Raw genomic sequence first — 144,179 nt, forward strand, 5'->3', positions numbered from 1 at the left:
CTGGATGAGGTTTATGAAGGAACAGTGGAGAGGGAGAACGGCAGGGCTGGAATTCACTCTCAGAAAGAATGGGCTCGTTGGCTCGTCTCCGTAGAGGAACCCTTTTTAGTTCTTTACGGAAACCTCTACCTTACATGTGAAGTGTGACAAAGAACTATTATGCCTGACAAAAAAACCCTTTAACTACTGTAGGTTCTTCTATGGAATTTCTATGGCACAGGGTTCCCTTTGAACCATTTCTTTCCTGTGAGTGTAGGCTGCATATGGAAACAGGAACAGATCTGCAACCTTAATAAGATAACACAAACACATAAAATACCTGGTGGTCAAAACAAAACAAAAACAAAATATATTTAGTCTGTCTTACCGGTCAACAAGTTCTGTAGTGAAAGCTGTCTGAGGATGCCAAGAAAATATCATATGATGTGGGTTTGAGGTTGACCAAATGTGGTTGACCGACATCTCAATTCTTCTTAGTAGATATTCTGCTGTGCAATGTTTTTCTCTGTCACTCTCCTTTTTTCTTGCTCTACTGTTCTACATACTGTACATGTGTGTATTATGTGTCAAGAGGCTGTTTCCTTCCTGTTATATGTACTGTACATCTGTGTATTGTGTTACAGAAGCTGTTTCCTTCCTGTTATATGTACTGTACATCTGTCTATTTGTGTTACAGAAGCTGTTTCCTTACTGTTTTATGTACTGTACATTTGTGTATAGAGTTAGAGAAGCTGTTTCCTTACTGTTATATGTACTGTACATGATGTACTGTACATGTGTGTATTGTGTTACAGAAGCTGTTTCCTTCCTGTTATATGTACTGTACATTTGTGTATAGAGTTAGAGAAGCTGTTTCCTTACTGTTATATGTACTGTACATGATGTAATGTACATGTGTGTATTGTGTTACAGAAGCTGTTTCCTTCCTGTTATATGTACTGTACATTTGTGTATACAGTTAGAGAAGCTGTTTCCTTACTGTTATATGTACTGTAAATGATATACTGTACATGTGTGTATTGTGTTACAGAAGCTGTTTCCTTCCTGTTTAAGGTTGGCTGGTGGAGTGATGAATCTGCAGGTGTGGTGTATGATGATGTTTGCCTGGATGTTCAGCACTTTTTTCCCCAAAGATTTTTTTTTATATTTCTGTCCCTGTGGCTTATGAAATTACTTGGCGCTGGACAATGCAAACATTAATCATGTCTTGAGAATACATAAATCAAACTAGTAAACACTATTTTTAGTGTGGAAGAGGGAAAAACCCTTGAAGTTTATGGCGGCTGTTTATTCCTTTGATGCATTTTATTTCCAGAGCCTTCCTTCTTGACGTTCCAGTTCACTGACCCTTTCTCTTCTGACATATACAAATCACCTGATTTATGCTCCATAAGTTTGACCTTTGATAAAGTATAAACTCTCTCTCTCTCTCTTTCTCTCTCTCTCTCTCTCTCTCTCTGTGTTTGTTGATGCTAGTGTATGCTTGTGTTTGTGGATAAACATGTCCTTGCCTTGTTTGTTTTTGTTTGTTATTGTTAGTGTGAGTGAGTGATTGTATAAACATGTTGTTTCTGTGAGCATGCGTGCGTTTGTGCGTGCATGTGTGTGTTACATTTATTTATTGATGTTGGTGTGTGTGTAAGTGCCAGTGAGTCTGTGTGTGCGTGTGTACATGCTTCATGTTGATGGGAGAGTTTCACTCCCTCTCTTTCTGCTGCGACAGCAGAAGGTCTCTGGGATCAGGGTATGCTGAATAAAACGCGGAACTGACAGCGTGCAGCCTTCAGTGTGTGGGAGTGCAGTCACTCACATCTTCCTAAAACCCACTCAACAAATGCACAGGCGTCCCAAAAAATGTCACACAACATTACATTAATGACATTAAACGCACAGCACAAATTACATTCTGTTTATGGCAAATATGGAACGCCGCGATACAGTCAAACTTTGTCAGTGATGCAGTATTCTAATTGGGAAGATGGAGGCCTCTTCTTCACCCTGAAGTTTTTTATTTAAGTTGCCGAGATGGAAGGGGGTTGCCGGGCGGTTCCGTCGGTTGAGGTACCACGGCGTGATACGAGGTGTGAGAAAAAGAAGTGAAGGCGGTAAAATCGAGAACGTGAATTAGGCGTCACGTTTTCTGAACGGAATGTCAGTTGGAAGCCGCGTCGCGGTCGTAATGTCCTTAAAGACGGCGGACCTCAATCGAGGTCTGGGTCAGGAGCGAGGAAAAGAAAAAATGGGTGAAAAGCAAGCCAAAACGACAGCGTGCCAGCGCTGGCTGTGGCCTGTAGCTCCAGAGGGCAAAGGCACAACTGAGGATCGCCTCATCCAGGGTATGAGGTGGTTCAGTCCATTAGGGGTCCGATGTTTCATCGCTCTTCAGTGACCCCTGCTGGTCAATCGGGTGTCCGCGGTCTACGTGTGAAAGTTGCGTATGAAAGGTCTTCCTCTGACTCCAAGCTTTGCGCTAGTCTGAGGTGTGTAAAGGAAGCAGCTGGTGACACCGCGTGTTTAGGATGAGAACTGCGCATCTCTACGCGCTTCCAAATCAGCAATTGGATTTGTGGATGAACATACTGTCGGAAAAATAACGTGAAAATAACCGAATTGCGGTTGCAGAAAATTGGATATTCAAAATGAGGGTGGGAATTGGATATGCGCAGCTCCGTGTTTATAGCAGTGTGAGACAAAATAAATGATTGAGTTGTTAAGGGAGCAAGCCTCTTCAGTTTTTCAACACCTTTCATTTTTAGACTACTCTGTGCTAACATTAGCAGGTCCACTTTAAACTAATTGTCAGCATCACAGGCTATGATGACTGCAGCTAATTGAACACCTGCTGGTAATTAAATTAGCATTGTTTAACCCCTTATGGGCAGATGCGAACTGCGTGTTACATCTCCCTTAACAGATGGATGCGACCTGCACATTACGTCTCCCTTAACAGACGGATGCGACCTGTGAATTGATGGGAAGGTAGATGTATAATTCCGAGTGTGGCCCTTGAATGTGGTTGACATCGAAATGTTAGTCTCCCCTGTCCATCAAACAGTGTGTATTGCTGTGAGCTCTGTGTGCTCCACGTTTCTAATTTTGGGCTAGTCCCTGTTAAATTGTCCGGGAAGTCTCATGCAGACACCAGGACATTTAACCCTTTGAGGAGAAGGTTTTTTGGAGTGTATGTTATGAAACTCAGTATTAGTTCTAGAATTCAGCATTAGAATGTTCACTTAAGAACATTTCAATCACATATTTGTGATCTCACACCGCATCACCATGGCAGTGGTGTGTGGACTCTCCCAGTAACTTAGGCCTGCTCAATGAGCCTAGCAGCATTTCAGTGGCTGTGTTAGTAATATGAAAAAAAAACCCAGCCAGAAACGATCAAACCTCCTCACAGTTCCTTAATTTCTCCCCCGTCTTGCCGACTGGGTTATTTACGCATATTTATTCCTTTGTTTATTACAAGTGTCGAGATGAGCAAAGATATCAATATCGTCCTCCTGACACGCGCCTGTCATTCCCGCGGAGTGACTTATGTCATTATATTCGCGGGAGGGAAAGTAAAATGTAACAGCATTACGGAGGCTTAATGATATATAGCGGCGTTTATGTGGGCTGTGTTTCCGCGAAGACGCCGCCGTTCTCCGCCACCTGCCTCGGCTGCCTGGAACTCAAGGCGCTTCCAGAATCAAACAATTTCATGCAGCTACTGGAGGAAATGAACTGAGCCGAGAGCAATAATAAAATTATACAAATGTTATTACAGACTAGCCTGCTACTGTCCTAGTTTAATTCAAATTTTGGGGCTGGAGGCACCGCTGGTGGCGGCCACCTTCCTGAATAAATCAACATTAGCTTATGTCTAAATTATTAAGGAAGTGGGAAGACTTTCTTGTTTATTGTATAAATTATTGGGCAGGTTAAAGTGTTAAACACTGGGATTTTCTCCTTAATTCCCAAAATAACAATTACTAATTCTCTTAACGGTTTTCTGGTGGAAGAAAAAATGTGCTTTGGTGTAACTGAGCCTTTTGAAGCACAGGTTTTCTTATGATGGGGTGAACACTTTAAAATGCAAAGCAGGCTTTCCTTAAATTAACAGGTCATGTTCCTCTCGCTAATGTGTTGGTGTTGATTTGCAGGCATACTTGTAGTATCTGGCAAAGCTCCATAACGTCTCCTTATCCAACGCACTACAGACACACAGTTAACACAGGAAGAAGTTACTGAAGCTACTGATGCTCACATGCATTTACTAATGGCCTGTTGGGAGCTTCTGATTCTGGCATTGAATGAATAGAGGTGTGAGTTCTGTGTATGTGCCATACTGTGGAGAGAGAAATAAAGACTGTGGGGAGTCCTGTCCCGAGCGCCCTGTTGTGCATTTTCCCCACTCTGGACATCGGAACGGTGGTCATGTGACCCTTTTGCGTGGCGGTTCTTGAGTAAATAAATATGCATGTGGTGAGTTCTCTGGGTCTGCTTATCAACGAGGTGGAGCTGTCATGATGCACTCAAGTTTCCAAAGAGGGTGTCTCAAGTGCCATAGGGACAAAATGGTGAGAGGGGGTGATGAAGGAAGCCTCTCCACCTGTCCCACTGGGTTATTTTATTTGCCATATATTGTAAGTGTGTTCTTATGAATTATTGTTGAAGCTTGGACTTGAGGTTGGGCCTTGGTATGGATGTTGGCTTGGGAAAATTACACTGAAGGGCACACAATATTTCATTTCGATTTTTCATGATCAATTTAACCTAGAGACAAGATTGCATAGAAAGCTTGTATCCAAAGCGTTGTACTGTTGATGTTGTACTCATTTGCCTATTCATACACACACTCACACACCAACTGCGATTGGCTGCCATGCAAGACACCAACCATTTTTGGGGTTAGGTGTCTTGCTCAGGGACACTTCGACTCACCCAGGGAGGAATCGAACCAGCAACCCTCCAACTGCCAGAGGACTGCTCTTACCGCCTGAGCCAATGTCGCCCCAGCATTATGCGTGAAGAAAGTGTTTTTCCAGAGAGGGCTTGCCAGTGAGATTATTCACACTGGTGTCCTGTTTTGGCAGTGGTGGACTTTCACAGAACACAATATTACCGAACAAACTATTAATCTTGCAGCTGGACCAAGGCTTAGGGACCAATTCCCTTTGAAAGCCTCATCTTTGGGGTTTTTTTGCTTGCCAATCAAACAATTGCCTAATTTTAACTGTAAAAAACTGTTAAAGTCGGTATCCAGTCCTGTATAATAAATATGAACTTTAGAGAAATCAGCCTTGAAATGAAAGCTGATAAACCTCAGAATCCCGTTTACAGTGCAATGCGCTTTGTTTTTACCAACCAGGATCTGCTGCCCCCTTGTGGACAAAGCATGACACTTCATCATCATCATCATCATCATCATCATCATCATCATCACCCACACATTTAAAGTACCATTTCTTCTTCTTCTTCTTCTTCTTCTTCTTCTTCTGAATAGTCCCTCTCATTTCAGGAGTAGATGCTATGCATTTTTAAATATGGAGGGTGGTCTTTATTTTTTTTAAAGATAAAAAATTCTACAGGTGCTGGAGCATAGACGTCATCAGTACATGCCAAGATATTTAAGTAACAAAATAATGCATCCCTCCGTCCCAATGAGCTTACAAGATTTCACTTTTGTATCTGTTTAAAAGAGAACTCTGTCTTGATAACAATGTGTAACACTGAGCTGATGAGCAGCATTGTCTGAGCATGCTCAGACGGGGGCATGGGGGTGTGGGAGGGCTGTACTCATTCTATCTGCCCCCTCTTGGCATGTCACCCCTGGTTTGGCTCCTCAAATATTCATCGTGCTAGTTAATATTAAAAATTATTGTCTGCGCTGTGATTAATATTTATATTTCCTCTCTGAAATTGAAAATCAGAACTGCTTTTGGCTTTAGACGCATTCCTGTAAGCGATGTAGAGAGGGGAGTGTTGGTCTGGGCTGTTGCTTGGTTTTTGCCTTGCTTTGGATTATGTTAAACTCAGTTTGGGAGAATTGGTGCCTTAAAATCGTTCAGGTTTTAGATTTAGAGATTCAGAAGTGAAGACATTGAAGTGAAAGCTGGCTGCTTCTCAGTTCAGTGGCATTTGTTTGTCGCAGCTTTGGAAGATTAATTTTTAAAGAGACTAACTGGATCCCCCCCCCCCCTCCAATTAATTTAAATGGAGCAATTAAGTTTTAAATTTTAATAAATAGCTGTAGGAAAAAGGATGGAAGGGAACATCACTTTTCTCTCCACAGCATGCAGTTTAATGGGCAGTGCCTAGGGATTAAAAAAAAAAACATCCACGCATGTTTCCCCCCTATTTAAAATAATACAGACTTTGCTAATTATAAGTATACATGTCAACTTATAAACGAGTCAGCCCCCCCCCCCCCCCCCCATGTCTGAAGCGCGGGTAAACAGCGGAGGCATTAGCATATGGCACCAAGGCAGGAAGGGCTGGGGCAGGATGTCGTGCGGAGAGACAGGAAGCCATTTTACGGCGGCTCCTCGTTTGAAGTTCGGCACCCAGGTGATGGCGATGCGCTACGGAGAAATAAATTAATCACAATGTTGATTAGCCTTGTCAGGAAACTGAGTGTCAACGGGGGAAAGTGGTAGAGCTCCTTCAATAACAAAACATATGTTTAATTATAAATAAATTCTGCAGAAACTGCGGGTGAAATCAGAGTACAGAACACTGTCATATTGTCCAACTCACACTGCTGCTACAGGTCAGCTTGCTACCCAGCTAGTCTTTATGTGGCTAAGCCTCTGGTCCTGATGGGCTAAGAGATAGAGCCTCAGACATATTGTTGTTCTTCACATGACATGAAAGCCAGAACAATGCAGCCAATAACACACAGCTTTGTACACGGCCACACAGATTTTTACAAATTAAAACTAAAACGTAAGATTACGGCACATTATGATAGGATAAACCTAGGTACTGTCCGAAAACAGCAAATTAAGTCCCTAATTTTAATTAATTAACTTATTTCTTAGACTTATTTGTCTTCTGCTGCTGTAGGAGTGTTGAGTGTGCAGGGATGCTCTTCTGCATACCACTGTTGTAATGTGCGGTTATTTGCGTTACTGTCACCTTCCTGTCAGCTTTGACCAGTCTGGTCCTTCTCCTCTGACGGCTCTCAGAGGTAAAGAGAGGTGAGACTGCACTGGGCTGGGCCTGGGATGTCATTCCATGAGCTTTAACCTCCTGAGACCCAGGAGGTTACATAATACTTTGACAAAACAGTTTGACACAAAATGTGTTTTGGATGACAATTACACAAAATGTACAGATTACTTACGCTAAAGTTACAGTGAAAATACTTTTAAAAATGTCATGTTATGTTAAGAGAAATACTGTATAGAGGACAGGGTAGCCAAAAAACTGTATGTCCCTATTTGAGGACGCAGGGTTTCGGGAGGTTAATGCTGGAGTCAGGTCTGGCAACCAGTGGAGCGAGGTCAGAAGGGGCGTGGCCAGGGAATGGGTGGGAACAGAAAGGACCAATCAGATCACATGGTCAGTCGTGCATTCTGGCTGCGATCTGACTTGGCACAGCAGCTGTAGAACATTTCGTGTGGGAAACACAGCAGTCAGAGGAGTAGCAACAGCACAAATAAATAAATAAATAAATAACTTCACTTAGAAAACCATTTTAAAATAATTTTCCTGAAGACAGCATACAGAAAAGGTGAAAGTTTAAACGATTACTGTTCCTTCCTCATTTTTTCTTATAGTCAGAATGTAAACTGATACAAAAATTGATTAGCTGTGCTAAAAGTTTGTGAATGTGCCACATGAACACCTCCAGATTCTGGAATGCGTTCTGATGTTGAGTCTGAGAGATAGTCCCACAGGAGTTTGAGTTTGAGGAGAGTGCAATGTGCCCATATGGCCACCAAGTCTTGGGAGGGCGCTGTTGCGCACTTTATTTGATGTTGGAAATGAAGGCAATACCCCCTCTGATTCATGTCCTGGTTTACTGGGGCCACAGCAGCCACGGAGCGGTGGGCAGTGGGGCTGTCGCGGTGGCTTGGGCTGCTGGAGGGCTGCCTCGCAGTGGATAGACAGTTTTGGGGATGACCCTGACTCCCTGGAGTGTAGCCAAGGCTCAGTGTGGAGCACCACTACAGGCTACAGATCCTCCTCAGCCTTCCTTTTGACTGCACTGGGGCAGTAAAACGCCCCTGAGCTTGAAATTAAGATGAATAGAGAACACCCTGCTGTCTGTTCTGGGCCCTTTTTTTGTGTAAAATGACTGAATGCTTTGTGATTTTAGGAAATTTTAATAACTGAACGAACTCACTCAAAATGTTCTCACAATGTTGCAATGTAGTGGCAGTTGGCAAGCCACTGACAAAAGATTCCAGTAAAATTGGGAAAACGTTTAGTGTTTGCTGGGCTGGTTTTGCTGCAAACATCGACACATGGAGAAATAGTTGATGAAGTGGCCACTTTAGATGGGATCTGGTTTTTGAAAGGTATCATATGCAAGTTGATTCTGCCTGGAGTCACCGCAGTGTCACCTGTATCTGTACAAGGGTAACTCCATAACTCTGCAAGCCACTGACTCTTTCACACCCTACAGGCCAGACAGAGGTGAAGCAGAATGCTGGTGCCAGTTGGAGGAAAGGTATCTCTCTCTGCTGACAAATGACGGTTCTTGGCTGCTGGTTCTTGGTGTGCCATTAGGAGGGGCTAATTCAATGGTAACCAGGCAACCCTTGGCTGAATTATACCTCCCCCCCCCCCCCCCCCACACCTCAGGCAGAATGACAGTGAAGCCATGTTCTGCTGCTGGAGACTCCTGATCACAGTCAGCTGATGACATAACCCAGGCCAGTGTGCAACCCTTTGTATGCTTTTCATATACTCCGAACAATCGGACGTGGACTCAGTGAGCACTTCATTAGGTATTTATTAGACTTAAGTTTAGACATATTAAGTCTTCTGCTGCTGTAATATTTTTATGCATTGTGTGTTCAGAGATGCTCTTCTGCATACCACTGTTGTAATGTGTGGTTATTTGTGTTACTGTCACCTTCTGGTCAGCTTTGACCAGTCTGGCCTCTCCACATGACTGGCTGATTAAATATTTGCATTAACAAGCTGGGGTACAGGTCTACCTAATAAAGTGGTCACTGAGTGTACTGATACAGTTTTATCTGCTACACTACAGACTCACAAGATGAGGTGTGTGTCGCAGATTTTGCCTGCAGTAGCTGGCTGGCCTTGGCTTGCTGTCCCATTGAACATTTTTGTGGGGAAAAGCCAGGTGAAACCCTGGCTTCATTTGGTTGGAAAGTTAACATTTTCAAGCTGACTAGGCGCAACCTGAACTATATTGGGGTTAACCTAGTCAGTTTATGTCAAACTGTCTCTCAATGTACATTTCCACCCCTCTTGACATCTAGATAATGGCTTTTGTTCACTCAGATGGCAGTAAGAAAAAACAAAAACAAGTCACTAGATCGACAGTTAGATGCCAATATGCAGACACCAGGTGCTCCTGCCACTGTGCAGCTGATTATCCGGTGCAAACTGCCAATATACTCTGAGTTCGAGCACACATTCTGCTTGGTACTCCAGCAAGGTGAGACTGCTAAATTAAATCTGTCTTTTCACAAGCTCATTACTGCCCTCTGCTGGTGCCCAGCGCAAATCGCTCAATTTCCTTCTCACCGACCCACACGTACAGTTATGAGAGGAAAAGGGAAAGGGGAAAGGGAGTTCTTAATAAATCAATCAATCAATCAATTATATGTATTTATAAAACAACCAATATCAATAAAAAAAGTCATAACATGGATACACCAAAAAGAGGCTTATGAGGGATTATTAATCAGTATTTTCATAATATTGTCACTTAAAATAACAATTGTTTTTAGCCTTCTGCCCACTGCTACTGGCACACCGCACCCTCCTTTTAATGGCCAGTATATATCTCTCCTTCCAATGGTTCCCTTCATTGCATTTCTATTATCTGGTGCACAGGAACCTCACACACTAAGCATAAAGACATGAAGAATCCTTGTGAAATAATGCCTTTCTCTCATTGTGGGCTGTGGACAGTGGGCATTACAAGTGTGTAGGCTCTTGGAGATGTTCCAAATGCCATCTGACTGACAAAATCCTCTGCTCTCATTAGGCTCAGATCTGAACTTCATCATTTAACCATTATATTCATATTATGGATATTAATATTTTGTATCTTGGGTATCAGAATTTTTTCTGCCATTAAGAATGTAATGAGATTCAGAATATTAATATGAAATATAATATATAATAATAGTAAAGAGAAAGTTACAATATCTAAGCTAAACTTATAATAAAGAAAATGAAAGCTAAACTTAAAATAACTGCTACGATATTTTGCTCTATTCAACAGAGAGCATTGGAAAACATCAAATCACAGATTTCCAACTCTGTCCTGTTGGTTTTCACTCTAACCCTAAGAAAGCACACTTCATTCAGCAGATGAGGAGAGTCCGTTGAGCTGCTAATTAGTAGAAAGCCTATAGGAAGGTACATTTCCAGTCGCAGGGTTGGGAACCGCTTTAGTAAGATTTTAAATTTTCCTAACTGACCAGAAGGTGGTGCTGTTGCTCTTTGTAAAGGAGACACTGCGGCACACTTGGGACGTGTACATACAGATATGATTTGGAGCGGCGTTTAGTTTCCTCTTCAGGTTTTGCGACAACCACAAATATCAAACCACGGTTGGACATAAATCAAAAAACAGGTGCTAACTTAAATTCAAAACAAGTTTATTTTTTCTTTCAGACTGTGGGCTGCACACATTGGGGAGGAGGTGTTCATCCTTATAATGTGTGTGGGATGAATAGCCCCATGAATTTGTTACCGGAGTCTCGAAGAAGTGCTGTACAATTCAACAAGTCTTTAAAGTTGTATTGATATGCTAAGCTTGCCACCTGTACCCATCACAATATATATATATATACCTTTTTTTTTCCAATAAATAAATAAGAAAAATAGTACATTGTGCAACTCTTTGTTTTGTGCTACACCGAAATGAGCGCCTCCTTACACCAAACTGAACACCTCCTTACACCAAACCGAGCCTCCGAACACCAAACCGAACACCAAACTGAATCAAAACAAATCGAATGCCTTCTTTCATTCCTACAAAGAAAACAAGATTAAACTTGTTATTATTTCCACCCAAATACAGCTGTGAGTTTTCTCAGGGGTGCCTGCCCTGAGCCCGCTGAGCGTGCGATCTTCGGATCATAAGGAAAACGAGCTGACTGGCTTTTAATCACTGCAGAGACGGTAACTGCAAAAACGCTTGGGCGGCTATTTCCGAACGTGTCAGAAGTCAACCCCAAATAGAAACCTTGACTCTGAACATAATTGCTTCTGCTAATTGCAAGTTACAACTTCGAGACACAACTTTGCAATATGGCTCGGAACAAAGACATACATTAGTATTTGGCCAATGCTTCTTGCAAGAATGTTACATTGCATTACAGCCATTTAGCAGACGCTCTTATCCAGAGAGACGTACAAGTGCGCTGAAGACCCCAGAGGAAAGTACAGTTCCAAGTCCTAGAGTGATGACATAGATAAAACTTGAACCCTTGATGAGTAAATCAGCTGTATGAATGATGAAATGGCCAGAAATTGTTGTCAATAGATCCAGCCTAACACCATGACTTTGAAAGTGGGAATTCCATGGAAGAACATGTTTGATTTACTGACATTTAGTTATGGACACTGGATACACCGCCTTTTACACTCCCATCTATCTTTGAGGTTAGGAGTTTTATTGTAATGAGTTTTCTTATCTGTGTGATGACGTGATTACGTGTTTGACACATTATGAGCATAGGTTATGGTAGCTATGACGATAGAGATGTGTGGTAGTGTGACTATCAATCTCCACCCAATCCATTCCATTTCAGTCAAAACCCTCTACGTGAGCACAAAAATGCCCACCTTCACAGAACTGTAATATGACCCCATATTACACTGCACAAAGTAGCAGCTCTCTTAGACAGGCTCATTCATGAGACATACTGTCAGCTCAATTATGCCTGAGATTATAAGTAATGATCTGTCTGTGGTGTCGTACTTATCTTTCCATTTATAACTGCCATCCAGCTGCTCGTGAGGAACTGTTGATGCAGAGGACACAAAATTACCCCTCTCTCTCTTTTTTTTTTCTTCCTAAGGAAATAACTCATCATTTTGACGAATCACACAACTTCACGACAGAGTAAAAGACCCATTTCTGTGTCCGTAGTGATGGAATGAGATTACATAAAACTACTCTCCGAAAGACAAAAAAGAAAAAGTAATTTCCGCCCTGGGTGTGCGATGCAGACTGTGGTGTTAGCGGGGCCCATCCATCTCCCTCAGCAGGGCTGGATCTCTCGGTCCGCTCCCACCCCTAAAACACCCCGGTCACGCTCCCCCACCCCCATTAAATTCCAGGTGAGAAACCGCTTCTGAGAGGTCAATAAAGTCACAATGTTTATTGATACATTTTCAGCAGGCCTGTAAAAAAAGAATTCTTCTCAATGGAATGCTGTATTTCTGAGGAGAAGCCACACTTCTTGCCTGGAAAGAATTCTTTAACATCTAAGAGTCTACAGCCATTGCTTTAATATGATCAGTTACAGGGTATGTCTAAAACAATCAGACAGCTAATTCCCAAGCTAGAAAAATAATAAATAATAATGAATACAAACTATATTGAATTTAAAAATAGTTCTCAAACCAAACATGAAATTAAATGTATATACAGTCATATATATGCAAGTCATATTTCAGGTTAGAATTTTGTTGTAACAAAGTCTTTACTTCTCAGCTAGAGTGTATGTAGAGCCTCACACCCATTCGGCTGATACTTTTTCAAATAAAAAACGATGGACATTTTTCATTGCTAAACATAAATATTTCCTTTTAATAAGCACTACTGTTGTATTTACTATGATCAGAATAGTGTTGTTTCATCTCAAAAACAGACAAATGTCTCATGCCAAGAAAACAACATCTACAGCATTTAGTAGGTGTCAAATCACCCAGCGCTTTTCATGGACCGCTTGACAAATGTCTGCGAGTTTACAGTGAAATCTATGTGAAAGAAATGTCTCATATTCAAGCGGAGAGGTGATAATGGGATTTTAACAGATGGAGCTTGAACAGCAGCAGTCCCTCTCGTGACTGCAGAGCACTAATCAATGGGGCTCAAAGCCATTTAACTTGTGTTTCCGTACATTATCCTGCCCCGCTGATGCTTTGGGTTTACACGCGGACCTCTGTGAAGCATCGCCGTTTCTGTTTCTCCACAACACCAAACCTGGCAGTGTGCATTATTCATCCGAACCAGACTCTCGCCCTACAACCAAAACACAGGCTGAAAGAAGCCAGTGAATACAATCAAATAAACATGCCGGTGCTTTTTTAATCCCTTCATTTCATCAGATAATTCCAAAGAGTGAAATGGCCCTTTGAAGGTTCGCGCCTGGTAGTCCAGTGCATACACAAAGAGATGGGAGTGGTCTGATCTTCTCACCCTGGCATAGCACTGAAATCACCATGACACCATCACATTGTGACATCACACCACTCTCACTCAGCCATGACCCCTGTCACATGACTCCCCTGCCCGGAACTCAGCCATGACCCCTGTCACATGACTCCCCTGTGTGGAACTCCTCCCTTGCGAGTTAAGGGTCCAGTTGACTCGCTTCAAGTGCTTCTCCTTTGCACTACCTGAAGCAGCGATGAAGGCAAACTTGCTGTAGTGCAGCTGAAATCCAATTCATCATGACTCTACGAATAGGGTGTCACAACCTGTGTGAACCTGCAATCAATGAATCCATTACATTATATCTAGTACATCACCCAACGCAATAGAAGTGCAGCGAAAGGCTAACACAGAAAACCTATTGTAAAATAATCCACATATCAAGAGAAAATACTGTCTCCAGGGCTTGAAATAAATTCTGCAGTACATCTGCCCGCTGAATATAATGGAATATACCAGAAAGATTTTCAGTCTGCTCATATTTATAATTTCTTTGTTTAAACTACATTGTTTGTATTGCTTTATCAAAAATACATCTAACCATTTCTCTTACATATGTGGTTGCTGTCAAGACTGGGGATAACATTCCTCGATATGAATTTATCTTGGCCAGAGTAATGGGGTTTTCTGACCGTTTTATATGTTGAATTGTGAACTCAGGGAAATACTCTCGGGAGAACAGGATACTAAGAGAAAGGTAATTACCATTTACCATTTCATTGGTGCAGTTACAATATGTATTCACAAAACCACTCACTTCTCAAGTCCAGGAAATCAGAGCCCAAAAGATCAGTAGAATGGAGCAATCAGCAGGAAGTAAAGAAACAGAGCCGCAACATACCAGAAGATGTACACTATAAAAAATACATAACAACTCATTAAAAGAATGAAGAACCTTGCATCTGTACTGTAGTTAAGCTATGCTATGCTAAGCCACTGCTGAAGGCAAGCACAGCGTTGAGTCTTTGAACAGTGAACAGCTCTCATCGGAGAAGAGAGATAACGTACAAAAAGGCCACGTGTTCAAGCAGGCCTTGTGTAGTACATGTTTGTAGCATCCTTACTGTCTCTCATGACAATAACACTATACGTCTCAAGAGGAGAGAAGGCACACATGAGTCCAGCTCTGTTGTGAAATGCCAGTAAAGTGTCTTAACATTACTGGTAAGAGCCACAGTTGGTTGCCATGGTGATTACAGTTAACTTAACTGGGTCAGTAACCAGGAGCTTGGTAGTGAGATCCTACATTGGCCACTGCCATTGTACTGTGGGGCAAACTAACCCAAATTAACGACCGGTGACCCAGGTCCTGCTGGTCTCCTCAGAGCATGAATATCCAAATCTGGTCCTCGCACCCAAATCCGGCCCTGGTTTTGATTTCTCCCAGGTAATTAACTGATCACTTAGGTGTACCGATATGGCCAGACGGACTTGACGCCCGGCTCCCAGGTAAAGGGAGGGTGGAAGACCATGAGCCCCGGGCCCTGGAGGACCGTGATCGGAGTGGCAGGGCCTGAGAGGGAGCCGGTTCACAGGAGATCCGTCTCTTTGAGGGTGGAGACGGAGCAGCAGTGGAGTGTAACGGGGGGATCTCCGCTCCCAGCGCTCCTTGCTAGTCATACCGAGGACAGCACCTCGCTGGCCGGGTCCCGGTCCTTCTTCTCGGGCCTCTGGGCGTCCCGCGCGTGGACGGGACCCGGCCTGAACACCAGCTCGTCCGCGTCGCGCTGGAACCCGCCGTCCGCCACCTCCTGGTACGTGTCCTTGGAGAAGATTCCCGCGAAGGGCTTCTTCAGCTCCGGGTCGGGGCAGTACAGGTACTCGTACAGGGCGGCTGCCAGGACCCCGCCCATGATGGGACCCACCCAGTACACCTGCGAAAACGGGACGGGACGTGAGAACACGCGAGACCCCCGGAGAGACCACACCAGCATGGCCTCAGCCTACACTTCAAAACCGCCCAGCAGAAACCCATTTCCTCCCAGGCCTACTGCGCTGTGAGAAAAGACCTAAACCACACACCCCAACACTTACCCCTTTCCCCACCCACCCAACCCTCCCTGCCATATAAAACTGAACGATAACGTTCTTCACCTATGGGTTTTACGAGCAACCCTCCCCGCCCCCCCCCCCCCCCCCATCTTCTCCTTTCATTCTCTGATGTATAAAACATTCACACATATGAAATCCGCTTTATGAAACTTTGATAGCGCTTTGCTGGAAGAGTGCGCATCAAAGCCGCTCGGAGATATTTTTGTAAAATTATGTGGACCGCTTGCTACAAAGGCATTTCCAGTACAGAACGGCGTGTGATGGATCCAGGGGGATGGATGGGCGGCGGTGGGCTTTTTGTTGTTGCTGCTGAAGAGAAGGCGAGGATCTTCCACAGCACACATCTCCAAAGGGCCGCCAGACATTTTTTTCATTTCTTCCTGAGCAAACATCGCTCCGCACAGACGCAGAACAAACACTGACACCATTAACGTTGCCGAGATGAAACACCTGTCATACAGAATGTACCTGTTAGGTAACGCGGAGCGTAAACATCAATACCCGTTGCCCTCTCTCTGCCGAGCTGTGGAGCAGACGAGGCTCTGTCGAGCGCTGGCATCGGGATTATTAATGAGCGCTCATTCGCCAAACAATGGCTTGATTGGCAGATGAATCAGCAGACGCAATACCAACACCAGCGGGTTTCCGACACTTTTTTCCCCAGACTTTTCCCAGCCCCAGGACACCCGGTTCCTGGCTTCTCAGAGAAAGAGATTTACGATTGTCGGGTCAAAAGCTCGCCAGACTCGTCTTTACTAAAGCCCCCGTGACCTCGGGTGCTCCGGATTCCAGCCTCTGTGACATCATAAAGAGGGGACAGAAATCGAAGTGCCAAGAGGAACTGATGTCACATAAAATGGACCTGTTTCTTTCCTGGATGTTGTCTGTTTTACTTATAAGCACGTATTTACTCTTATTTATTTTTATTCATAACGGCTTATGCATGTTGTTTTGAAAGACAGTGGAAGTGTCTGTAAATAGATGGGTGTAATGTAATATAAGGTAACGGACCAGAGCCAAATCGGGTTTCATAACTACCAGCAAACACACGGAAAAGTGCCTGTATTGACACTTGAGGTGAAAATTTCAGTCTTGAGCGGGGCGGGATGATTTCTTAACACATTACAACTATTTTAATCTACTTCACAGACATGGAATATGCATGAGCAAACACAGTCCCTGTTAGAAATGAGAGCCGCAGTGCCTCATTAGCGACATTACCTCAGGAGGTAAGAGCGGTCATCTAGCGGTCCGAGGGTTGTCGGCCCGATCCCCCGCCCTGGTTGTATGGCAGCCAGTCGCTGTTGGTGTGTGAGTGTAGTATGTGTGAATGAGAGGCATCAACTGTAAAGTGCTTTGGATAAAATGGCAATATAAATGCGGACCATTTAAATGTTTTGAGGGGGTACGACGCAAAGGTAATCCCAGGACAGGGCGGCCACAGATCACAGTGAGGTAAAATGTTTTATTTTATTTTTGACAGCTGAGGTACAGTGCGAGGGCTCTTGGACACGGTGGGCCAGCAGCCTTCCCTGTGTGTCGCTACTAAGATGACATATATATCTGACCTTCTTCAGTTACAGCTTGGTATGGAAACCTCATTAGCACCACTGATGACAGCAACCAACACCGCGAGAGCAAGTAGATTTACGCACGAACCCCTCACTCCCCCCCCCCCCCCCCCCCGGCACAGGCTAACCTCCCGCTGCCCAGCCTACGACACACATCTACTCCGCAAGGGGATGACAGCAACTGGAGTAGCGAGGACAGGGCGAGGACAAGTAGTTACACACATTTTTCTGTCCCCGCTCACATGCTAAACCTTGTCTGCACTGGCTGCCACACAAATTGTAGATAGGGGCTGCCTATAGCCTAGTGGCTAATCTAATCAACGGTAAGTCGCGTTGGATAAAAAGTGTTGGCTGAATAAGTGTAATGTAAATCTACTCTGCATGTTTACCCCATGCCTGGGTCCGCCCGTGTTGGGCCTGACTGTAATGTGGCGTTCACGTGTCGATGGTAAAAAAAACATGATGGTACGGAACAGGTCATGACCGCAGCTGCATAAGCTACAGGACAAAACGTTATACGTCATGTAAGCGTTGCGCTGGTGATTTGGTGGGTTAGTTTTGTTATCTTGAAAAGGTGTTTCGTACTTTACAAACCTGAATGGGGTAAAGAGCAGGACTCGTTGTCTCATTAGTTTAGCGTTACCTCCTGGCAAAAAGACACAAACAAACAAAAACAAAATCCGGTTTGTCCCTCTGCTACGGATGACGGTAAAATCTGGGAAAATCGAGCTATCGGCAGAAGGTTCCGTCGGAGGTTTGAGGACTGCGATATTACACGCCGGTGGAGGCAGAGCTTTCCGTCGCCGTCTCGCTGAAACGCACGGCATAGCCGCTTTGCCCATGGCTGCATACCGCTAAGATGTGAACGCGGTAAAGGGGGGGGGTCTGCGGTTCTCTCTCACCCAGTGGTCCTCCCAGTGCCACGTCACCACGGCCGGGCCGAAGGAGCGAGCCGGGTTCATGCTGGCGCCCGTGTACGGGATCTGAAACGGACCAGAGAGTGGGAGGCCGAGGTCAGGACACAAGAGCACAGACAAGAGTACCGGGGCTAGAAGCTTCCGAGCGCAAGGCGGTTTGTGTGAGATTGTAGCACATCGATTTGACCGCATGCAAATGCACAAATACACACACACAGACACTCTCACACACACATACACACACAGACAGACACACTCACAAACACACACACACACACATACACACTCACAGACATGCACACGTGAAGTTCTGCAAAGCAGTGCTTTTACAGTACATTAGCTATGAACGATGTTTCAGGGAATTATGTAGAAATATGATCTGCACTGTGAGATACCAGAAAGTGTCTGTTGTGTTTTAAAATTGAATCAGGCATGGCAATGAAACCAAAAACAATTGCACACTGTGGAGAAAACAGGAAGTGTCCTTCGGAAGGGGAAATTAGCCCATGTAAACCCACACATCCCTGCATCACACAGGCTGGTCTGTGTGTGATAGGTAATGAAATCATTTCCAAACTCCTTGAAAACTAAATTAGGCTGATGTGTACCATTAAGCACATCATTCGGCCGTTGCTAGGAAACACTAGGCAGACGGACTCCGGGTCTGTGTGAGCGAGAGGAAGGTGGCAGTAGGCACAATCTCCACAAAGCTCGGCTACACCTCGCATCGCTGCTGCCCGTGCTCATCAAACCCGCCCCGTCAGTCACCTGTCAGCCGAAATACCAGACATTACCCGCCCAAAGTGTCGGCTGCTCGTACACCAAACGCGTCTCACAACGCTGGAATCGCTCAAAAGCTGGGAAAAAGACACCATGACACAGCACAAAAAAAAAAAGAGTATGAAAAATCCCATCACTTCAGTGACCCAAGGCTGCCCTCAGCAGCTTTAAAACAGTCCCATAGGGGGGGGGCAGACTGCGCTCCTCTGGGGCTGTTGCTATGGATATGACATCATTACTTGGCACTGCGGTAAACCAAGGCAGCCCCTGGGAGAGCAAAGTTAGGCCACGCTGATGAAAACCGAACGGGTTCATAATAGGGACCTCTAAAAGATCGCTGTCACATGCTGTTAGAACTGTGCTGATGAGCCTAACTTTAAACAAATTGTTTTGTTTTTTTGTGGACCATTTCGATAACACGGCCTCTTGCAGAATCCAAAGCAGCGACTCGCGAACTTACGGCGAAAAAGTGTCCGATGGCGACGGCGAAGCCGATGGCCAGGGCGGCCGAGCCCTTGAGGTCGGCGCGTTTGGGGTCGCAGGTGGCGAACACGGTGAAGACCAGCTCAAACGTGATGATGGACTCCACCACCAGGCCCTGGCCCGGCGAGATGCGGTTGACCTGTCGAGAGCGGCACTCACCTTACTCACACACTCAAACGATTTACAATGAAAGAAAATGACCCTGAGACCTTTCCCCATTATCCTGCCTGCACAGTACTGGCTCTGTGTGTACTGCATATTCTGGTACACACACACACACACAGTCCCGTGTGCAGTATCATTTTTTAAAATTCAACCATAAAAAGTAAATTGACAACTTGGTCGGGTCCACTCGTAAATGTTGTTCCTGCCTAAGGGAAAATTCTAAGCTTGTTTTAAGAGATTTAAGCGATCTAAGAACTAATCTGTTAATGCGAGTGGTTCTTGCATATGCCCCAATGGCACCAACATTGTACTGGGGATTAATTTGGTTCATAGGACAGAGCACCCCCTACTGGCTCACTAACAACATGTCCTGTTTTCTAAGTACTCTTTCTTGTGACTGCTCAATCGCTAACCAAACCTGAAATATGTTATCACCAAACATTGTCATTGTATCAATATTTCTGTTGCGCATCAAAATATGATGTGTGTTTGAGAGGATTTATCATTTTAAATAATACATTTTAAATATCGATCATACTGTAGTGGGTCACAAGGTTAGTTCACAGAGGTTCGGGAAGAATAACATCCCTCTTCTGATCAAACTTAGATAATATGGGCCATTGTAGTCCCACCAAGAGGGGTTTTAATTGAGATATAGCCTTGTATGTGAATTTGGATACCAGCATCTGACAAATGAATTCATAATAAATTCATAATCATAATCCAGATACCACTGACTCCCACTTCCTGTTCCTCTTCACATTTCTTGGATCATTTTTCAGCTCCAGTTTGAATAACCTCTTCACTTAATGTGACCTCTACACATGCACTTCATTTGAACTATAAATAAAGAGCATTTCACCCCGGTCCTTAAGGTCAGGATTCAATTTACATCTAAATAAAATATGCATTTCATATTACTGGATGAGTGCTACAGAGTAAAGGAAAGCGATGAATCTACATAGGTTGTGGTCAAGCTGAACCCCTGAACTGAAGCAACACTTGTCCCGAACATTGAGTTGCTATTTCTTCTTAAGCGCAGGTTTCTGCATTACAAAATCTAGCAAACTTGCCAAACTGCATTTACGAAGCAATAAAATTAAACGCGGGAGGGAAACCCCTGTAGAAGAGGAAACATTATAGTGCTGATTGATCGTGATTATTATGATTATTATCACTTTCAGTGCCTGCACGGTGTAAGTAACCTATCTTCCCATTCCTACCTTAGTCACTCCGAAGTCCCCTCTCACCGTCTTGTCTGGAGTCACCATGTAGAGGATTCCCGCTCCGACCACGGCCCCCAGGCACTGGGCCAGCAGGTAGAAGGCGGCCTTGGCCAGGCTGAGCTTCCGGGTGCAGACCATCGCCGCCGTCACGGCGGGGTTGACGTGGCCGCCGCTGATGTGGCCGAAGCACTGCACCATGGTGGCGATGCTCAGTCCGAAGCACAGCGAGATTAGCAGCCGGTCCGCGTACGGCGGCTTCTCCGCCCACGTCATGGTGGACCCCAGGCTGAGCAGGACGAAGATCAGCGTCGCCAGGAACTCGCCGGAGACTGCCCTCCAGAAGTCCTGAGTCCAAATCCCTCTGAACGCCGCCATTGCGCACTCTCGGCTGCACGAGGGTAGGCACCTCCTGGTGGAGGCGCAATGGAACCCAATAGAAGGAGTCAGCTCCCAAAACCAGACCACTGGAGTGACGCTAGACTCCTGCGATTCACAGCATGGAGTCCTGCTGAGATATTCTATGGTTATTACTTTATCTTAATTGGCGTAGCGTAAATAACAAACATGCTAAAATGTGCTAGCCTCCTCAAGTTCGTGTCCCCTGCCATGAACGCCATTTGCATTGTGATACAATGTATAATGTATTCTTAACGTAATCAGTTCCATTTGAGCAGTGGGAACAGTGCATTGCCCATTTCTATTCTTAACAGCCACTGCTGTGGACAAGTGTGAGTGAGGAGACTGATGATAAACCGAGAACAAATGGGAGCACACACTAATGAACACAGATCCCAAATGGGATGGACGAGTACCAACATCCGACTGCAAACAAGAGTAACAGTTCACTGTAGGATTGGCAGAAGTCCATGCAAAAAAGTAAACGTGACAAAACAGAGCGGCTCTGTACTGGCAACAACAAAGATGTTTTTCTTCTAACACACTTCAGATTGAGCGTCTCCGTGCTGTTATGTGTGCACGCGTAGTTTTTACAGGAGCAAGGACAACTTTAAATCTGAAATACTTGAAAGAAGCAGCAGTATGATTCATCCCACTGTTAACACTTTACCTACATCTATACACCTAATAAGGAAAACTTTAAAGGGGAGTAAGTTGAGGCAGACATCAAGCTCAAATTTAAGACATTACAGGATTCTGATGAAACATTTTGTTTGAAAGCATTTTTTGGGAATGCAAACTTACCGAAAACAACCACGCGATTTATTTCCCCGCAGTAACTCCTTTCATTCCTGCGATGGCTGAATAATTTATGAACTGTCAATTAATTGGCAGAAATAACAAAATCCAGACAAATAATAAACTATTAATCAAAGCTGGCCACCGATATCTGAAACTATCTCAAGTAGCCGATAATGGACACATCCATTTGGAACTTGTGGCTAGGACTAATCGATGGGATAAAGCGCTTCTGAAGTTTACAAAGTTTAATTAATCGGCTTATCGTTTCATCTCTACTCACTGTGTGTCTGTAGGCTGTCTCACACAGTTAAAATGTTGTTGAAAAGAGGATTTCTGCGCTGAGGATAAATCAATGTGTTTTGAACCGACCCCGGGGGCATTGATAAGCATGTAACAGGGAATATACCCCAGTGGACGGTGCGTGTACCTTCCGCCCACGATTTCCTTCCGCCAGCTATTCTTTCAAACACTGCTGTGCAGGATAACTAAATCCATGGCTTATAACAAACTGTATTACCACAGAAGCCACCACACTTTTTTGTCTTTATTTTACTACTAGACAGTTGTTGTTTAAATACAGTGACTCATTTAACGCGACTACCACCTACAGAGGTGCGCGCGTAATACGGTCGAGCAGGTAAATCCTCGCGCGACAGTTGGAAAGTCACGTTTTATTATTTTGCTTATAAAGGCTATGTCACTGTCTCTGACTACCGTGCTCGAAACGGTTACCTATTGAACAATTATTGCGTTATTAAAATGCTATTATTCATTGCATGCACATTGCATGCATCGCATGCACATTGCCGGCACATGGACACGGCTTTCCACGAATTTAGTAAGGGGGGAATTATTTTTTAAACGCAATCTACATAAATATCTAATGTGCGAAATATATTTTATTGAGACGAGAAAGTAAAAATCAATGGTTATAATACTGAGTGGTACATTGAATGTACGGTAGCTAATGCGACTTGACTGCTGCAGTAAGAGATAAACGTCAAGACATTATGCAGCCCTAAATTATAGCCTACATTGTCGCTGGTGATTTGCTATCTCTACCTTCAGTACAAAGTTGCGCACTGTGGCACAGTGCGAGGACAAGATTTGGAGATTGCAATGCCAATCAAACACAAGCAACATTATTTTGGAAATCGAACATTGTACATACGCTCAAAACGTTGTGAAATAATGCATGTTTTCTGTCTATAAGGGCAAATCACTTGGTCTAGGAGATGTGAAAGACAACACTGCTGTGTTTCGGATAATGACAGCTTGGTGGTTTGTTTTCAGCACTAAAATACATAAATAAACACAATTCAAATGAATGCTAAAATTTTGCCTCACTAAAATGTGGATACGCCCTTTCCAACCGTAATGCGGGGTACGCTGACAAAAACAGTGTCAGGCCAATTTCGCATGGAATTTACCCTGCACAAGGACTGAATATGGAATATGGATGCACGAGTTAAGAACTGAGCAGAAATACACGAATGTTGGCATTCACAAAGTAATGCGAAGCCTTGTGAATTCTCTGGACTATACCCAGGTGATAGAAATGTGCGCAGCATAGCACGGAGCCCCTGACTTACTCACCTCAGTTCTCCCAACACCGCTGGGTCTGTCATGCCTCTGAGACGCGCGGGCCAATTACTCGCTTTTATAGTTCTGCCTGGACATTCACTACCTCTCCTAGGCTCGGGTTACTGAAACGTCCGTGTCCTTCAGGCCGCGGTGAGCGTGCCGAAGGACCGTCTGCAAGGGCACGCACTCGGTCCTTAATCTAAACTGATAGAGGCGAGTGACAGAGCCCCTCTGGGAACCGCGTGTGTCTGAAATCGCCTCTGTGTGACTTGGCATTCTGCAGGAACTGCTACACCGATGACCCGACAAGACCTCTGTATGCAATCAATGTGCATTTCTGCACTGCCCTAGATAGTCTTCTTTTCTGGCAGTTGGGCCAAATCGCAATCGGAAAAAGGATATGCAACAAACTGAAACGTTGTTGACACACATTGACCTCACTAGATTCAGGGAGCGATAATTTCCTATATATGAATTAAACTCTATATTAACATATATCTATCTCTCTCCTTCCAATAAAATGCAAATATAAAATGTTGTTTATAACATATTCTGTAGCCCACATAAATACATAAACACATGCATTATTGAATGTGAATTATGAGCTACTCATATTTAGCAATTTAAAACTGATGCAATAAGCTGTATGTTTAATATTGGCTACTGGCTGGTACTTTAATCACAATCCATCCCCACAGGTGAGCCGTTCCTGCTTCCCTAAGTTTCTAAAGACAACGGCTCATGTACTCTGCTAGCAGACCTTTTTTTTTAACAAGGTGACAATTATTTGTTTTTCATGGATATTACAGATTTTGCAATATTTATCTGTTGTGTGTGTCATTTTGTCTGGAATAAAATCAGTACAGAATTAAGAAAGCAAACTCTTTTTAATGACAGAAAGCAGACAGACCCATTTTCTGCATAAAATGTCAAATGTCATTGAATGTTATCTTTTCAGTTCACATAAATATTGTTATTTATTCTGTCCACTGTCAATACATTTTTAAATAGTTTAAATAGTTCATTTTTCATCACAAAAAATAATAAATGGGTGTGTAGTCCCATGTATTCAAGTAACAAGAGCACTGGACTTCTTTCAGAACATACCTGGATTATGCCTGTTGACAAAAGGATTCAAGAACAGTAACTATTTTTGGTTGGTAATTTTCAAGCTTGTGTCACGAAAAGGGGCGATACGTAAGGGGTTAAGGAAGAAACAAAACAGTCTTTAAATATCTAGAAGAACATCTTTGGAGTCAATTTTCCCCATGCATAACACTGATCGCTACTTTTGTACACAAACTCAGTTTGGTTTTGACCTTCATCGAGAAATCTTTACATTGCTGTATGACCTTGTATAGTTAAACATTAAATAATCCAAGTAAAAAAAGTCATATATCCTTTGTCTCTCAGTCGGGGGCACTTGATTAATGTAGTGGTTGACAACGGCGGGACTAGTTCTTTCCTCAGCCGAATGCCTGTCTTTAAAGGAAGGGAACCTCAGATCTCCAGGGGCACCGATCAGCCTGAGAAAGTAATTGGCGTCTTGTTCCAGAGTCTCAAACTTGCTGATAAAGTCGAAGGTAATGAAACAGGGGAAGCAGAGCCTGTTGACGGTCTCCCAGTGGATGTCCATTCCCACAGGCCGATCGGGATCCAGGAGATACTGGATGAACTCTCGGAACGTGACCCCCGACCCGGAGCGCAGGGCCTCCCGGGTGGCGTTTTCCCTGTACTTGCGGATTATGGCTCGCCCAAACACCGGGTGATAGTAGGGGTTGGGCTGCTCGAACTTGTCCCGAAAAGCCGACACCAGCCTCTCCACAGGGTCCCTGACCGCCAGGACTTTGGTGAAGGTGCTGAGGTGCTCCTGGATGACCGTCCTGTTGTAGCTGTCCAGCTTCCGTAAATGCTTCCCATAGTGCACTGCATCATGGGAGATGTAGTCCATGGAGGTGGCGAGGCCGTTTAAGACCATCAGAGACCTCTTCCAGTTGGAGCACCCAGCTTTAGGCACCTCGCAGTAAAGGATTTTGTGTTTCTCCTCCACGTATATTTGGGACACCATCTCTGTGAGGTCCAAAGCAGGGGGACCATTCCTTTTGAACTTTTCACAGAAACTTTGGAGGAAAGATTTCCGCCTCTCTTGCTCCTCGTGGATGCCTGTCCATTGGACACCTTTGGTCAAATTGTGCTGTAACATTATTGTGGTCATTTTCACTTTGGAGTTGTCAATTGGCCTCAAGAGAGAGGTGTTATCTGGTTTCGTTACAATGGTATCATCAGTATGGTTTGGAGTCATTTCCCGAGGGTCAAAAGCTGTGTTTTTTGGGCCGCTGAACTTTTGGCTGATTGTTGAAGGAATTTTCTGTTGGAAAAGAAAGATACATTTATTTACAGACTTAGCAGTGAAGCGGAAATACAAACACTTGTGTGATGTTAGATTTGGAACATGTACCATGGGCTCAAGATTGAGTGTCGAAGTGGGCGCCTTTTCTGATATTTTTGACCCTTCATCTACGCCATTAACATCATATTCGCCTAACGTGTAACTCTCATCACTATTTGGAGACATCTGTAAGAACTCCGGCCAAGCAACCTCAAGTACTTATCAGAATTTCAGATCAGCGGGCAGATCAGCATAATTTCTTCAGGGGTATATTCTAGACTGAGGACTCTGACTTAATTTGGATTGCAGCCGTTTGTTTCAAAATGGCCGACAGGGCTTTCTTTGTTTCTTTCTCAGCTGAAGCAGTCGTATTTCTGAGAACATGAAGAAAACTGTGTTTGTGCATATGGCTACAGGTCAAAACAAAACAGCGACCATAATCAATGTTTTCATGCACACTTTACCAGACAGCTCTCTGTCCTCAAGTCATCCCGGATGATTTCACAAAGAGCGCATTCTGATTCTGCAGTCATACAACTTTCAGCTAAAAGAAAAAGCCTGGTACTAACTAGGTTTTTGTTTTTTTTTTTACTCCCAAGACAAAGACAACCAAAACTTCCCATCCCAGCTTCATTTAAAAATCACTGTTATGTAATCATGTAAGTTCATGCCCATTTCCTGAGGCCCCTATTTAAAAAGTGGACAAAAGAAACTCCTCCTCCTCTTCTAGTGTGGCCGGTGGAGCGGGGAGAATGAGGGAGAGAGTGAGAGAGGACCAAATGTGTGTGTGTGTGTGTGAGAGAGTGAAAAAGGACCAAAGTGTGTGTGTCTGTGTGTGAGAGAGTGAAAAAGGACCAAAGTGTGTGCGTGTGTGTGTGAGATAGTAAGAGAGGACCTAAAGTGTGTGTGTGTGTGCGTGTGCGTGTGCATGTGTGTGTGTGTGTGTGTGTGTGAGAGAGTGAAAGAGGAGCAAAAGTGTGTGTATGCATGTGTGTGTGCATGAGAGAGAGTGAGAGAGGACCAAAAGTGTCTGTGTGTGTGTGTGTGTGAGTGTGTGTGTGTGTGTGTGTGTGTAAGAGAGAGACTGAATCAGTGAGAATAAGTGAGACATATCACCGTGTTTAAATATAACACGGAGCACACATTTCCTTGAAAGTGTCTGTCACTGCTTCCGAGAACACTGGTGAATAGAAGGCGCAGTTTGTCTCAGAGTGCCCCTTCCTGGGGAAAGAAAGGTGCGCAGAGTGCAGGCCCTCACCTCACCTGACGAGTCACATCCAACCGATTAAACCATGTTTTTTAAAAGTGTTCATCTCATTTTAAGCGTCTGCTCGTGTGTGTAAGCTTCCTGCTTGCGCAATTCAAACACGGAACACTGGAATCAATATGGCAGCAGTGTTTGGTAGAAGCTGCACTGTTGAAATTCATCATACCTACCCTTGGGCTGTGCTCCAGTGTTGCCTTGGGGTTAAAAACTGCAAAAGAAAGGAGAGAGAGAGAAAGGAGAGAGAGAGAGTGAGCGGGATTTGAAAAAACTGCATTATGTAGATTTAAACATACTTGCAGTTTGACAGAGGAAGATATTGAATTTAATTTGATATTTGCTTAGTATCATTATGCCAAGTTTTCCAATTTTCATCAGCTGCGGTATATAAAAATAGTATACTCTGTAGTATAGGTCACAAAAGTAGCTTCAACGATGCTCTCGTTTTTTTATTGATTCTAAATGAGCAGGCTGAAAGTGGACGATATTAGGCAACCTAATTTAAAGATAAGATTATATCTTTAACCATCTGTTATACAACTTCAGATAACAAAAACAAGAACTAAAAAAAAAGAACACCTTTGCTAAGACTTGTATTGTATTATAGTTTGAATGTACACAGATTGTGTTCAATCACCAAAAACAAACACACAAACAAACAAAATGAAGCAGAAATGCCATCTGGCATTCACAGTCTTTGTGTTGTACAAAACGCAGGCAGAATAGGAGCCCATGATTTGAAGCCCTGAAACGGCTCAAATTTCTAACAATGGCGAAAAATCATTAACAAAAATCACATTTTGATGATAATATATGCCATGGGGGTACTGTATTGTACAGCGAACAGCCTATATTGCAGAACATCACTGTGAGCGTTTATTTTTATCCTGCAGACGAAATCCATCTCTCATCTCTAAATATGTCCTCTCCTCTTCAGTTCTGATTTACTGGGCTCTGTAATGAAATTTTTCCCTTGGCACATGGAGCATAGAGTTTTTACCACACCACCCCAACAACAGTTTTATTTTTCAACACACTAACATAGCCATGCACCATGAATGTAACGCTAACATAGCCATACACCATGAATGTGCCGCTAACATAGCCATGCACCATGATGTAAGGCCAACATAGCCATACACCATGAATGTGCCGTTAACATAACCATGTACCATGATGTAATGCTAACATAGCCATACACCATGAATGTAACGCTAACATGGCCATACACCATGAATGTAACGCTAACATAGCCATGCACCATGATGTAATGCCAACATAGCCATACACCATGAATGTAACGCTAACATGGCCATACACCATGAATGTAACGCTAACATAGTCATACACCATTAATGCGCCGTTAACATAGCCATGCACCATGAATGTGCCGCTAACATAGCCATGCACCATGATGCAACGCTAACATAACCATGCACCGTGAATGTGCCGCTAACATAGCCATGTACCATGATGTAACGCTAACATAACCATGCACCATGAATGTGGCGCTAACATAGCCATACACCATGAATGTAACACTAACAACTCAGAAAGTGATCTCACAGCACTGTGGTGGTAGCGTGGTAGGATGGAAGACTACAGTTTCTTCTCCATAGCAAAGTATTCAGAGGGAATGAGAGCCAGATCATGTGGGAAACTGCTCCGGCTGGGAAGTTATTTCACTGAGATCGCGATGATCCAACGTGGATTAAAGCAGCAGAAAATGGGTCACAGCGAAGACAAGGAAAGTTTGTGGGTTCGGTTAATATGAATTTTAATGATGGATAAAAGAGGCAAGGGCAAATAATGAATATACATCAATCCCCCTTCAGGATGAAGAAATCTTGCACGCAGTGTCGTACAGCCATTATCCAGTTGCTCTTATGTCAGAAGTCTGAAATGAGACTCAAATAATGCTTGAATGGTGAGTCGTCATGGTATCTAAAACCTTGCATTCACACTGTTTGTCTCCAGTATCACATTACTGTATATCATCCATAAATTTCACAACTGCCTTCAGCCTTTAACACAACCTCCCAAAAAACAGGACCATGAGCTTTCTTTTTTTTTTTTTATGTACTGGTCCACATGAACACCACACTTCTGAAGGCCGTGAGCTTGAGCTATATAGCCCCAAACGGTACCCACAACACAGGGTTTTGAATATTACAGTACTGGTTTTGAAAATGTATGTGAGAGGTATTTGTGAATAAGATCACAGGACACTGCCTCATTGAAATGCATGCGTCATTATCAGCGAGGAAGGTTTGCGTAGCATCAGTTAAGCCACCTCAGTTCGTCAGATTGTTAGGCAACATTACTGATGAGCCGATCAGAAGGTTCCGAGCCCATTACTGGATTCCATGGAAACGGTTCTATTGGGACAGTCCTTGGAATGGGTCCTCTGGGCGTTGTGGTGCATTCCATTAGCAGTTCTGGCTGTATCCCGATTTATCAATTTCATAATGTGCCCAGGAATGAGATTCATGAAAAAACGGGACAACGTCCTGATGCTTCCCAGAAGAGTAAATTACACATAATACTGACTGGCCCTTTGACTGAGAAGGTAGCATAAGCCCTTGATTGTAACAAAGCCAGCAGGCATTAGCTTGGGCTAAAATGTGTTTTTCAGCAGACATGTTCTTTAAAGTAGAAGCCACCTTTCACTGACCATTACATTTTACTGATGCTTTTATAAAAAATGACTTACAGTTGTTTAGACCAAGCAGGGGACAATCGCCCCCGGAACAATGTGGGGTTAAGGGCCTTGCTCAACAACCCAACAGCTGTACACATCTTATTGTGGCTACACTGGGGCTTGAACCACCAACCTTCTGGGTGCTAGTCAAGTGCCTTAGCCACTTGATCGATATCTATGTTTATAAACATAAACAGTTATACCAGCTCGGCACTGTATTGTCTCCAAAGCACCTATATCTTACACAAAGTCAGATAATTAATCATTATTTTACTTTACTTCGATGCTATTTAGGTGTATACTCAGTCCGACTGGAGTGCATTTATATTCATAGCTGAGTCTATGTCAGGCAACAACAGAACATTTATGAACGTTCTACGATTTCAGTCGAGCGACACTCTGTTGCTGGGCTATAAACTGGCCTTAACTGGAAGGCCCAGACAAATTTGTGACGTCACGGAAAGCCAAAGAATGAAATGTGTCTATGGAAGCTGGTGGATTGTGCTGTAATTACCGTGTTGCAGATTTTTAAAGGTAGAACTCATTTCAAAGTTAATCAATGATTGTTCAATCAATTTTTAAGTTTCTATGTGGCTTCATTCCATTGCTTGTACTTGAGACAAAAATATAATGAGCACAATTTTGTCTCATTAAACCAGCTTTAAATCATACTTTTCATTGCAATAACTCATTAATATTATGAAATTCTTCCTGGGTTAAGCATCATTTATAACCCTAAAGCTTATTAAAGATCAGAGATATTTTTCATTTTGTTCATTAAAAGCCCGTATTAATTCCATGAATTCTGATTTGCATTTATCCAATTTATCCTGGAATCATCTCAAGTCTCTGTTGAAATTAAAATGAGGACACTCGTTTTCAAAGGCACCCCCAAGACTACAGCATTTAGTTTTAAGTTATTTGGTTAAGAAATCTTCATTTGCATTATAAAACAGTTTGTTTTCAGACATAATTTTCAGCATTTCACTCACTCCATAACGAGGCTAATTACAGTTTCAATATTCAAATATTTACAACATATCCACTTACATACAGTATCTAAATATCATAAGTGACCTGAATGTGTCCTGTAGGCAACTTTATTTACATTTCATCTTCACTCTTGGTTTATATCATTTATGCATATGTTTTTAAGTCTAGAACCACTGAATGAAATGCTGAAATCGCATGGTACTGGGGACTGCAGCTCACATGAATCAATAAAAGGTGAAAAAAGGTGAATTTAACAATAGCGATAGGAAACCTTCACAATTTGCCATAAGAAGCGCCCTCTATCAGCCTGCCGGTGTAACTGCAGGGAATATGTAGCTTCCTCAGCGAGGCAGTTCCTAATAGCGTGATCCATCTGGATTAAGCCTATTCTTGAACGTTATTAAAGCATGACATGTTTTTAATTCCTGGACGCTAATGCGTTGTGGAGGTTGAAATCCCAGGCATCCACGACTTATCGCCCATGCGTTTCGGGCCAGCCTTTTTTGCCGGACCCCGTCTGACAGGAAGAAGGGAGACACAGAAGCGTGAGGCTAACACACTCTGACGGAGGGGATTGGAGCTAAATCAGAATTTAACCAGCTGTAATTACCAGGGAAAACCGTTCTAACACCTGGTTCTGTCTTGGAGAAAAGGCATTTAGCAGAGTTCTTTAAACAGCGAAATGTCAGGGCGGTTCATTAGGGCAGGGAACAGATTCAGAAAGGTCAAGGGTCGCGACAACTGACGTGAATCATAACGGTACTAACTAAGGAGCTATCATATGCTGAGCTGAGAGCCTGAATATAATCCTGAGGATACTCGTTCGCCTTATTCTCAGTGGCTATTAACCAACCACGTAGTTAACAGGGGTGGCTTATTCTTGTGAACAATGGCATTACAAGCCTGGCTATATTCTACACTATAATATATTTTATAGCCATCTACAACTGTACTTGTTTATCTATTTAGTGGTACAATACACACATAAACCAAACATGCAAGGAATGTCCTTTGTAATGAGTTGTCGGGGACTGCTTTGATCAACTGGGGTACAGTTGGCATGAACATATATTGGAAAGCAATTTCATATAATCATGTTACTGTTGTTTTGTTTGTACAGTACAGCATTCAACTGAAGAACCAGCTGGTAGGGTGTACGCACGTACACCCACAACAACCAGGCAGCCACAACATGTAGATGGATGATGTCTCTTGAAGATACTAAAGATACTAAGTTACCAAGCTGCGCTCCAGGAAAAAACCCACCACAGTGATATGCAGTCAGATTAAGGGTACTCTTAGGCTAATATGCTGGAGGCGGTCCAGCTGTTCAAAAGCATCATCTCCTAGTTGCCATGGTCACCTAGGAACACATCCTTCTGTTGGCAGGGAATTACTGAAGAGATGAATTTGGCCTTCAACCTGTGCCTTTAACTGAAGGTATTCACCCAGTAAAGCAAGCGAGAGGTACCTCACTGTGGTTGCCGATTGCCAAAAAAAAACTTACATTAAATATATGTTGAACTTCTGCAACGATTTCTTGTTTATCTTTAATAATTAAAGGGCTGACATGACCCAAAGCAATATATCCACGAGTCCTAGACAACAAAAAAACGAAACATTATCAAAGTTATCACTCCTTATCGATAACCGGTCATCGTTATCGATATCACATCATCTTTTCACAATAGCGAGGCAACGTTCGCCAATGGCTATTATTAGAAATAGTGTTTTTCAATTATTCTAGTTGTTTGGCTTGGCTGGGCCCAGGCCATCCTCATTACTAAACCACACACGGCTAAATTTCCCACATCCGTGTGAAGACAGCACCCCCTACAGAGTTGCATAATCTCTGGGTTTGACGCAGGGCCAGATCTCTGGGTCCTCTCTCCAGGCGGGACATGAAAGAGGTCCCTGCTTTGATTCTGATTGAAAGGAACGAAGGAAACTTGGCTTCCCCAATATGTTTTGATTGTGAGAGGGAGGCTGATGCCCCCCTCGTGAGCTCTGGCCCTTTAATTGCCCCGGAGAGGAAAAACAGACCTCTGCCTGTCAGGTCTGGTAATAGTGATGCCTGCACATTTTCTGTGTGCTTCAAAGGATCCTAGGAATTGCGGGTTGTTTTGCTCGGGAAGACGGCTGCTGGTGCCCCTCACACCCCCACCCCCGGCCGGTCACCTGCCCCCACCTGCATGCCCGTGAAACCCTCAAGCCTTCTTCTAGAAGTTCACCTGGCAAATTCCTCCGTTCCTCCGCATGCGAGCAACCCCTTCTTCGAGAGGGGGCGAGTTTGGGATTCTCTCCAATGTCTGAAGCATCACACAAGGCCTGGATTCCACCATCCAACAGGAGTTGGCCACACTGCTTGCCCAGGATGCACTCCTGCCTGGCCTGCTTTGGCCGCCCCCCCCGCCCCCCCCCCCACATGAGCTGGTCCCCTGTCCTTGCCAGACCTGCCCCCTTCTTTGCCAAAGCTGCTCCCCCCCCCCCGCCCCCGCCTAGCCTGGTCTGGTCCCCCTTGCTGCTGGAGCCAGAGCCTCATGTACACAGAAGAAGCTTGGAGCAGCTACCACAAAATGGCTTCCACAGAACCGTGACCAGGCTCCTGAGAGCTGCACCAGCAAACGGAGAGACTGGAAAAACATCAAATCAATCTTCATTAATCCCACTTACTGAAGCTCAAATACGATCAGATGAAATCAATATGAAGTAAATAAGAAATGTAAATACAGAGGGTAAATATTGTGAAATTCAACAAATGGTAAAAGTGGTGAACAGGCACAAACAGCCGGGTATACAATAGAAAAAACTATGAAAACAGGCTTTTATTGAAGCTTTTTTCACTTTAATTTTTTATACAAAATGTCCAAATTTCTCTCTGAAATTCAAATTCAAATAGAAATCAGCTTTGTTGGCCTGGTAAGGGTACACTTCCATTGCCAAAACACACAGAAGAAAAACATAAAATCTACAACATACAATTGGTAATGAACTATGATAGATCTTTCTTTATTATGCTTTTTGGTCCCATTGTTAGTCACTGTCCTTCAGTTTGTGGAAAGTGCAATATATTGTGCAGCCAAATCCCCACATTCCCTCCTCTCTCCCAAAAGGAATAGCGGCCAATCTCAAATCTCTCAGAGACCGTCTCTCTCTCTCTCTCCCCCTCTCCCTCTCTCTCTCTCTCTCTCTATCTCTCTCTGTCTCTCTCTCTTGATCCAAATCGCACTGGACAAAGCAAGCCTTTGAATGCTTATGTGCTTATGAATGTGATAGAGAAAATCGCATCATCTCATAAATGGCCTAAACCACGGGCACATTGTGACAGGCATTGGGCGGGAGGTTAAACTGCAGATTCTGTAATGATTCATAAATGGGGCGACATTATGGCATGGCCACATTATGACAGGTATTTGGGGTTAGGGGTCAGGGGTTAAACGGCAGATTTTGTAATGATTGCGATTGCCCTTTCTCAGGTGCCTGCCCCCGTACCCCAATCCGCTCACAGTTATGATATCAAAGATGCTGGCCCCACCTCATAAGGTAGTCACCTGTAATCACAGAGCATGACCCTCACTACTTTCTTTCAATTTTTGTAGAAAAACAAGGGAAGTGCAGAGGTTATTAATTGGATATAAAATGGCCAGATTTGTAGATATCATGATAATGATAATAATATAGGACAAAATTAAAGTAATTCCAATACTTGAAAATCAGGACTAGGAGGAAAACTTGGTAAACTTGTAGGATTGGAGGACGATTATTAACTTGTATTTTTGGAACAAGATGGATCAATGTCTGAGCAAGGCAGGCTTTTAGGGGAAAATCTTTAGAGTCCCACAGGCAGCTATGAATTCATTGGGGAAGGAGGCTCTGTAGATAAAATGGTTACATTATATATGAGTTTCTATCTTAACAATAGAAATTCATGCCTCTGCTGGTATATCAGAATCCAATTAAGTGGACCATTTGGTAGGTGCTTTACAAGTATCTGGAATGCTGTCAATATTTGTATTCACGCCTATATTAATGTACAACAGTTACTGCACTGTTGAAACTTTGAGGCTATATTTCATATTTCTTTACCTGAAAGGTTCGGACAGGGTATCGAATCACGTTCTCATTTATCCGTGATTTTACAGCCCCTCTACGAGCCAGACGTTTATTAGTTGCCTTCTCCGATGTCATCGTTACTAAACAAGAATTACTGCAAACAGAATGCTGTAATTTGGCAGAGGGTGAAATGCATTATTGGTTGAATCCAATAAACTCTTTTGATTACAGCAGCTAATGGACACGGAGGATTGTGCCCCATTCTTTCCGCATGAATGGATTCCTGCCCAGGGATTTTACACACGGCCCACCCTTTAGAAGCACAAAAAGTCCAATACTCGGCTGTATTTTACTGTTTTTGTACAAGAGAGGAGAAACACAGAGACAGAGACGGAGGGAGAGGGAGATGCAGAGAGACGGAGAGCTGAAGAATGGAAGACAGAGAAAAACAATGAGGGAGAGTGAAAGAGTGAGCGAGAGAGATGCAGGTATTGAAAAACAGAGAAAAAGTCATAGAGAGCATCTCTATTGTACACTGACAAAACTAAAGTAATATAAATCCATGATATACTGTCACCTGTACTTCTCTTCCACCTGTGCTGTTCCGTCTCTGCAGTGACAGTTTTGTATTTTAACCCTTGGCACTGACAGATCACCTTATCCCTGAAATGGGCTCACCCCTCTGATGTGGGTTAAAGAGCACTGCCAGGGTTCCTATTACACTTGGGCATTCAAGGGTGCTGGGGGTTATGATCGTGGAGGGGGGGTGGGACTCAGGTCTCTTCCGGGGAGCTAAACTCCCCTGTAATTCCTAATCCTGTGGTACATTCTCACTTAACAATTAGCATACTAATGTAATGAGTGAATCAAGCCCACTCAGGCAATCTCAATGATTGAGAAATGGTATGACCCACCATGGGGGTGTTCAAAATAGTAATACAGTCTTACTTTAGACATGGCTTGGGAAATACATTTCCGCGTGTGCCATTGGAATAATTTAATTGATGTAGAGATGTTAGAACCCTTCACCTACTCCAGGGCGGTTCAGGTCTCAGTTAGGTGGGTTAAGACCCGAACCTTAACCCCCTCTGGAATTCACACCCTGAGCACTGCTAAAGTACACCGCAAACTAAAGCCACACGAGAAATTAAAAACTAAAGAGTTTTAATGACATTCCCATGTCCTTAATTAAACATAACTTCAGTTAATTAATTTACCATGGGTGATTTCTGTCATTAGTAGACATGTGGTGGGAAGTGAACAAAAGAAATCACTTCAGCATGCAGTACACAGATAATTCAGCTCTTCTTCTCATTACGTATATTAAAATGGAAATTTCTAATTGACTATAATCCTAATGAGATAAATTGTACCACTGAGATGACAAATTGCAAAATGACAGCGTAAATAGCTTCAGTTTGCGTTCATAGTTTTGCTGTCCTCGTAAAGAGAGTGTTGTTCTATCAATCCAACATCCTGGAGAGACACGTTTCATTTCTCAAAATGCCAAATGTTTCTGTCAGGCGAGAATAACTCATGCAATGTGAACCTTTAGCAGCCACCATTAAGCAGCTCACCGCCACTGTATTACGCTGGAGTAGAAAATGTCTTCACTTCTCTCTCACAGCATGGCTTCGGCATAACACATTCACAAATATAGTCTTCAAGCAGGAATAGGCTCAGACGCATTTAGAGATGAGAGTTCAAGATTATAGGGCATAAATTCATTTTATTGCTATTTTCTCAAAACCCTTTCTTCATCAATAGGCTGTCACTGCTGTGAAAGTGAGCTGCTCTACTTTCCTCTCAAATGTTAAGCCTGTATTATATATTTTACACAAGTGCACACAACCTGTGACATATATGCCAGGATAGCATTTTTAAATATCCGGGTCGTACGGTAAACGGTAACGAAAATCAAAGTCAAAAGAATCAAAGCTAAAAATGTTGTCACTATCCAAATACAAGGCTGCATTGTACATAGAGATATTGCTCTGTGTATTGATTAGTCTTAATTTATGCATCACCGGTGTTTGCCCATGAGGATAAAGTGAACTGAAGGAACTCTCACAGGAAATCTCAAATCGCCAGTCCCTCTGGGACACTTGTGCTGTGCTATTCAGCTTTGTGTGAGTAAGCACACTGCTGATCTCATTGCTCCCAGTGACAGGGTAACAGCAGGACCTCTGGAGATCCAACCCAAAAGCCCCTACCCCCCTCCCCACTCCTCCACCGCGTCCCACCGTTCCCCGTGATAGAGCAGGTGCTGAGACACTGCCTCCCTGGGTCTGGCATGAGATGCAAACAGCAGGCGATTTTTCAATCTGCTGTCTCCCAGTGACTTCCTCTCCTGAGAGTAGAGGTGAAATAAACAGTTCCCCCCTCTCTGGTCTCTCTCTCTCTCTCTCTCACTCTGCCTGTTTCCCCCTCACTTTCACCCTTCCCTCCCTCTCTCCCACCCCCTCTTCATTAATTTCTCCCTCCCTCGCTCTCTGCAGATGCGGAGCGGGCAGGAGTAATCGAGGTCCCCGCTATCCCACTGAGTCTGAGTGGAATGGGAAGCTGCCACAAGGGGGCAGTTGTGTGGAGCTGAAATCATTCCCTGTGGAGCACAGCTCAGAGCTGAAACAGCACACCAGCCCGGATCTCCGTAAATCACGCACACTGTGAACGGCGCTGTTCGGTTTGAGCTCTCGCTGTGGACATCTGTACAGAGACGGCAGATAAAGAGAGGATCTCCTCCTCCTCCTCCTCTTCTTCTTTTTCTTCTTCTTCCATTCCAGACGTAAGACTTTAGAAAAATATGGACCGGGTGCCTGTTACGTCACCCACTGACAATCCATGGGCTCATCAAAAGCGTTTTGTAGCCCGGGAAGTCAAGTTTACTGGCACCACCATGTTGTACAATTTGGAGCCAGAGACTGCGCAGTAGGGAAGCCTATGTGGCTCCTCCACTAAACGTGAGAGAGAGAGTGACGTAATCTGTCCCTGATTCATCCACAGAGTATTGCTCTATTGTCCTAGAAATGCGCACATGGGTGAGGTGTGGCAAATTTGGGGAACAGTATGCCAACAGTCTAGATGCAAATATGGATTCTATTTACAACTGCAATTTGCAATGTTAGTGATGTGTCTACTTTGATAGGTTTGTAATTGTATTAGCTAAGCAGGCACACAACTAAGTTTCAAATGACACAATCACGTGATAGCGTTGTATCCACTAAACGGTCGATACATGACAATGCCACTGGAACTGGAAATAGGGCACTGGAAATATTTTCCAAAAACTTACAGTCAAGCAGCTCATTTTCACTTGTGTATTCAGACGTGTAACGTGACTGTGTCATACTCTGCATTCCCTGTCTAGTGCTTCTGTTCTCCGGTTTTTGTGCTTCTTGTCCCTCCTCACTTTCCATAGCCCTCATTAATTCTGTCATTCAGTTGACCTGTGTCTCATTACCAGTTTCCCTCATGTGCACTTGTTTGTCACTTCTGTCAGTCACTCTGTCTATTTAACCGCCTTGTTTTCCCTCAGTTCCTTGCCAGATTGTAATGTGTGTAAACCATTCTCTCCAGCAGGTTGCTGCTTGTCTGTGCTGTGGTTCGACCTGTTTTGGTCTGTACCTTTGCTCGTTCTTCCTGCTTTTCTGTGTTTGGACTTTCACCTGTGTCCAGGACCAAGATTTAGGAACACAGGACACAGGATTCCCTGTGTAATGCCTGTTTGTCCCATGATTCGCGCTGTTCGCTTTACCGGGCGGCATGGATGGTGCAGTGGGAAGCACTGCTGCCTCACAGCAAGGAGGTCCTGGGTTCGAATCCCGGTCGGCTGGGGCCTCTCTGTGTGGAGTTTGCATGTTCTCCCTGTGTCGCGTGGGTTTCCTCCCACAGTTCAAAGACATGCAGGTTAGGCTGATGTGTGCGTGTGTGCGAGTGAATGGTGTGTGCCCTGCGATGGACTGGCGACCTGTCCAGGGTGTATTCCTGCCTTTCACCCAATGTATGCTGGGATAGGCTCCAGCCCCCCTGCGACCCTGTTCAGGATAAGCAGGTTAAGATAATGGATGGATGGATGTTCGCTTTACCCAGCATGCATAGATTGACGCAATTTCCAATATGAGTTTCCAAATCGTGCTTCCACATTTTCTCCAATAAATGTTTCAAATCTGTAATGCCTTGCTGAGTCCATGCCATGTCTATTCCAAAAAGCAAACATGGGAAGCTGAAAAGCCAATTCTTAGATACACATGTTGTTAGCTAGCCAATTATTTCATTCAAACCAAGAAACCCAAAACTTACGATTGCCTAAGCTGCACATCATTTGGTCCTCAATCTCTTTATTATGAGTTTTTCCCTCCAAAAACATCTTAGAAAACAGATGATGAAGTACATAGTCAATTTTGTTCATATTTGTGCCTGCCAATGCGCCTTAAATGCATGACAAATTGAGGGCGTGTGTCAGACACACAGACCATCAGACTAACAAGCTGAATAAATTTTACCCAAATGGATAACAAATCGAGAGGCGTGTCATTATACGTAAAGCACGTCACAATGCAATATGCTGACCCGGGGCTGAGAACAAGTAGCCCTGTAGCTAAAATGTTGGTCATGTGCATGGTGCTGTTGTTCTTGGTTTCACCATTATTCAAACCAAACCACTTCAATTAATTTATTGACATGAAATAAGACGATAAACGAAGATCTACACAGAAGTCATTTCTAAAAACATATTTTCCTTTTTTTTTCTTCAGAAGATAGGGGGAGCTTAGCCCTGTTAGGCCATTTATACCAGCCAGCACTTGTAAGAAGTAAACTACCTCTATAACTCTGGCATCAAACATTTCCCATTTTGCTCCAGATGGCTTGGCCTCGTTGTACAAAGCAGTGACATGAGCTGGCCTACCGTAGGCTGCCTCCCTGTTGTGCTTGTAAAGGTGACCACTGCAGGAGCTTGACAAGATAAGACACACAATTAAGTGCTTGTTGTGTCGTACATACCAATCGATCAAATTAATCTACTGCTGCCATCTGAAATGCAAGCAAAGCAAAACTCCAGTCTAGCGGAAATAGCTCAGCTTTAGTGGACAGGATGCTGTTGGAGGCTTTCAGATGAATAAAACACACACGCATACACACACACACACACACACACACACGGGCACACAGACGCACACAGGCACGCATGCAGATGCGTATGATATCAAACATGCTCATCTTGGTTTGGAGTAAACTTAAGCAGGGAAGTGCTGTTTGAATGTCTGTGTTCCCTACAAACAGATACACACACACACACACACACACACACAGAAAACTACCAGTCAGCCTGCAGACTGCTGGAGTGTGTCTTCCTCTGGAGTGAGCAGGCTCTCATTACCCTCCCATTGCTGGGATGGGTTGTCAAGCCTCCTGCAGATCTGGAGCTGGAGACACAACCCCTCTTTCTCTCCCTCTCTCTCTCTTTCTCTCCCTCTCCCCCTTCCTTTCTCCCCCTCTCTCTCAATTTCCCTCTCCCTGGGAGGAAAAGTGGGCGTAAATTCACCACCGCAGAAAATACCGTGCTTTAGAACAAAACAAAACAAAACAAAAACAAAAACAAACGCAAAAAAAAAAGGTCTTACGACTGAAGGTGCTGTTTTTCCACCTGTGTGACAGCTTCGGTTGCTTTTCAGTGTCAAAGAAGGAGCCCCAAAATGGCTGATGGGGATATAACTCGCCACTTTTCTTTGACAGAGTGGCACTCATCACAGGTCAAACTTTCAACATGTGCGATATTAAGTACACAGGTCTGCCCTAAATATATATAAATATATTTAAACCTCAGCATTTTATAGATCACCTTTCAATTTTCATATTCGATTTCCATGTAGTGCACACTTTGCCCGCCACCGACACCCTCGGGGCATATTTGGCATCGGACAGAGGGTCATGCCCACGTCCGAATGTGTCCAGTGACAACCGGCAACATGAGAGAAATGCTCTACAGAGCTCTGCTGTGGAACCACTGTGATCATCCAACACAGTAGCACACAGAAGGTCCGGCTGAGGTCAGCTATTCTACTGATTACATAGGCAGAGCTTGTGAACCCAATGTGGATATCGATATTCTTGTACAGGAGACAGATATCAATGTTCTCATAATGGGGAGGGATATCTGGGTCGTTGTACTGGGGACTAGGAACAGATATCAATGTAATTGTCCTGGGGGCAGAATCAATGTTATTGTACTGGGGGCAGATATCAATGTTATTGTACTGGGGGCAGATATCAATGTTCTTGTACTGGGGACATCTTACTGTACTGGGGGCAGATATCAGTGTTCTTCAACTGGGGGGGGGGGGGGATATCAATGTTCCTGTACTGAGGAGGGATATTAATGGTCTTGTTCTGGAGAGGGATAACAATGTTGTTGTAAAGAGAAGGTTATTGGTTATTGGCATTGAGGAAATTTGAAAACAATTACCGATGCTCTGGTTCTGGTTGTTGTCATTTTCCATGAAGTTAAAAATACAAAAATGGTGTATCTTTGGCGCTGATAGTCCACAGATCCTCTGAACAGATCCTGAATTCAGAGACAATCTAATAGTTCATAAAACTAAAACTTCATAATCCTGTTTACACTTCCCCCTGAGGACATACCACAGCTGGCAACTGTAAAAGTTGACACGGTGGAACACCACTGAGTTTACCACAAAGAAGGCAGTTCCTGGAGACCATGAATGCAAAACAATCAAACTGACAGCATAGTTTTAGATGCTTTAACACATCGTTGTCATGGTGGCAGAAATGCTGGATACCTTGGTAACAGTTTAAGGCGGGGACTGGAAAGCCCTTCACCTAGAAAGCTTCGAAATTCCTTCAGGAGAAAAAAAAATACCCACAATTACTATATGCTTCTGATGCCACCGGTCTCTTTCCAAAGTCGGGCCCTTTCGGAAATTCATACAGTATTCCCCGTGTCTCCAGAGACTCCCTCATTCTGCTCGGAAAACCAAAAGGAATTATTGGTGCAAATGACCAGATTCATCATTTCAGGCTTTCCCTCGACAACACGATTCAACGGAACCATTTACACAACGCTTAAATACAGGCTCACACCACTGCGCATAAACAGCTTCCAAAGGCTTAATAATCAGTCATTATTAACCCCGTAATGTCCTGGCAGAAGCTGGTCGCAGGGAACCAGAGCAGCGTGAATTCCCATAGGGGAGAGGAGCTTGCAGGCACACTGGCTGTCTTCCACGTACACTCAGTGAGTTCTTGATAAGGTAGACCTGTACACCAGCTTGTTAATGCAAAATTGATTCAGCTAATCATGTGGCAGCAACTACATGCAAAAAGGCATGCAGTCGTGGTCAAGAGGTTCAGCTGTTTTTCAGACCAAATGTCAGAATGGGGAAGAAATGTGATTGACCACGGAATGATTGTTGGTGCCAGACATGGTGGTTAGAGTATCTCAGATACTGCTGATCTCCTGGCGAAAAATAAATACCTTATAAATACCTAATGTAGTGCTCGCTGAGTGTAGATTAGCTACAGCACTGTGGATCTCTGCTCTCCTCTTCTCCTGTTAGACGACGGCTGTGGTACAAACACAGCCACGTTACTCTCTGCCGCAGCGCAAATGAAGCTCACGGGCCACAGTTTCTGCTCCGCTGATCTGTATCCGCCCACGTCGCGGGTCTGGGTCCTGAGAGGGGGAATGGGGGGAGGGGGCTGCTCTCTTTTTCCTTCTCCTCCTCCCCCATTTTTTTCCCCCTTAATATTATTGTTACTGTGTCTCACAATAACCGGTGCCAAAGACATTCTCCCTGATTGGCCTCGTGGGGTCACACGGTCTTGAGCCGTCCCCTTAATGACTATGAGAGGGCACGAGTGCTGGACCGCCGCTGCCACGGCAACCACCACCGTCCCCATTGGTCACTTACCGGGGCTGGGTGGTGGGGGCAGGGCTGCCTGGCGAAATTGCCGGGGACAATAATATTTACCACAATTTCACAGATCATTAGGCCTGCCCCCAGCAGGTCCGGGTCACTCCCCTCTCCTATTGTCCCCCTCCCTCTGGAGAAATTCAACAGAAATGGCTAAATCTATTGCTGCTGTGCAGAGAAGGCTGAGGGTAGATAGGCAGTCTCTTTCATATGAAAGCCGGCATGTTTGGACGTGCTGGGTTGAGCTGAAAGGGGCGGAGTATCAGTCCATTTCTGTGCTTGAGTCGGCCTTGTGTTCGACTGACCCCAGGTCAGTGTCTGACGCTCGACCCCCGCAGTACCCTGTCTCCCAGGGACACCCTGGTCTGGACAGCGGCCAACCAGTCAACATAGAGAGAGGAGCAGCCTACAAAATAGGGCCCCCCCCTCCTCCCCGTCACATTCCGACGGTCCATAACATCCCCGTCCCATTCCTAAATGTCACCGAGTGAATTCTGGGTAACCTGCCCTGGCAACAGGAGCAACCCAAGACTACGCCAGACCACATCACATTCCAGAGTCATATTTTGTATTCTTTCATTACTTTAAAGGGCAAAGAATGCAGACATAACAATAAGAAACATTTGTTTTGTACACAACTAAACCTGAACACACATGAACGCACCACACACAGGCATGCACACACACACACACACACACACACACACAGACATCACACACCTCCACATACACCCACACGCCCAAACACACAGACACACACACACATATACCCCCCCCACACACACATATATATACCCCCACACCCACACACACCCAAACACACACACATATATATACCCCCACACACACACACGCCCAAACACACACACACACACACACACCCCGACATCACACACATGCCCAAACACCCCCCCCACACCCACACACGCCCAAACACACAGACACACACCCCGACATCACACACATGCCCAAACACCCCCCCCCCCCACACACACACACACGCCCAAACACATTTGCCTGCTCTGAAAGCTGCTTATCATGCTGGCCTGCTCTCCATGACAGAAAGGTGACTCCCAGGAATGGATGTGCTCACTCAAAGCCTCCACTAATCATAAGTGAGTCTGCAGAGCTCTCTGGCGGCTGGGAACAAAACGTAATTTAGAGCGCGGCTGGGGCCCTCCGGTCCCGCTAAAAGCGCGCCGCTGCATCAGCCGCCAGGAGCGTTCTCATTCCCCGCTTCCCCCAGAGTGCAACTTTCCAAACGCACCAGGCGTTTGTGAGGGAGCTCTGAAGAGGCGCAGATCAGTGCCGTCGGATAATGGAATTTGGTCACGCCGCACTACAGAGTACGGCGAGCTAGCAATCCGCAGCTCAGCACCACGGACCTTTTCAGTGCAGTCACTGCGACGGACGCCAGCCCAGTAGCGCACACACAGTGTTAGCGTAACACTTACTAATGGGCGTTATGAAAGTCGGAAGTGAGCGCTAACGCCGCGCTATCCCGGTTTGAGTGTCATTTAAGGCCTTCGGAGAAACGTTTTCAAAGAACGAAGTCTCTCACGGTCAACTGCACAGCTCTGGAATGAACACACATCTCTACTTTCAGCTCCGGTCTTTGTTTAAGCAAATCAGCCTTTAACAAGGGCTTATCCCTCTCAAGAGTCAACATAATTTTCACCCAATAAAAACCCCAGGGAAATGTTTGCTTATCTATAAGTTAAAATTGAATAAAATGAGGAGATATAGAATGGCATATCAGACATCCTGGTTCTTAGTGCAGCTATGTGTGCTGTCGAGCCCTGATCCTCAAATCCCAGTTTCAAGGGCAGAGAACAGCTGGTTTTCCACCCTCCCTTTATCTGGGAGGCAGGTGTGCAGACAGTCTAGCCATATCAGTAGCACTAATTGTTCAGTTAATTACCCGGACTGAATGAAAACCAGGGCCGGATTTGGATTTCAGGGCTGAATTTGACTATTCCTGCAATAGGGCTGTGACTATGTAAAGCAGTGATTGTCATTCCTGGCCCTGGCTGGCCACAGGGCCTGCTGGTTTTTGGTTTCACTTTAATATCAGCAATCAATTCAGAGTCAAGACAACAGGTGCGGTGCTGTGTGGTGAGGTGAGGTGAGGTGAGTTAACCGCGTAATCAACTGCTTTAATTGATTAATTAACCAGCAGACCCCCGCCAAGACCAGGAATGAAGGTCACGAGTGTAACGGCTAGGAGGCTTCCCAGCCTCCTCGTGCAACAGCGCCCCCTCTGGTCAGGCAGGGGACTGTCAGTCCGGGCCAGCTGCAAAAGATGTGCAGGGTGCTCCGTCCTCTGGTAAAAATGACTGCACAGCTTGGCCACCGGACTACAGACAGGTACATGAGCAGTGGCTGGTCAAGGCAAACACCTTGAAGGGCACTCAAGAAAACCCTGCAACCCCCCAAAACGACAGGCCATGGAGAGAACAGCTGGCTTACAAATGCCTGGAGGGGTTCCTAATTTGGGAAATGAAGTAAATTCATAATAAAAGTCATTAAACGCTTTTCAATAAAGATAAATCTACAACTCAATATACCACACTGCTGGGAAATAGGGAAGGCTTGCCAATGCAACTGGGAATTAAAAACCATGCGAAAAATGAGAATAAAAACTTGTCAGAACATTTACAATAATACTACTTTATACAATATAATACCAAGAGAATGTCAAGAAAATAATTATGTTTCCTTAACATTTCATTAGGGGCCAGTTTTGACAGGTAGGGAAGAACTGCAGTGAGGTTTATTCACATAATTAGCAAAGGCAAACAAACAAAAACTCTGAATGCAATGATGGTTGTTTAGGGTATAGCAGTTACTCAATTCAACTTGAAATGCAGTATGGAAACACTATTTATTTAAAATACATTAACTTCAGTGGACTGTTATAGTATCTGAGATGATAAATTACATCCATTCAGGGTTTAATGCTTTTGTGAAGTAAATATGTCTGATGGCATGAAAATATGAACTCATAATACATATACTGTAAGTACCTAAATAATTAGTGCTGTCGGGCTTTTTATACAGCTTTCAAGAACACCCCTAAATTAAAATGATTGCCACTATTACATGGCGCTGCTACTGCTAAAAGTAAGGTAATTAACAAACATTTTTATTTTACAACAGAAATGGGATGGCACAAGAGAAGAGAATTGAAGAGGAGCTCAAGATGACACAATCCATAATCTACACGACAGATGACAGTGCTACTTGTAAACCTGGTTTTCAGAAATATTAAAACATCAGCACTAATATGAACTTATTTGGATCTTCTCAGCACAGGTCCTTAACAACTTAACGTGCAAGAAATCCATTATTTTGCAAGTTCACATAAGAAAGGTATGTAAAAAAAACAATGTTTACATAAGACTGACTTGTGTACCTATGAAGGACTAACCATGTACATTAACACAACTGTATCTTTAATTAAGAACATATGGAATATGCAGTGGCAGTTTAGAATCATGCCTGGGTGAGCGGATAGGGACAGAGGAAGGCCTGAGAGAAGTGGCTTCTCTGTGGACAGGTATGAATCTAAATGAAGACAAACGCCCCGTTACAGAGTCAATAAAAACACAAATATCAATAGCCTTGAACTGCAAAATGAATTCTGCTTAGATCTGAATAAAAGTTTGGTGTCATTTAAATACGGTAGACGCTGACAAAAGCCTGGGTCTCTCGCTCTCGCTCGCTCTCTCTCCTCCTCCCTCTCTCTCTCTCTCTCTCTCTCTCTCTCTCTCTCTCTCTCAGACACACATATACACACACACACACGCATACAAACACACACACTTTTTCCAGCAGTGAAGATGGTTTTTGTTGTTGTCCAACTTCAATGCATCAACATGACTTTTTATCTTTAGAAGAAAGTCAGTGGGGTATGTGCTTCTTCCAAAGTTTATATAGAATCAGAGCTAATTTGTCAAAACAAAACCATGACGGATAACACGAGGGACCTCTCAATCTGGTGTTGCTTTGTCACTTGTCATTTCCATAGTAATTAACACTGCTTCACTGACTCACTCTTCTCTGATGGGATAGAGATTGAATTTGAATTCACCGATAAGGAGCAATCGGCAAAGTGCAGCTACAGCTGCTTACCAAAATGGATGTGTTATGATCAGAGACATTGTACAGGTATCATTGTACGAATGCTCCAGTGCTATTTCTCCAATATATTTCCGAATATAAAAACATCTCGTCCTCTGTAGAATGTATTTACATTTTTTTAATTTATTTTTTTACAAAAGGGAATTATGACATTACAACGTGTTATCTATGAATTATTTTAAAAAAGATATTGCAATAGAAAGGGGCAACCTTTAGCCTAGTGGTTAAAGGCCCACACACATCAGCGTTCTCTACCTGGTTTTTGTATCTAAAACGTCCCGAAAATGTTCGCAAAGAGCAGTGACATGCAGTAGGCCTTTTTGAGAAGTCCCTAACCCTGCCCTAAGAGCCCAATTCCCCCTCCCCCTCCACCCCCTGTGGCAGCTCATCAAGCTTCAACATATCACCTGGGAAATCATTTTACAAACAGCTTGGAAAAATAGTAGTTAGACCATAAAAGCTCCAGGATTATATGAAAAGCTGAAAAACACGCACAAAAATGCATGTGGGCCTTTAATATACGTGACTGGGACCCAGAAGGTTGATGGTTCAAGCCCTGGTGTAGTCACAATAAGATTCGCTGTTGGGCCCTTAACCCCACATTGCTCCAGGGGGAATTGTCCCCTGCTTAGTTGAATCAACCGTAAGTGGCTTTGGATAAAAGTGTCAGCTAAATAACAAATTAATTAATTAATTAATTCATTACCCTAACCCGCTTATCCTGAACAGGGTTGCAGGGGGGCTGGAGCCTATCCCAGCATACATTGGGCGAAAGGCAGGAATACACCCTGGACAGATCGCCAGTCCATCGCAGGGCACACACACCATTCACTCACACACTCATACCCACGGGCAATTTAGACTCTCCAATCAGCCTAACATGCATGTCTTTGGACTGTGGGAGGAAACCGGAGTACCCGGAGGAAACCCACACAAACACGGGGAGAACCCCAGCTGCTGCCATATTTGATGAAAAAAGAGTATTTCATTCAGACATTCTCCTTTCCCCAATGATCTCAAATCACAGCACTCAAAGTGCACTCAAAAGCATAAAGACAGAATTAATTGGCATTCTACTGTAGGACAGGAGAGGGGAGGGTGGTCTTTCGATATAGGGCTATTCTGAGGTTTGTGGTCTGAAGCAAAAAAAAAACCAAAACAAAACAAAAAAAAACAAAGCACTTGAAGTAAGTCCAGCAGCTTGCAGGCCTCCAGGGGCTGTACGTGTGGATATTACCCAAGTATTCACCAAACGCAGATGTCTTATTTTCATTTGGAAGTATTTCCAATGGTTCATGCAACCCGAGTCTGCTACACTGAATGAGGGAAGCACAGTATAAAAAAATCATGAATAAACACTATACGATTCATGTGTTTATTACACTCACTTTATTGGGTACAACTATGTAGTACCAGGTAGGACCTCCTTTCACCACCAGAACAGCCTGGATTCTTCACGCCATTGTTTCAGCATTGCTTAGGGATTTCGGTCCATGCTGACTCCGTAGCGTCGCACAGTTCCGACCAAACCTTCGTACTGTAAACTCTAAAGTAAACTGAAGTCGATGTCATGTTCGTGGAACCAGCTTTGCGACGATGCGTGCTTTGTGACACAGAGCATATCCTGCCGGAAGAATCCATGGAGAAAGGGGTCGACTGTGGCATGAAGAGGTGCACACGGTCAGCAACAACGCTTAGGTATGTGGTATTCACATGGTGCTCACATGATTGGTGTTAAGGGGCCTAACGGGTGCTAAATACCCACTCCCCAGAGCACTGCCACTGCCAGCAGCCTGACCCATGGACACAAGGCAGGGCACATCCATCTGCATGTTGCAGCACAAATTGACATTCGCCAGACCAGGCCCTTTTCCGATCTTCAGTGATCCAGCGGCGCTGTTTATGTCCACAGAACTGCTGCTCACGGTATGATTTTCGTTTCTTGCATCATCCTCTGTGAGAGACAGAGACCCCCAGGAGGGCAAGCTGTTTCTGAGGAGCTGGAACCACCACGTCTGGCACGTCACGCGTTTTGTCCGTTCTAGTGTTTGGTTGAGCGACCTCAAACCCTCTTCATTATGTCTGCATGCTTTATATACTGAGCTGCAGCCACACCTTGAACAGGCTAATACCTAATAAAGTGGCCACTGAGTGAATGCCACTGTACAAGTGAATTGCTGTGTGTTTTCCTGTTACGGACCACACAATGTCCCAATGCCCCTATATCAGCCATTGTAAAGCTGGCAGGCCAACAGAAACATCCGTAAAATATCCTTTCTCCGCACAAACAAAACCCGTCTGGGTCAATTGAAAACATAAACTGAAACTGAAATAACAATAAACCACAGAAAGTGAATGACCCCCTTTGAACTGAGAAACAAACAGAAAACCAGCAGACGCTGCATCCCTCCATTCTTTGAGTTTGCGATCTCTGTTTTAAAGCTAGATCGGGGTTGGCGAGGTTAAAAAAGAGAGGCTTTGCCAGGACTGCAAGTCTGAATCGGATCCAGTCAGGAGCCTTAAAGCAAGCAGAGGGTGGGGGAGGAGAAGAGAGACCCAGGGGACAGAAAAAGAACAGATCATACTGCTCTCTCTTTCACACACTTTGATTGTGCCAGCAGTGGTGCCTGAAGATGAACAGCAGGGCACTTATCTGAATTGAAGGCACACAGAAAACCCTGTCTAAATTCTTTAAATATCTGAAATATAGCGAGTCTGTCAGCATAAATGACAAAAATATAATTTATTTTCTTCTTTGCCATTCAAATATTTCGGTTGATGGGGCCTTCCCCCTCTCCTTGTGGTTAGTAGACAATCTCTTGCGTCGCTTGCGGTGTTTGAAAAAGATGTCTTGAGCTCCGCAGCGCACAGCATCGTTTGCCAACAGTCGGTACTGTTCGCCTAATTAAACAGGTTCGGGAGGCTACCTCTAGAGGGCGACAGTGTACTTCGAAAAGAAACACCATAAAACAACATCTTTGTAAGGTGTTTATAAACCTCTCACAGAGATTCCAGGACCCAAATGAGTTGTCTAATGTGGAAATTATGGGTCCAATTTTTTTTTTGCAGAAAACAAACAAAAATCCATTAGCATTCACCCAAAAGGACACTGACATTCCTCACAACGGCAGCATAGTCGGAATTCTCCAGTGAAAAGCTGTCAGGTATAAATAAATCAAAGTTATTTAAAAGCAAAAGGTTATTTTTTAGTTTACTCCGACATCAACAAGAATTTCAAGCCCTGTGCCAAGCATGAATAATAAAACAGGCTGAATAAATAACACAAAAATAATAACAAGCTGTAATGTTGAAAAGCGTTGTGTGTTCGCGCGGATATGAAAAAAATAAAATAAAACGTGGAACAAATGGGAATATATTCATTGTTTAAAATAATTTATTCTTCATTTTTTGGCTGAAGTTGTACTTTTGTTCGAGTTTATTTTGGCTTCTTTCTGCGCTTTGTAATCTCTGACGCCGGGCTGCTAACCGCAACGTTTATTCCACATGCATAACGGTACAAACATACGAGTGGCTGTGTCAAGGAAGTTATCCCCCCTTGAACGCACTCAGTGCATGAGTTCGATGTGCAAAACGGGTTACCATAGTTTCGTCTGAAAAGGAAAACTGGGGGACGCAGATGGCGCACGTAGGCTACCTACAACAGGAGCATACACATCACAGGACCGCTAATGACAAGGAGACAGGAGAAGGCTGAGGACAGCGGCATCCTGCTCGCGTGTGGGCGTCTCTCTGCTGGAGCTGCCATGGTGGCAGTTGGCTTAAACTGATTACATCTTTGCCGAAGCACAACCATTTTTTTTCCTCAACGCAGGCCTACCCACCTTTATCATTATGCGTTAATTAAAAAATGGTCAGAATAATCGCATTTGCTATGCACGTATGGGTTAATTAATCGAATCGGCCACGAGTTACAGTGCAGCAATTATCTTATGGAGAAGAGGTGTATGTGCGTGTGTGTATGTGTGTCTGCGGTTACATTGTATAATGTAGCTATCAAGATAATGTAACTGGATAGCTGCACGGTATGTGCATTTCTTTTAAACTCATTTATGGTTCCTGAAACCGGAGAGGAGTGGTCAAGGCTTTCCTCGCTGTAACTGATTAGAAAGGCAGACTTCTGGTCTGGCCACCTTGTCTACCTTAGATGGGAAAATCTTTACAGACCTCTCTCTTCTTTCCATCCACAACAGGTGCTAAAGGAATAAAAAGTCTTATCGGGTGTTCACAAAATCTGTCAAATTCGCCCGAGTTCGCCTCGCCACCGGTTTTTTTGCAGGTGGGAAAGAAACGGACTCGCAGTTTTGTCGGCTCTGAACGCAGGGCAGGGAGCGACCCGTGAGTGATTGACGTTCCTTCACCGCGTGTGGCAGAGCCCCTCCCGCGAGTGACTGTGACAGGCTTCACCTGACACCGCGCACGCACGGAAAACGCGCCGGCGATGTGCGAGACGGCCGTGACCGCGGATAACAAGCCGTCTCCACGGGAACTGAGCCCCCTCACGCAAATGGCGCTGAGCCAGTGAAAAACTTTTGCCGGGCGCGTGAAATGCCCGGTCCTGGTGGAGGTGCACAGCACATACGTGTATCTCTTCTTCTCATTATATATATAACTTTGCTCTGAGCACTTCAGGACAGTTTTAAATGTCAATAAATTGTATAAAACATACACTGATACAGGTCAGGCCTGAGTCAAATACGCAATTGTTTTGGATTAAAATACTTTTCTTTGCTTTACTGTGCTTGACTGGTTTATTGCAACCCATGAAATACTTTCAAAAAGTGCAAATCCCTGTCTTCTGAACCTCTTGGTTGGCTCAATTGCACCAGGCAAGATCAATCGAGCGCAGAAAAGAATTTGAAATTAAAACAATGACATATTTGACCCAGGTCTGATACAGATAACTGAACTGACTCGGAAGTTGAAATGAATCATCTGAGAGGAAAGTGCAGTTATAAAAACAGTGCGCTACAAACAGAGTTCTCTCATGAATGGCTAGTTCACAGGTGGACAGTGAGTCACGGTCTCTTATTGAGCCCGAATTACAGTACTTTGACCCGGCTCTCTACTCTCTCCTTTCCCTGCTTAAAATAATTGGCTGTCAAACGCTGTTTAGACAAAATATAGGCTACCCAACGTGCAGAAATACCTTTCTTTCGGGGCCAAAATGCAGAGGGGAATTTTCCGCTCCGTCACGTCTCGCTGGCCGCGACAGAATAGTGCCTGACAAGGCGATCTCCGCGGAAAATGAAAACGAGTTCGCCCGTCAGACCAAGGGGGAAGGCCGTCCCGGAGGCCTCTGTCACTCTGCAGTGAAACGGTCACTCTCTTACTGATAGAAAAATAATAACCATGATTCAGAACGTAGTCAACTGCCACCCCACGGAAAAAGAAGGGGAACTATGTACACATACATACAGTACAGTCCGTAAGTATTGGGACAGTGACGCTGTTTTTGTTGCTTTTGCTCTGTACTCCTGCATTTTGGATTTGATCGATAATGATGAATGTCAGGTTAAGGAGCAGATTGTCAGCCTTAATTTGGGGGTATTTACATCCACGTGGAGTGATCCGTGTAAGAGATACAGCCGTCTTTCATACACAGTCCCCATATTTTAGGGGAGCAAAAGTAATCGGACAATTGGCTGCTTAGCTGTTTCTTACAGCGGTGTGCCATCATTAGTTCATGCGCAAGGTCTAGAGTTGATTCTAGGTGTGGAATTTGCAGTTAGAGTCCCGAATGCATTGCCAAGCTCAGCCATAGCTAATAGACCATGGAAGATCACTGTAGTGAATGAAAAATACTTTCAAGTGCGAAGAAAAAAGCCCTTTTCAACTGTGGATTAAGAACACTCTCCAGGATGTAGGCATAGGTGTGTCACGGAGTACCATGAAAAGGAAACTACTACCCCAGAAAAGACTCAGAGGGTTCACCACAAGATGCAAACCACTGGCAGGCATGAAGGACATAACAGCCAGGTTAAAGTTAGCTGAAAAAAACCAAACTGTTGAGTTCTGGAGATGTTACGAAGAGATGAGACAAGCCTTAACCCCATGAAACAATGGCAGAAGTAAAACAAGGGCTTTGGAATTCAGGGCTGCCACTGGAATTGGCTCACTTGTCTTATTTGAGGATGCAACTCCTCCTGAGGGCATCAGCAGGATGAATTCTGGAGCTGAAGTGTACACAAACATCTTATCTGCTCAGATCCGACAAAATACCTAAAAACTCCTGGACTCATTGAATTTCACTTTGCAGCAGGACGATGACCCCAAACGCACTGCTAAAGCCACCAAGGGGGTTTTCAGGGCCCAAGAGCGGACTGTTATTGTCTGGCCAAGTAAATCATCTAATGTCCACAGCCTGCACTTTAACCTCATATCCATCGTTTTATTTCACATCCAATGTGCTGGAGTACACAGCAAAAACAACCAAAATTGTGTCACAATCCAAACACTTTTGCATTTAACAGTTTAGTATGTAGGCTTGTGCAAAGAACATCTGCTCTACCTCAAATACAATTAAATAGGACAGGGTGTTTTTTTCAATGAAAATGCCAGCTGCTCCTGGAATGTTTTGGCCTTGCTAGACAATGTTTTTTGCTTTAATAATCTCAGCTCTGTAAGACACAAATATCCAACAAGCACATTTAAACATTTTTATTGAATTCACCCTGAGTTCATAAAATCCACCTACATAAAAATTTCTTTAAATTACCTTTTCAATGTGTGCTTCAAAACGGTGCAATTATGGGGCGACATGGCTCAGGCAGTAAGAGCAGTCGTCTAGCAGTCGGAGGGTTTCCGGTTCGATCCCCCGCCCGGACTGTGTGGAAGTGTCCCTGAGCAAGACACCTAACCCCTAAATGCTCCTGATGAGCTGGTTGGTGCCTTGCATGGCACCAATCGCCGTGAGTGTGTGTATGAATGGGTGAATGAGAAGCATCATTTGTACAGCGCTTTTGATAAAGGTGCTATATAAATGACAAGCATTATATAACCATTTAAAATAGCTTTTTTATTACCGTTCTCATGAGAGAATGTCAGGGAACATTCACAGGAAACAATAAGCAATATATGATTCATTTTCAGTTGAAACTAAAATGACCTTTTAGTTTAACAAAAAGTTCCAAATAACCTAATCTTGTTTTCGGTTATAAAATTCCGTTTTTATGCTGGTACTCTTGAGAATTAAAACTGCAAGGTCATGGTCTTTAATTAAGAGTAAGAATACGACAAATAACACAAATAAAAAACAAACACAAGGAAAGCCTTACAGTAAATCTGCTCTGGTTGGTTGCACAGGATAGAAACCAGGGCAGAAAACTGGGCCATACTCCTACCACTGGCCAGTCAGTACAGCATTTTTATCTGTGAAAGGACCTTTAAAGGTACAATAGGAAATAATTCTGTGTTAAAATATTGCTACAAGACCATTTGAAATCCCTTCCCATCATTGAAAAAGGCTCACTGACATGTTGTCTCACCCTCTACCTGTTTATATTCCTTAAATTTGGGTTTAAAATAAGCAGTTGACAGGCTGGCACTCTGTTCCAAAACATACATAGCTGTACAATAATACAAGCTCATTGGTTGAAAATTGGTTCTAATTGCCACAGCCAATGACGTTTCAACTTCAGCACATTCACAGAGAAGGGTGGGATAAAGAGTGTTGTGGTTTGAGCATATTTGTTGCTGCAATTCCTCTCTAGACTGTTAGAAGTCTGAGATTACCTATTTTACCTTTAATAAAATAAAACCCTTCAAAGAGAAGATTTGAATGCGATGCCAGTGTTGTATTTGATCATATGACCGTTTTTCAAGACACATGACCATTGAAATGCATTGTGATTCCTAGGCCTTTCTTTGGATTTTCTATAGGGCGCCTTAGTCCATAATGGGTTAACTTCATTCTGCATATGGAAGATTGAAACATGGATGCCTGCACTTAATTAAGTGAAACACTTGCTGGGCCTGCATCACAAAGCAGGGTTACTGAGTTAGCTGGATAACGGTGCTGAGTAAAATGGCTGTTTTTACGATAGAAAAACGTTATTTTTTGGACAGACAAATGTAATGCCTGTTCAGGTATGCAACAGAAATGAAATAGCACTTCCACAAGGAACATAGTCAATTTGACAACAAACCCACCAGTAGGTAATCTAATGAAAACATGCAAGGATTCAATCAACATTTGCAATTATCCTTGACTTGCAATTATTAAGAATTGTTTCTTCAGAAACACAATCTGTAGAGTCTTGTATCAGCAATCAAGGTCGTAACTTTACTTTGAATATTGGGCGGGGGTGGGTTGAAATGCATTGACCCGAGAACTGTAGCCCTGTAGGGGGTTCTGGGGCATGCCGCACTAGAATCAATTTTTTTAAATAACAGTTTTAAGCCACATTTATTTCAGCTAAAATTAAAGCAATATCTGTGAACAATAATAGCTCTTGCTGCAACATTACCCAATGCATAGTCAAACGATACCTCGTTCCTATAGCCCCTGGCATATAGGAACATGGCTTTCCCAGAGAGTGCAGGCCTTTTTCTACATAGCCACTCCCTCAACCAATGAGTTTGCCAGTTGGCAACAATTATAAATACTTTTTGTGTCTGTCTACACCATTTTGTTCTGTTTACAAAGTCATATAAATACCACACAACACTATTGATTTTGCTTGAAGAAAACTCTGGTATGTCACCTCTCTAAATGTCACTGGTGTTCGTGCAAAGCTGCTTTGAAAGCTCAGTGGGGAATTATGAAACCACAAAACCGACAGGGCCGCCCTTATAATCAGCACTTACGAGCAGGACCAGGCACTTTTGACAGGCTGCAACCCTAATAGCGCTAATAATGATAGGAGTGAAAGCCAGAACCTGTACTTTTGTCATTTCCTCTTGTGTTCGTGTGTAAGCCCATTGTTAAGCTGAGACCTTAGATAACACCCAATCAGCACACAAAATGATTACTACAACGCAGCTATTATTACAGAAGTTAAGTCAAAGTAAAGTATCGCCTGGATGTTTGGATTATCTGTGTCAGTGATAAACAGCTGCAAGTTTCACTATGGACGTTTCAGAGGCAACCCTGTAATGTCCAGCCAAAACCGGGCAGCACTGAGCACCGAGCTTCAACAGGCAGTTCAAAGTGACGCCCAACCTGGCTGAAGAGCCTCGCTGTGTGTGTGTGTGTGTGTGTTGTGTGTGTGTGCGTGTTTTTTTTCTTTGCACGCCAACACTTTTATAATTTATTTTTTTTCCCCTGATTTGGAGACAAGCTTACCCTTTGCCGGCACCGTTTGATGTGCTGTGCAATTAGTTTGATGTGCTGCCTGCTGACCCCGGCCTATCACAGAGCAGATGCCACGCATGGCTGCCTTCCGCACACTAACCACTGAGCCGCTCTCTGCCTTCAGTTGGGCTGGCAGACTATCGATGTGTGAACCGCCCCACCGCAGCTCCACACCGACCGCCCTCCCCCCCCCCCCCCGCCCCCCCCTGCCCCCCCGCCATCCCCAAATCCTTCATCCTTTTATAACCTGGAGGAGCATGCTGGGAACCAGAGAGCACACAGCGCAGGGCCAGGTCCCTCCTGGAGCGCGAGACCGAGTAAAACGCCCGGGTGCGTGTTTGCTCTGTGGCGGGGGTTTAGGGTTGTGCCAGGTGACAGTAGTGTTCCCAGCGCGGCGAGCGGTGGCCCCTGTCTGTCCTGTGGGTGGTTAAAGGATCACTCCGGAGCTGTTTACCTTGAAGAGGGAGGAAGAAAGGTTCTCCCCCCAGACAATGACCAGAGCCAGCACTACACTGCGCTGTGCTCTGACTGGGGCTGCGGGGGACGACACGCTACCATGCGCACCTCTCTCTCTCCATCTCTCTCTTTCTTTCCCTCTGTCTCTCACTCCCTCTCTCCCTCACACTCTCTCTCACTCCCTCTCACACTCCCTCTCTCTCTCACTCTCTCTCTGTCTCACTCTCTCCACCCCCATCTCCCACCCTCTCATCCTCTCTCCGCCAGTAAATTCAATAAAAGTAATTCAAAAATAATCTCACACCCTCATTCTCTTTACCTCTCCTCTCTTTTGTCTCACTCTCCCACCATTTCTCTTTTCCTCTCACTCTCTCCCACCCTCCCTTTTTCTCTCTCCCTCCTCTATTTCTTTTCTCTCTCACGCCCTCACACTCTCTCCATCTCCCTCTCCCCCACCCTTTCTCTCGCTCTCCCTCAAGCATCCTAATCTCCTCTCTCTCTCCCTCTGAAGTATCAGCGCTACTGTACTTCCTCGCTCTGCCGGCGTGTCGCGTTGCGTTGTGTTAGCCGATGTATTTATTTGTTTCCGTTGTCTCCCCAGCCTGCCAGTGACAAAACTGAGAAAACAATGCTTGTTCAACGTGTGGTCAGCCAAGAGCTTCTGAAAAAAACCAAAACAACAAACATGCCTAAACTGCCGTGCCTGTTTATTTATTTCATTCTCTCCCAGACGGCTCAGGCTAAATTAGAGTTATTTATGAAAGCAGTGTTCGTGGGCCTCTGTGGATAAGGGAGTCATGTTAGAGTGAGTGGGTGGAAATTGCCCCTGACTGGAGTGTTTTAGAGTGGAGCTCCAGAGGCCGGACCAGGGGCCGGACCGGTTCACACAGGCACGCTTTGGGGGAAGAGAGATCTCAATTAGCGGGCATTAGCCCTGGCCTCTAGCAGCCGTGCCCCCGCGGTGGTTAAAAAAAGGGGCTAGGGCGAAGGGCCAGCCTGCATTAGCGAGCCTGCCCATTGGCTGTGATCCCGCGCCCGCAGAGTTCCCGAAAGCCACTGTCTACATTGCGAACAAAAGAAGCGTCGCCGTGGAGATCACGAATGGGACTAACGCAAGGTGCACCAACGCGGACGCAGTACCTGTCTCGCCCTACCGAGCGCCGTCGGCTTCAGGTCTCCCGTGCGCGCGTTTAAATCTGAGGCACGTTTAGCCTCCGGAGCCGCGGGCTGACGACGGGAACCACCTGGGAGGCGCAAACCGTATCACAGCCAGCCTTAACGCACTCTGACAGCAATATCCGCACCGCGTTTAATCATTAAAAACCCACTGATTAGTGTGACGAGGACCCCGCCCACTGGAGACCGCTAGAGCAGCAAACGAACCCGCCTCTAAAATCATTTCGCAAAGCTTTTAATGCACTGTTTACGGTGCAGCCTGGATGCTAATCTGCGCTGGAAACATAATGGGAAATTACTTCTACAACGCAAATAAATCCCATACGCGGCACATTCCCTGTTGAGAATGAGACTTACTGTACCTAATAGACACAGTAACAAGCACCAAGGCAAGATTAAAACGCCAAGCAGGTTATTTAATGAACATGCATTTCAATATTAGCTCTGTTTGCGCTGCCTCATTACCAAAGTTTACTTCATTGTTATTTTTCAATTCTCTCCTGCAACTAAGCACTGGACAAATTTGCCTTTTAAGCTTTTTTTTTTCTTTTTTTTCCTCACCTTTCTTAACTTTATCTCACAAGTAAATGCAGCTTTTTAAAAAGGGAACATAATGTTGTTCCCTTTGTCATGACCCCATATGTAACTAAAGAATAAAATAGTTAGGTTAAGAAAACAGCCACAGAGGTCATTCTGTTTGGTACAGAAAGAAATCCTTTGCGACTAATGACTAAAATGTAGCATGTTAAGCAAAATCCAGGTTGTAGACTCATACATTGGAAACTTTCATATCCGCTCAACTAACTTGATAAGTGTACCAAATTCAAAAACTTCCACTTAGGATATTAATCCTAATGTGTTAAATGAAAACAAAGATTTGCAGTAATTGGTATAGTTCAAAGTTAAATTGTTTAATGGATCGCAGGCATAATATAAAAAAGAGGACTAGAGGACACTAATCAATGGATCCTGTATAACCGACACTGACGCACCCTCAATTCCAACATCAAAAGTGATTGTAACGGTCTCCATTGTTAAAATTGCAGACTGGATTAATCTTCTCAGAAATGTGCTTACTTTATTTACAGCGTGGAATTACCAGAACCTTTGATGACAATGTCACTAATGTGGTTGGAATACGAACAGAAGCCCATGCAGATATTTGCAAGGCCAAATTTGTTACATAATGCTCTCAGCCAAATCTTGTACAATCGCATCCAACCTACATGCAGATCTCTCCGTGAAAATAATTTATTTCAGATTCCAGGCAGACAACTCCCACTCACTCCCAGGCCTCTCAGGGTATTTACTCTCACGGATCTCTGTTCTTGTATCACATTATCCGCACAGTTCTGCAAAGCAGGCCCATTATACAGGAGAATACTTAACCGGTATTCAGCTAAAATACTTATACACGACCTGCACATTACTGTTCTTTTCTAACGTTACTCCTTACCTGGGCCACGGTTCCTCCTTCGTGAGCACCAGCTGTCAGCCTGGGTAAATTCGTCAGGCACTCTCTAACTGGCACGGACAGTTTTTCTGCTCAGACTGGGTGATCGCTGAGTGTTTTGTGGATACTTTTGTGCTCAGACTGGGTGAGCTCTGAGTGTTTAGCGGATACTATTGTGTTCAGACTGGGTGATCGCTTTTTTTTTTTGGATACTATTGTGTTCAGACTGGGAGATCGCTGAGTGTTTTGTGGATACTATTGTGTTCAGACTGGGAGATCGCTGAGTGTTTTGTGGATACTATTGTGCTCAGACTGGGTGATCGCTGAGTGTTTTGTGGATACTATTGTGTTCAGACTGGGAGATCGCTGAGTGTTTTGTGGATACTATTGTGTTCAGACTGGGTGATCGCTGAGTGTTTTGTGGATACTATTGTGCTCAGACTGGGTGATCGCTGAGTGTTTTGTGGATACTATTGTGTTCAGACTGGGTGATCGCTGAGTATTTTGTGGATACTATTGTGTTCAGACTGGGTGATCGCTGAGTGTTTTGTGGATACTATTGTGTTCAGACTGGGAGATCGCTGAGTTTTTTGTGGATACTATTGTGTTCAGACTGGGTGATCGCTGAGTGTTTTGTGGATACTATTGTGTTCAGACTGGGTGATCGCTGAGTGTTTTGTGGATACTGCTAGTGCCGACTGTTTGCAGAGCCCCGGAAGAAGAGAGCGGACTGAGTGCGCAGAGTACAATGGTCTCGAATTTCAATGAGACTCGTTCGTCGCGCTCTTGCCTCGCATGAAAGTTTAAACTCCTTCCCTTAAATTATGAAGGACGGACGTGGTTACCCATCTCTCCGAAGATGATGTGTCACTTTAAGCGGATCAATTATGCCACGGTGTTTATACAGTCCTTGTGCAACTTTAATGGTCCGAGCATTAATATTGCACAAAGACTTTACATACGCCAGAGCGGACAGACTATTAAGCAGGATCAAATTTGCCCAAAGCTCCTGGATCCTGGGCAGATGGCGAATCCTGCAATAATGACTAAACACGGAAAACATGAAAATCTTACACTCATGCACATGCCAGGTTCACTAACCATTTGTTTTTGTCTGTAAATCCGTAATGGCGCACGACAAGAGGATGTCCATATTTACTGCTGCGCGTGCATTTGGTGCATATGAAATCTGATAAAAAGTTGGGCTGTATGCATATGCACTTTGGACGCAAGTGCATAATGCATATGCACTTCTGAGAGTTAATATAAGCACTTTGAGCCACCGTTCGGGCCTTTCCTTGACCTGCCGAGGATATAACACGCAGCACAGCCTTCTGCGGAGTCGCAGGCGATGATGTAAACAGAGGTGACAAATGTGTCGGTGCGATGAGACATGTGGGCCTGGCTAAAGGAGCCACTTGAGAGGGGAGGAAGAGGGAAATGTCCCGTGCCTCGCGCCGGAGCCTGCAGTCTGGCCAGCTCTAAGCTCCGGGCCCTCTCCGCGTCCTCCTGGTCGGAGGAGCAGATGTTGTTTGCGGGGCGGCTGCACACTCCCGCAGAAGCGTGACTCTCCATCGCTTCCGTTAAAAATAAACTTGGCAACAAACTAAACTGCCACGCGATCCCGGTCTCCTCCTGCGCCACATTTTCATCCGAGCTGCCGTTCCGAAATAAATTAATAGACCAACACAATAATGAATTATGAAAGGAGACGGCCAGTCCCTGAGGTGGCCCGGGCTCTTCTGGCTCCGGGTCCTGCCTGACGGGCGATCCTGGCCTGACCTTGGGAGGACCGCTGTGCGTTGGGAGAGCTGCCGCCCGTGATGGTAGGAAGCCGCGGTACGTATAGATCCCGGGGAGGATATGTGCCGGCCATCTGGCAGACATTCTGACACGCTGAGACTTTAGAATAACACGCCAGCAATGCCAGTTGTGCAGGGTTCAGACAGAAAGTGATTTTTAACGTGAATACCCCCACCCCCGTAACCCCCCCCCCCCCCCTCCATGCCCCACCCCAGGCGCTAGCTCCGCCAACACCCCCCCCCAAAGACTACTTCCTCTACTCCTATTATGGGGAAGTAGGCCATACGGGAGCCATGCTTCACTTTCAGTGCTGCCCTGAGGGAGGAGGATGCCGCTAGAATGCATTCGCAGGGTAAGACCACCGGGGTAACTGCGAGAGCCGTAATGGCGGCCCCCGCTCGCAGTGCAGGAAAATCACACAGCGCTTAATGAGATGCGTTCACGCTTCAATTAAATGATAAAAACCTCTTCTCACCCCAGCCCAGCAGACCGCCTACCACATGTTGCTTTCACATCGTCGGGAAGAACGCGAATAATTGAGGTTAAATCGAGTTCACGGCAAGAATGTTTATTGGGGGGTGCGCGGACATTTCGGCGTGCAATTACTGCAACAAATAAATAAATAAATACAGATCAAATTGAGTAAAATAATTTAAAAATTGTCCCCGCTAACCGGGATGACGGTGGCGGGCAGGCGTTGAGCGTCCGTAGCCGCTCTCACTGCGGGAGCGTTATGTGCCCGTAAAACACAAACGCTTCGGTTAAAGAGGCTTAGTCGGGCCGCTCCCCGTACTCCCACCGCGACAATTCATCTGGCAAACTCCCCTTTTAATCTTCGGCGGGCTGACGCGTTCCCGCCGCGGCGCCCCGACACTGGAGGAACGTTATCGCAGCGCATCGCCTCCCCCCCCGCCCGCCGGCGTGCGCCGTTTCTCATTAACGCCTGACGGGAAGGAAAGCCGCTCGTAAATTATGATTGGGGATGAAAAAAAGAAGAGGACAGAAATCCTTCCTCCGACGACAAGCCGCCCGCTCAAACAAATTCATACTGTCCAAGTGGCTTCTGGGAGAAAAGCTTGGGCACACTTGTGCGCTGGCTCTGGCGGAATGAGCAGCACGGAGAATCAGAAGGGTTATTTTTAATTGCCCTGTAAGAGAGGAGGGAGGTTTGGGAGGGAGGCTAAGGGCCCTCCACACACTCGAGACACCTACTCTAAGACTCCACCGCGAGTGAGCATCGACGAGTTCTTTACACCGGCAAACTGTAATTACACAGTACAGAGACACAGAGAGTGAACGCGTAAACCAACGCCAGCTCGTCAATGCAAATGTGCATCTACCGCAGAGTGGTCCCTACACACTGCCCGCGGACACCAAGGTGGATTATGGGAGTTTAGTAGCGATTGACTCTTTATTGTTTTTTTTTTGACTGTCAAATGAAATTATGAAAATGTAAATGTACAATGTTCAGTTGCACAATTGTTATATTGCAGGGCTCACCACACACACACACCAGTTTTCGAGGCTGCTGCTCTGGGTGGGTTTAAACACAAAAATGGTTCAAAACCCCAAAACTGTCATTAATTTATTTCATGAAACCACCAGCCAACCTGTCATATCACGGGGCCAAATAAGTCTCCGCACAGCGAGATTGGGCTTGGCGACGTTCCTCTGTTCTTCTCTTCACAGTAACTTTCACCCTTTCATTTCTCCCGTCCGCCTCAGCGCCTTGTCAGAACACCCTGATCAAAAGTCTGGGCTCCAGAAACCGTCTGTGTCTGCGGCTCTGCCATTTTGCCCATTACTTGTTTTTTTTACATGCAGGAATCAAAGCGGCCCCCTCTGAAGATACAGTGGCGGCTCGCTGCGACGGCCGCGCCCCAATCACAGCTTCCGGAACCTTCCATCCCGGAAAACTTCCCTGGAATCGTGTCTAATTGGTTTTTGGCCAACACAAGAAAGGGAGAGACTTCTTTTAACCATTTCCAACCGGTCGACGGAGAACGCGGGAAAGAGGCGGGGGCAAGCGCGCTGGGGAAGAGCGCCTCTTAGCTTTGGCGCCCAACCGTGGTCCAGCCGCCGAGAAGGCCGTCACTTCTGCAGCCATATGCGCCGTGTTTGTTTCCCGCGTTCGTTTACGTCCTCACAAATACAGACCGGGCTTTATGCGTCCCGCCCCTCACACACGCACACACTCACACACGTGCCCACGAGTGGTGTTAAAAATCAGGCACAAACTTCATAAGAGCGAAGCAAAGAGCAGGAGTCTTGTGATCTTCCACTCAGATCCTGGGCTCCTCTGCCATGCGCGTCTAAGCAGCAGAGACCTTTGAGGCTGATCAAGTAGCTTTTTTTTCCCTCTAAAGTTTTCTCCAGGGCGTCCTCCACTGGAGCTGGGGCCTGTCCCTTGCTCTTCCCCTGCTGACGTCGCTACGGAGTGATTCCTCTGCCAAGGTCTTTTACCCCCTCTGTTCCCTCGGTCCCTTTCTCCTTCCACTTGTCTCTCATTTACAGATAAGCTTCTGAGTCCATTTTCCCGGGCTCGGGCCATTGGTTTGGACATTTTGTCTGCGATCGTCAGAGACGTGTCCCCCCGTATAGAGCCAGCAGAGAGAGGATGGCAGGGCAGCCCCCACCCCCCCCTCAAAACATCCCCTGGCTCTTTCACAATCCTCCCCATATGTCATTAGTCTCACTCTTTTGATTTAAAATTCATTGCATTGCTTCTGATTCTCTTCGCTGTTTTGACATTTCCTTTGAGCCGAGAAGCCATTTTTGAAACAGAACCTAATGGCATGTTCTGTGAGTTAGATTCTGTGACAGTGATTACCGACTGCTATTGTGAGAGGAACAAAAAGAAGACAGGATAAGGGAATGACACGCAGTTGTTTCTGAATGCTGTGTGCATCTAATGTACACCTGAATTCACCAGCCGTTCAAACGTTACTAATGGATACGCACTATGCAGTATGGTCTTGCATCTGACTTCACAAGTCAAGCCTTTTTGGAACTATGTTTTTTAATTCGAAGGCATTTTCAGAAAACAAACAGAGCAAAAAATGGATCAAAACACACCAAATAACAGAAAAGCACTCAACTTTGTGACACTAATTATTTGTGGAATATTCAGTAATACACACAATTTCTGGTGGTATAACAATGCTGTACAAGCATTTTTACTGCAGTTTCTTGAAGTGTATTTTCTTTAGACCCCACTCCGATGAATACCCCTACAACTACTGTAAAGCTGGCTAGCCATCAGAAACTTCTGTAGGCATCTGAAGTATCACTTGTTTCACACAGAAACTGTTATGGCAACGCCAGACCTCTTTAATGTTGGAACAGCTTACATTTTTTTGTCCACTGCCTGTCCATCCAGATGTTGCAAAAAAATGGAACCTGACTAAATATCACATATACACTCACTGGGGATTTTATTAGGTATTTATTAGACTTATTTTTTAGACTTCTGCTGCTATAGCCTATCCATTTACAGTTGTGATGTGTTGTGTGTTCAGAGATGCTCTTCTGCATACCACTGTTGTAATGTGTGGTTATCTGCGTTACTGTCACCTTCCTGTCAGCTTTGACCAGTCTGGCCATTCTCCTCTGACGTCTCTCATTAACAAGGCATTTCTGTCTGCAGAACTGCTGCTCAATGGATTTGTTTTTGTTTTATGCACCGTGCTTAAAAATGTGTGTGAGAAAATCCCAGGAGATCAGAAGTTTTTGAGATACTCAAACCACCCTGTCTGACACCAACAATCATTCCACAGTCAAAGTCACTTGGATCACATTTATTATGATTGATGTGAACATTAACTGAATGTTACATGATACATGATTGTATGCATTGCACTGCTGCCACACAATTGGCTGATTAGATAATTGCATGAATAAGTAGGTGTAATAAAAGTAAAAAAGTGCTCGGTGAGTGTAGATGGATAGAAAATAACTGAAGTCCCTGTCATTACTCCCTCAGACAGAAAGTAGGTTTTGTGATCATGACTGTCTGTCAATCCTTCCTGCTTTAAAGAAGAGACATATAAACAGATTTACGCATTCCCCTGTATCTGCCATCTTCCACGTTACTGCCGTCATCCTTGCAGCCCTGTTCCAAAAGCGGCATCATCTCTGCGTCTGTGTGTTGATTACTCAACTTGTCTGTTGCCTGGTTACGCAGGAACGCGTGTCTGAGACAGAGAACCCCATCGTGAGGCAGCGTAATGCGGTAAATGGCCGGGGGCTCATGGTAGCTCGGCAGAAATTGAGGCCTGTGATTTCCAGGATATGAGACTCCTAAAAGGCATGAAAAAGGCTTATGAAGTTGACGAGAGTGAGAAGAAAGGTCTGAAAATCCTGCTTTTTCCTGCATGCAGTTAAGCTTTTTAGGTAAATTCTCAGGGAGAAGATGGAAGTGCTCACAGAAGGGGGGTTTCGTAACACTTGTCAACACAATGTTAAGGAAAAAGGGAGTAAAAAAACATAGTCTCAATAGACGAGACAGTTCTGTGTCCATGTTATATTGCCTCATCTCACAGCTTTTTTTCTTTTTTTTAATAGTTAAGCACACTGTTGAAAATGGATGTTGAAAAATGTATAACAGGCTCAATCACTCACACTTATGTATAATTTAAACGTGTCACCTACTATCACGCTCTTACAGGGAAAAGGGATGTGTCGCTGTGTTGAAATAATGAAATGAGCCCACGGACAATGATGAAGTGCGGACGTAGAGGGAGTGCAGGATGAAGGCGCATGGCCCCCGTGTCCTGGCCGCGGCCCTCCTCCGAACTGTGATGGACGCCGTCAGCGCCGGCTGATTACCTCTCGCGCAGGTGCGACAGGAGACGGGGAAACATCAATCTGGCGGGTGACACCGGCCGACCCGCGAAGACACATCATTTCCTCGCGGGGGGGAAGCCTCCTCATAAACAGGCAGGGAGCGTTATGCGGCTCCCGGATCGCGCAACACGACCAAACTCCCCAGCGCCTGTCTTTCACACGCTCAAGGACTTTTTATCAACTGACAGCGACGCGGTCAGGAGTCCCCTGCTCCAGCGATTGGGAATGTTCAAGCCTCTGCTTTTTGTTTTTTCCCCCCTCCCTCCCTCAGCCGCGCATAATGCAAAAATAACCCCTCAGGACACGAGTCACAGTCTCCCGGCAACAACGATGCCGGGAATGAGCCAGGGGACAGGGTGATGATGACTGACAGACACGCCATCTATTTGAATTACTCTGAATGCGGTCATATATTTGAGAGAGAGTTGTTGTTGTTATTATTATGTATATATATATATATATGTGTGTTGTTATTGTCAATGCGTTTGCAACAAAAGTTCACTTGTCATGCAAATGAGGCACAATTTAATTTTGAATCTTGAATCATGTGAGAGAGTGAGAGAGAGAGAGAAAGAGAGAGAGCAGTGTTCTTTAAGGCTTCATTATATTTCCGGTAATAACCTTCGTGCTTTAAACACCATCTCAGGGCAGTGGAGGTGTGTAGGGAGAAGATGGAGGGTCCACTAATGAGCTGTCCTTGGGTAAAACATTCTCACTTAAGAAGTCTCTTACACCATCTCCAAACTGATATTCTCACTGGCATCGCGGTGCCAGGGACAAACTTATCGACACAAAAAAAAAGTACGACTCCTTTTCAGTCTGAAGAAATCAAAATGTCTGGTGACACACGAGCACATCTCTGCAGGTATCTCATATGTGAAGATATTTATGTACTTTGTGAACCTTCATACACATTCATTGTTTATTGTTTTGTAAAATAACATGGGTTGGGCTGTCTTATTTTCTCAGCATATTGCTTGTGTAGACGTGGTTGGCAAGGGTCTGCGGAGTCGATAAGGGGCTGTGTACTTTGCACAATCCTTACTTACCTTCTACCCCCAACCCCCATTCAAACTGATTTTCTCTGGAGAAAATCAATAAACACATTTTGGTGGCTGACTAAAAAACAAAAAACACTGTAGTGGCTGTACAGCTTAATTCCCCTGATCTTCAATTCCAATGGCAACAACCGCCCTGGCATCTTTTTTAACAGGCTGTCTTTCGCGGGGAAACATCTCTCCGTTCAAACAGCAGCCTGACGGAGCATTTGGTGTAATTGTTTTCGTCAAACATAAAGAGAGCACAATTTGTAACTGCGAGCAAACTAAAGCATTTTGCTCTCATCAGACATGCCAGAGTTCACTACGGAGTAATCCCCCGGCCTGTCAAAGCCTGTTTATTCAGGCTGTGTAAAAGAGAAATAAACTAATAAAGCAATAAAATAAAAAAACAAGGGCACTGACAGAACAAAACCAATAGAATACACCAGAAAGTGTTTGTTTGCTGTCCCGAGCCAAAGCGGCTCTTTGTGGGTCCTTCCTCAGAAACCCTCTGTTTCCTTCAACGCAAACCCGTCACCCTCTTTCCTCCCCTCCGTCGTCAATGCGTTCTGGATTTCCAAGCTGCCACATGAAGAAGCCAGAAATCAGAGTGGCGTGCGGCTTATGGATTTCCAGGGAGACTTTCATGGGATGGGAGGGACGGGGGGAGAGGGGTTAGCGGCGGGGGATGAAAGTGGGAGGAAGAATTTATGTCCGTCAAAATTAGAGGACTATGCACCAGGCCTTCAGGAGAGGCAGTGTTTTGTGTGCGTCTGCGGCACCCCGGGCCAGGTGTGTGTGTCTCGCGCCGGTCACACTGCGATACAGGAACACGCTCCCAGCTCTTTCCCTGAGGAAACGCCCGCTAAATTACACCAGGGCTAATCCCACAGGGATTGTGCTATACCGCGATAACACACAAACGCAGACACACTAAATGTTTGCATTTTCCGTTCGAGCACTTGCTGCCGGTCTAGGCAGGTACATTTTAATGCCGCAATAAGGAAACCCAATTTCAGCAATGGCTTTTTAAAAATTAAATCATACTAATGTGGCGCAGCAATAACATTCTTTCTGTGTGAGCATCGCCTTCCTGGATTTTCATTAAAGATTTATGCACTGTATCCAAAATGGCCACTAATGCCCCAGTTTGGACTTTGTTTGCATAATCATTTCTCAATGGTGCCCGGGTAATAGGATTTTGGCCATATTAGAAAAATATGGACTCAGTTCTTTAAATATTTAGTATCTCTTATTTATGTCAATATGTATAGTTGCCATCAACTTCTGCCCTCAGTTGAGAATTGGAGAGCAACTTTAGCAATTGCGGCCATTTTTTTAGTTAAAAAAACTACTTTTCTGACTCAAACCGAAAACTGGGCAAGACCATTCCTCCATCCCTCAGCTGCTTCACTGCTTTGTTCTTGGGAACTCCGTAGCAGCGAAGAGGGGCATGAACAGCATCTAAGTCACAGGCTCCCTTGGAGACTGGAGCTGTATCCCTATGTTATTTTGGTCCCTCTTCCACTCATGGGCTTTCATACGTCTTATTTTATACCGCAGAAGTAAAAGAACAGACTAATTAGCCAGATCGCTATCGGCTCTTCGCGGCCGATCACAATAGCGTGATTAATATTTCCAGGTCTCTTTTCACCATGCCTGCATTCACTTCACAGAACGAGGCCCACGGACAGACGTAGCGCACAAAGACGCTAACGAACACATCCAACACCGAAAGCGAGTCAAAGGCGGTTATCAATTAAAAACGAAAAAAGAAAACAAACCTGGCCGGTGAAGCGTCTTTTTCACATCGCAGCTCTTTCAGCCTTTTTCATGGTTTTGAACAAAAAATGGATTGATCTTCAACAAAACGATGTTGATTCTAGAGATTAATAGGCCTTGCAGGAAATGCAGAAAGTGTGAATTTGTGGCCTTGAAGCACGGGGGCGATCCCCGTGGCACACAATGCAGCTGGCAGTCGATCATCTCATGAGGGAGAAAGCCAGATAAAGGATTTCATTTCCACAAAAAAGAAATAAAACTTAAAAGAACTGGCCCGGTTCATTATCGGCCCACACACACACACACACACACACACACACAGCCCATAACGATCTGAACAAAGTGGGAGCACGCAGGTGAGAGTTAATGTGAACCAATGTGCCTTATCTGGCCAACAGTGGCAGAGGGGATTCTGCCAGGAACAAGATGGAGGGAAAGAGAGAGAGAGGAAAATCCCGAGTGGCGGATTGTGGGGCGTCTGTCGGCCGTGGCGTACGCCGTGGTGGGAGACGCACGGGCGCGGTGGAGCAGCCTGCCGGCGAGCAGCAGATGAGCATCTTAAAAGGGCAGAAAAAAATAAAAGGCGGGGGGACAACGAGGCATTTGTGAAATAGACTGTACTTTATTGCGGGCCCTTGGAGGCCCTCCAACACCTTCTGCTTCTGTTTTTTTTTTTTTGCGCTGACAGCCCATCGCGAAGCCGGCACTTCGGGGGCCCCCGTGCTAAGCTCATTTCCGCCGCTTGCGCCACATCCATCGCGCTACGGCGGATTTGTGACAGGACCCGCGACCGCACCGTGGCACGGGCATCCATCAGGGGTCACGTCATAAATAACGCGCCGTGCAAAAACTGCCACACACAGAGCCCAGGGAGCCCGATTGGTCTCCGGGAGTCTAATCGCCACAACCCTGCACCGCACTAAAATAATTACTCCCATTTCTTCCGTAATATTCTACCACGGGGGGGCCAACCTTTGCGTGACACAGCCGAAATTGTCTTTCCTCCCGGAACCGGGGAGAGGTCCTAATTCTGAATGAAAGGCTACATTTTCTGTGCTTCAGGTAAGTGGAAGCGGTCCGGTGTGAGTTAAAGGCAACAGACCTGTGGACTCAGTGGGCCCTGGAGGCACATCAGTACAGCCCAATATACTGTACAATCTTCAGTAATAACACACACAGGCCTTCCATTCTCAGAAAGGCCAGAAGTTCTGCAAGGAATATTGGCCGCATGATTTACTGGGTATTCTTAACTGTCGCCGGAATGCTGGACTGACTTGGAGGCAATCGAAGGCGGCGGTGCAAAGCATCTCACCTAAATCTCAGGGCCATTTTGTCTGCGCTTTAGCATGGCGGTGATCACTGTCCCTGTGTCAGGAGACTGAGTAGATCACTGTGAGTGACCCCTTATAGATGGGCCTGTAAAGCCTCTTGGGTTCACATGAGTTATCCCACACTGAAGGAGGTTCGGGGTTCCAGTCCCGGCCAGATGGATCCTCCCTGCGTGGAGTTTGCAACATTCTCCCTGTGTTTGTCTGCGATTTCTCCAGGCACTTGGGTTTCCTGTCTGGAGACATGTAGCCTCCCGGGTTCTGGTGCAAAAGAAATGTCAGTCTCAAAATTGAGATCATGGTCATTTGCTTCCTGCAATAAATCACACTTGATTAGAAACTCTGGACAGTAAAATATTCAGTGTCAAGTCAAGCATGGCCAAGTTGGTCATAAAGCTTGTATAGCTGGGTATGAACTGGTCAACCAGCTAGTGCTAGTAGCTTGCCTGAGCTAGTCAACCAGCTAAGTTATGTCGAGCTGGGAGCTGGTCTGGACTGGTCGACCAGCTTCCAGCTATTTCAAATCCCAGCTTGAGCTATTTTCTTCAAGAATTATTGCTAGCAGCACAATCATCTTCCAAGATCTTAATCAAAGAAGATAGTTCATTCCAGCACAGACACATTTAGCTGAGTCCAGAAAACCCCCCAGGACTGAAGATATGTCACAAAACGTATTCCCTAAGCTTTGCGATGGAAATTCTCATCCTTGTGACAAGCCGGGCAATTAATGGATTGAACATCAAATAGCACAGAATGGCGGGCCGTGTGAGCTGAAGTTTTAGAGAGATCAGTCATCTGACTAAACTGTGGAAGCAGATGTGGACCCTTTAAAGCAGGAGAAGCCTCCATGCTCTCTGGATAGGGAGGGAGAGAGAGAGCCCGCGTGTGAAACTCCGCGGAGCTATCCGACGGAAAAAAAAAGAAAAGAAAAGAATATATTAACCAGCCAATTATCCTATCATTTCTTGCGACCTCCAGAGAAAGTTATTTTTCTCATAATGAACAGCTTCCCTTTCGCTGATAATTTGTTATCTCAGCGTGAGCGAGGGAGGACTTCCGCGGCTGCTCATCGCACAACTGCCACAGAGGAAGGAGCGGTTATTAACAGGGCCCTCAAAAGACGACGCGCTCGCCAACGCTAATGTTTCAGCGCCCTCTGACAGAGAGCGTCGGAAACGCAGAGATCACACGGGACGCTTCCCGCTCGTGGAGTCGCTTCGCAACAGCCGCAATTTGCTAATTTCGCGTGTTATTCGTCTTTCCTTAAAAACACTTTCGTCTCTCGTTTGAGTCTGGAAAAAAACATCTGAATGGTTAACAACCGTTTCCCAGACAGAGCGAATGCGTTCCATATTAAATAATCAAATGAATATTTAAGGATTCGTCGCTTTGTTGCCGCAGTGATTATTCTCTAATATGGACGGGCCCACACATTACTATGCCAGGGCTGGGAGTTTACTCACTGCCACACTGGCCCTTGCAGTGTAGAGGAGTGTAAATTCGCAGACTTTAAAGGATATACTCTCTCTTTGAGCCATGATATAGACAACTTATCATTACAGCAAAATTTTGGGGGTGCTGGGAGGACAACTCCCCAGCCCCCCCAGCCACGATGTGGGAGCTTGGCAGTTAATGTCTCTCGCAAGGAATTCCCAGGTTCACACATCTAATACAATACTTCTCCCGAGCCGACGCAGATACTCAGATTTAAACCCCATAAAGAATCCTGGAGGTGTAAGGCATAAAGAGACCGAGATAAGAGCATAATTACGGAGCGACTGAAAATCACATCCAACCCACAATGCTATCATAACAGCTTGAGACGGGCACCGCTGGGTATTTCAAAGATGGCTTTTACAGCGATTTACTGTCAAATGAGGGACCACCTTTATAACGCCTTGCTCTTTAAGCGTTACACAAGACGCATTGTGCTCGAAAGGCTTTACTTTACAATGAAGGGTGGTCTCTGCCAGTTTTCTGAATAAACTGCAGTGGCCCTATATAACGGCACTGTCATCTGCTTGTAAAGACCAGGCCTCTCTTGTAGGAGCAGTTGAAGGGGTGGTGGTGGGGGGATCCACCTGTTTGTTAACCAGCCTGCCCCCACAACCCCACAGGTAGCACGGCTGTCTCTGGGGCCTGAAAGGATTCAACGCGGTGATTTATTAGAACTTGTCCGGACAATAAAAGCTAGCCGCATCGCATCAAGGCACCTCTGTTGATAGGCAGCTGAAAGATGAGTCATTCTGAAGGCAAAGGAGGGCTGTTTCAAAGATGTAATGGTAAAGGTCAAGGCTGCTTTCTTTTCTTCTTCTTTTTCAAGCTTTTGAAATCTTTTCAAAGGATTTTTCCTGTTACTGGTCGGGCTTATTATAATGGAAATGGGCACAGTGATACAAAACACTGAACCTGGACAATAACCTTAGTGTTAAAGGAGAACATACTCTAGGATGTGGAGCATTATATTGGCAAGCTTCAGCTTACCTCCGCTGCCAGCTCTTCTCAGGTTAATTCATTGAGTGTTCATAGCATAGTTCATTGCTTGAGAGAGAGAGAGAGAAAAAAAACCTGTTCGGTTGCTTATCCAAAGCTTTTATGCGTAAATTGGCTTTGTAAACTTTCATGCATCCACATTTCATTCTATTTTAGATTTGACACATTTAGCAACCTACACAGCTTACATGATATCTACTTAGTAGGTACTGTATATCCAAACACTTTCTCTGGGTTTCATTTTGTAGTAGATTCAATATGAAATTTTACCATGTAAACCTACCCATATAATGGCACTTTAAAAAGTTGCTCTTTAATTTGAATAACACTTGGCTGAAACAAGTGAAATAAATATTTCACATCGAAGTACTTTACTGTATGCCCGCTGTGATTGGTTACATTGTTTGATAAGAGAGTGAGGCATGTCTGTCTGCCGGTACAGGATGGATTTCTGACAGATTTTGAGCGTGTCAAGAGATGAGAAGTGCCGATAGGACAGGGGTTGGCAACCCTGGCCCCGGAGAGGCGCAGGTTTCTCTCACCTTAAAATCGGCAATCGGGGTGTCTCGGTGGCGCAGCCTGTAGAGCACTGACTGCATGCTCATTGCGAGCCGCGATGTCGGCGGTTCGAATCCGACCATCTGACATTTGTCGCATGTCTTTCCCTCTCTCTCAGTCCCATTCTTCCTGTCTCTCTATACTACACGGTCCGATAAAGCTGAAAAATCGGCAATCGATTCAGACCCAAGAAACAAGGTGAGGTGAGCTGCTTTGATTGATCAATGAAGTCCTTAGTAACAACCAGCACACACTGAGTAACCACCAGCACACACCAACCAGAAAACCAGCACACCCTGCGGCTCTCCGGGGCCAGGACTGACCACCCCTGCGATCGGAGGAAGAATGTGGAGGACACCACCGGCCACAATGACATTACACTACAATCACTCAGAAAGCCTCACAAAAAGTGGAGAACGTCAGTGCTCATCTCAGGAATACGAAAGCGCGGTATCACCAAGAAGGTACAGACAAGCCCATCTACATCCAGTCAGTGTTAAAGTTCGCTGAAGAATGCGAAGATTAGTATTATCAACAAAAGTGGCTAACGCCACACAGCTGATCTATCTGTACCCAGCTGCACCTACAGCAGTGCGGCCCCAGATAGAGATTCAGGAGGAAAGAAAGGGAATAGCGAAAGAGGGCCGTCTGAAGAGGTGGGTCCTCTCTCTGCATGGGGACCTGCTGAGGTCCACGCTACTCTGTCTGCTGCGGGAAGCTGAAACACATTCTTTAAAAAACTTGCTGAAAACTGCACAAGTTGGAGAGGCCTTAAACTATCCTGGGTACACTTTATGATCCGATGACCTCAGCGTGAACCGCTGCCTCTGCGTGGCTGCTGTCTCATATCCTCCTGAGACCTGCCAATTCGTTTCTGGTCTCCTGTCTGGTCTTAATCTGGAGAAAATACGATAAAGTAGAAAAATATTTTCTAATAAAAAATATTCCAGTCGATTATACATTCAATAAAAAAATACAATAAACATTTTTGAAATTATTTTCAGTGTGAGATGTTTTTGTCATCCTACACACTGGCTTCATGTCAAAAAATTAATTGAAATAATATTGAAACTTTTTTCTGTGGTGTCTCGAGGGAATACAGACTCGTCCGGGTATTGGAGGGGTCTCATTCCTCTCCGACTCGGATGTGCAAGGAGACCAGTATAATGATGGAAACTTCCTCCAGAAACCTTCACCTGGTTGTGCTTCCTAGCTCTGAATTAGCAGCTTGACTTTTTTGATAGATGTGTTGGACATTGATTCTGGCAAGCCATCAAATCCACAGCGTGAATGCAGAGGATGCAGGCTGCATACTGGCATGCCCACAAGCACTTTAAATATATATTACATACTTTATTATATTATTGAAAATATGGATTTCACCTCAGACAGCAAGTGCTAAAAATGCTAGATTATTCCCAGGACTAAAAATGACCTCACTAACTTTGTGAGTTTGAAACATTATAGCAGGAATGGAATCATACAGCATTATTTCTGGCTGACAGCTCTTTTCAGGGTGTTAATGATCCTGAAGTCCTAATTAAGTACGTCTGATTGCACACATTTCCCCTACCATTCATCTCCAGGGAAACATTACACACGACTATTACACAGTGCAGGTGTGACCGGTATTGTACATCTCAGATTCAGCTCCGCTGGACACACAACTATTACACAGTGCACGTGTGACCGGTATTGTACATCTCAGATTCAGCTCCGCTGGACACACAACTATTACACAGTGCACATGTGACCGGTATTGTACATCTCAGATTCAGCTCCATTGGACTGGTGCAAAGCCAGGGTAGGGTAACATTTGCAATCCAATGTTCAGTGTTAAATCAACTCTTGCATGTTCACTATGGCCAGAGTGGAATCTTATAAACTCTGCTAGCATTAAATAATTTAATAGCTATAATAATAATTTGTTATTTAGCTTTGGATAAAAGTGATGTACAGTTGATTAGACAAATCAACTATTGGACTAGTAAATCAGGCCAGCTATTGAGCACACAAGAAGCATATAATGTACCGTAAGGGTGTGAATGAGAACAGTGGGTTATCTTGGTAGGGATGATGGGAGGGATAGGAGTTGGACTGGACATGCTCTGTGTTGAGATAAAGACCAGCAGTTTCAGAATGACGCTGGATCCCGCGAGACCCACTGCGCCGACCACCATAATGAAACAAGATGGACACTCATAAGAGCGGCTGCAAAGAAAAGAAAGCAGAAAAGAAAAACAGAGACAGGAGAAGACTTCCTTTCAAGTACAAAAGCTGTCCCAGAAAGCCAGAAATGAAGACAGTCAGGGGGAACAGAGAGAGAACAGACTTACGCCGAGGTGACCAAAATAACTTCTAATTTTCTACCGTGCACACTTCATGTTCGAGTATCACAGAAGAAAGTGTACTTTGTTGTCTGGATTGAAGTTTGATATCAAAAACGTGTCTTTTTTAAAATGCAGGGATCAGATGAACACCGTGGCTGCATTTTGTATTCCAGTGGGAAAAAGCTTCTTTTGGAAAGCTTTCCGTCATTCGTGAAATGTCTCTATCAAGATTGTCCCAATCTGTTTTTCAGAAGGCAGATTTACTTTCTTCAGATGTGAAACATATGAAAAACCCAACCAACAGATTTATCATTTCTAAACCAGTGTGAAAATATCACATCTAAAAATGCTTCTGCATTTTCTCAAGTCAGTCGGTGTGAAAACCGAGTTGTTAACTCATTTGTATTAATGATTTGCCCACTGTGGATCCTGGGCTATCTGTTTATAGAATCTGGAGCAGATTCTATATAGCATCTCTGTTCTCGTCATTTTTTAACTAAAATGTGACTCGGGGTCACTGATATCCCTCAACACACCTGCAACTGTAGCCTTACAAAGCCAAATAAAGGCTTGGGTGAGGTGAATCCTTTCTTTTGCGTCATTGTGTTTGAGAACAGTGAGATTGAAACAGTTAGATTATTTTTAATTTCTTTACAAATTAACACAAAGGAAAAGGACAATTGTGTCTTTATCTGAACTGAAGGAAGTTCCTATTATTAATGATTAACTATTGTCTAGCCCTGTGCCCATTTACATCCTTTAACAAGAGATCTTATCCGGAGCAATCTTAGGTTCCTATTACACACAATCCATTCATGCAACTGGGCAGTTACTGGGGTAAGTAGCTCAAGACAACTGCCTTGCCCAAGGGTACAAGAGCGGAACCACAACTGGGAACCAAACTGTGCCGTCGCAAGCCAATTTCTATAGCCGCTGTGCCACATAACAATCAAAATACGATAGAGCAGTGGTCACAAACACTGTTCCTGGAGATCTACCATCCTATAGGTTTTTCACTCCAACCCTACTAAAGCACACCACACTCAACAGCCTCAGATATCATTGAGCTGCTAATTAGTAGAATGAGGTGTGCCAAATTAGGCTTGAAGCAAAAGCCTTCAGGACGGAAGATCTGCAGAAACAGGGTTGCTGACCCCTGCAATGGAGTATGTGTCACTCTGACAGAGTTCATGTTCTCCCTGGTATTGGATTCTACAGCATCTGACAGAGTGGTGTTCATCCACTGAGGACCCAAAAAAGAGCTCAATTAACGCTGCAGACTTTACCATGCACTAATAGTCCTGCTAATTGATAACAGTGTTAGATTCATTACCACATTATTTCATGCATTTCCAAAACAAATGCCAAACCAAGGAAACACAGTGGTCCTTGAGAGATCTGTGTAAAACAGATACCGTAGGTTTCCACTTTCCCTATTTTCAGTTTTTAAAAAATAACAGAAATTGTAATCGTATCTGTTTGTTTGCACGCATCACGGTGATGCCAGTTACATTTGCTTAACAGCGTGCATAATTATGTTAATATGTCTCTTAGAGTGGAAAAACAAACATATTTTCCAATTCTGCTGTAATACCTCTTTCCTGAGGGTGGCATTCTAATGTGATTTCTTCCTTCGTATATAGAGAGGTATTTTGCCACGGGGGACATCGTAATTGAGGCATAGTCCTGCGGGACACTTCTTGGTGGAAATAATATCTAAAAATGTACAATTAAACCGCTTTTAAAAGAACATCAGAACCACTTCCTGTCCCGCTTGGTGTTTCACATGGATGTGAGAGGCTTGCGGCGTACCCAGGCTCCTCTGCACAGCGCAGTGTGCAGAAATAAGCTTACAGAGGCAGGAAACTAGCCTGAAATTGGGTCGCCATGGTAAGGAAATGACAGTTTCCCCCAGGAGAACCTCTATTTTTGGTCAGCGGGAACACAAAGGATAGCACACCCCCCCTCTCCCCCAGGATCTCCGGCGAAGATTACGGAATCATCGGAACTGATCTCCATAGTCACAGCACTTCAGTCATCTGAGCGCGCACTGAAGGGTGCGGGAAGACGCAAGGCATCTCAAAAGTCCAAATATAAACTGGGATATGAGCATTTCAATATGGAATGTTTTCAGACTATTGTTACTGGAATTTCCAACAACAGCGATGGCTCGTTGTTGTTCTTTTTTGTTTCAGCGTTTCAACTTTAATATGTTCCAAAAGCACTACATGAATGTGACCAGAAACAACGGTACAGTATATTACACAACAGTAACATCACAAATGCACGCACACACCCACACAAACACACACACACACACACACTTCCAGTGAGCTCAACAGCACTCAAACACAGAATTTGTGGTTGCTAATAGAATATGTTCTGTGATTTAGCAGTGGCCTCGGTTATGACAATTTTGACTGGCCCAAAAATTACATTGGAAGAGGCATATGAGGATCAATGTCAAATGGGTAACAGAATATTGCCTATATTTACATTTCTATTGTGTATGTACAAGAAATTGCTCAAAAGTCGTGAATAGAGTAAAATAATCTGCATAAAAACTGCATATGCTTATTGTATTCATACACTGTACAAAAAATAAAAGTCATAGATCGCTAAGTATGCTGTTCTTTTTTTAAATTCCCAATGTTCATGTTCTCTTTAGTAATTCACACCATCACAACTTTAAATACTGCTCATCAGGCAGGGAGCTGTTCAGAAGCTGCTTGCTGTACTTCGTACTGCAACAGCGTGCCTTTGAGCGAAATGATTTAGAGCAGACATTAAGTACCAGCGTTTCAGTGCATACGCCCCTGTCGGGCACTACACCATCAGAGAGGAACGGCACACAGACGGCTCATTCTCCGTGCTGCCATAAGCACAAGTGAACTGCAATGCGTGTGAGCATGTTCAATTGGTTATGTGTGTGTGTGAGTGAGTGAGAGAGAATGACGAACGTTCTGATGTATTTATTATATGTATTCATTTGTCTTATGGGGGCACTTTCAGAAAAGTAAAATATCAAAATCAACTTCTTTCCCAAAAAATGTTTGAGAATATATGAGGATATATAGTATTTGAATACTATAATGCCACTGAACTTACTGAAAGGCTTGCAGAACAGAAGAGGAGAGTTTAGGTTAACAATGGCTGAGCAGGTTTGAATATTTTTACATAATTCCTCATCATTACCAAGAAGAAAATGCGGTAATTTAAACACTTAACTTTCTTCTTTCCAGAAAAACAGGAAAAAATATACAGTACTGACACAAATTATGGAAATACTGTGCTTTAAGAAGAAGTTTAGTGCTCTTAGTACTCTTTAGTAAACTTTTATCTGTGCCCTTCGTTTTGTAAAAATAGACAGTTTTTAGACAGTTATCTTCTTGACCACGAGTCATATGACACTATGTGACCATTAGTAATTTGAAATATTGAAGTATACAACCAAAAATAAATAAGTAAGTAAAAGTAAGTAAAAATAAGTAAAAGTAAATAAAGAAAACCGTTTATCTAGCAATAGTGTTATCATTCTTTTTAGAAGAATACTGCACAAAGGAATGCATGCACAGGCTGATTATCTTCATATGAAATCAAATGACTTGTTTTCATCCATTGGGGGGATAAAAATGAGGGACTACAGAGAACCTTGACATCATCAGCAGAGCGGACCCTCTATTTCAGCCTCTGGGGCCAGGGCTAGGAAGGAGGGCACAGACCCATTCAACAACAGTGCACCCAATCTATTTACAGTATGTCTGCCCAAAAAAAAAAATCTATGTGGATGACAAACTATGTCGGAGTGAGAGCTGTAGGGCTGTAGCTGTAGCAGAGCCCAGCCAGGCTGAGTCAACACGGACCGGCGGCAAAACGACAAGCCTGCTAGACGACCAGCCTGCAACACAACCGGTCAGCAACAAGACCAGTCTGCAACATGGCCAGCCTGCAACACAACCAGCCTGAAACACAACCAGTCTGCAACATGACCAGACTGCAACACAACCAGCCTGCAACACAACCGGTCAGCAACAAGACCAGTCTGCAACATGGCCAGCCTGCAACACAACCAGCCTGAAACACAACCAGTCTGCAACATGACCAGACTGCAACACAACCAGCCTGCAACACAACCGGTCAGCAACAAGACCAGTCTGCAACATGGCCAGCCTGCAACACAACCAGCCTGAAACACAACCAGTCTGCAACACAACCAGTCTGCAACACAACCAGCCTGCAACACAACCAGCCTGCAACACAACCAGTCTGCAACACAACCAGCCTGCAACAAGACCAGTCTGCAACAAGACCAGCCTGCAACACAACCAGTCAGCAACAAGACCAGCCTGCAACACAACCAGTCAGCAACACAACCAGCCTGCAACACAACCAGTCAGCAACAAGACCAGCCTGCAACACAACCGGTCAGCAACAAGACCAGCCTGCAACACAACCAGTCAGCAACAAGACCAGCCTGCAACACAACCAGCCTGCAACCCAACCAGTCAGCAACAAGACCAGCCTGCAACACAACCAGTCAGCAACAAGACCAGCCTGCAACACAACCAGTCAGCAACAAGACCAGCCTGCAACACAACCAGCCTGCAACACAACCAGCCTGCGTGGCGACCAGCCTGCGTGACCACGAGAGAAAACGTTTAACCGCGTCACGGCTGCTCGCACTAACCTGCGACCGCTTTAATTTCCCAAATCATGTTCCCCGTTTCGAATTTATCGAACTGTGCGCCAAAAAACGCAGAAATACATAATTTACGCTCCGGGGTCGCGACACCTTAGATTTCACATGCAGGAGGGCGACTGCGCGACCCGAAAGGAGCATCGATCGGAGGGGGCAGTGGAGAGGAGTGCTGGCTGGCAGCTGGCTGTGCACGCGCTCATGAACATTCCCAGGTCTGCTGGCGGGAGAAGTGCTGACATCACATTAAAGAATGCACAGACGCGTCTGAAATGAAATGCCACCCCGTTCACAGGACCTAGAGCAGGCCGGCACTCAGTCAACATTTACCCTCAACTTTCATTTACAAGTAATCCTACCAATCTTCTTCACAAACTTTGTGTGGCGAGTTCATTTTAGTGCAGAACTTGCCAAACTGTGATTGTGAAGAAAACATTGCTTTTCATTTTTACAACATCACCCCCCCCACACACACACACACACCGATTCACTCAAATTTGGAATCCCAGTTGCACGTACTCATTCCTGCACCCTCAGAAAAAAAGGGTTCTTTGGCTCGTCTCCGTAGAGGAACCCGTTTAAGCCCCGCGAAGAACCCTTGAACTAGATAGGGTTCTTCTATGGAATCGCAGGGTTTCTTTTGGAAGCATTTTTCCTGAGCGTGTGTTCATGACAGCAGTCTGTGAAATGGGCACACAGTGTGCACAGGACAGCCAGCTCTGAAAGCCATCCAGGAATCCCCCTGTGTAGGGGGGGTGGTGGTGGGGGGGGGGGGGGGGTGGTTGATTCCTGGCAGTGACACTCCATGGGCTCTGATCCCAGGGCTGTCTGTAAGCCTGTCTGCTTTCCCTCTGTCTGAACAAAGAGAACAAAATTCAAAAGGAGGATGGACTGTCTCTCCTCCTTTATGACAGACTCCTTTATGCGCATAAAGTAGCTGACTGCGGAGAAATCACACTTTTGAGAACAGCCTGAGACGGGGTCTGAATTGTGAGCCACAACTGTGACCGGGTCTTAGAGAGAAAGAGAGAGAGAGAGAGAGGGGAGAAAGAATGAAACTGTATATACAGAGAAAGGGAGGGAGAGAGAGAGGGAGGGAGAGAAAGAAACTATATAGAGAGAATGAGAGAAAGGGAGGGAGGGAGAGAGAGAGGGAGGGCGAGAAAGAAACTATATAGAGAGAATGAGAGAAAGGGAGGGAGGGAGAGAGAGAGGGAGGGAGAGAAAGAAACTATATAGAGAGAAAGAGAGAAAGGAAGAGAAAGGGAGGAGAGAAAGAATAGAGAGAAAGAGAGAAAGGGAGAGAGAGAAAGGGTAGGAGGGAGAGAGAGAGAGTGAGAGGGAGGGGGAGAAAGAAAGAAACTATATAGAGAAAGAGAGGCAGAGAGGGAGGGAGAGCGAGCGAGAGCAGACACTCTGGCTCGTCCATTGTCCTATGCGGGGAAGCGGAGGCGACGTGGGCAGAAGGAGAGATGCTTTCCCGATCGATGCAGGGAAGAGAGGCTCAGGGGCCTGGGTAATGGCAGGAGTGTGGGGCGCTGATTGAGCGTCCCGGTGTCCTTTACAGCTGCCAGTCAAGTCCTGACCGGCTGGTTATTTCACGGTCTCCGGTGCAGCGGGGATTGGGTTCAAGCAAAAAGGAGCTGGCCCTCCAGCACAACCCACCATAAAGGTCTGAAGATTTGAGGGAGATAGAGAAGGGGGGGGGGGGGGGGGGGGTTAATGAGCAACCATCCCCTTCTCCCCTGACCCCAGCACTCACGGTCAGATGTTACAAAAACTACCCCCAAGATGCACAATTAAGCAGGGGGCTATTGTTTTTGGGGAGGTACGTGAGTACAGAGGCAGTGCATACTCTTTTACCCCGGCAGATCAGGGCTGACACCGAACACCGGCAGGGTGAGCCCCTCCCCGACGCTCCTTTCACTGCACTTCATCTCAGTGAACTCCGAGAGACTTTCCCACGAAACCCGCTCCGCGTCTCCTTCTCTGCTTTGTTGCGGGTCGTCGAGCAGACAGCCCGACACTCGGCTCGGTGCGACGGGACTTTTTCCAAAGCATTGTTACATTATTTACTTTGAAACGTCAGAAAATGGGCAGTGCCGCCATCAACTTGGACGTGACAGGTCCCCTTGAATGCACGGCTATTCAACATCTCTTCCAGCCCAAAACATACAGTGAGAAGCATTCATGCACTTCAAACGGCTCTGGATTCACTTTAGAAAACACAACTCTCCAGCCACGATGGCCTGGCACATGGCAGGCAGCTATCAGCCGCAAGTGTCCAGTAATGACACGGGCTCCTAGCGCTCTCCAGATAAAAAACACACACACACACACACACACGCACACACACACACGAAAAACACAAATGGCTGCAAAATTGTTTCCAATAGAGGCTCTTACAAGGGCCATTGATACAGTTTGAGGAAAAAAAATCTTGAAAGTCATGACATTTCCTCACCCCGGTCATCAAATGGCGCACTCGCTGTTCTGTTTCAAAGAGTGGCACATTAGTCACAGGTGGACAACTCAGCGCTACTTGCATCTCCACAAAGCTTCTTCCAGTGGGCGAAAGGTTCGCAGCCGAAAACAAATAACACATTTTCACAGTCTGTCACTTGGAGTGTTCTGCTACCGCACACAAAATTATTCAGTGCTTTTTGAGAGGGGGGTGGGGTGGGGTGGGGGGGGGGGGTGGGGTGGTGGCGTTTGACACCCATTTCCTTTTCAACGCGCAAGTAAACATTTTTATGATTATCCATGCATGAGAGGACCACTCAGACTGCGCCCTGCATCCCCACAGGGCAGCTGTGTTAACGCAGGCAACACGTTAGCACAGGCACCCCGCTGCAGAACGCTTAACGATGAATTCTCATCTGTGATAGAGTACATTAGATCCCTCCGGGCCTCCTCATATAAACTCTGTTAAAATAAGACTGAGAGCCAGTCTCACAGATTACAGATTAAGCCTAGTCCTAGACTAAACTCAATTTTGAATTGATTTTGAAACCAGGACTAAGCTTAATCTGTGCCTACCAAACTGGCCCTAAGTGATTTCCTGTGTTGGATCAAGATATTTAACTGCAACAGCAAAAATAAAGAATTACACAATTTTTTTCGCATCCATCCATCCATCCATCCATCCATCCAGTATGGATGGATGGATGGATGGATGGATTTTTTTTGCATGTAATTATGAATTCCTCATTATTCGTACAGTAGTTTGGATGGTGGAATTATAAAAGCAGGACCGTCCCACGGCTTCTCTGTCCTACCCTACAGTGCCCGTTTGAACTGGATCATTCTCAGAAGTGTGTGCAGTCAGCTGCTGCCTCTCCTCCCACTGAAATCCAGCAGCTGGGATGTACAGGCCTTTTACAGGAGTATACATACAGCTGCAGGCAATGGGGAACCTCTGTAACACTACTGACGGATCAGGTGGGGAGGGAGCACCTCTGTAACACTACTGACGAATCAGGTGGGGAGGGAGCACCTTTGTAACACTACTGACGAATCAGGTGGGGAGGGAGACACCTCTGTAACACTACTGATGAATCAGGTGGGGAGGGAGACACCTCTGTAACACTACTGATGAATCAGGTGGGGAGGGAGACACCTCTGTAACACTACTGACGAATCAGGTGGGGAGGGAGACATCTCTGTAACACTACTGATGAATCAGGTGGGGAGGGAGACACCTCTGTAACACTACTGATGAATCAGGTGGGGAGGGAGAGCTCTGTACCACTACTGACGGATCAGGAGGGGATCACCGCGGTTACAGAAAGCCTCCACCCCTCCCTTATGGAAATGGACCATACTGTAATATATTCTAAATATGCACACCTCTTGCAAAAGAGAATGCTAAAAATACTTCACAGCAATGTATTATTTCACTCTAATTTGTATACTTGTCAATATATTGTGAAGTGTCTAAATATCTTTATGGCATTGTAGGGAAATGTATCCCATTTCTGTATTGGCTTGGTAAAGCTGCTAAGATAACTTTGCATTGGCCAATGGGATGTCCAGCCACAGTCTCTGTTGGCAAGTGTAGCATTCCTCTAAGCACAAAAGCCTCAACCAAATCAGCCAATAAGGTGATCCCACTGTGGGTTTTTAATGCAAGGATAAAGAACACGTCATGATAGATACAAACACGGTTGACTGTCTATCAATAGGGCATTGACTATTGCAATCGATACCGGATGTGCAAATGAAGCCTTGTTTTCTAAATAACAGGACCAAAAAGGTCACGGTAACACTAGATTTAGTTCATTTAATTGCAATGAGAGTCAATGAACGCGTTGCAAAACATGTCACTCCAAAAATAACAAAAGTCAACAGGAAAGTATGAATGTTTATTTCAATATTTAGATAGATGCGTAGATAGATAGATCCCTGCAATTATATAGCAATTTTCTAGACCCTCTAGAAAAGCACTTTACAGTGATGAGGGGGCAGATAAGAGGAGGGAACTGAGTTTGTAACCCACAAACAAGGTCAAATCCCACATAGAGCGCAGTTATTGCGCCCCTGAGCAAGCTACTTAACCTGAAATGCTCAAGTAAAGTAAAATGCCCCAGGGGCAAAGTAAAAGAATGTGAAAGCAGGACTGGTGACCTGTCCAGGGTGACCTTTTCCTGCCTCTCACCCAATGCATGCTGGGAATAGGCCATTTAGATAATGGATGGTTGGATGAATAGTTGGATGGAGGGATGGATGGATGCATAATGGGTAAAAGACATCTGCTATATTCAGAATTCAGGTTCCCATCTTGAAAGTTAATTATCACATTCAAGAAGGAAACCTGACCTCGGCTCCTCTGTGTGTGACCTCTGACCTGCTGTATATGACAAGCCACGGTAAGCAGCCTCGAACGGACAAAATTAGCGCCGGAGAAAAATGAAGCCGTTGCGAGAGGCAGCCCACTGGAAACCAACCGACAAACCCTCGCGAACGTCACAAGCGAACAGAACAGCCTGAGTGTAAATGAGCCAAAGTGACAAAATTAGTGTACGGCCTCCTGATTGAAAGGCACGACAGGCCTCTGACAACCTCAGGCGTAGCTAAAAGCGATCACTCTCTGTACAGTCGACAAGCCCCTCGCGCCTCGCTGTGCTTTTGAGCAGAAATAATTATGTTATATTTCCCCTTCTTTTATTTGGTCTAAGTGAAATGTCCATGAGATATGGCCGGGATATCCTTTCTGCCACCCTTTCCCAGCTATGCACCACCATGAAAATAATTATACTATTTCATTTTTTCCCCTTATATTTAAGCATACAGTTAACTATTATCTTGGACAGATCTTTCTTTGGGGAGATTCAGTGTGACAGATGATCGTAAAGCCACATTAAAATCCTTAATCTGTATATGCACAATGTTTTCCTGTAACAGAGCATGTTAAACTGCAGTTCTTACACGAAGACCAACAAATGGTGGATGGGAAGTGTATCAGAGATCAGAGGAAAAACCCAAAACCATGAAATTAAATAGACATCCTTCAATTTCTCATTTCATTACAATCTCAAAATCGTATGTTTAGGATATAACATAAAAGTATTTTTGTCCAGCCTTCTGTCTGACTAAAGCCTGTTCTTAATTTAATACTTTGGACATATTACACGTGAACATCAATTTTTTGCGAAATTAGGGTGGAATAATGGCCTAGCAATGGAAGCGTGGCGCTATTGGATTGGAACGCTGATATCTCCTGGCAACAGTTATTACCTGCTGCCTTGCAGAGAGGGAAGAGAACACATTATTTGGACAATTTAAAAGCCATAACATCGAGTGATCATGCTGAATGTCAGTGGAGCAGGAAGTGATGTCACGCTGCAATGATCTCCCTCCATCCAGCTACATTGATTTGGTAGCTGTACAATATGTTTCTTCTTTCATTACCATAATGCATCTCCTGAACTGACAAAGCACACCAATTCCCTCACACTAATGAGTTATCCACCCCACCCCCCCCCCCACCCCCTCCGCCCCGCCTTCCCCAGACACAGGACTGAGATACAGAGCGGTGTGTTTTGGGTTTGCGAAGTGATGGGCAACCCGTCACTGATTCCACATTTTCCGATGATTCCTGTCTAATTCTGCTTTAGACTGATGCTTCATCGCAGGGCCTGTCAGAGGAAGCAACAGCCGCAAACACACGGATGTGAAGGATCCTGAACGGATCTGCAATGAGGAGCGCTCCAAAATCCCTCCAAACGTGTTCATTAACCTTGTCAAGCATTACAGGAAAAGGCTCCATGCTGTTGTCCTTGCCAGAGGTGGATGCACCAAGTTATTAATAATTATGAAACCTTGATTTTAGTGAAATCTATTTTTCATTAAATTAATGTTTGATTTTGGTTGGTTCCATTGAAACATTAATAAACATTAATACATTTTTCACATGTTTAGCATTTTGAGTTTATCTCGGTGATTATTCTTTTTTATTTATTTTTGTATTTTTTGTGCTTTGCCAGTCAGGGGTGCCAATAATAGTGGATGACAAAAAATCGTACCTATTGTACCTTTAAGAAAGAGCAACGTTCAGCGAAAGCCAAAAAGAAAAGTGTTTTATTGAAACAGCTCTCAGCACTAAAATAAATAAATAAATAAATAAAAAATAGAAATGCAGCATATGCTAACCAGTGTAATTCGGAAGAAAATATATCATATTTACCTACTGCAAAGTGAGCTGAATTCATTTATTGGCCTTGGGATTTAATTCATTCAAATCCAAGAGATAACAGCAAAACACAAAGAAACACTGACACTAGATAGTCCAAATCCCAACATAAACATAATTTACCAAGGCTTTCTACTGAGTAAACTACAAGGGATATTATTCTGTTTGGACCGAGATATGCCTTGTGGCATTCCAACAGTCTCTGAGAACGTGCAGAGAAACCCTGCATTGTTCAGGCAAGTTCAAAGCACATTAACAGAGCTCTGTAGCACACATAAAAAGGATCATTTTCAGTGCATAATAAATGTTGTAAACACAAAAACGTACAGCACGGCTTATTTATGCGACAATCAATCATTTATGAGTGAACCTCACACTTTCAATTCTACTCGTCAGGGTTCTTCAGAAATTCATTATTTATTCATTGTTACACTTTTAAAAATGACCTGTTGATCTCTGAGTTCAGGCAGATTCCATCAAATCTGTATGTCCCCGGTCGCACGGATGAGTTTCTCTAAATGACCAGATGGGGGAATCTTCCCCAGAAAGGATCTCGGAAACCTCTTTCATTCCAAGCTGAAAATGAAATGGGTATTTATACAGACAGCCCCGAGATTAAAACAGAGCCAACGCATCACTTTTCCATCAGCAAGAAATACTTTGCCTAGAGGGACCTGCCTTACCATAATGGCCTAATATTATTACTTGTTATGTGAAACTACAATGATTGTGTTAATCAGACAGCTTATGACCCAGCATTACCTGGGCTATGTGTGCATTGCTCGGGAACTGCAAAGTTACAAAAGCAAAATCATTTGTTTTTGATAGATTTTGATTAAACTGCCAACAGCCTCTGAGATTGGAGATATGGAATTAATAAAGATGACCTTGCAGATATTATTTCTGTTGTTTATTTCCGCACTACCTCCATTTCATAATAGCGTTCCACATAATTTAGATTACAGTGCCGGCATTGTATCAAAGTTCAATACTCTATTACTTTTGTTTATGTGGAATGCCCTTTACTTTTATTAAGGTCGCTGGTCCTGTTTTTCAAATGTACTCAAGCCAATAATGCAACAGCGTGATTTACTGTGAACCTCTGAACCTAGAGAGAGGTGAATATTCCTCTTCAAGTAATCTCTTTCAGATGAAAACCGTGATATTTTGCCTTTGGCACTGCCTTTGGCACTCCAAAAAAGCCGTAGCGAGGAGTGACACTGCTTAAACGGAAACATCTGAAATGGAAAAGGTGGAGAGGTTAATAGCTCGGCATCATCTGTCTCTGAACACAAGATGTTTCACTGACGCCTGTCTAAAGCTCTTTCACGTTAAAATATTTATTGGCACACAGGAAGAGAAGAAGGGCTAAAAGCAACTGGTCTTGCACTCAGAATGGATGCAGGTCGTACTCACATGGCCACCCCAGCAGCAAGTAAAAACCTGAATGAGTTGCTTAACCTCAAAGTGCTGTTAAACACCTTCGTGAAATAGTTAACCTGAACTGGGTGAGACATGCACATTCGCAGAGAAATAGCCTCAACCCGTCCCATTATACACCTGAATGCATGTCATTTCCCACCACAAAGCAAAAACTCAGGACTGAGGGTATCAAAAATAAGTCAATAAATAGCTAGCTTAATGGCTGTAGCTTACTGAACTTTTTACTGTAGTTTTACATGATATAGATCTTTATTTTTGCACTCATCATTATGCTTTAAAGTGGGATTTACAACCTGCAAACAAGTTCCATACAAAGTACTATTTAGTCAAAATTCCATTTTTTTATTTGTAAGTTGTGCTGGACATGCTTGCCCTTCAGATATACCTGAACCGATAGGGCAGCCCCCACCCCCCTCCAAATCCTCCACTGTTTCATATTTCACACCTGTGTATTATTTGCAGATAACTGCAGATCAAACAATTACAGCAAGTTATCTTCATTTGTGCCTACAGTGTCGCATATAACTCAATATAACTACCACTATACAGGCCTGGGATTTTCTATTGGCTAATCTTCATCATAATTCATAAGAGGTATCACTACAGTGCATGATAACAAGCACATGACCATCAAGGATTTCAAATTGCATTACAGCTGATATCCTCGTGGGTTCCAACAGGCACTGGATTGGAACAGCCACCTGAGGAATAATACTATCAACAGTTAGAAAACTGTATTTTTATGGCAAAATGTTGGGAAACATTTGCAAACAGCCATCCCATGAAATACAGTAACATGATTTATGCAGTTAATTAAGAGGTTCACTGCACGCAGATGTATTCACCATAGATCAATGTTTACAAAATCAACAAGGGACCTGCGAAAAGCAATCATTGTTTAACAGAACACAAAATACCTTTGAGTACTGGATACATGACACCCACAATTTGACCAGTGCCTTTGAAAATATAAAAAAATGGACATTGCCAAGTTCTGTGCATTTCCCAATAAGCACAAAGTCAATGGCAGGGCGGTCCCTAGGGCAAACAGCTGGGGCAGACATAGCTAATGCGCGGCCCGCTGATGCACATAAAGACATGTAAAATAACTGATGAAGTAAAACTGCATTGGAAATAACGGTGACCTGGATTCTGGTGTATTGATGGAGCAGAACCTTGTAACCGTGAAGTTGCTTTAAAGGGGCCAGGATTATGTCTAGCACATCTGTGGGCCAACTCAATGGATCCTGTGAAGATCTGTGCTGCTGCTCAGCATGTGATTACTGATTTTTATTTAAAGTTCAGTCATACGTTTTTATTGAATACACGTTCCTTACAACAGCTACTTTTCTTCTGCTACTTACAGTGGTAAAGAAGGTGTGTGAGTCTGTATTCTGAGCTTGTAAAAATTGGAACATCATGTGCAACTGAGCACCATATCTTTCTGTGATGGAATATTTTTATACCACTTGGGTTTTTTTTGCTCCTACTGAACAACAAAAGGATTTAAAAATGACTCGCTAAATAATAAAACAGACAACATCAAGCCAAAATTTACAACCTGCTATATTTGCAGTAACACAACTGCACATTGTATCTGACATTATTTATCCTGTGGGAGAATCTGCATCGCATCGTTATTATACGACTTTTTACAAAAGTCACTTCAAAGAACAAAACAAAATGCTCTGAATGTGGATGCCGTGCCCGTGAGACGGAAGATGACGGTGACTCACCGTCGTAGGTTTCCTCCACGCTGGTCTGCGTGAGGAAGAGCAGTCCGAGCACTCCGAACATCAGGATGAGGAAGAACGCCAGCTTCGTTTTCATGATGCCGCAGGAAGGTGTGGGAACTGAAATCCACCACTTCACGCCCTATCATGTTTCATATCCACACAATCTGCAAATCAATATGGGAGGAATAAAGTCACTCAAACCATACATCAATCTGTCCTTTAAAAAAAAAAAGGGAGATAGGAAATCAAGGGCCAGCAGAGAGGCTTACAGAGAGACAGTAAAATGTTCAGGGTGAAATATCATATCAGAATAATCTGTTATTTAGCTAAAGGGAATTACAGTTGATTAGCTGGAGACAATGCCCCCTGGAGCCGTTCGGGGTTAAGGGCCTTGCTCGAGGGCCCAACAGCCCAACAGCTGTGCCGATCTCATCGTGGCTACACAGGGGCTTGAGTCCCCAACCTCCTGGGGTCCAGTCATGTACCTTAGCCACTATGCTACTGGCTGCCTATGAGTCAACTCTTACAGAGTGCTGCATATGAGGTCCCCATTGGACTCAATTGTGCTCTGTTACAGTTTAATTAACGCTGGACTTTTACAGTGTAGACATGACAAAGCAGTACAGAGAGGGGCACGGTGGAGAATTAGAACCCATGACTGAGCAGGCGAAAACACACGTGGGGGTTGAGAATCAGTTAGCCACCCTATAGACCATGGCACACAACCCTGCCCAATTCTAGTGATCGCTTTAGGTTAGGTTCCCTTTAGGTCAAGAGGCTGAGACTACAGAAGGTCACCACTCCTAAAATATGTATTTGCACACTACTCTCACAATTGGCAGTGTCAATCACTAATCGAGTTAGACACGTTGCCTACGTACAGCTGAGAGGTATATTTTGTCTCTTATCTTATGTTTCCTTAGATAGGAAGATAATGACCAAAGTTTTAGTGCTTTGGAAGCACTATAACAGATGGATTCAACCATGTTTATGACTGATGGCTATAGGTAGTGCCATTTATAAAGCACAGCCATAAAAATATCATCTACTGTACCACAACGGAGGGGAAAAATTGTCAAGAACAAAATCTACTGCTAAAACATCAACTTTCAAGAAAACCTTAATGTCATATGAGTGATAGAAAAATACAGACAACAAACCCGTTCAATTACCAGACTGCACACAAGGGAATTGAAACCATTACGGAAGAGACTGAGAGAGGCCACGTGCCCGCTACGATGCATTGAACACAGGAACCTCTCAATTACCGACTCTTATCAACTAATCAGAAAGCACTAACGAAAACAAGACACTATATTTTAAACCAGCGCGTCATTAAAGTCAATGCTGGCACCTTCCAAGCCGCATGAGGCCCCTCCATCTTGTCACGAGTTAATATCAAAGGCAAAGAGTCTATTCTACTCTATATGGAGTGGCTGTATTAGCTCATGGAGTGACGGCTTTCAGCCGTGGTTTGCTGAACATAATGTGATTTGGTTTGTTTTTCATGAAGACCGCGTCTGAGAGAGAACATCTTCCACCGGCTTCAGTGTGTGCGCGCGAATGTTAGATTATAACTGTCCAAGAGACATTAATTAATTACAACTATTAAATTTGATGACCCAAGGTTGCCAATTTGTCCCTGAGCACATTTGCAAGAACATAAAACGTACTTACAAACTGAAAAAAACTATTTGTTTGGACTTATCATTAAATTGTTTTTTCTATATTAGCTTATTAGCTTATCTTCAAGTAATTAAATTTCCCAAAAATGGAAAAGATGTACAGAACATCGGTAAAACAGGGATTTATTTGCAATGGCTACTGCATTGTAATTGAAATGTCCGCATAAGATGAAATAAATACCATAAAATCAATAAATATAAATACCCTGTAAATACCATATCATCAATAGATGTAAATACCATATCATCAATAAATATAAAAACCATGTAAATACCATATCATCAATATACATAAATTGTCTATTGTCTACATTGGAAATAGCATGTAAATACCATATCATCCATATCATTTTAAGGAAAATCTCTGTATTCATTCAGGGCACAAGCTTCACAGTACATCATGCAACAAACTGTGATGTTTTCATCTGAGCTCCATTGCCAATAGAGTGCTACAGTTCACCTTTCGTGTTCATATTTTAGCCTTTTTTTCCACTGGCTCGGAAATTGAAGGGGAAAACAAAATCATACAACAGAAATCTTCAACCAACACAGAGAAACAACGAGCTATTTCAGTATATTGTACCCTTTAACTGGTGGACAGAATGTGTCTGTTGCCCAGATTGCTTCATTTGATTCTAACGCATTAAGGTAATTCACTTTACATAAATTCTTGGAAAAAAGACTCTTGGAAAAAAGAAGATAAAAGCAGCCTTTGAAATTCTAAGAGATGGAAGAGTTATAAAGTATTAAAGAAGAAAGTCTGACAAAAATGATACAATCTAGGCTAAGCTGCTCAGAGTGGCCTTTGAAACTGTTGCCTTGGAGAGTGGATTTAGAGGTGTGTGTGTGTGTGCACGTGCGTGTGTGTGTGTGTGGTGTAGGGATTAGCGATCAATAACAGAAAATGTAATCAGTTGCTTTTGGCCACTGACATTTACGTATGGCATCTTTAGTGCCACATTAGCCTTTAATTCCATCTAGCAACAGCATTCGGAAACTCGAATCAAGGACATAACCTTGATCACCAAGAGCAGAATATGCTGAGGAAAATATGCTGTGAACATGAAATTGGAGTACCTCTCCATTGCCCTTCTATGACGTGAATCGGTACACCAAAATTTAAAAATATTCCAAAGATCTGTTACAGTATGTGCAGTGACAACAGAATCCAACCTGGAGCTATTACACATTTTCAGAAACTGAATATATATACATATTTTATGATTCTTCTGTTTAGTATGAGATGGTTTGGGATGGGGTTATAGGCCTTCATCATCATCTTATAAATACTGCAAAATGCAACCAAAAATACTGATTATTTGTTTTCTGTTACATGAAATGTTTAAATTATAAGCAAATTATTAAATAAGGAACTTTATTTCAGAAAGAATTTCTAATACAGACTTGTAATTACAGCCAATCAGAAGTGCAGTGGTGCCTGCTTAGTTACACTAGCCCTAGATTAAAATGAACCACATGGCACACGTTCCCTTCTTAGAATTGATAAAATGCAATTAAATAGCATAATGGCCAACTGTAGTTTCTTAAACAATCTCATGCTGGCAGCGTATTTCAGTCTGCATTTTCCACAGTGGTGCATGTAGTGAACTAGGCCTCGATCGACAGCCAGTGCATGAAGGTTACTGTGTTAGAAAAAGACACTGTATCAATGTTTTATGATCTCCGGCTAAGCAGACTTCATGCCAGTATGAAAGAGACGCTCTGTTGTCGCTCTGAGGAGCTGACGTGACATTTAACTGAAAACAACAAAATAGCAAGAGGTGTCACCTGCGCTTTCTTCTACATCTCACCTGAACTTAAGGCCCTTTAGCTGCCTATGACGAGAACCATTCCCCTGCAAAGACATGTTGCCAATCTACATTACAGAGAGAGTAAATAACAGCCTACCTTACAGTACAGTAGAGCTGAAGTAAAGAAGAGTGGAGAATAACCACTTGTTTCTGCATGCTTTTACTTTGAGAACCTGATTGCTCATGATTAGCCCTTTCTTTTCAGCTGATGAAATACATTTTCAATGTTTCAATGAGCTGCACTTGATTTTGAAATGTAATGGCAGTATACACTCACTGAGCACTTTATTAGGTAAACCTGTACACCAGCTTGCTAATGCAAGTATTTAATCAGCCAATCATGCAGCAACTAAATGCATAGAAGCATGCAGAAATGGTCAAGAGGTTCAGCTGTTTTTCAGACCAAATGTCAGAATAGGGAGACACTGAGTTTGACTGTGGAATAATTGATTGTGTTTTGAATTGACAGGGTGGTTTAAATATCTCAGAAACTGCTGATCTCCTGGGATTTTCATGCACAGCAGTCTCTGGTTTGCAGAGAATCATGCAAAAAAAAAAAAACATCCAGTGAGCAGCAGTTCTGCGGGCAGAAACGCGTTGTTAATGTGAGAGGTGAAGGGAGAATGGCCAGACTGGTCAAAGCTGTCAGGAAGGTGACAGTAACGCGAATACACATTACAACAGTGGTATGCAGAAGAGCATCTCTGAACATACAATGCATCAAACCTCTTAAGTGGAACGGCTACATCAGCAGAAGTAAAAAAAAAAGAAAAAAGTCTCATTTAATACCTAATAAAGCGGTCACTGAGTGTATATTTGATGCTCTAAATTGAACATTGTCTGTTTGTTATAATATTGACTAAAGGGTCATTTGAGTACCACCTACACACAGTAAGTATGTATTTAAAGTATGTATTGTAAAATGTTCATTCATATCAGTCCTTGACGTTTAGTCATTATGATCTGAACCATTTCATTCCCTATATCTATGTTAAACATTGTTTATTTCTATCATCAAGGTTAAACATGAGCAATATTTTAAGGAAAGGCATTAAAAAATTATAATGTTTTATATTTGATAGTTTATGGTGCCTGCATTTACCTTCCTTTAAATGATGGTGTTAGGATTCTTTTACATTTCATAGACAACTATACAAACCCCAGAGTTTAAGAATTTGACTGAGCATGTGCACGTCTCATACAGACTTCACAACTTCACACCTGGAGAAACTACAGCATGAATGTTTCTTTTTGTAAGCTGAGGGCCAGTTGTATTTAGCTCCGCCGGGCTAACTGTATCCATTGTAGTGCATAGCTGTGGTTGAGTCTAGCCCCGTTACACAGGCACCAGTAGTGGTTTCTGTTATGGCATGGCACATTATCCTGGGCCATGTAATGTGTTTTGGCACCTACATAGGCTGACATGAGTCTTTCCCAAATAGTGACTCATGGTGCCAATGCTTCCACTGACTGGATGATTAATGTGCTGCTGAATACCCAATATAATGCATTATTGAATAGGCAAGAATCACAGTTTTGTCAATGAATGAATGAATGAATGAATCAACAATTCTAAGAACGTCAGATTCATCCTCAATGTCATTCTGCGAATCACATCAACTGGTCAAAATAGTCATATATAATTTAGTAGGCTTATTGCTATTCATAAGCAAAAATAGGCAACCTGCAATTTGGATCTCATAAAGCATTTTACATCTAAGTTTACAGCAAGCTTCTATTAAGGAGTATTTTTATACATTTTGGTTTCACCGTGTAGGAATTACAACACTTTTTATCGTCCCCCATTCCAGGGCACCATAATGTTTGGGACAAATGGCTGCACAGGCACTTCTGATTAGTCAGGTGTGTTTAATCACTTCTGTAGCACAGGTATAAGAGAGCTTTCAGTATCTAGTCTTGATTCTAGGCTTTCGATTGCCTTTGAAGTCTGGTATTGCCGTTTTTCAACACAAGGACCAGAGTTGCACCACTGGAAGTCAAGGAAGCCATTATGAGGCTGATAAAAAAGAAAAACTGTCAAAGGCGTACCAAAATAAACTGTTTGGAACATCATTAAGAAGAAAGAGAGCACTGGTGAGCTCAGTAATCACAACGGGACCGGTTGGTCAAGAAGACCTCTACAGACAATGGCAGAAGAATTCTCGCCCTAATGAAGAAAAACCCCCAAACATCTGCCCGACAGATCAGAAACACTCTTCAGGAGGCAGGCGTGGATGTATCAGTGACCACTGTCTGCAGAAGACTTCACAAACAGAACTACAGAGGCTACACTGCAAGATGCAAACCACTAGTTAGCTGCAAAAACAGGATGGCCAGGTTACAGTTTGCTAAGTAACTCAAAGAGCCTGCTGAGTTAAGGGAAAAGGAACTGTGGACAGATAAGGTCAAGTTTAACTTGCATCAGAATGATGGCAAGAGCAAAGTGTGGAGGCCAACTGAATATGCGATTCTTATGCTGAAGAGAAAACATGAAGAAACTAGCAGGAGCTAAAGATGGCTGCAGTACAGGCCTGGCAGAGCACCACCTGAGAATATACTCAGCACCTGACAATAGCAAGCACAAAAATATGCAAAACATGACTACTTTCATTTAGATAACATTAATATGTCCCAAACATTATGCATTATGGTGCCCTGCATAATGTATACATGTGCTGTCATTTCTCAATGGTGAAACCGAATGTATGAAAATACTCTTTAATGAAAGCTGAGTATGTGGAGTGTAACCACCTGTGAATTGTGTGATTACACAGCCACGTGAAGAAAAACTATATTTAAAAATAATAATATGAGCATCATATGTGCTAACTCACAAGAGGCTCTGTCACCTGTCATCTTTGTTGGCTCTACTTACAAATGACTCTCTCTCTCCCTCTCTCTTGGTGTGTGTGTGTGTGTGTGTGTGTGTGTGTGTATGTGTGTGCGTGTGTCTGTGTTTTCTCACTCAGCACTCTCCAACAGTCCATCTCTATCCAACTAATTAATTAAAATGTCTGTTCCAGTTATTTTCAGCTTCCCTAAGTTGTGTCCCCCAGGAAATATTCAGTGTAAGGGCCTATTAAATCCACAAATGTGCACAAAGTGCAACAAACTAATAAGAGTAAAACTTGGGAGGACAATCAAAGAATGACTTAATGCAAGCCTTTGTAGTTTTCACTGTCTGATAAACAGTAGCGGATTCAGATTTCAAAAGGTAGCCAGTTCACTTCGTCCTTTGGAAGAGAAAACAATACAATAAAAAAGAAAATGCACCAAGAAAAGATTGCCTCGTAACTCCTGTATAGCACAAGACAAAAATTACATTTCCCAAATAAACTGGTGTGTTCTGTTGCTCAACTGTATACCTCATTATCTTGCTTGAATACTGTTCCTTGGCCAATTATTCTGCGAGCCTTGAAGGAATTAATAATAAAAAATGTATCCGGAAAGAACAGTATCATCTCTGAAGAATTAAACACGTCTAAATTATCTCTTGCCACGAAGGAGTCCCGACCTGCTCCCGTGAATGTCTGTAGGCAGTTGGAGTGACTTTCTGTGAAATAGATTTCCCAACAAATGCACAACGGTCCCCCAAACACTTTCAGATTATAGCACCAATAATGTTCCATTTTCAACGGTTGGCATTTTACACGGCTTATAATCATCATCACAACCTAAGGTAAGTTAGATAATAAATCGTCTGTTGCTGCCGATGCATACAGTCCTGTGTGCCACTGGGTATACTTATTCGGTGCAAAACAATATTTGAACTGAGCCTATTGGAGAGGGAGCGTAACTATAACTACAGTATCTACTGGAGCAGATGGCTGAAAAGATTGCAATAGTTGGTCAGTACCATGACCCACTAGTATCATCAAATGAGCCACGACAAACTTTCGAAAAAAAAAAAAACTACGCAATTATAACAACAAGACAAGTTCTAATACGTCATTCTACTTTTGAAAACTTACTTACACTTTATTATCTGACAAGCCAACTGAGATATGAACTACACGATTACTAATCTTGCGTGACTGTCACAGGTCTGTCTGTTACACAGTGAGCTAAGCCGTGATGGATGTTTAACAGCTGACAGGGAAGAGTGGAGAAACGCTGGGACGCCCTAAAGACCGCGGTCAATAAACCTGTACGCGAATTATAAAAGTACACTTGTAGAAAGAGAAGATAGCTGTCTTTATTATTCTACACAAGTCACTGTTCGGAGAGTTGCTGCATTGTCACTGCCGAAAAGTTCCCAGTTGCACGTATGCTAACGTCATATCCAAGCGGCAAGACAAGTCACGAGCAAGTAAAATATGTATCAAATTTGCTTATATGTTAAATGCACACAATACGCAGGCCACTACTTTACCGTTTAGTTCATGAAAATCCAGAGATAATTCCCTGTGCTGGTGCGTTCGTTTCAGGGCAAAACTTCACGGCCCTCTCAGCGACACTCCCACTTCACCAAATGGCAAGTCATTGCTTGGAAAGGAATCACCCCTCCCGAGCGCTAACTGCAAAGTTATTGCAGTATGGGAGCACAACAGCTGTTGGCAAATATACAATTACTTAATACCGTGAGTGTTTGGCATAAATGCATCATTACAGGAGGGCATTCCAATAAACATGACACAGACACAGTTATTATTATTTCAACAGTTGCGTGTGCAGCAAATCCTACATAGCATAGATACATGCTCGCAGATATAAATAAACGCCTTTCCGAATAATCGCTTAGTAAGACTAGGCACCAATAAAACGTTGGGCAGACCTATTGCTTAAATTATCAAATTAAAATGTAATTATTCACATGGACATTTGTGCTCCTTTTCAAACCGTCCGCTCCTATTTGTATTAAAACATTACGTAAAAGGATTTTGTGTTCAGACATAAATCGACTTGATATTAAGTCTAAAATCCGTGTTAGAAAACTGTGCAGAGAAGAGAACTATAAGTCTAAGTCATCAAATTACGCACAGAATGTTATTTATATGGCTCCATTGGGTAGGTAACCTAAGGTCCCAACGCAGCTGCTTTCACACGAACTGACTGAGAACTCGAATAGCACGTCGGCGGACAGATGACAGAAACAGTGGCACACTTTCTGTCTTTTACTTGTGTCATTACACGGTACGATACTTAAAATGGATTATAGCTCCATACTTACTGCACGTCAAGGGGGGTTATTTAGTTCCCTACTATGTACAGAAACTTCTTCAGAGCGACAGACCCATGCGTGAGTCCATGGAGCAGATGCGGATGCAGCTGTCCGTGGTTCATTCCACACGTCCATGCGCAAATGCGAGGCAGTTCAGCAGAGTGGCCCTTTAGCAGAACAAATGTGTCTTCCAGTTGCAGGTCTCGATGGTAACATTTTCACGTCATTTTACCTTTCACTGTCCAACTATAGTGTATAAAACACACACCAGTCACTCTATGAACATAACCATGCAAACACACACACACACACACACACACACACACACACACACACACACACACACACACACACACACACTGACAGGCTATGAACCCTCCTATTCTTAATTATGGTGAGAATTCCTGGGTCACCAATTGAGGAATTCTTTGGCCTACCAGTCCCTATACGATTACTTTCATTGGCACAACTCTGGTCCTCATGTTGACAAACAGCAATAAAAGACCCCAAAGGCTATAAGAAGCCTACAATCAAAACAAGATACTGAATGCTTTCTTATACCTGCATGCAGGAAGCAACTGAATACATTGGACTAATCAGAAACAGCTGTGAAGCCATTTGCGAGCATTTGTCCATTTGAGGACCAAAGAGTGCTGCACGATCCACAATCACCTGACCTCAACCCCACTGAACATTAATGGGGGCACTTGAAGACTGAAAAAAGCCAAGCATTCATTAACATCCCAAGATGCTCTTTGCAACATTGTCAAACAATGCTGGGATAACATGGATCATGAGGTTTTCAACAAATTTCTGGAGTCCATAACAGCTTGAGTGCATGTTGCCATTAAAGCAAAAAGGGGACACACCACCAAACACTAAAAAATTCTGAAATGGTTGGCTGAAAATATCATTCGTAATGAAAATTTGTATTAAATTAGAAAAGAATGCAAAATGGAAGGATTTTTACTCGTGGTCTCAGACTTTCGGACCCCACTGTATAAACAGTGGGTATAAACTTTCATCATGAATCATTTCATAACTGGGTAGTTTTTATCCATTTAATCTTTGCTTCTTTTGATTATCTCTTCAGTGGGTGTTATTGGCTGCAGTTGCAGTTCTGTCCTGAGAATCAGAAGTGCCCATATATCTGATTATAGTGTGGGTGAATCAAAGGGCCTCACAGCAAGCTACCTTTAGTCACTGCCTGTTTTTTTTTTTTTTGATAAGGCCTGCTACCTTTGCTGGTAATTGTCCCTCGCCTTCGTTCCCCGTGGAGGGATGTGTCACCCAGTCCTACTGATTGTATTCATCTCAAACCCGACCCACCACTTCTTCCTAATTGCTGTCCTTGATGCCGCCATTACGGCTAAAGAATGTGTGGGGGCTGCCAAACAGGTTTATGTACTGTACTTTCATCTCGGGTGTTTCACTTCCCAGTTCTCGTGTTAATTGATGGTTTAGTTCGGCCTGTGATGATTTGTCAGAGGGTTTTACAGCGTTTCTGTGTGCGCATGTCATGCATACTAACAAGTGCTCATGGGTCACTCGGAATGCACACACGTGTAAGCTACGCATCAAAGAAGTAACTATTTCACACTGTTAGCACTAGCCTGCACTGGTGTGGTAAGTCAAGTTATTAGATTGGAAAGCCTCAGTGGGTTTTTTTGTCGTTGAAAGAATCCAATCAGACATTTTAGACAGGTATTTGAGATGCCTGAGGAACCACAGTGCTTCATATTTACTGCTTGGTGGGTTGAGGTTGAGGTTGAACCAGTGGATGTAGAGTTTTGCTAAACAAACAAATTTACATCAATAATTCACTTTGTTCACTCAGTTCTCTGCAGAGGTCTGACGGTGCTCTACCAGACACCAGGGTGCATATCTGTGTGTGTGTGTGTGTGTGTGTGTGTGTGTGTGTGAGAGAGAGAGTGAGAAAGAGAGAGAGAGAGAGAGAGAGAGAGCAAGATAGAAGAACAGAGAAGGACACAGAGAGATGTATTAAGAAACACAGAATACTGAATACTAAATATATAATCATTGAGTCATTAACAATGTTAAGACAGAGATACCATGGGCATTAAAACAAAGATATGTCACACACCATAATGACTTGGAATGGTATGGCTTGCCTTATCATTAAAATGTTATGTATGGAATGCGAGTAATGTAGGAGAAACAGTCCTGATGAAGAAGGTGATGATGCAGAAGCCTCTGGTTCTCCAAGGGGAAGAGAGAAGCAACAGTATGTGACCCAGGCCGCGCAAAATGTCTACCTCCCACCGAGAGACAATGTGGCATCAAAGACAGTGACAAATGATCGTACACATTTATTTGAAAATTGACAGTTTCGTTTTCAAAATGTTTGTTATTAAGACAAATGTATTAAATTTTATTTCATTACTAAAAAACTGCTGTCCTTATGGAGGTAGTTCATTTCTTCCCACTTGGGTGCGTATGAACTCATGTCGTAGATTAATTATCACTGAACAACTGGGAAGACATCAAAGGGACTCTGGAGGCTTGCTGTGTTCCTTTCAAGTGACACGACCTCCACCGCTGAATGGCTGAAAATCACAATGTGTGTTCCCGACACAAAAAACACAGCAAGAAGAAAGGGAAAAGATACTGTTATATGACACCTCCATATTTAATCACAATCTCAACGATGAATAAGCAGGTGTTATTTTCAGCCCTCCGCCCTAATCCATCCATCCATCCATTATCCTAACCCGCTTATCCTGAACAGGGTAGCCGGGGGGCTGGAGCCTATCCCAGCATACATTGGGCGAAAGGCAGGAATACACCCTGGACAGGTCGCCAGTCCATCGCAGGGCACACAAAAAATATTACAGGCAATTTAGACTCTCCAATCAGCCTAACCTGCAGGTCTTTGGACTGTGGGAGGAAACCCACGCAGACACGGGGAGAACATGCAAACTCCACACAGGGAGGCCTCGGCCGATGGGGATTCGAACCCAGGACCTCCTTGCTGTGAGGCAGCAGTGCTACCCACTGCACCGTGCCGCCAGCCCTAATCCTCCAACAGTTTGTTTCCAGTCTGTGACCATTTACTAAAGCCTGCTTCTATTTATCAATCAGTTGAAATCCCACTGATGGACATGTTAGATTGCAGCTTGGCTAATCCATGACAGCGGTTGGCAGGATTCAATGTGCCGGCAGGTATTAATGCAGCTTCATTGTACTAAAACCAAGGAAAGGGTAATTACATATCAATTGCTCATAACTACTTTGTAGTCGTGAAACTATCACCTTTGCTTTTGTCAACACCTGCTCTGTGCTGGATGCAATCTGCATTGTGCCGTTTTAAAGCCGCTGTGCTTTGAATGTAGCTCTGTAATTAAATTATATGATATTCTGTAATTGTACCTTTAAATAGAAATCCACACAATGGCGGTGGAGAAAAAAAACGGAATTGAAATCGACTTATTACTACGTCACCAAAAATAAAGCTGGTCTCTTGTAACCTGGAAACCTTATTTATGTCATTGATTTGATTTGGTGCCTTTTAAGCATACAGTACTGTGCTGATGGTGGGAATAAAAGTCAGACTTATTTCAAGCAGATATAGGAGATTTTAGCCACCTGTACTTTCTTTGTTGTTACGGAACCACAGCAACAGTTGCAGTGATTGGGTGAAAGTTCACCCAGCAGAGACGCCATTTTGTGATTCTATTCAGAGCAACAGCTGGTAGCCTCAAAAAATAAACTCCACGATGACACAACATTTGTCAGTGTTTTTTTTTTTTCCCACAACAGCAGTCAAACAGTAGTGTTTGAGTAGCCTTTTGTGAACTCAATAACAACAGGAGGAGCTTTTCTCTTTCCAGTGGGAATTAAAACATTTTTTTTATTTATTGACTTTTTTTTTTTCATATCCCCTGCTTATATGTTTTAACCTAATTTGAAATGCCCAACTGTGTACTCACATTCCAGTGCTGAGGCTCAAACTAGAATGCATCTCTTCGAGGGTTGGCAGATTTAGAAAACCGGACAACACGCACTGGAACATTAAAGTGCTGGTGGTGGTGTGAGGGGGATTGGATTGTGCTTGCTGTCACTATTGGGACCTTTTGCAGACTGGGTGGGGGGGTTACGGGACAGCTATCGGAACGGGTTGAGGTGGAAATGAATTACAAATGAATGGGTCATTTTCCCAATTAATTATTTTGTCTGAACATTATATTAATCTTCCGAATAATGGGCGGCCTGTAGCGTAGTGGTTAAGGTAAATGACTGGGGCACGCAAGGTCAGTGGTTCTAATCCCGGTGTAGCCACAATAAGATCCGCACAGCCGTTGGGCCCTTGAGCAAGGCCCTTAACCCTGTATTGCTCCAGGGGAGGATTGTCTCCAGCTTAGTCTAATCAACTGTACGTTGCTCTGGATATGAGCGTCCGCCAAATGCCAATAATGTAATATAATGATGTGCAGTGCTGTCACCTGACTCCATCCCCCTGCGCTGGCTGCAGGAAGACCGTATTTCATTTGCTGCTGTGAGAGGGACACTTCAGGTGGCATAATGACATTACACCAAACCGACGTTTTTGTTTTTTTTGCACCATTCTCTGTAAACCCTAGAGACTGCTTTGTGTGAAAAGAGATCAGCAGTTTCTGAAATACTCAAAACACCCCATCTGGTGCCAAAAATCATTCCACTGTGAAAGTCACTTAGATGCTTCTTTTTTTTTTGCATTGATCTTCTGCCAGATTAGATATTTACATTAACAAGCTGTACAGGTCTACCAAATACAGTGGTGACTGAGTGTATGTGTCACGTTGCAGGGCTCTTGGCCTCTGGTGTGGTCAGGATTAGACTCTGGAACACTGAGCGAGTCATTACAATTGATTATTTATCTCCACTTTTTTCCTTTCCTTGCTCCTGACCCAGAAATCGACCGAGGTCTGCCATCTTTAAAGACATTCCAACCCCTTAAATGTTCCTTCTCAGAGCTAGAAGTAGAAGTTAGGAAATCCCAATCTTTCTTTTGAGCATGAAAACATCAGCTCGTCCTTTGCGGAAGTATTTTTTGAGAAAGCCTTTCGTATAAATGATCAAACTGTGGATCCACCTCTCCCCATCTGCCACACATCTGCCACGTCTGTGACTGACGTGGCTTCCAACTGATGTTTGAAGGAGCACGGGCATTCCATTTTCCCAATTCACGTTTTCTCGGTTTCCCCGTCTCGACCTTATTTCCTTTCATCTCTTCCTAGCCTATCCCAATGGGTGGAGCTAGGGGCAAGAAAAGGAGAAAAGAAAAAGAAAAAGAGGAGAAAAATAAGGGATTAGAATGAGCCCAAGGACTCACTGCATTCAGCACCTTTGACTGAGCGCAGAACCCAGTAAGACTTCAGTGGGAATATTTAAAACATAAATAGGGCTAAGAATAGTGTCTACCATCTACAATCATGTTTTGTCTCAGTTTTGCTTCCGTGTCTCTCCCCGCTGTTGCCTCTCGGCTCAGCCTTCGTGGGAATGTGCCTTTAGCTGTCAGTGGGTTTAAAAGGGGTTGACGGTGTTGGATTACTGTAACGCAGCCAGGGACTCGGGTAGTGATGTCTACTGTTTTAGATGTATTCATGAATTTTTTACGATACACAGTCATGTTTTTTAAGCTAACTACAACAACAACAACAATTCCCCAGACAAAAAATGGTTGGGTTATTATTTTGATTAAAGCTCTTTAAATGTAATCTTAAAATAAAAGCTTCTGGGAGTAAACTGCGTTTCCCATTTAAAAGATGTATGTGTACTTAGCTTTTTTCCTGATGGACAGCATACTGTTACTTTAGTCCTGTGACTGGAATAAAATATATATGTGGACAGACTGGAATATAATATATGTGCAGTGTGTGTGTGTGTGTGTGCGTGTGTGTGTGAGTGCGTGTAGTCCGGGTCTCGGGTTTAAATCCTGACCAGGCCCTTTCTTTTGCATTTACATGCTCTCTCTGTGTCCACGTAGGTTTCCCCTGGGTACTCCGGTGTCACACACAGGCCAAAGACATGCAGGCTCATTGGAAACTATACATTTCCCATAGGTATGTGTGTGAGCACGAGCCCTTCGACGGGTGTAATCCTGCCTCTCGCCCAATGCATGCTGGGATAACCTCTGGCCCACCTCCATCTCGAGCCAGACCAGGAATAAACGGATTAGATTACAGATGGACGGATTGCTAATCATACACATTTTCCTTAATGCATAAAAATCTGTTATTTTAGTTGGTTTATAAAACGCCACGTCCATTTAATGAGGTTTGTGAAGTGTTTGAAGCTTCACATTTTTACCTCCTGCAGGCTGTTCTTATAGACTGAGTGCTGTGACTGAGTTGTTCGCTTCAATATCTCCAGCTTTTTCACGGCACAACCCCAGTCTGCATGTCTGAGTGACACAGCGGGAGTAAAAGGAAAAAAAAACAAAAAACCCTGCAGAAATCTCTAAATCTGCTCCCGTTCTTCAGGAAAGCAGTTGCTGTTGGAGCGAAAGTGTCTCAGGCTCTGTGAGACACCACGGAGAAACAGGAGTCACTCTGCGAGCGGATTTCCATCAAACCTGCCGGGAACGGCGGTTTTGCGCGTCCACGGAGACGTTCAGCCGCCGCCAATCCACGGGTCACCTGGGAGGCCGGGGGGGGGCGTAGCGGCCTCATCACCGAGGACGTTTAATTGATCACTGGCGGGGAACCTGCGAAGGAAAGAGGCGTAGGCCCCTCCGGGGCTCTTCCCACACTAAATAAAAGCGCCGACGACACATCAAAGACAGGGGCTCGCTTTGGGACCGCAGGCCAGCTCCTCCGCTCCACCCAGGCTCCCAGCGCACGGCAATAAAGCGTCTTCCATCCATTCAGCGTCTCGCACCGCCCTGAAGGCGGGGGGAACAGGGGGGCAGGGAGGGGCGTGCCGCCTGTGAAACACTGACCCATAACTCAGCGCTCTTCTGTTGTAGAAACGAGGGCATGTTTCGTGATTTAAGGTTTGTCTCCTGATGGAGTGGTGCAGATTTATTGTTGGACTCCGTGTAAGTACGGCTGCGATGCGAAGTTTAGGATTTGTAAATCATTTAGGCTCTTTCCCGCTGCTTTTCAGAATGTCATTCTGGCGCAAAATGAGCTCACATTAAAAGTTTAACGATCTTACATTCTAAGTTATATTCCTGGCAGCCTGTACGTCATGCATTTTCATGTAGCAGCTCTCAAGACCTATTAACACCACCCCATCCCCCACCCCCCCCCCAAAAAAAACACATTTAGTTACACGTTATGGTGGATACTGCTCCTGCCGCCAACCTGATTCTGTCAGCGCGTTTGTGGCGGCGCGGCCTTTGTTGATAGCGGCGGAAAAGTTCACACACGCTCACAACATTCATTTTCCCAGCCAGGTTTCCCCCTTTCGTCTGAGGCTGGTGTTTAATGTGCCGGGAACAGGGGTTGTGAAGAAGTCTCCGTCGGAGGGGAGCCGGTGCGGGCCCAGGCAGCGGATATGATAGACCAATTACTGCCAATGGGGGCAGCCAGATATCAGCCCTAATTGTGACACCGCAGGTTATTAAGCTCCCCGTTTCGCCTCTGTCAGTGGGAGTACGTCACGACTGCAAACCTGGGGGCTCAGCATTCGCAAGATTTAGCAAAGAAAACAAGCCAGGGTTTTATCTTAATATTGCATTGTTGAATTATAAGATATACAAAACAACAACAGGATTTTTAGTAGTACTGTAGTAGCATTTAAAACATCCTCTCTTGGCAATTACATTTATTTGTTGTTACACCTGCTAACATTTATTTGTAATCATGCTAATTAAATTTAATTGAATATAAGATTACACTATGCTGATACAATAGGACATTTACTGCTAGTTTAAATATGCAATATGACTGTATTATCATTGATTAAATGTGACTTATTTGAATTGTATGCTTATCTAATTTTCCCAAAGTGCACTGAGTCACAGATAATGCTGATTATTCATATAAAGATTTGGGGTGTAACAGATGATAAAACTACCGTTACAATCTATAAATGTGCTCATTGTTTATGCAGACAAAGCCAGCAGATACCCAGTCACCAGTTTTGTGGTGAAAAGTTGCTAAGAATTCTGTGACATGCCATCAAGATGTTCAGGTGAAAACCCAGCTACATCCATTTTGGTTGAAAAGTGAAGGTTTTCTCTTGAACTAGGGCGTAGCCAAGCTATATTCAGGTAAAACCTGAGCTACACTACATTGGGGTTAACCTAGTCTGTACGTCAAAACAAGGTCTCTAAAACCTAGATCTCCACCGCTCTAGATTCTGGTATTCTGGTTTCTGCTCACTGGGTAGCAGCACTTTCTGCTTCTGCAGCGTCTGTAAGACTGCGGATTGAAGAAAAACTCAGTGAAAGTGAAAGTAAAATGTAGAAACACTGCGGCTAGCAGAGTATGAAGCAGAGACCTGACCTTGCTTTCCACTTGGAATTGATATATATTTTTTATTCCCTACTAAACCCCGGGACTGAGGCCTGAACTCCCAGGCAGTGAGCAGACATCGCTGTTCATTGATTAAAGATGAAATCCAAAAAACACATTTTCCTCCACTCCTTTCACGGGCGCCAACCATTAGCTGCCCATGGTGGTGCCGGGACAGCACCTCAGGAGAGAGACTGTCTGGCTGTGCCACCGTCCATTCAATAATGAAGGAATAACGGGATCCTGAGCTGTCTGGCAGGACGTGATTCCCGTTTGCGATTGCATAATGATGATTCTGAAATATCTTTTCCAAGACATAAAGTTTAGGAAAAGTTTTCATAAAACCTTTTTTTAAATATAATATATATCCTCTCTCATCGCTGCAGATTACATAGGGACCCAGAATGCCCAGGGGTCTACCCTGGGTTCCTGAATAGATAACACAGATTTTCTTTTACACGCTCCATACAAACAGCGATTTTCTGAAGTATTTTGGGTGGGGGGTGAAATAAAATCACAGAGAGGAACTGAAGTAAATGTGTGCTGAAATTGATTTTCAACAATTTCCATGTTTCACCCAGGCGTCTTGTGAAAGTTAGATTTAAAGGCCTCCAGGTTCACTTACAGTGCACAGGTGAGGTGTAATGACTGATCTAGTGTAGCAAATAATAGAAAAACTTTTTTCCTGCAAAATGAAAAAATGATAGTATGCTCTCTGACACTCCTATTCATTTTGTGTGTATATATGTGTGTGTGTGTGTGTGTGTGTCCAAGAGAGAGAAGGGGAGGAGAGAGAGACTTTGACTGTTGCTGTCCTTTTATACACATATCACTTACAAACAAATCTACAATCCAAACCACTGTAAAAAACTGCTGAACCCCACTGCCACAAAAATGGCTGATTACATTTTTGCATGAAAAAGCTGGTGTACAGGTCTGCCTAATAAAGTGCTCACTGAATGTAGCATTATATAGCTTTATTTTGTTGCAAACACGACCTCACCGTGTCTGAAATGTTTTATTTCTAGAATCAATTTCATATTTTGTGCGTTGAGTTTAAAATGGCGGACGCATTTCAACAGCAGATCTCCCAGCATCAGCACGGCCACCCAGAGAAGGACTCCTGGCTGAGCAGCACCATTTATCATCTTTCTGAATGCACGGGACACCGTCCTGCCCCCTCAGCCCCTAATTACCGGGCATGCTGGTGTGAAAGGGCCACGACGTGGTCCCACGACACCACAGAGCGGGTGATTAGAGCAGAGCACAGAGCTCAGAGCGGGTGATTAGAGCAGAGCTCAGAGCACAGAGCGGGTTATTAGAGCGGAGCACAGAGCGGGTGATTAGAGTGGAGCTCAGAGCGGGTGATTAGAGCAGAGCTCAGAGCACAGAGCGGGTTATTAGAGCGGAGCACAGAGCGGGTGATTAGAGTGGAGCTCAGAGCGGGTGATTAGAGCAGAGCTCAGAGCACAGAGCGGGTTATTAGAGCGGAGCACAGAGCGGGTGATTAGAGCAGAGCACAGAGCGGGTGATTAGAGTGGAGCTCAGAGCGGGTGATTAGAGCAGAGCTCAGAGCACAGAGCGGGTTATTAGAGCGGAGCACAGAGCGGGTGATTAGAGTGGAGCTCAGAGCGGGTGATTAGAGCAGAGCACAGAGCGGGTGATTAGAGCAGAGCTCAGAGCACAGAGCGGGTGATTAGAGTGGAGCTCAGAGCGGGTGATTAGAGCAGAGCACAGAGCGGGTGATTAGAGTGGAGCTCAGAGCGGGTGATTAGAGCAGAGCTCAGAGCACAGAGCGGGTTATTAGAGCGGAGCACAGAGCGGGTGATTAGAGTGGAGCTCAGAGCGGGTGATTAGAGCAGAGCACAGAGCGGGTGATTAGAGCGGAGCACAGAGCACAGAGCGGGTGATTAGAGCGGAGCACAGAGCACAGAGCGGGTGATTAGAGCAGAGCTCAGAGCACAGAGCGGGTGATTAGAGCGGAGCTCAGAGCGGGTGATTAGAGTGGAGCACAGAGCAGGTGATTAGAGTGGAGCACAGAGCGGGTGATTAGAGTGGAGCTCAGAGCGGGTGATTAGAGCGGAGCACAGAGTGGGTGATTAGAGTGGAGCTCAGAGCGGGTGATTAGAGCGGAGCACAGAGTGGGTGATTAGAGTGGAGCTCAGAGCGGGTGATTAGAGCGGAGCTCAGAGTGGGTGATTAGAGCAGAGCACAGAGCACAGAGCAGTAAAATAAAGTGTTTCAAAAAACCCATCAGGCAGAAAAACTGAACAAAATGAATTAAATAAGATGCAGCGCCTTTCAAAAGACATCATTTTGATGGTGTAGATGTTCCTTTTAAACAGGGTTTTAAAAGCTTGGAGAATAAAGTGACCCCCACACAACTTTTCAGGGGATATCAGGCAATTAGAGCCCACTGTCACCATGGCAACTGACCCTTCAATCCCTACATTTTTGAGGCAGAGGGGTCATTGTTGTAAAGTCCATGCAGTGATCCACAAATTTTGGGTTGTGCTCAGTCAGGCTTTGTGTGCAGGAGAAACGGCTGACCTTCGTGTTAATGCAGCCATAGAGATGCCACAGGCTCACATTTTAGTATGTACAGCGTCTAATTAAGAGGACCTTTTAAAAAGTGGCAACAAAGTTGATTGTACGTTTTGCACTTTCTGTTGAGCAGTTTGATTATAATGGATAATCATTTATCATCATACACCATTTATTATTTAATTTTGTTTACAATGACATGTTCATATTTACAGGGACAAAGTACATTCAACAACATAACAGTGTGCCAATATACCCAACTAGCTAGTTTTCAACTGCTGTTCAACTGCAGCTTATATATGTATGATTTTATGTAGACAGACAGATTTGTTTGCCCAAATAATGTCACCGTACGCCTATTTTTGAAATTAATTGGCTTCCTTTGCCTCACTGGTGTCAGAAAAGAATCCCAGTTTAATTAAAATAAAATCTGAGGGAACAGAGCAGACCTTGAAGTGAGGAGATGGGAGGAACATTTTATATCGCTCTGCAGTGGGGGTCTTTATTTTCAGTAAGTGGCAGTCGGTAATTAAACAATGAAGGGAAAAAAACTATGGGGTCCGACCAGACTACTGATCATTATTACCGTGTACAGAAATGGCTTAGTGACAGGAGTAATCTACGGTGCTCACGTTTTCATAAGGCAGCAGCCAACATTCTTAATGACTTCCAGTGCCATTTGTATTTCCTCCCTCCGACACTCTGTCAGGTAATCAGCAAAGAATAGCCTGTTGTGGTAGGCTACTGTCAGTGTCTAATGTGCCCTTTTCATCTTTTCCTATGAACTTAGGAAAACCATGAATGTGTGTGTGCCCCTGTGTCTGGGGGCGTGTGTGCCCGTGTGTCTGGGGGAGTAGTGTCTCTAGTTGTTGGGTGTTGGTTGCAGTTGATCAGGGCACAGAAGGTCCCAAACAAATATTGTAAAAGATGCAGTGCCTTGGTAGGCAGACTACGTATCATCATCTATAGTATAGTCCATATTTTTGGCAGCCTGTAGCATAGCGTTTAAGGTACATGACTGGGACATGCATGAAGATATGTGGGGCTGCTTCGATGGCTTTGCTGTCATAGTCAACAGGTGGCTTTCCACATGGCCACTCGCGTTGTGCACGCTTTAAAGGGCAACTGCAGCTGCAGAGAGGTAAGCTGAGACCGCAGCTTCTGAATAGTAGCAGTAGGCACTCAACATGGCAAAATGCCATTGGCAAAGTGGTTAAGCGACATGACTGGGACGCGCAAGGTCGGTAGTTCGATCCCCGGTGTAGCCACAATAAGATCCACGCAGCCGTTGGGCCCTTGAGGAAGGGCCCTTGTCTCCTGCTTAGTCCAACTGTAAGTCACTTTGAATAAATTTGTAGTGTAATGGTGAAATTTCCAAGGTGTGGTGGACCACCTGTGGGGCAGGGATGGGGAGGGTTGTTGTGGGCAGACACAATTTGTTCAGAAATGTATTACAAGTAAATTATATAAAATAACATTTTATTTGTGTCACCCAACGGTCAGCACTAAAGTGGAAGACTTTGCTTTGCCATGTGGTGCTGGGGGGGGTTGCTGTCAGATTACATAAATCAGTGCATTATCAACGCTAAGCTGAGAGGCAAAAGTCAAAAACGAGGGCGTCAAAAGTGGGTCTGCTACCCAAGAGAGTGAAACTGCTGAAAGGGTAAGGGAATCCCAGGGGAAGTGAGAACAAAACGCCAGATCACAGTGTCACATTCAATGTCCTGATTACAGTTACATAACCCTGCACCACCATATTAATTTACACCACCCAACGACCGCTGTTTAAGCTGGAGATCAGGACTTGTGTTTACAGCACTGCAAGGAATGCCATCCCTATGTGAGCATAACCTATGTATAAATAACCCAAGAACCGAATCATCTTTATGTGAATTAACAATTGCATTTGCATATGATATTATGCATTGTGATTTTATCGGTCTCGTTTCCAATTTAGCTGCAAATGTTGACAATGAGCTGCGTATCTGCTGGAAGAAATGTAAGATCCGCACTGTTTTATTTAGCTGTTTTTTGATAACACGTCTGACTTTGCTGCCGTGCAGGCACTGATAAGACCTGAAATTTTTATAGTTTCTGATTTCCTCTCTGTCAGTGGTGAGGGAAAGAACTAAATCATTGAAACAGTGACTGTCTATCATACTTGGCCACATTCTTCTCCAAACTTGGCCTGTTAAATGGACGGGGAACATTTCCAGTGATACTGTATGAAGACAAGGAGGTGGATATTTCTATCTGCACTCGATGTTTAATAAGGGGTATGTAGATTATTGTAAATCATTATTGTAAATTATTAAAATCAGGCATGTTCATCAATGCCTGATTTTGATAATCACTGCAATGCATCATGGGAAAGGTGAAATGAGAAAATAAACTCATTAAAAAAGATCTGGCTCCAGGCCAGGAGATATCAGTGCAAGAGAGGCTTTGGATCTTTGTTGCCTCAGAGCTTTACTCCAATTCACAATTCAGTCCGAAAGGAAAACTGCTCTGCACCATCAGCATATGGTTACCTGCCCTAATTAAGCCCAATAATGAACCCACTCATGCAGAAATGAGGTTGGATGTAATAGATTCCGGTTAAATGCACAAAAAACCCGAACACTCTCTGTTTCAGCACAGGGGGTGTGAGCCATTGGAAAATGTGAAGAGCAAGTCTATTTACAGATACATCCTGACAGTCTACCGCGCGGGGTTGAGGCATCGCATTTAGCGGTACGTTTAATAAAATACTGAGAATTGACACGGCTGGTTAGGTTGGTTCCTGCTCACCATCACCTGGTTTGACAGTAGACACTTATATTGTTGTCTAATCATGCAAGGGCTTGCACGCAGTGGAAAGGTGAAAAGCTATTCGCTCTCAAAATTGCCATGTCATGCTAAAGAAAAGCATGACATGACATACGGACTAGAGTGTTTTTAAGTCTCTCTTGGTGCATCACATAATACGATTATCAAACAATTGACTGTATGCTTTGGCTGCTCTTTCACCTTCGTCCAAAGAGTAAGCGAAAGAGTGAGGGAAAACATCACAAAAACAGTTAAAAAATGTTTTCTTTTCTGTTATTAACCTCACCTGAAGATGCCCGCGTAAAAGTTAATTGAATTTTGTGGGGAATGGTTCCAGCCGATCTTGTGAAAAGCCCAGTATTCAGTAGTTGGCGGGTAGGTCAGAGGAGTGGGTTGCTGAGGAATCCAGACCTCTTTTAGACCGGCTGAAAGATTATCAGTCTTTTGTTACAGTATTACAGTGCACTGTAAACAGGTCGTGATCACCTTCACACATCTTAACAACAATGTAAAATGAGATTTTAGGGGGGGAAATAAGCATTTTATGCTTTTATTTTTCATGGTGCTGTGCTTTTGAAGATGGATTGATTTATACATTTGGGCTGTATTTTTGCCCTTTTCATTTTCTTTGCGCTTTATCTGTGCTGTCACTTTTAATAACATTAGCTGTGCTTATTTTATATTCTAGAGGTATTGAACAACAAACAGTTGAAACCCTGCTGAAAAACAACTCAAGCTAGGTTTTGAAACAGCTGGCAGCCGGTTGACCAGTTCAGACCAGCTCCACACTCAACATGGTCTGACCAGTTGAAGCTGTTCTGAAACAGCTGGCTGCTTGTAATTTCAAGCTGGTCATAGCTGGATCTTACACCAGGGAAGACACTTGCTGTGCTATCACAGTGTCTGATTAAATGTCCCAAGGACCTTTATCAAGTTCAAACATTTTTCCACAATATATAATGCAATGGAAAAATGCATTTCAGTTTGACAAGAATATGCTTGATTACACAATTGTCTTGATCTTGAGAGGTAGAAATCCATGCGTTTCTGGTTCAACCCGATAGTTTCTTTACCCAGTGGAACGCATTGTCCCTTAATGACCCTTAATTCTCTAATTCTAAAACAAATTCCATGTACCATTTTACATATATTCCATTTTTTTATATACCATTTTAATGTATATAATTGTTTACATTGCATTAAATCCTGAGAGATACCGACAAGAACAAGAGTGACCAGAAATATGGCTTATAAAACTTCATATTATACTTTGTATTCATATTATGCATCATAAAACCTTAAATACTATTAGCAGTAAACGGTTCCAGTTCTTTAAATTGCCTAATTTCCATATACTGTACATTAACTTTAAAAAGTTACCAACATAGAGTTCCAAACAGCCTCCATTCACAACTTGTTTATATCTGGGAGCATTAATTACACAGTTAATTTGGCTGCCATGTTTCCCCAGAAGTATTATATTCACAAAGAAAATAACGTAATTCTCCTTATTTCCAAAAGATAATTTTATCAAGCTTGAAAAATAACTCTAATCTAAAGTCAAATGCATGTAACTGAGATGAACTTCTCAATTTTCTGTTACCATTTTGGTGCAGATAGATAATATATGGATATGATACTGGAGTCACAGTTATTGGAATATTTTTGAGAATATTTACTGTATGAAACTTTTATCAGAAATGAAGCGATTGCTCAATGGAGAACGTAATATGACAAAACATGGATTGATCCGCCTGCAAATTCAATTTCACATATATTAATTTTACATTTTCAGAGTTTCAGGCTTGTATCCATGTATAATTAATAAAGGAAACTTTAATATCTGAAGCTTCAACAATAGACTAAATGGTGTAACAGTTTAAAAATATATCCAGAGTGTAGAGAAATCATATGCCTTGCATTTGCATTTGGAAATCCTCTCCAATAAGAATGCTTTGTCTAGCTTTCCTCTGATTTAATAAATCATGGGTCTTACAAATGCCGCAATTCATTCCCCTCTAAATAGTAAATAGTTGACTGCAATGGAGCCAGTCAACCCTAGTGTGGCCCTTAAGCTAAAATGTAGTTTTACATGTACAGTGATTTTTACAGAGGTGTTACAAAAACACACAAAAAAGAAAACATAAAAATTGTAAAAGAGCAGAGCCACAAAAAATGAATACAAATAAAAAGAGAATAATTTCAAAAAGATATCGCAGAAGGAACCTAGAAGAACAGTCTTTCTTCCAATGGCAGTTGGGGTGAATGATAATAGGGCGTTCATGGGGAATCTACCCCAAAGTATCAAAGTGGCTGGGAAAACCATAACCAGAGTATTATCTTTGCTGTGAAGCTGTTAAACAACACAGTCTAAGTGAAGGAGTATATGTATATTAATAGGTTGGCTGGTAGAGCAGTTCAACACCTCTAGGACTCCCGGTTGTGTTGTGGCGTGGTCAGGGACCAGGAGAGGGTCAGCCAGGGGTGACCTGCAAATCCCCTGAAGCTCTCTCCTCTACCTTCCCTCCCCCTCGCAAAACAGCGGTGGAATGCCTTCAGTGACCTCTGCCTCTAGGACGTTTTATATTTCCCTCTTAGCTTTCAATTACTTCCTTCGAATACCATAACTATCAATTTGTCAACTATCATATCATCAACTGGGGCCTTTGGGAAGGGGACCCTGCTCACCCCCTTCCCTGGAGACGGCACCACGGCCCCTGCACGGAGACTTCCAAATCCTTCTGGACACCTCCCAGTCTTGTTCCTTCCTTCCCCTGCTCCTTTCTGTTGACCTCACGACCCTGTACACACCACCAACACAAAATGGCAGCAACCTTCTGGACCTGGTCCTTATGAGGACCTGCTCCTCTGCTGCTCTCACGGTGACCTCCCTCTCCATCAGACTGACTGTCATGTTACCATGTTATATGTTTCTCCCTACACCTCCCCCCCTCCACCCCACCTACTCTAATGCCTCTGCCGTAAACTCCAAAAACCTCTCACCCTCCGCTGTCACGGTGACCCCTCCTCTCCATCAGACTGACCGGCACATTGCCATGTTGTATGTTTCTCCATACACCTCCCCCCTTCACCCCACCAACTCTAATGCCTCTGCCATAACCTCCAAAAACCTCTCACCCTCCGCTCTCTGCTCAAAGGTTGCTGCTTCCCTCCCACATCTCTGCTCTTTCTTTCATCTCTTTTCTGACACGACGCCACTCTGGTTTCTTCTCCCTCTTCGGCCATTGACTCTCTCTGCCCTTTTTGCTTCCATCTTCTCCCAGCCCTTTGTAGTCTGACACCATCCAGGCTGAGAGGACTGAACTGCGGAGGGCAGAGAGGAAACGGTGTAAAATCCTGGGCCCTTCCCGACCTCTCCACCTACAATCCCTACAATCGGCGCCTTTTTTTTTACAGTTGTCACGTCTGCTAAAGTTCACATTTATCAAACCAAAATTCAAAACATAATTTCTCTCAAACTATTCAAACTATTCTCCATTCTCTCTTGCCTCCTCCATATACCCCCTTCCCCACCGGTTTCTGCCCTCCCTGCAGGCTTGCCTTGAAGAGAATGCTACTGAGAGCTGTAATTGTCCACTTATCCCTCCCCCCACACCCCCCCACTACCCTCTAATGCTCCTCCCTTTCTCTTCCTGCCCTCTCTGTCCACTTCCTCCTCAGTTACTGATGCCCTTGGATCCCAGCTTCTTCTCTCCAAAAATCTGAACACCTGTCCTCTGGACCCAATCCTGATTTCCTCCAATCCATCACTCCTGACATCACAGTGTTTCTTTCTCGCCACTGTTTCAGGGTTTTTCTGCCCTAAGTTGTTTACTTCATATGCTATTGGGGGCTTAGGGCTGATATGTTGAATTCTCTTCCATGTACTCTGTAAAGCATCTTTGTGACAGTCTTCTGTGAAAAGCGCCATACAAAAATAAATTTAATTGACTCCATAATTTCCTCTGTCATTACCTCATTCCTGTCTACTGCCTGTTCTCCCTCATCCCTGTGTCACCCTCTGACTGAACAAACACAACCTCCCTGTGCCAACTATTAATGCATCTGCCTGCCCACATTTCTAGCTAAGAGACTTGAGCATACTGTCTCTAATTGACTATATTTTCCTGACACAGAACAACCTGCTCAATCCCATCAGGACTGGCCTCTCCATAGCAACAATGCTCCGCTTAGTCAGTGAGGGCCTTTCTCAGATAGCTGAACTTCTCCACAGCTCTGATTCTGCCTGACCTCCCTGCTCCATTTTTACACTTTTGCCACCCCCCCACCTTCTCCTGGCTTCCCTCTGTGCAAACGGAATCTGTGGCACCGGACTTGCCTTAGCTGGATTGCCTCCTAATTTGCCTCCTAATCCTTCCAAGTTGCTGGGGTGGGGCAGTTTACAGTCTACAGGCGTCCCCCAGGACTCTGTCCTTGGTCCACTCTTTTTCTTCTCATACACCAAAACCCTTGGTCCTGTCATCACTGCTCATAGCTTATTATATTATCGCTATGGCGATGGCACGCAAACATTCTTTCTTTCCTACCAGCTGGCTTGGATAGAAAATAACCACCAAAAGCTAAAGCTGTAAAAGACTAAGATGTTCTCCATCCTTGCCATGTTTTCTCCGCGGGGCTACCCCACTCCCCACTTATTCTCCAATTATTAACTTTGGAGTGTTACTCGAAGTTGAATGTAAAAAACAGGTCATGAAAAATCATGTCAGTGATCTAGGCTTTTATTAACAGGGGCTTACTGTACACTGTGGGAGCTTGCACTGTTGCCACACACCTATAGTCTTATAGTAGACTAATTCTAACGCACAATCAATCAATGTGTGTATGTGCGTGTGGGGTTGTAATTGCGCTATGACCTCTTTGGCCAATGCATCTATCAGTTCTGCTTATTATAACTTTCCTGTGTGGCTGCCCTTCAGATGTTTCTATCAGAATTATATCATTGCTTTGGCACGTTGCTCGTGCTGTTTTTAGTGAAGGCGCATCCAAAAGGTTTTAAATATAACCTTCATAATATTTGTTTCACGTAGCTCAAGGGCTTGAACCACTGTCACAATAAATATGAAGCTGACGTATGCGCGAGTGCTTTAATTGTCCTATTTTTAAATGTGATGTTTCTTTACTGAGGGCTGACCTTCGGCAATTGTCAGACAGGCTGGAAAGGCTGAGCCCGTGAGCAGATTTCCACACTAGTAATTTTTTTGTTTCCCCGGGTTGCACACACACACCAAACCGAGCTGCGCTTCTGTGTGAGTTTGTTCCAGGGTGTGGGCCTGAGCTGCTGGCGAAGGAGAAAGGGGCGGGGCTCGCATACGAAGGAGGCTGTCGCTCAGCGGAGAGAGTGCGGGAGATAAAGCCGTCAATCACTCCCGCCCGTGCGATTACGGGACGTTACAATTCATCCAATTACAGGCGTTCCGTCAAGTGGACAGCTGCTGCCCATTCTGGTTAAATCCTTAATTGTTAAACAACTGCATTTATTTAAAAGCAGTCCACGGAGTCAGGGGTTTGTCGACACGGCTGGCATGATGACGACCTCAGCGCGTCACAGCGCACTTTTAAACCGATGTTTTAAACAACATCAGGAGTACAGCTGGAGAGCCCGGGGCCCTGTCGAAATTTGAGTCTGGGGGCAGTCTTTCAATCACCTTTCCAACTGCCACCTCATAAAGACAACTCTGATTCAGTCAATGTTTGTTTCATTTTTATTTTTTTTACTGACAAATAATTGGAATTGTTATTTTTCTCTTCATGATCACGGTTTGGCAAGTTAATTTTCCGTTTGAATGATTTGCTTGTCAAAGTTATCTGTAAGTGAATGCAGAGGAGGAATAAACCTGACACAATCTGTCATTGTCTAAATGGTATTTAAACAGGATAATGGAAATGAATGACTCCACGTTACGTTCCACAGTTATGCAATAGCTAAGGCACACATCTTACCATAACACAAATGGGACAGCACACAACCCAAAAATGGCACAAGAATGATTCCAGCTCATATAATGTTATATAATATAATATAATGGTCTGTTCAATCATCATTTTCAGGTTTGACCACCATATTCCATTTTATACCGCCTCATAAGCCTACTGTATTATGGTCTGTTAACACGGACACGCCCTATACGCTCCTCATTAAAGCTTTATCTATAATGACTGAGCAGGCTTCTGACAATGTCATTCTCAATTAGGACATGCCACACAATGTCACTTGCCAATAGTTCAACTTGGAATTGATTTGTAAAGATGATACTGTAGTTGATATATAATAAATGTGTAATACATGCTTAATAAAATCCTTATGAATATATAGCTCAAAACGGCCAACAGACCTAATGGGTTACAGCAATACATTTTCATCAGCAACAGGAGAGGGAATGTATCTAAGTGATTAAAACAAAAAAGTTGGTCAAATACAGAAACACAGGCATTAAACAGTGGTAGGCCATTAAGTCAGCATGAAGAAATTTAAAGGTATTTGTAAAAAAAAGTGATATTTTGTCCTTGTTTAACCCAAAAAAGGACTAACATGGAGAGGTGTTTGCTCCCTCCCTCGATGCTTAGATGAAAGCATTTCATTACAGGGGCACTGAACATAATTACTCCCAGTGCCAATGCAATATTTATGCTGATTAAAATCTTACTTTAAATTTTACACTTGAACCTGTTCACCATGAACAAAGAAATGACCATAATTGCTTCAAAGGCCAGATCACAAAAAGCATTAGACTCCATCCAGTCACAGCATTTTAATCACCTTCATTATGATGTACAGTAGTACACGAGAATTAGAGCATATTGCACACACATCACAGTTAATGATAGTACCATAGAAATGTTTAATGTATGCTAACAATCAAACATATTTATAATGATTTTTCACAAACACTGACATTAAAGTGGAATGTAGCCATATTAATACAAATTTGGAATGTAATAAAATCCTTCAAATTTCTGCTCCCTGCTTGACAGACCAATGTGTAAGCATGCTCGTGCACACACACACACACACACACACACACACACACACGTGCATGAATGGATGCACCGACGCACACACACACACATTCATGAATGGATGAACGGACGCACACACACACACACACACACACAGACGTGCATGACTGGATGCACAGATTCACACACACACACATTCATGAATGGCTGCACGGACGCACACATACACACACACACACAGACACACAAGCACAAAGAAAAGCCAGCACGCACACAGGCACACACACACACATATACATACACACAAACACACACACACACACACACACACACACACACACACACACAGAATGTGCCCTTATTCATATTCAGCTTTGAAGAATCAATATTTGATGTTAAAACTTATCTTGAGCATGAAGTGTGATTTCATTAGCCAGTGCAGACACAGAATGAAAGGCTGAACACAATCACTTCCCCTCCTCACACCAACGCACAGGACACAGGAGGAAGGCGGAAGCATTCATGGATCGAGCTCCTCTCCAACTACTGATATAACATCAATGTAAATGTTCATGTAAACTAATGTAAATCCTTTCAAAAAAGGCACCTCTATATTGTTTATTTCCAATTATATTATAAATATATATAATATATTATATTCCTGTATGCTGGGATAGACTCTGCGACCCTGTTCAGGATAAGCAGGTTAGGATAATGAATGAATGAATGAATGAATTAATATTATATTCCAAAAATTTAATAAATATAATATTTTCTAATGTACACAATGTGGTAGAGTTTACACAGTACCGGAAAAAGCTAAAGCCTGACCATGGAGAGATTAACAATGGCGCTGTATGTTCTTGGGTTGCAGTATAATATATTTGGATCCAAGCAGGCCTACAAGGCAAAGCGGACAGATTGAAAGAGTGGCGCACAGTAACGGGATGTTTAGTGGTCTCGGACACACAGTCTATCGCCCGCTCCCGCACACAAGCCAGGAGCCATTCTTCCCACGCAAAAAAAAAAAGCAGAAAAAAAAGAAAGAGAGATGGGCGGCCATTTCGTGCGGCCGCTCCTGACTCAAAGCCCTCCAATTCTCCCAAATGGGCTGCATCTGGCAGCCTTTCGCCTCCTCCATCTGGGCCAAGAGATTGGCCACTTCTGGAAACTCTGCACAAAAGGCAGTTTTCATTACGCCTCTGGAAGAAAGGCTCTCTTTGTGCACTGCCTCAGAACAAATGGGCCTGATTGTCCCGCCCGTAACGGCCGTGTGGGGAATCTCAGCCGGCCTGCGGGGGAAGCTGTGCCTCTCGCGCACATTTTACTGAGGGCACGACGGAGAGAGGGAGAGAGGGAGAGAGAGGGAGGGAGATCGAGAGAGAGAAAGAGAGAGACAGGAAGGGAGGGAGGGGGAGAGATCGAGAGAGAGAGAGAGAGAGGGAGGGAAAGAGAAAGAGGGAGGGAGAGGGAGGGAGGGAGAGAGAGAGCTAGAGAGAGAGGGAGAGGGAGAGAGGGAGGGAGGAAGAGAGAGAGGGAGAGAGATAGAAAGAGAAAGCAAGGGAGAGAGATAGGGAAAGAGAGAGAGAGGGGGAGAGAGGGAGGGAGAGGGAGGGAGAGAGGGAGAGAGAGAGCTAGAGAGAAAGAGAGTGAGAGGAAGAGAGGGAGAGAGAGAGAAGGAGGGAGAGAGAGATAGAGAGAGATAGAGAGGGAGAGAGAGGGAGAGAGGGAGGGAGACAGATAGAAAGGGAAAGCGAGGGAGAGAGATAGGGAAGGAGAGAGAGAGGGAGGGAGAGAGAGATAGGGAGGGTGAGAGTTAGAGAGATAAAGAGAGAGATTCTATAAGAGACAGAGACAGCGAGATCATTTTTTTAGTTTTTTTGGGGGATCTAAGACACCTCTATTGTACAGAGAGAGAGATGCTTCTTTGTGTACTGCCAAAATTCAAATTCTGTTTTTGCATACAGTCCAGGGTACTGGGTCCCATTTGAGGGCCAGGTTGCCATAACTTCATATTTGCCAGGACTGTTTTATTACTGCTATTGTTTGCTTTGTTTTAGTTTTTCTCAACAGGTTACTCTACGGAATTCAAGTTCTCATCAGTGTGGTCACTACTGGCACTGGGAGCTGTACTGGCACCTCGAGTGTTGTCAGCACACAATACCTGCTTATGCACTTTGTGTTGTACGTCACTCTGGATAAGAGCGTCTCCGAAATTCCTGCCATGTAATGTAAGGTAATGTTCCAGCAATTTGTAATAAATAAGTAAATAAATAAATAAAGATGACCTAGAAACAATAATCCTGAGCAGCCAATGAACGTGTTTGGTTTGCTTCCAATTAAGTTTCTTGTCTTGTCTTTCTTTTAATGTATATATGCAAATTTTAATATCTTTCACAATTTGGCTGAGAATCATAGTTTTAATCCTCTGCTGTAAAACTCCACTGAGACCAGACAAGCATTTGACCAGAAATTGCATTCTTAATTAAACCCATTAGAAACTGCAATCAGAATGCTGGCTTTGAAAACAATTAAAGTTCACGGGCTGTTCTCGCTCTGCTGTTTTAGCCATAATTTATAACATCCCCATTCAACCCTCACAGCGTGTCATGTCTAATCAGCAATGCAAGATATAAAGAGAAACACCCTCCTTCTTACCAAGGGCAAATTATTCACTCTCTCCCTCCCTCCCTCTCCTTCTCTCTCTCTCTCTCTCTGCTCAAACGTCGCTCGCGAATCTTCCGTCTCTCTCTATTCATCACAAAGGAATATTAAATCTCTATTGGAAATATCTATCGGAATTGTTTTCCCGCCTTTGTTTTGCCGTGATGGCTAAGTGACAATCTGTCCCGTGTCATGTTCCGCGCACAGAGGGAGATCCTCTAACTGTGTTCACCATGACAATGCAGCAGCCAGCTTTCATCAGGATCAAGTCACACCGAGGGCTGGCTCAGCTCCTTTGCTCAGAATGCTAATCGCTCAACATTACTGACTCATGGGCGGACAGAGAGAATCGAGCCGTGGCTTGTGCTCTTCCGTACTCCAGCGCTTCAATATACGGAGCTGTGTTATGCGACCATATATAGAGCTATGTAATGCGACAATATGTAGGGCTTTAATATGTGACATTATATATGGCTTTGTTATGTATAAATGATTTGTTAAGTGATTATTACCACTACTACTACTTCATACAGTACATTACTATTTTATGGTAATATTAGTATTTGTGAATTATGAACTTAGTAATAGTATTTACTACTTTTAAATAGATCATGACATTTTATATAGCACTTTTCTAGACACTCAAAGCACTTAAAGTGATGAGGGGGAACTCAACCACCACCAATATGTAGCACCCACCTGGTGATGCACGACTGCCATTTTGCGCCAGAACGCTCACCAGACACCAGCTGGGGTGGAGAGGGAGAGAACAATGTTTTTGCCAATTGAATCAGGGGATGAATAGGTGGCAGATTGAAAGAGCCAGGGTTGGGAATTTAGCCAGGACACCGGGGTACCCCTGACTCTTTGCGAAGAGTGTCATGTGATCTTTAATGACCACAGTGAGTCAGGACCTCGATTTAACATCTCATCCAAAACACAGCGTCTTCATCACTGCACTGGGGTTTTGGGGATAATTTGACCACAGGGAATATCACCCCTTACCGGTCACCAACACCACTTCCAATATCTTAGTTTTCCCAGGAGGTCTCCCAACCAAGTATTAACCAAGCACACTCCAAAGCTTAGCTTCAGCCATTTGGCTGGGTGCACAATGGCATGGCTCCTGGTTACTGTACTACTATTGTTGCTGCTGTGACTATTATTACTACAGAGCTTACTGCTCCTGTCACTACTAATAATAGCAGTCATCATCATCATCATAATCATCATCATCACCTTTGACATGATCATCATGAAAACCATTATGATATTCAAATAATAATCTCATAAAATAATAACAGTATTTATAAGTATGATGCCTATGAATGAGATGGGAATGTTTGGCTGCAGCTGGGCTATTAAAGCAGGGAATAGTATGCTCTCAGGTAAAAGCTCATTAAGGTCTTATTTAAGCTTTCAGTACCAAAGTGCTCCTGTTTTGCTTTTCTACCCTGTAAGCATTTATTTGGGGTATTTCATTAGTAGTATTTAATTAAAGTGTTTCATTAGTAGCATGTCTTCAGTAGTATTTAATTAGGGTGCTTCATTAGTAGTATTTAATTCGAGTTTTTCATTAGAGTATTTTTTAGTAGTATTTCTTTAGTAGTATTCATTAGGGGGTTCCTTTAGGATGTATCATTAGTAGTATTTCATTAGGGTGTTTCATGAGGGTATTTCATTAGTAGAAGTTCATTAGGGTGTTTCATTAAGGTATTTAATGAGGGTGGCTGTTCTATGACTCCTTGGCCTTTTTGAGATGAAAACACGCATGATGGAGGAAATGGGCAGCAATCCACGAGGGTGATAGCATCACACACTTTGGACCCATCAAAATGGGCTTCCCTCTGATCTAAGAGAAAAAGGTGCGTCATATAGAGTCAGGTGACCTTCTATAGTCTGCAGAGATTCATCTACAGTTTGTTTTATCTCACACTAGTCTGGTGACCTTCTATAGTCCACCGGGATTAATCTACACTTTGTTTTATCTCACACTATTCCTTGAGATGAATAGGTTCTCTTACTTCTCCCCTTCATCAAATATCACGAGGCCCTGGTGACATTTTGACTTTCAGCAACACAGAATTAGGTAGGAGTTCTTTGGTCTTGCCGGTTGGAGGGAAAGAACCTTGAGTTGTCAATACAGGGCACCTCAAGCCTGCAGTAAATGCTTTGCACATGCCCATTTGAGAGAACAAAACTCTGAAAGCGCTCAGAAGCCTTTTTCATGCACTGCTAGTTAGCTACTGACATTTTGTGTTGAAGAGGCAATTCCGAAGAATTGATTTGAGAGAGGGGTGTGTGTGAAAGGGAAAAATCAATAGACCATATACCAGCTTGCATTCCTTTGAAAAATGAAGACTCAGGTATGTACCTATGCTTTTTTTCTTTCCTCTCTGAAAGGGAGAGAGCTGAAGGAAAAAGTATGAGGTCATGAATCAGTTAAAGATATGGCCGGATGCGAAAGAAAAACCCTAAAAAACAAAGTGCATCAAACAACAAATGCCTCTGAAAGCTTTTCCCTCTGGCTGCTGATTTATTTACTTAACCACAGTACTTTTGGCATAAAACCGGGTCTGCATCTGACAAGCAATCTACAGATGGAATCATTAATTAGCAGTGTCCTGCCACCAAGCACAGTGTCCAGATTTAACATCAGTTTCCTCTATATTGGGACATGAGGTGAATAAACTTTAACTTTTTCTTTATTTTTATAAACGTTTTGTTGCTTTGGTGTTGTGAAGGCTCACTTAATCACTTAACATTACAGTAAGCAAATTCAAAGCTGAATTCAAACGAATCAAGTGAAGTTGTGGGAGTCATACATTCCCTTTATGGTTTACCTGCGGGAAATAAGTAGGCTACATACTTGTCAGGGAGGAGAGGGTTCGTGCATTCAGATTCAGTTGTCACCACTCTGGTGTGTTTAGCTACACTTGAAACCATGGAAACAGTTGGTAGCTGTTTTCTTTTGATTTCCTTGAAGCTGTGTATAAATAATTCTCCTAGCTGCACTGATAATAAAATCAATGAAAGTTTGCTCTTTTCAGCTCAAAGATTGTTCCTTGATTGTTATTTTATATAAATGTTTTTCCCCCTCATTACACATAGTCTTTGAGAATACCCTGGCCTGGATTCAATCAACATTAGTCCTTATCTTTGACTTTCAAGTAACGGTAAATGTGAGTGCGAGGCCATAACGTGTCTGTGAAGAAGAAAATCAAAGACTCAAATTTAATTGTGATCCACGGTTCAGGACAAAATGTTAACTGGATCCAGGCCTTTCTTATTCATCGTATCTTTTATCTGGATATTTCTAAATTAATTCTCTTTCACATCAGATAGCTTCGCTGAATGTTTCAAACTTCTGTGATAAAATGTGGCTCAATTTTCAGATTTGCTTAGTAGAACACTGCCTTGGGTTTCAAAAATGAACTTTAAAAAAAATCCTCAACCATATATTGCTCTATCACACCGTCCTTTTCCGTTCATTTGACTCAGGTCCTCCCATGATGTACTGTAACTGTACACTACATTACATCCAGGCCTTTTCGGGAGCTGACTCTTCAGTAGATACAGGCAAAAAGGCTCAGGCAATAACCAGCTGGTGCCAAGTCAACAGGGTCACAACTAAGAGAAGCCACTTATGGACAATGCAATAAATACATAATCCTAAGACATAAGTTCCTGCAGCATTATTTGTACATAAAGAAGAGAAGGTTACACACAGTTGTTCTTTATATAAACGGATTGCGGCACAGTCCAGCCTGTGTTGATTGGTGTTGCGTTTACAGACAGGTGGAAATCACACAGCTAACGGATAGAGTCGGGAGCACAGGTGAAACAATGCCAGGGCAGGGATCACACCGCCATCGGGAATCGAACACGGCCAGGATTCAGCTGACCTGCCGACTCTCCGCGTGTCTCCCCGGAACAGTTCCCACTTTTTACTCAACCTCAGCAGATTGTAGACCAAAGCAAAATGCTGGGGAGAGGAGTTGAATGGGTAAAAGGCTCCAAGAGAGAGAGAGCTTCCTGCACATTTCATGCTGGAGTGGCTGATCTCTAACCGCTGACGGTCACGGAAAAGCAGAGGCAGGATGCGCTAAATGCAGCATTTTGCCAATTTCTGCTCATTAAGATTGACCAGGAAAGAAAGAAAGAAAAAAGTAAGAAAAGGGAAATATAGAAAGAATGGATGATGCAGTGGGTAGCACTGCTGCCTCACAGCAAGAGGGTCCTGGGTTCGAATCGCGGTCGGCCGGGGCCTCTCTGTGTGAAGTTTACATGTTCTCTCCGTGTTTGTGAATGAATTGTGTGCCCTGTGATGGACTGGCGACCTGTCCAGGGTGTATTCCTGCCTTCCGCCCAATGTATGGATGGATGGATTATCTGAAGTAGCCAGGTTTCCACTAGCCGGGCTGGCTCCCCTGTCTGACTTCCTAAGTGGGCGGAGTGGAGATGGAGATGTGTCGATGGGATGTTTTGACACCACGCAGTGGAATCATAAGTGGGACAGCTCCCTTGCATTATTGCTACACTGCAAAGCAGAGCTGACCAAGCAAGGAGACAGTTCAGTCTGGCACTCAAACTAAGCTTAGCACAACACCCATGGTATAGGCAAAAGACGCAATATAGAGTTTGTTTGTCGTGCAATTTGGAAAGGTAATTATGACACAGTGATCTATATGTTAAATAAGCCTAACATGCATCTGCATGGTTTCCAAGTTCCTTGCACAAATTATCGTATTATAGTACGAACACACACACACACACACACACACACACACACACACACACTAGCCACAAACCTTCTCCCCTGTCCAAATCTCCAAAAAAGCATTTGAAGTCTTTTTTTTCGTCCTCTCATAATCATCCATCTTTTCAAACCGGCGATCTTCACAGCCACCAGCAGGCCTGGTGCTAGACCGCTGCTTCTCTCTTCCCCAGCCCCTCTGCTTTGTGTGACTAATAAGGCAAAAGAAATATGTTCTGGCCCCAAGACAGACTTTACACCCGGGCAAGTGTCGGAGCTCCGCAGGGGTCTCCCCGCTCCCGCGACTCCTCGTTACCATGCAGGGAAGACCTCTCCCTCTGGGGTACAGGGGCACGCTGAAAGTGCTGGGGCAACAGAACAAACACAGGGCATTAAGTCACGTGCGCTTATGTCCACTGAACGCAGCCAGGGAAACGGTGATAATTCTGTTAAGAAATGTGCTGAGGACATGAAATAAGATGCTGTTGTATCCCCCTTGATCCAGGGGATTTGAAATGCTGATGAAGTGCAGAGAGTTGGGTGATGGTTTGGATCTGGACCAATGAGATATAAAGGGTGAACTGCATTAGGGACAGTTAATCCAAGCGATCATTGGCTCATTAATCTTTTATACTCTATTTATGATTTATTATGCCACTTATTTATGTATGTTTATTGTTTGGTCTGTGCAGATGAAGTTGCCCCATTTTAAAATGATTCTCCACTTTTACTCTGTAATTATTCTGAAATGTATTCTTAATGATATGTAACCAGTGGGAATCTGTGCCCCGATAAAAAGTTTGATTTCAGAGGATTCATGAAAAAAGTATTGTGCTCAAAAATAATACTGTGTATGATTATAGATTTCATGAAATTTTGTGGAGGTCATTTTATTTTAGATATACATTTTACTGGATATATCCTTGAACACTTTCAATTTGTTCCAGCAATAAGGGTGAGCTTGTAACTCACTTGGGCATATAAAAAAAAATGATGATCGATATAATCCTGGTCCTTGAACTTGTGTGGGTTTAATATAGATCACACTGAAAATTGTACATGCATTGGCTCTGCTCTGCCTCCTCAATGAATTGCCAAGATCTGGCATGAATCCAGCCAAAAATAATAATATTTCAGCTTGAACTCAAACTGTTGACCTGTTTAAAACATAAATAATAGATATTTTTAAAACAAATTATTTTTTACACAGAATAAAATTAATTATTCAGCTGACAGTCATTTTGAAAATGAAAACATTAAAAAACCCTACTCTTTAAAGGTTTACGTTTTGAGTCGCCTAGTCAAAGTCCTGAATTGAACCCAATAGACAAGCAGTTCATGTTCAAAAACTTACCAAATTGCCTGAGTTAAAACAGGTCTGCAAAGAAGAGTGGGTTTAAATTCCTTGAAAGATTGATATCAAATCATGGGAGGCATTTGGTCACAGTTATTGCCGTTAAAGATATAAGAAATACTCATTTAAAGAAATACTAATTTAAAAGAAAAGCATTTTGAGCTTCGCTTTGTCTAATATTACATTGGGAAGGGGGCAAATACTTTTTCACGTGACAGTAATCGAGCTGTCCTCACTAAGCAGACAGACAGTTTATGGGGTTCATTGCCCATATGCGCATAGCCGGCATATTCATACTCACTTCTGAGAAACATCCAGGAAGACTTCATTTGGGAGGCTTTTAAGTGACATTTCTGTCTTTCACGGAGCAGATTGCGTGCTCCTCTGGATCCCAGGGAAGATCAGGACTCAAAAGGTTCTGATTATGTTGATTGTTTCAGGAGTGCATGATTAGTGCTCTAATTCATTCCCCAGCTTTGGCTCCACAGTCAGCGCGAATAGGAAATGTAATGCATATGATTGCTCTGAAGTGAATAATCAATGATGATTTATGACAATAATATTGTCCCAAATTCCGAGGTGGCGAAGACCGCGGAGCGTGTGATAACGGCTGTTTGCGACACAAAGCGTACAGATTGGTTGATTGACTTCATTGGTTCAATTACGAAACATTCGCTGGATTCGCCCTGTTTGGAACGGAATGTTGGAGCGAGGCTGTGGCCCTTGATTTGAATACTGAATCATGCATCACACAATGTCTTGGTCATTTGCCACTGCACTTCATTTCTCCTCCTCCGGTCATCAAATCGCCCGTACAGGTGATTACGAGTCTCATACCTGTCCCACCGCTGTAAATCCAACTTAATGTGCGACTGGAGGGTGTGATCTGTCAGTTTGGACAAAGGCAAAAGAAGGCAAAAGAAACGTAAAATATAGCCCACTCACTCCCAGAATTGACTCTCTTGTGAATTCACATGCTGCAAGAGGCCTAAAGAAAATTATTTAACAAATATAATTTGAGCTCATTAAAATAGTTGCAAACAAGTTGGTCTGTCTGAGCAAGGATTTAAAAAACGTGATACGGAATTTCTGGCTCTCAGACTCTAACTATGGGCTCCAATCGTTCTCTGTAGCTGTTGATTCAAGCCAGATGTTTCTGAAAGCAGCATAATTGTCTGAAATATGAAGCAATTAAATCCATCCATTCTAAGCCTTCATTTCCAAAACATTTTGCAAAGAAAGCAGAAAAACATTTTCTATTTTGCAGCTAAAAAGTGAGACTTGAGTAACTAGAATATATCAACTCAGATTCCCGAGCTATTAACTCCCGAGCTGAAGAATGTTATTTTTTTAAGACTCAAACTATTACATGAGTTATTTTCTGACAAAAATTATTATTAATGTTTTTTCCCCCATTATCAGCATTTTGAATACCACAAATGCAATTGTAATTTCAACAGAGCGACAACAAAGTGATTGAGAAAAAAAACATTGAGATATCAACAGTAAGAAAATAAATCTGCAAGAGCCTGGGGTTGCAATCTAAACAAAAGCTTGAGACGAACAAGTTTCCAACTTTCACTTTTAGTTCACTTGTGCTTTCTGTCTGTCTCTGTGAATGTTCTCCTGGGACAGCCGATTGTAAATGAGCTATTTTAAAATAAATAATTTATATTAGCATCAAGACAGAAAAAAAATGGTCATATGAAATTATGAAAAACATTAAAAAGATACAAAACATACCAAAGAGCTCATCTTATCAAATATTACTTATGAAATATAGGTCCTTCCAATATTTTTTTATATTTTCAGAATATATATATTTTTTAATGCAATCTAATTAGTACAAGTAAAGATAACACAGACATCTTGGACACCATGTAATTAGCAAAGAGAGATGGAATTGCACCTGACACGATCTGAAACCAGAGGCACGCTACCAAGACCTTTCTCAGGCAATCGCTTCCTTCAAAGGAATTTTTGTCTGACATGTAGGAGCCCCTTCAGGGATTTCGGCCTTCATTAGAAGACCTTTGGGCCCCACCTCCCCCGGTCAGGGCCCCTGGAATAGGACACCACATCACCACCCCTTCCCATCTTCCACTATACAAAGCCCTGTGACTTTAATCTATGTGTTGAGGGTGGAAAAACACATTCAAATATGCACAGCAGGGCTTCTGCCAAGTGGAGAAGTCATCCAGTTGTATTAATAGTTACTGTAATACGCCCACTGTTGTGTAGCTAATTAGTGGCCATTGAAACCTCGCACGTTACAGCAACCTCAAATGATAGTTGGTTTTAACAATCCGCCAAAAGATTGGAATCATCTAAAGACAGTAATAAATTGTAAAACACAGATTAGTTTTAAAGCTTTTCCTCTGGAGAGAAGAGAAAATTGAAATGAAAAATGAAAGAGCATTCTATGACTCAATAGATACGAATCCACATACCCTCATCTGACGAAAGGCCTCTAGGTCTGTTTACATGAGTCTCGGCCTTGCTTTGTCAATTAGCGTCACAAGCAAACCTGAGCAGAGTTCAGAGAACTGAATGTCAGTGAGATGTTCCCACTTAAAAAAAGGCTTTCACTGTTCCACATCTATGATTCAGTGTGAAGACGTGAAGAAGGGAAATAGCATGCAAGCGAGCGAGCGGGAACGCATTTAAAAGTTTGTAAACAGTATTTTCCAGTTAAAAGATAAATCTGAAACTCACTTTGTTGCTGACTCTGATTGTTTATTGGTTCTCTTTCTGTATTTGGTTTCTACGGAGCAGACCTTTAAAATTATGTTTTAATGCTGACTGTCGCATAATATTTCTGCACTTTCTTTTACATACTATTATTTTGTCTAGCTCCCTTGGTTAATTTGCTAGTGTGTTGATTTTTACATTAAAATTGAACATTTTGTTTACCTACAGTTTGCTTTATGCTGCATTAATCAGTAATGTGCTAGAATTAATTCACCCAGGAAATGCATTATTCACCCATTAACAAACTGCATAATGAAAGTAAATATACAGCATGCTGTGTCAAAGGAACACAGTTGTTTATGCTATTGTTGTAATGCAAGCCGAAAGCAATATTGAAGAAATATTTCAAACCAAAACCCAATATCACAAGTGCCATAAATATGTTATAACAAAATGGCATAGTAATCTTCAAGCATGAATATCCAAAATATCCTGCAGCACACCCAAAAACAGCTTGAGCCATCAGAAACAGATGCTAAAACTGAAATAATATCAAAAATCCCCTGAAAGTGAATGACTCTATCAAACTGTTTTCCTCTTCCGTTGAATGTAGCTTGTTTCGCACCATAAAATCGTTGGTGTTAATTTGATTCTAACAGAGCTTATATACTGTACGTCCACGAAGGATCAAATGCACTCTGAACAAAAAGATCTGAGTTGATTTAAGAATCTGTACAATGGCAGGTATTATATAAATTATAGGTAACCCACCCTGCCCTTCAGCTGCTAGAGGGCATATTCTATGCATGGCAGAATTAATACCATTTCAGTTGGAAAGTGATTTGAAGAAGTAACTGGCCATACCAATAGCACATTCATCCATCCTTCTATCCAGGGCCGATATTTACCATTGCTCCCATTTCTCCTCCCTTCTGTTAGTATGTAAAGCATCTTTGTGACAGTCTACACAAACGGAATTGAATTGAATTGAACTCGGTGCGTTCCTGCTGTGAGACCACACGCTACTCACCACACCACCCTGCCACCCACCAACAATTTAACAAAGTGAAAATGGATCGCAATGCGACTGGAAAGAATAAACCCGGAATAAATTATGTTTTGGTTAATGCATTTCAGATAATGTTGGTAACTAATGTGCTAATTTTAATGGCGTTCTGAAATCTATGCTAATTTATTCTAATAGCTAATTGAAACACTGTAAACATTGACAACCACTGCATGATTAAATGCTACAGACATGAAACTGTAATTGCATATAATAGACTTTGTACATTTGAACTGTATATGCTTATCCACTGGACCCTTCCATATGTATGTTATATCTGGGACACGATGGATATTAGTCATGATAGCATGACCAGCAGTTTGTTATTTCACCTTTAGTTTGTCAACAAGAAATGTGCTCTAATGTGCAGCCAAAGCTTCTTGTTAAGCAAGCATTATTGTTCAAGATATCATAGAACAGACATTCCTAAGGGGAAAAAGTCCTTAATTATTCGGAAACATATCACAGGATTGGAGCTTAATTGGATGTATAGTACTAAGCTCACAGCAAGTAAATGGCCTTTACAAAACGAATAGTAAATAAGGACAACCAAAAATGTCTCTGGAATTTCTCTTTTAATGAAAAAATTCTAGGTACTTTTTAACACACAAACAAACACTCAATCAAACAATCAAACAAACAAACAAACACTCACTCACACACCATGCATAATAACACTGTAATTCTGATTCTGATTCATCAGTTCATTGATGTATTTGACTTGGTGCTACAGTACTTCCCTTTTCAAAAAATGTATTTGTCACATGCATGTTTCTCAGGATATCAGGGTGACGTTGGTGATCTTGACTCCTAACGGTCAAGAGTGGAATAGCAGCAACAAACACCTTCAGACCACAACACTGTTTATCCCTCCCCCTTCTACGTAAACACGCTGACGTTGAAACGCCATTGGCTGTGGCAATTAGAACCAATGAGGTTGAAGTATTTTGCAGTTATACAAGGTTTTGGTACAGAGTGTTGGGCTGTCAACTGTATATTTTGAAACGCGAATTTAAGGACTATAAACACAGGCAGAGGGTGAGTCAATATGTCAGTGAGCATTTTTCAATGAAGGAATTTACAATAGTCCTGTAACAATGTTTTGACACAAAGATCTTACCTATTGTACCGTTAATTAGGCAGAATTTTTATTTCTAAAGAAAGCCCATATTGTGAGACAAGTCAGTTACACGCTAAGGTCCAGTGAGTACTCTGTGCTCTCTCTCTCTCTCTCTCTCTCTCTCTCTCTCTGTATATTGAGCTGAAATCTGAGATCACACAGGTGTGCAGTGCTTCAAAATGCCCTTTTTTCTCTCCACTCCACGCTGATAAAAAGACGAGCTGTTGTATGATTGCTGTCATTGGCGTTGAAAAAAAAAAAAGTGAGCAGCTGTATTTGAAATGAGAAGCATGGGTATTGCATGAGGGAGTGTATGCATGCACACAGCAACACCTTAGATCTGCACACAGCTGTACCATATGTCTATACATCTCAGATCTGTGTATTCCATGATGTGCTTGTCCAACCTTAGCGTACGGCACACGCACATGGAATTGAAGTCAAACAATGCTTTTCCTCGCACGTGCGCACCTTCGCGTAGAATGTCAATACGCCAGGCTTTGATGGCTGCATTCTTGTAAGAATAAAAGTTTCAGTGCTGAAAATCTCCCCTGAGATATTGAAATGGCAGCCTGGAAACTAAGCCCACAGCTACACACTTCTCCTTGAATTTGTTGCATGAGGTGTGGAGCTGCAATTCCCCCGGCGAGGGGAGTCTCTCTCTCATACATGTCAGTAACACACTGGCAACGTGGCACTTCTTAAGGTAATGCCCACAGAGCCCATGTGATATTAATGAGCGCAAGGACTTATCAATAACCCAGTGGGAAGGATTCACATCCTCTGCAATTCCCAGGCCGGAGAGAAGGAGTGAAAGATCTTATGGTTAGCTATTGCCTCTGGGCGCTGGAAACCTGGGGGAATACCTTAACAAATGGCAGACTGGCTTCTTTTGAGAGCGAGACACCAATCACATTTGCAGCTCATCAATTGCCACAACGTTAATGACATCTGGCCTAATAGACAGCTTCCCAGAGGTTCTGAGAGCAGCCATGTTGGCTCCGTGGTTAGTGGGTAAGGTTTCTGCCTGGGAAAACACAGCAGCCGTGACTTCCAAAGACTTCACAAAGAATAAGTAAAGCACCTCATGGAAGGAAAAAATGAATTTTCAATGAGAAGAAAAATCTAAACACCACCAGCGGATTCACACTTGAATCCAACTATCATACTTTTGAGGGATTTTAAAGTTTGAGAGATAAAATAAGTCCCAGGTCAGAATACATTCTGCATTATAACTCCCCGATACACCTCTTCAACCTATGGGATTGTCCTCAATATAGAATAATCATTTAATATGACATTAAATGATCATGATATATTGATACAATAGTCAATTGCAGCTGGGAATATGTGGGCACAAGCTCTCTATATGTTAAAAAATAAGAGCTTTTCAGTGGCTCATTCTGCTCACTGGAATGTGTTTTACAGGCGCTTCTGTCGGTTAGCACTTCACACAAACCGCTATTTTCCTCCAAGTAGGGCATAAGAAAACCACTTTGTGCTGGAATTAACAAGAATTATCACTTCTCAGAACATATCTTAATGTAACAAGTTGTACTGTGGAATTAGCGATGGGCTTTTGGAAAATCAATTTTAAGTGATGAATAAACAGCGAATGCCATTTAAAAGCTGGAGAATTCATCATCAGAGAAGGAAGTTAAATCCTACAGTAGCTACTGTTGCTTGAAATTAATTTCTTCATGACTTCACGCTTAAATCACAGCCATCTTTGTTACTGAAGCTGCTGTCCTTCAAATGCAGAACATCAGTGTGGCTACATGTGCTGCAACAAATATGCATGTTTACTGTCGGGAACTGAGACAGGCTAATATTGTTTTTTTGGTTTTTTTTTTACTGCGCGAAGAATTGGATGGGTCAACACAAAATGAAACGAGATGAAAAATGCTTCGCAATCTTGACATCGGAGCTGTCCCCCCCATTGGAAGGAAATGAGAATGACTGGGCTTTTTATTAGGCTGCTGTGGCATCTGCCTGACCGGGAGGGCTCTGTCAAGGTCACCAGAAGCTCTCCCCATAAGCAAGGGCGCATGCGTGGCTCTGCAGAAGTGCGAATAAAAGCGCAGAAATAAACGAGCCGACGCTCTCTGCGGATAGTCGGGGAAAGAGCCGGCTCGTCTAATGCCCCTGCCCTACTTGGGCTGACAGTGAGCGTCCACGATTAATCAATTTCAAAACAATTGGTGAGACGCGCAATCTCCATAATGATATATCACAATACAAATATAGGTTCGGAACAGGAGGCGCGGCAACAGTGAGCGAATATCAAATACTGTTTCCATCATTAAAAGTGCGGAGAGTAGCCCACTGCGCTAGGCAGGCTGCACTCGAGTCACCTTCATGTGATGAATTAGAGTGGCTAGCAATATCTCTTTATCAAAGAGGACACATGTCAGGCTGTAATACTTTTATGTCATATTGCTTCTAATCACATTCCATGAATCATTATTCCTCCTTATCTCCTTCAATATGTGAACATCCATTATCCCTAACTCCTCGTGGCACTTTCTTATTGTGTTTTGGAACCCTTGAAGCCAAATGCATTTTGATCTCAGAAAAGAAAAAATGCATTTACTTCTTCTGACTGTAAATGCATTATTTACAGCCATTCCATTCCGGCTCATTTGAATGTGTAAAGCTCTGTACGCGGGTGCACGTCACAGACTCACGCTACGGAGGGTGAAGCCACACACACACCTCTCTTTTTACACATTCATTTGTGGCCAGTGTTTACAGTGCATTCACGGCGCTCCCAGCAGCGTTAAGACCGCCACACCCGGGGTGGCCTGTTGCATAGTGGTGCATGACTGGGACCCGCAAGGTCGGTGGCTCGATCCCCAGTGTAGCCACAATAAGGCCCTTGAGAAAGACCCTTAACCCTGCATTGCCCCAGGGGAAGATTGTCTCCTGCTTAGTCAACTGTAAGCCACTCTGGATAAGAGCGTCTGCCAAATAATGCCATTAATGTAATGTATTAATGTAAAGTTGTAACACACTGTTGTTGTTAAACTGGCCGCATTGCACGGATGGCATCCGGGTTGTGAACGTAGGAAGGAAATTGGTTTGCAACCAGATGTTTGCAGGTTTTAATCCCAGACGCTGGATGGTTGTTGTTATTTACATCCCAATCAAGGTGCTAAATTTAATTACTTCAGTTAATATCAGGCTGCTCGACTGGAAAATTTTTGTACAACAAATACAATCTGTAAATTGCCCCAGATCAGGGCATCTACAAGGGAAGAAATGCACATTTAAATCAGGCTGGTTCCAGAGAATCACAAACACATGCACACACACACAGACACACGCACACACACAGTGCAGAGTGTTTATAGTGTGACACTTAAGCCAATTACCGGTTGTGGCACCATTGATGGGAATCAATTTGTCTAAAGTCTTGATTTAGACAGACTTGCCACTATAGATTTCCCATTGGCTAATATCATCACCGGCCATGAGAGCTCAAACGTAGAGAGTTTGATCCCCAACTGAGACAATTGCCTTTTTTAAATGCCATCGATTTTCCTGCCGCTTGACACTTTGCATGCAAGATATGGATTATGAATAATTACGATTTACATGTTTGCTTGTCAGTGGGGAGTAGTCTCACATTAAGTGGCTTGACACCACGGTAACAGGTTCCGCAACTGCCCAAAATGTCACGTTAACGAGGGCACAAATGTAAAACTCCATTAACAAGGAACGCTAGTGGGATTTGGCCTGTTGTGATGCAGTGAACTGCTGCTTGAGTTCACATTAAATGGATTCTTATTATACCAGACCAGCCCTCATTTTGTGCCCAGCTGAGCACATCTCAGGAAGAACACATATATTTGAGGGTTCAAAGGAGACATCTTCAGCAGGGTTGGGGGGATGGATGTGGGGCATCTTAAATACTGTGTTTTAAATGCAGGGGAGTGAGAACGCCTCCATCAGTGAACCACAGTGAAATATCCTCCCTCCCTTCTCCTTGCTGCCCTCACAACAGCCTTATGTTTAAGACGCAACGGGAGTATAATCTGCGAGCATTAATCCAGTATTAATGTCTCTTGTTGAGAAGGGACACCATGGGAACATAAAGAACATTTAGAGACTGTTTTTTTTTTCCTAGCATCTTCCTCATGTTTATGACCTTGGAAAAAAAAGCAGAAGAAGAATACAAATTTCTCTGATTAAGCATGATTTCATTAACATAAATGTCTTTTATTTCTCTGTGATTCATTGGAACGTTAGGTAGAGGCTGTGTTTACAGGAGGAAGACTTGTCTGGGGAAAACAGTATGTGTGTGTGTGCGCGTGTGTGTACGTGTAAGTGTGTGTATGTGTGTGCCCTCTGCTTGAGCGTAGGTAGACTTCTCAGGTAAACACAATTACTATTACTTAGTTTTATACTGTTGAGAAAAAAAGTTGACTCACTTGTGCATATATAAGGCATTAGATTTGTTTTATTGTTTTCATTTGTTTATCATTGTTCCACATGATTATGGAGAAAACATACATGAATATGTAAGGAATAATGCACGAAAAGCGCTAACTTGCTTTGAAAATGTACAGTATTTGTACCATGCAGCATGCATGATAAAGTGTACGCTTACTAGCCAGCCAAAATCTTGTTTTCATGCAAGCCATGGTATAAACAATGTATAATTACATACATTTTGTAGATATATTACATATTCCACACATATGTTTACAAAGCAAGAGACAGATATAGACTACAATTGCAACTGTAATGCTGAATCTTGGCAGTTAATGGGGTGATACTCGGGCCAGATATTGAAATGTACAGAGAATTTACTGAGAAATAGGAGTAATGTAATTATAGATTTTGATTGTGGGGTAAATTGATGTATTTATTAAATCACGTTACTGGACCTATCATTAGCGTTAAATAGGCCTATGCTCCTGCTTCAGACAGCCTATTCATTCAACCTGCTTAAGCACTCATAAATACACACACAGGCATAACGACTGCTTGCTGAAATAAAGGAAAAGGAAAAATCGCACGTGTATTTCTGAAGAACGGCTGTGCGCACCGAATAATCTGAAGGGAAGGTGAAATAAATTTGAGCAGCTCATTTTGAGGTGGCACTGGTCGCCCTTGTTTGAAGAATGGCATTGTGTACATCCTGTAGAACAGCACAGAGCAAGATAATCAGCACCTATCTCCAGATTACACGCTCCGTTTGAAAACGTTAATGTCTGTCATTAAATACGTTGATTCGAAAATTCAGCCTGACGAAAAACAAATCCGCCATTACCTGACGAACTCTTTCTGGAATGTGCCACTCACAATCACGCTTACGCTGTGATGATCAGAAGCATGGGCTGACGAAAGAGGAGGATTCATGTTTTCAATCCAAAACTTTTGACAAGCTATGCTAAAAAAATAAAAAATAAAAAAATTTAAATAAAAAATAAAACCACATTTAATGGAACTTTCTTTTTGAAGGTTTCTCGAGTGGCATTTCATGAAGAATACATCACAAATATGAACACTAACCACTCTATCTCACTATTAATATTAAGATTAGGTGGGATAATTTCAGCTTCTGCTTCCGCGCTAATAGAATAATTGAATAGAGAGACTGCTTGATGCCCAGGGAGAGAGCTCGTTTCACAGGCAGGAGCTGGGAGACCAGGCCTGTTTTTAACAATCTTCCCCACAACGCTCACAGCGTCTGACGCCATGTGGGCCAGTGCTCCTGCTGCCCAGTACAGGCCCTCCTGTGTCAGGAATATAAAACTGGGGAGTGTGGCCGGGCCATTTTGAATAATCTGACGTTCCGTTGGCGGTGTGGGGAATCACAATCACTTACAGTCCTGAAAAACATCTAAATGCAGAATATTGCACTACTACTTTTGGACTGCAACTGGTAGCTGGTTGGCCAGTTCAGACCAGCTCCCAGCCAGACATGGTTTAGCTTGTTAACCAGTTCAGACAAGCTCCCAGCTCGACATGGTTTAGCTTGTTGACCAGTTCAGACAAGCTCCCAGCTCGACATGGTTTTACCAATTCAAGCTATGCTTTGAAACAGCTGCCGGCTGGTTGCCCAGCTACCAGCTCCAACAAGCTACCAGCACTAGCTCTTTGACCAACTCCTAGCCAGCTAGACCAGCTTATGACCAGCTCAGTCTTCAAGCTGGTCAAGATGGTATAGCTATATTTTATAGCAGGGAAATCTAATTGCTGAACATTTTGGAAAATGAAATGAAATGAAATGAAAATGAAATCATCTGAGTGCTCTGTGTGTTATTGGCCAATGCCAGTGCTATGGTTTGGTGAATGGGGGTGGGTGTGGTTGAAGGTTATGGAGGGGCCAGGTTAGGTCATTACCACAGTCAGATATTTAACAGTTACTCTTCTACTCTTCTACACAGATAGGTGCCTGAACCCTCATGCTTTGAGCATAATAAATTGAAATGAATGCTTTCAATTATTGAGAGAATATTGCACTTGCTGAAATTAATTCAATAAAAACAATTGGTAAAATGTGAAAAATAAATACAGTTTATTTGGCATCTATAACCACCTTCTGTAGCTTTTACTGTCCCCAGTTGCTGGCACTGAGTTTTTAAGTAGGAAACACTTATGTTCTATATTTTCCACGCATATAATGTGTATTGCAGTATATATTAGTCAAGCAATTCATTGTTTGATGGTATACGTTTGCATTTCCTTTTATTCTGTCCCATGATGGAATGCCTAAAAAATTACTTTGTTCTACTTTGTTTAATGGCAGATATGGTAGGTATTTTTGATGATCAATGATTTTACAAAAACGTCAGATAAAATCATATCAAAACGTAACTTACAATCAGAAATGTCATGTGGGCTGGCAGTCTCGGCAACAACAACCATCGTTACTGCCATCATATATTAGTGTGAGCCTCACAGACACAGTTCAGCACGTCGAGTGCAGTATAGCACGGAACATTCTGTTTTCAGTGCAAACATAAAGGAAAGTGCTACCCGTCCAATATCATTTGCATACGCTAATAACGGATGGTCATGTCGGACCCGTCAAGCCTAGCCATCAACGTGTGAAAATGTGCATTTTGACTCTGTTGTTTCCTGCTGGGTGAGTGCTTGTGATGGATTATATGGACTTCTATTATTGATTATCATTAGGCAGTTGTGTTGTTATTCCTCTGTTGGTGTGTGGATAGAGGAGAATACCAGTATGGTCATTTTTAAACACCGTCTGCCTGCGATCAGTGATGTGTTGCTTGTTATTCTACATCCATGTCCTTGTTCTTACGGCTCTTACAATATGCCCCACATGTACCTTATCATGGAGGTCTTGTACATCCTCCTGGATAAGGGCGTCCGGCCAAAATAACAATAAACATACTACTCCCACCAGATGAAGTGTTTAACAAAAGGACATTTCTGATAAATATTTATTCAGCGGCAAGGATATTTGATTTATTTTACCCTTGGGAAAACCTTGATTAAAGGTGTGTGTGCGGTGTGTGTGTGTGTGTGTGTGTGTGTGTGTGTGTGTGTGTCTGTGTGTGTCTGTGTGTGTGTGTGGGTGTGTGTGTGTGTGCATGTGTCTGTATGATTGAATTCTTGAGGTCAGATGGCACAGGAGTGAATGTGGGTGCTGTAAGAAGTCTATGGAATTGTTTCACTACTTTTAAAGCCCTGAATCTATGCAGCATAGGTTGCCGAACAGTTGTTATTCAGGTTGTGTCAACTGTGACGTATGCTGCTTGTTCTTTAACTTGGCTTTTTAGAAGATGGATGACTCAACAATATATTCGGTCTTTATTTGAGTAACTTTGCTGAACAAATATTTTAAAATGCTGTTGAAATTTCTTACCCGAATAATATGATTATAACCTGCAGCTCATGTCCTTTGATTCAATCTACAGAAGATACCATCAGGATTAGTTGAAGGAGACTTCCAGGAAGAACATCCGTTAAAAAACTATTACCAGATGTCAATCACACTTCATTATCCTGGCATGAAGTGGCGTGAATCTCTTCCTGTTGGCAGGTGCACTGACGTTCAAGGAGGCTTCAGCCTGGAACCGTGCCATAACACACTGCTGCATCTATGCCCTGCTTCAGTCACCATCTGTGTAGCAGAAATATTGCGTACCCAGTGGTTAATATCCTTTATGCTGTGGCTGTGACTGAAATATATGGCTCTGGTGTGGTTTAGCTGACTCACGCCAAGGTTGGGCCATGCATCCTTGTACGGGCGTGACGTTTCCTGGCAGAGGGCCATTTCTAACCCCGTGCGGCTCAGCAGGGCCGTTCTTCATCCCCTGTCCTGTCGAGAGAAGCAACTGTAACTCCAATCCATCTCTGACACACAGGACACCAAGCGGAGAGGGCCGCGATTCCAGCCTGAGAAACCGTCGGCATCGTTCCGCCCGGGTCGAACCTCCCGTTCCGTCGAGGAGCGCTGCCCACCAGGCTCCTGAATTATTCTGGTGTGGTCATGATTTTTTCAGCTGCATTAAATTCCTCCGTTCAGCGTACCGGCCAGAACCCTCACTCGGGTAGCTTTCAGGTTTTCGCACTGAAGCTGAAGCATGAATGGGCAATCACGGTTAAACAAGTGGGGCTCGGGCACATTTGTTTGTTAGGGGTAATCGGTTGACGTTCCCGTCAGAGATCTGTCAGGTCTTTTATGTCCGATCACTCCCTCTCGCAAAGGCTTTTTTTCTTCCCCTCTATCTCTCATCTCTTTCATTCTCTCATTCCTATTTGTCTGTCTCTCTGCCCTCTCTTTCTCCCGCTCTCCCCCCACACTTTCTCTCCTACTTCCTATCTTTCTCTCCTCTCCTATATGTTTTGCTGAATCTCTCTCTCTCTCTCTCTCCCCGCCCCCTCTCTCCCTCCTTCCTGCACAGCGGTCTCTTTAGATGCGGTGCCACAGTTGATACTTCACTCTAATGAAAGGCCAGGGAGAAACTGAATTACATCGTGCTTATTGTGCTTCACCAAGTCGAGTCATAGTGAGTCCTTCGCTCTTGCTGGCGTAAATTCTCCTAAATAACTTCCTGCCCTCAGCTGCCCTCGGATTTGTCAGACGTGGAGTCTTTTCTTCGGCTGTGGGTGTGCAGGCCTGCTGCGTCTGCACAGTGGGACGCTCCGAGCCTGGACAGAGGCTCCATCCCACGCGTAACGCAGCGAACCCTCCACACGAAATATCCAGTGTTAAATCAACCCTTATAGAATACATATGGTCCCCTAAGTTTCATCAACATTGGACATGTACTGCTCTGTAAGTCTGCACTGACACCTGCTCCAGACAGGATCCAAGAACCCTTGCTGGACATTTCACACTTACTCCAATTTGCTGAACCACAGCCATAATGCTTTTATTTGCATTTAGCCTCTATATTACGTGGACATTCCAAATATCTTTTCCAAGGGAGACCTGACCAAAAATGGCAGCCAGGTTACATGATATACACATACATATAACAATAGAACTATAAAAGTAGTAAAAAAAATGCTATAAAAGGTCATAACTAAGTCACCATCTAGATGTAACAGGAGCATACAGCTGGCATATTTAGTTGGAACTGATTTAAAATGGTCATGCTTTAGCTTTGACTGAAGATTTTATTCCAGGTCCAGACCAGATCTACTTCTGGGGAATGTACAAAGCACTTTACTGTGATTTATCACTAAAAAACACAAGGCATAGTGCTGTATTAGGGTGTGCAAAGATGCCGGATACAGTTATGAAGTATGTGAGTGCAGTTTATCTTTTTTCAGATTTAGTTATGAAAAAAATCCCAAGGGTTATTAACAGATGTTATATCATTTCTTATCTGTCCTAAAATTATAGTGTGGGAAGCCACAATCAATAAATTTGGCAATAAAGCATTTTTTTTTACAACTTTGAAGTCCGACCAAAGTTGCCAAAATTATGCGTGTGGTCCCTAAATGTCAAGATTTCCAATAAATTATCCGAAGAATTTATGTCGTAGTATTTACAGTGAGACTCTGTGCCCTTCGAATTATAGAGTCTGTTTGACTGAGGCCTAGAGCCGGACTCCACAGAACCACAATGAAAGGTCACACAATTGATTTAGTACAATTTTCTCATTCTTGTTCTATGACCTTTCTCTGATGTATATTGATGAAAATGAAGGGCACTGCAATCCCCAGATTGCCACGGAAATCTCATAAGAAATATCATTAATTATAGTTCAGCTATTGAAGTATTGACCTTGAATAGTGTCAAGCCAATAGGTTTTGTGTCACTTACAGTTCAAGATAGACACAAACACACACACACACACACACGGGAATTCAGTGTAATATTACATTTTCTACTGAGTGCAATGCTTGCACCATTTCTTATGAAAGTCCTGTTCAAACATTGCAAGTGAAGCAATGAACCTTCCCAGTTAGTTAAATTCCTATGACGAAATGTCGCATTAAAACACCAACTTTGGGAAAAACAGGCAAAGATTCCCTCTGAAATAAGATAAATCAGACTCTATCAAGGAAAAGGCTGCAGTCAGGCAAACCTCATTTCAGTTTGCCTGGCAGTAAAAAAAAGTGTAAATTCTACTGTGAGGGATGAAGGTCACCACGAGGTTACTTCACTCAATGGAAATATGGACGGAAATACAGACGGAAATACGGTCGGAAATACGGACGGAAATATACGAAATGTTTAGTGCGGCGGTGGCATTCTGTGCTCTGGGATGATGTTATCGCTCAGGAGCCCGCTGTCTTCCGTGCATTCACTCTGCGGAGAGTTTCCCTCTCCTGCCGGAGCTCAGCGCTCCTGTGCTCCTCCATCCTGTCACGCAACAAAGACACAGGCACAGTCTGAACAGGCAGATAACCAAAGTCTTACAGACATGTGCAGAATTGGATTTACACAATAAATTACACATT

At 43.5% G+C, this 144,179-nt stretch overlaps 2 protein-coding genes across 3 annotated transcripts; both read right to left on the bottom strand.

Moving 5' to 3' along the window:
- Positions 1 to 12,545: 12,545 nt before the first annotated feature.
- LOC133127285 (aquaporin-4-like) lies at positions 12,546 to 23,603 on the bottom strand. 2 transcript variants are annotated; one of them, XM_061240045.1, is made up of 6 exons: positions 22,260 to 22,317; positions 21,983 to 22,038; positions 20,780 to 21,191; positions 19,369 to 19,530; positions 18,114 to 18,194; positions 12,546 to 15,462 (listed from the first exon to the last, which is right to left on the bottom strand). In XM_061240045.1, the coding sequence occupies exons 3-6, from the start codon at positions 21,155 to 21,157 to the stop codon at positions 15,205 to 15,207; spliced, it is 879 nt and encodes a 292-aa protein (XP_061096029.1). In that variant the 5' UTR covers positions 21,158 to 21,191; positions 21,983 to 22,038; positions 22,260 to 22,317; the 3' UTR covers positions 12,546 to 15,204. The 2 variants fall into 2 exon arrangements, with proteins under 2 accessions (XP_061096029.1, XP_061096030.1); XM_061240046.1 differs by lacking the exons at positions 21,983 to 22,038; positions 22,260 to 22,317 and adding an exon at positions 23,576 to 23,603.
- Positions 23,604 to 24,431: 828 nt separating this feature from the next.
- On the bottom strand, positions 24,432 to 98,144 carry LOC133127597 (carbohydrate sulfotransferase 9-like). The gene is made up of 4 exons (XM_061240599.1): positions 98,049 to 98,144; positions 90,181 to 90,344; positions 27,390 to 27,427; positions 24,432 to 25,931 (listed from the first exon to the last, which is right to left on the bottom strand). Exons 2-4 carry the CDS (start codon positions 90,272 to 90,274, stop codon positions 24,885 to 24,887), a joined length of 1,179 nt encoding a protein of 392 aa, XP_061096583.1. The 5' UTR covers positions 90,275 to 90,344; positions 98,049 to 98,144; the 3' UTR covers positions 24,432 to 24,884.
- Positions 98,145 to 144,179: the final 46,035 nt, after the last annotated feature.

This window comes from Conger conger, chromosome 4 (assembly GCF_963514075.1).
Source record: "Conger conger chromosome 4, fConCon1.1, whole genome shotgun sequence".
NCBI lineage: Eukaryota > Metazoa > Chordata > Actinopteri > Anguilliformes > Congridae > Conger > Conger conger.

Bases quoted from the DNA above. Each gene is read 5' to 3' on its own strand.
- LOC133127285 (XM_061240046.1), bottom strand. From the start codon at position 21,157: ATGGCGGCGTTCAGAGGGATTTGGACTCAGGACTTCTGGAGGGCAGTC. The intron at 19,531-20,779 runs GTAGGAATGGGA...CGCTCTCGACAG, and splicing joins GGGACTTCGGAGTGACTAAG to GTCAACCGCATCTCGCCGGG. The intron at 18,195-19,368 runs GTAAGTTCGCGA...GGTCCGTTTCAG, and splicing joins CCATCGGACACTTTTTCGCC to ATCCCGTACACGGGCGCCAG.
- LOC133127597 (XM_061240599.1), bottom strand. From the start codon at position 90,274: ATGAAAACGAAGCTGGCGTTCTTCCTCATCCTGATGTTCGGAGTGCTC. The intron at 27,428-90,180 runs GTGAGTCACCGT...TTTCTTTTGCAG, and splicing joins CGTGGAGGAAACCTACGACG to TTTTTAACCCCAAGGCAACA. The intron at 25,932-27,389 runs GTAGGTATGATG...CTTTTCCAACAG, and splicing joins CACTGGAGCACAGCCCAAGG to AAAATTCCTTCAACAATCAG.